Below are 144,179 nucleotides of genomic sequence, written 5' to 3' on the forward strand. Positions count from 1 at the left end.
TTCCTGCTCATGTAAGAAGCCGGATGACAATGAATTTGGCCACAGAGCAGGTGCAGCACGGCAGCAGCTGATGTGTTTTTAATGAGTCCATCTTTTTTCTTCCACTTCATCTGAAAAAACATGATTTCATTTTTGGTCTCATCTCTGTGAAGCGAGGTGATTCCATCATTGTTCCCATGTCTAAGATGATTAGTTCAGTCAAATCTGTAGGTGATTAAGTAAAACACTGCATTAGTCCCGCAGATCGTGAAAACCTTCGCCCATCTGTGGGCCACTAATGTTACTCATGCCGTCTTTCTCCTCCTGTCTGTGGCCTGGATATTCACCTCTCTACACTCCCTGGAAGAACAAAAATCAGCTCAGAGTAAAATGGGTCACTTTGTGAATTTAAGATACGAAAAGTTGTGCTCAGACTCAGAGATGAGTGCTGTTGTAAATGACCTGTTGGAGCACCTCCTTACATGAGTCCTTTTCGTGGATCTGTGGTGGTGGTGGTGAGTGTGTGTGTGTGTGTGTGTGTGTGTGTGTGTGTGTGTGTGTGTGTGTGTGTGTGTGTGTGAGTGAGGGGGGGGGTTAAGGGATTTATGTTTTCTTGTGCCAATGGGAGAAATTTGCCCTCGGGGCTTCCTGCCACAAACTTTGAGATTTTGGAAGCATCTGGGTTTAGTAAGGAGAGAGATCACGGGGTCAGGGTTCAAATATTCCACTTCAAGAGCATTAACCACACTTCTTCTACCTTCCTGATTTATTTCCTCTTTCTCACAATACAGTACAATAGAAAATAATAGAATGGGCATTTGTTATCATTTAGAACATTAACCATTAGAATGGTTCAAACAGCACAACAGAGGAGAAGATGGAGATGCAGCAGGAGAGGAAGGAGAGGAGGCAGGGGAAGAGGGAGGAAAGAGGGGAAGAAGAGATGTGAAATAGTAAAAGAAGAAGAGAGAGGGGAGGGAGGAGCAGAGGAGACAGTGCTAGAGTTGTCTTCCTCTCCTCAGACGGAGACGTAGAGCGGCTGCGGGCAGGCTGGGCGCTATAAGCGCGCGGAATTGCTGCGCGCGGACAGAGGCGTCTGTGCGCACGTGAGTGTGACAACAGCGGCGCGGAGCTGTGACTGTAACTGAACCGTGAGGCGGGAAAAGTCCTGCGCAGACGCGTCGGCATGCTTCACCCGGACAACCGCACGCCCGAAGGCGGCGTCGCGCGCAGCTCTGACCCCCTCGCGTGACGCTGAATGGACCCGATGCGACTCGTCGACCCCCGGCACCTCCCGCAGCTGATGCCCCTGAAGGACCGGGAGCCCACCGCGGCGACGGGCACCCTGGGGCCCCGCAACTCCACGCCGGCCGCGGGAGGAGAGGCCCCGCAGCACCACGCCGTGCCCTGGGTGGCCACCCTGCTGGCCGGCGTCCTCATCGCGACCATCGTGGTGGATGTTATCGGGAACCTGCTGGTCATCGTCTCCGTGTTCAGGAACAGGAAGCTCAGGAAAGCAGGTACACTTGACCTCCCGGTAGATGCTCGTCAGCAGGATTTCTTTGAGTTTTTGGAACTTTGTGATTCCAGAACAGATGTGACCAGATGTTCGGTTACATCAGTGAATGTCTCTCTAAGAGTCCCCAGCATGAATCGTTTTATTTCTGTTCAATTTTATTGATTTCATTTATTGAACTCTTTTCTGCTTGAATAATACTACTTTTCTTTGCAAGTTGGTTGTTTTATATTTTTGTGCTGCAGGCATTTTCCAAGTTTTCCAAGATAAATAAACTCTAGCTTTGCATTTTGCATGTATTTCTTTTGATTTAAAATCATCTTTTTGTGTCCTTTGTTCTGTTTTATTAGATATTTCAGTCACCTGTGAAGCGCCTATAACCTGCATGAAAAGCTAATAAAGTTTAATTGGCTGATGGATCCAATGATGAGATGAAAGCACTTCTCTTTGCTCCTGTGTTTGTCTGTGAGCACATAGGAATTTAATCATTTGGGAGTTAAAAATGAGTGGATTGATCCATTGGTCCATTTTTCTGAGGGCGATGGCTCAGACATGCTTTCATGTTTGTGTATTTCAGTATGTTTGCGTGATATTTTGATGATATCCTAACTGAGAAATCTTATAAAAACCATAAAACAGTCATAATCGTGCAGTTACTTGGTTATTGTAATAGACCTGCAAGAATATTTAGAGAAATAAAAAGAGTATGTGGTACCCCAGAGTCCTCACAGAAGCCACTCTAACATCAGCCTGACAGGTTGATGAGTTCCTTTAATAGCTCTTTTGTTGTGAAAGTCTTGAAGAGTCTGAAGTTTGGCTCTCAGGCACTGATGAGCTGTTGGCTCGTGCAGAGGATCAAACTCTCCGAGACTCCCCGACACGTTTGAGGTGTGAGAAAAACGAAGCGCTGGCAGCCTGACAGCTGACTCACTGTGATCGATGAGTAAAACTCTGACAGCGACACACACTTCAGAAGCACCTGAGCACCTCCTGCTCATCAAACACATCATCATCACAGGTTCTGATAAAGCACTCACACTCCTTCACTGCACTTTTCAATACTCACATATTTCCCCATGAGTTATTTGGCAGTTTTCACATTCTGGTGATGCATGACGTCCAGCAAGACCTCAGGAGAATTAGTCCAGGCAGGAAAATCAATTCATCAGGGTTTCAGACTTGCTGCACCTGCTCGTAGTCTCTCCTCACAGCAATACGCAGCACAGGTCAGGGTGCTGGAGATCAACACATTTTACACAAACTGCGCCGCGCCGCTGTTTAACCTCCAGAAAAATAAATTATGAAGAAAGTAATGCATACTTTACTTAGTCATTGCAGAAAGTAATTAGATTACTTTTGCAGTAACAGTCTAACACTGAACTTTTTGCTTGTGGCCACATGTCCTGCTGCGTTTGTACGGCTCTGATGTCGTGTTGATGGACTGTTCTTTCAGGCCTGAGCTCAGTTAAATCTCCAGTGTCACATTTTTCTCCCTTGGTGCAAAAAACCAGAAGCAGTCATCACTCCAGTTAAAAAATGTGCATTGTTTTTGTCTGAAATGTGGCATGAAACAGCTCGCTTCATCATTTCCACCATCATTTCTTAATGTCTGGTACTAAAAGGCATTTATCACAGCAGCATTTCTATGGATGAGGCTCCACGTGGACGTCCTCAATCTTTAAAATGTAATCTAAACTAATCAAAACCTGTCTTTGAACCTTCGATCTGCATCGTCTCTCAAGTCGGCCGATTTCGTGATTTCGTTTAGCAGTTTTCATGGTGCTGTTCAAACTGTCAGCTGATCTGAGAGAGCATTACTACCTTTTTGTTAGTATTATCATGGACACCGTATCATTACTACTCGATCACACAGGAAGACTGGAACAGATGAAGAGTTTAGTTTGAGATGGTTGAAGTAACCTGCTGCATCTGAGGTTTTTTTCTCTTTGTTGAAGGATCAGAGTGCTTAAAGTGTGAGCACTGACACTGTAGTGGGTTTACATCCTGCTGAGAAACTCCAGATAACAGAAAGACTTTCTTTTTCCAGTCTTTTTAAAATTCACACGAAGTCATTAGCTGTTTCTGGGTCCAAACTTTGCTTCAGGTCCCTAAATCAAACGAACACTGCAGCATCACTGAGAGTGAGATCACTGTATAAATTCTTGACTGTTTAAATGATCGGTGTGGCTGCTCTACCAGGTGTAACAGTAAAGTTTAACATCCAAGCATCCATGAAAACAGAATTTCTGAAATTTAACGGAGTTAGAATTTAGCAGGACGTTAGCTCACTAGTTTCCATCTAAAGATGATATACCATGTTCTGACTGAGGGATTTCTGTAAGATTAAAACGTACAGCTCTGTTATCACTTCAGACATAAATGAAGACAGAAAACTAAACAGCAGTGACGTTAGTAGGGTTACTGAAGCTGCACTAGCTGGTATATAATGATGTGCTATGCGGTGGCTAGCTACACAGCTATGTTAGCATAATATAAACAGACCGAAGCTGGAGGATGAACGCTAACTTTTTTCCACTCGATAAAAGTTAACGTGAGTGTTCCCAATGGTTAGGGACAAATGCATTCACATGGCAGGATGCTGTAAAGAGACCAAACTTCAGTCAGGAGAAACAACTGAGATAATTCATCCACAATACGAGGTTAGCCATTAATATACTTCTGCATGGGCTGGGATGTAGTTACATCGTAAGGGTTTAAAAACTGAGCTTTAAAATGAATAGTGGTAATAAAACCCGAGAAAGGTAAACAGTGATTACTGACTTCAAGATACAAATCATTAAAACATGTTAAAAACACAACAGCCTTAATAAACGTAGAGTAGTCTGGACTCGGAAGCAGGATTCATACGTCATCACTTAAAAAACGGATAGACTCCCATGTAAAAATAAACGTATTTACAGCCTGATACACAAACTGTTTTAGTTTCTATAGATAATTTCCCCTTTCATAACACCTGTATGAGGAAGGATGTTTTTAAAATTCCCCTTTTGCATTATTAGGGGTGTGGCCTCTTTTTTACTTACAGGTAAAAGGCAATACAGAAAGCAGTAGCTGCTCCATTCTTGGGCCAATTTAGGCTTTTTTAACAACCAGCATGATAAAAAAAAAAAGCTTTATTCTCTCTCTCAAAAGTCAATGTTAGTAATTTTCATTTAAAGACCCTCCCATTTCACATACACCAACATCCAAAAAGTGCCAACCCAAAAGTTGGCTTCATTAACCTCAAGAGTTATTCCTTCTGTCTATCCCTAAAGCTTGCACTCAAACTGAAACTGGGTGTTTCCTCCACCTGGAATTATCTCTGTGAGCTGCTTGTGCCAAATGTTCATTTTAAGTGACCTGTAGTCTGTAAATATTCTGTCTGATCTTTTGATGCATGCTCAATCATCAAGGTAAGGAAGTCCCAAAAGGTTGATTCTGTTCATCTGGACGTTTTTAGTGGGAGAAACGTTTAGTCACTCATCCAAGTGAGTTCTGCAGGTTTCCCCAACCTTATAAACAGTACATTTGCACATTAATAGATTCAAAATTCAAAACGTTTATTGTCATGTGTACAAAGAAAAGCATTTCTCTATGCAATGAAATTCTTTCTCTGCTGTCCACACACAGATGCCTGTTAATATGTACAAATAGAACTAGAACAAATAAAATATAAACAGTATGAATAAATACATACAACAAAAATTGAAACAGATAAATAGATTTATATGCAAAAGAGCTATGAGCTTAATATGCTGGTTTGATATGTAAGATGATGTGATGTGCAAAGGTTATTTTTACTGTTAAAATAGGTCAGTTGTTCAAGAGTCTGATAGCAGTGGCGAAGAAGGAGTTGTTCAGTCGGGATGTTCTGGACACTTCTGCCCTCAGGACAAAGGTTTAGAAGTGTGAACAGTCCGTGTTCGGGGTGTGTGGGGTCTTTGAGGATGGAGTTCAATTCAATTTTATTTATATAGCGCCAAATCACAACAAAAGTCGCCTCAAGGCGCTTCATAGATACAGAGAAAAACCCAACAATCATATGACCCCCTATGAGCAAGCACTTTGGCGACAGTGGGAAGGAAAAACTCCCTTTTAACAGGAAGAAACCTCTGGCAAAACCAGGCTCAGGGAGCGGTGGCTATCTGCTGCGACCGGTTGGGGTGAGAGTCAGCTCTCCTCTGGACTCTGCGATGGTATATGCTCTGCAGAGAGGGCAGCGGGGTGACCTTCTCCGCGGTTGTTATCACTCTCTGCAGGCGTTTGCAGTCCATAGCAGTAGTGCTGCCATACCATGCACTGATGCAGCTGGTCAGTGTGCTCTCCACAATGAAGCTGTAGAACCTGCTGAGGATCTTGGCCAACATACCAAATTTCCTCAGCTTCCTCAAGAAATACAGCCGCTGCTGAGCCTTCTTGACCAGCTGTGTGGTGTTCAGTGTCCAGGTGAGGTCCTCAGTGATGTAGACGCCCAGGCATGTAAAGCTGCTCACCCTCTCCACCTCAAAGCCCCGGATAAACAGCGGCTGGTGAGGTCTTGTGTCCACTATCATCTCTTTTCTTTTATCAGTGTTGAGGGTGAGGTTGTTGTCCTCACACCATGACACCAGACCGGCCACCTCTCTCCTATAAGCCACTTCGTCCCCTCCAGTGATGCAACCAATCCCTGCTGTGTTGTCCGCGAACTTCAGTACGGTGTTATCCCTATTGGAGGCGACACAGTTGTGGGTGTACAGGATGTAGAACATGGGACTGAGGACCAACCCTGTGGAACGCCAGTGTTTGTAATAATGCTGGCTGAAGTCCTGTTGCCGATCTTGACGGACTGGGGCCTGCCAGTCAAAAAGTCCTGTAGCCAGTCACAAAAGGTGGGGTGTAGGCTGAGTGTTGCCAGCTTGTGAGTGAGTTTATGTGGGATGACTGTATTGATACTGGGGGCTTTGCATTGCTGAGACAGGCCAAAACCTTTGTCCGTAGTTGCTCTGCTTCCACGTCTGCAATGTTGTTTCGAATTAATGTTTCTGTGGCTGTGATCAGTCCACTAGCGGGATTTGTCTCTGCTTGGGTGAGTTGTCTGTCAGACATATTTTTCACCCACTTGTCCACACTTCTCTGTGTGGCATCCATCTTTCTTCTGGCCGCTGAGAACACTCTCTGTATTTTGCTTGTGTTTCTGATGCTCAGCAAGTCAAACTTTCTTTGTTGCCTGGTCTTAGACTATGTCCACACTATAGATAGATTTGAAAACAGCGTTTTCGTCTGAAAATGCTCCGCGTCCACACTAGCGTTTTCAGTCGTTTTCAGAGTTGTCCGTCCACATTGAAACGGCTGAAAATGCTTACGTTCCAGTACTGCGCATGCAAGAAGAACAAGAAGATTTGGCCTGCCTCATTTCTGTCTGCCATTTATTTACTTTACGGCTCGTTGAAACGTCGCAGCAAAAGGTTGGGGAAAAGCACCAAGTTTTTTAAATGGAAAAACAATGAGGTGGAGTTGTTGCTGCAAGTAACACAAAAGTACAAAGTTGCCAAAGCGCGTGAGAATTAAATGATTTGAAGAAAAGGAACATGTACAAACTGATATTAATCTTTAACAGGGCTGTCATAATTGAAAGCAAACAAAACAACTGCTGTATAATACCCTCCGCTATCTTTGTTTAACCCTCTCAGGCTCAAATTAAACTTTTTGTTGCTAATGCACAACCAAGTCCTGCAGTGGTACTTCTGAGTAAAAAAAACTCATAAAATATGTATGTGGGGTAATCAGGTTGTTAATTTTTAACTGTTGCAAATCGGCAACGCCTGCCTTGAGAGGGTTAATTGGTCACATGACCGCTTCACATGACTGAAATGCATCATCGTTTTAGAAAGTCTGCGTTTTCGAGTGTCCACACTGCGACGGGACAGCTTTGTTTTGAAATGTATGCGTTTTCAAGAGCATTTTCAAAACCATGCGTTTTTCCTTGGGGAAAGCATCGTCTCAGTGTGGACAGGAGGCCAAAATGGAGAGAAAACAATGCGTTTTCAAACGAAAACGCATTAATGTGGATGTAGCCTTAGACTTTTCACGCTGTGCTAGACGAGCCTTCTCAGTGAATTCGAACACCTTTTGAAAAGTATTCTTATTTAGAAGCATTGTAAGACTTTGTGAAGCTGCCCCTAACTGACCTCACTGCCCATTCCCACATAGCAAGGAGGTCTGGCCCGGATCTGGTATCAAGCCAGCACTGCTGGCTGACTTCTGGCATGATAAGACGTATGTCATCCTGATATGGCCCAGGTAGGCCTGGCATAGATGACACTGTCTATGTGATGGCATGCCATATCTGGCTCGATTGTGGTTTGGGTCATGTGGCCGAGGTTCATAGAAAACAGGTCTTCCCTGGATCTGGCATCAAGCTGGCACTTCTGACTGACCGGTGTCATGGCAGGGTGTATGTCAACCAGATGTGGGCCAGGTCTGGCCATGATGGCACTATTTATGTTCCTATTTTCCTACTTTAGTTAGGAGACCCAAATGCCATGTTGCAATACTATACTGCTATAGTAGCCAGCGTTTCAAATGCAGGTTTGACAGGTTTGTGAATGTATACTTTATCCAAAACCTAGCGATGGTTTACAGTTTACCACTGGGTGGCTGTAGCTCAGGAGGTAGAGCAGGTCACGTGCTAATTGGAAGGTTAGCGGTTCGATCCCTGGTTCCTCCAGTCTGCATGTCAAGAGTGTGAATGTGTGGGAAGCACACAGTTAGGAGAAAGTGTCTGAATGTTGTATAGAGTACTTTAAGTAATCTAGGTACCTAGGAAAGTGTTATATAAGAGTCAATCCATTCACTGTCTGAACAGAGTTTTGTCATGTTACTTTTGCACTGTTTTGCATGTTCTGACAACTGGCAAACATTCCCACCTATGGACAATTTAGAGTTTGCAGTTAACCTACCCCCACTAACTGCATGTCTTTGCACTTCGCCCAGCTTCACCCAGGGTGGAGTGTGCATGAATGAATTGAATTGCGCCCTGTGGAGTTTTACTTTTCTCCACTGAAACACAGTTCAAGGATCTTTACTGCACAGCAAATAAAATATTATTTTTTATGCTCAAGCTAGCAGCGCTTAAGTAGAGTAAATTTGGAATGGAGTCAGGGCTATGCCAGGTTTTCTGCTTCCTTCAGACCTCTAATGTGACCATGAGCTGTGGTCATACAGCTGTGAGGATACAAGGGCCAGAAAAGAATCCTCTAAAAGGTGTCCTGGCTCATCCTCAAAGGCCAGGTGAAGAGCTCTGTCAGAGCCGGTTGACTTGCTGGACACCTCCTTCCCAGATAGCAAAATTGGTATGGCCCGGATCTGGCCCACACAATGTGCTTACAAATGGCTCACAAAGAATGACATCCCTTTGGTGGCCCAGATCTGGTTTGCAAGAGGTGGCCCACATATGGGCCAGCACAAAGACAGTTGCAGACATACTGGTGGTCCTGTGCTGGCCCATCTGCGGATCACCTCTGGCAAACCTGGTCTGGGCCACCAAAGGGTCGTCATTCTTTGCGGTATGTGGGCCATGTGTAAGTTGCGTGCAGCGACGGGCCAGTTGCAGACAAACTGCTGGCCCTGTGCTGGCCCAGAACAGTTTCAGCTCTGGCCCCACATGTCAGCCTAATGTGTACTTTAATCAAGCCATGTAATAACAACATGTGCCCAAACGTAATAGTGCAAAAGTAACATGACAAAACTCCGGTCAGACAGTCAATGGACTGATTCTTTTATAGTGCTTTTTCACTCTGTCAGATTACTCAAAGAGCTCTATACAACATGCCGCAGTCACACACTTTCTCTAAACTACATGCTTCCTAACTGCATTCATTCACATTCACACTCTTGACATACAAACTGGAGGAGGCAGGGATCAAACCACTAACCTTCTGATCAGTAGGTAAACTGCTCTACCTCCTGAGCTACAGCCACTCTGCGGCAAACCCGTCAAACCTGCATTTGAAACGTTAGCTACTATAGCAGTATAGTATTACAACATGGCATTTGGGTCTCCTAACTAAAATAGGAAAATAGGAACATAAATATTGCCATCATTGCCAGACCTGGCCCACATCTGGTTGACATACACCCTGCCATGACACTGGTCAGTCAGAAGTGCCAGCTTGATGCCGGATCCAAGGAAGACCTGTTTTCTATGTGGGTTAGTGAGGTGTTTCATGTCCTGCTGGGAGGAACTGGATGTGTCTCCAGTTATTGTGCTTCCAGTCGTTGCCTGCATCTTGATTTCTGATCGCCCGAGTGGAGGTGGGCTTTTTCTTGTTGCTAGTTTTTGGCTTCTGATCTGGATTTCAAATGCATGTGTCATATCACCTTGGATGTGCATGAGACACAGGAGCCAGACTTGCTGGTGTAATAAAAATTTGTTAAATTTGTAAGAAACAATGATAGGTTCATCTAGCATAAACCTATTGCTGGAACGCCAAGACAATTCTACTACAATGTCAAAAGCAAGACGCAAGTCACTAGAGCTCTTTGTGTTGCTCGTGCACGAGGGAGAGAACCGTGACGAGTGCTGTTCCTGATGCTTGAACCTCAGTCACTCTCAGTTAGCTCCCCCGTAGCACTGCTCTTTATTGTGATTACATGAATATGCATAGTCTCGTTAACATTTGACGTCTTACATAGGCATGTGAACAAAGTACCGTTTGTGTGTATGTGTAGATATGCGTGTGTGTGTGTGTATGTATATGGGCGTGTGTGTCAAGATATGACCCTGTGACTCCCCAAAGCTGGTGCTAGGAGCCCAGCGGTCCACCTAAACAAAGGGCTCTTATACTTAAGCAGATACAGAGTAGGTGTCTTCCCATAGTATAAATCAGAAAGAGAAGGTACGACCTCTCTCATGACCCTAGGATGTGTGTGCATGCTAGAACACTCTGGAAGGCACACAGAGTCTTTGCAGACTGCTAAGGATCAGACCTCCATAATTATGCAATCGATTTTATACCTCTAACCATATATGAGTCTATATTTCTAAGCATAAATGATAATCCAACAATATAAACCTAACAAACAACATTTCATTTGCGTCCTCTTAATATTTTGACAATTTTAGCATTTTATGAGTCACTTAAATGATTTCATAAATGAGTAATCTATATGCCATCTTTTCATGAACTATCTGCACAGGACCACAGTTACTTTAAAAAAAATCTGCTCTGAAACAACAGCACAACACTTCATCCTGAAGTCTGTAAAACTCAGATATTTAAACATATGTTAATGGTCAGCGTGTGCTCACAGATGGAGTTTGGCCAGTTTTAAGAGTTTTCAGAGTTGGGATGGTGGGAGGATCCTCTGAATCATGACAAGCAAAGCTGAGCAGATGGCTTTTTATATAAATGTATATATATATATATATATATATATGCTGATGATATACATGCACACTAGAGGCTAAAGTATTTCAAGTATTTAACTATGTTGTCTTTTTTGTGTTTGTCACAGTGAGGAAGAGGTAGTGCAGATCAGCGGAAAGCATTTTAATAAAGTTCAGATTAATAATGTGATTTATGCTCTGCTGAGTTTATCAGACACACAAGTCTTCAGTTCTACAGAAAATGATCATTAAACACAACATGAGGAATTATCGTATTTTTTGGACCATAAGGCTGCCATGGTATAATTCTCAAACACGTACCCTAAAGCAGATGACTCGTAAGCTGGAGAGGAAATGGCGTGTCACAAATTTAGAGAATCATCATTTAGGCTGGAGAAATAGTTTGTTGCTTTATAAGAAAGTCCTCCGCAAAGCCAGAATATCTTACTATTCGTCACTGATTGAAGAAAATAAGAACAACCCCAAGTTTCTCTTCAGCACTGTAGCCAGGCTGACAAAAAGTCAGAGCTCTTTTGAGCCAACCATCCCTTTAACGTTAACTAGTAATGACTTCATGAACTTCTTCACAAATAAAATTTTTATCAATAGAGAAAAAATTACCAGTAATCATCCCACAGATGTAATATTATCTACAGCTACTCTTAGTACAATTGATGTTAAGTTAGACTCTTTTTCTCCAATTGATTTTTCTGAGTTAACTTCAATAATTACTTCCTCCAAACCATCAACGTGTCTTTTAGACCCCATTCCTACAAAACTGCTCAAAGAAGTCCTGCCATTAATTAATTCTTCGATCTTAAATATGATCAACCTGTCTCTAATAATTGGCTATCTACCACAGGCCTTCAAGTTGGCTGTAGTTAAACCTTTACTCAAAAAGCCATCTCTAGACCAGCAGTCTTAGCTAATTATAGGCCAATCTCCAACCTTCCTTTCATATCAAAAATCCTTGAAAGAGTAGTTGTCAAACAGCTAACTGATCATCTGCAGAGGAATGGCTTATTTGAAGAGTTTCAGTCAGGTTTCAGAGCTCATCACAGCACAGAAACAGCTTTAGTGAAGGTTACAAATGATCTTCTTATTGCCTCTGACAGTGGACTCGTCTCTGTGCTTGTCCTGTTAGACCTTAGTGCAGCATTCGATACTGTTGACCATAATATCCTATTAGAGCGATTAGAACATGCTGTAGGTATTACAGGTACTGTGCTGCAGTGGTTTGTATCATATCTATCTATTAGACTCCAGTTTGTACATGTAAATGGAGAGTCCTCTTCACACACTGAGGTTAATTATGGAGTTCCACAGGGTTCAGTGCTAGGACCAATTCTGTTTACACTATACATGCTTCCCTTAGGCAGCATCATTAGAAGACATAGCATAAATTTTCACTGCTATGCAGATGACATCCAGCTCTATCTATCTATGAAGTTAGATAACACACCAATTAGTTAAACTGCAGGAATGTCTTAAAGACATAAAGACCTGGATAACCGCTAACCTTCTGCTTCTTAATTCAAATAAAGCTGAGGTTATTGTACTTGGCCCTGAAAATCTTAGAAATATGGTATCTAATAGAGGTGGGAATCACCATACATCCCACGATACGATATTATCACAATACTTAACGCACGATACGATATTATTGCAATTTTTAAAAATATTTTGTGATATTCAGATTCTGTACATAAAGGTAAACTTTATCAATATTCATTTTATCTAATATCAAAGTCTCACACTCAGTCTTTCTCTCATTTCAGTCAGTTTTATTGTTGACAAACTGAACGGTTTGTATTACAGTCTAGACCAAATTAACTGAATGCAACCATCTGGTACAATTATAGCTATTCTGAACTATGAAATTTATGAAAACTATGCAGCCCCTTCAGCAACTGAAGAATTAGAAAGTAAATTAAAACAAAATAAAATTTTACATTAAATAAAAAAGTTTTAAACATAATTAAAATAAAACATGTCTTAAATTAAAATAAGTAAACTGTCATGTTTATTGCTGACAAAAAAAAAGTTAAACACATTTGGACAGTGAAGGAATGTCAGGATTCTTGCTCAGAAAAAGGATCAACATACTGTGAAGTCAGAGCATGTTCCAGTCCACAAAAACTTTTTTTGTAACAAAATATCGATTTCTGCTGTCCCTGTATCGATACATTATTAGCAAACAAAATATCACGATACTACACAGTATCAATTTTTTCCCCCACCCCTAGTATCTAACCAGATTCTTACTCTGGATGGCATTACCTTGGCCTCCAGTAACGCTGTGAGGAACCTTGGAGTCATTTTTGACCAGGATATGTCCTTCAACGCACATATTAAACAAATATGTAAGACTGCATTCTTCCATTTGCGCAACATCTCTTAAGTTAGAAATATCCTGCCTCAGAGTGACGCTGAAAAACTAGTTTATGCATTTATTACTTCCAGGCTGGGCTACTGCAATTCATTATTATCAGGATGTCCAAAAAACTCACTGAAAAGCCTTCAGCTAATCCAAAATGCTGCAGCAAGAGTCCTGACAGGGACTAGAAAGAGAGAGCAGATTTCTCCTGTTTTGGCTTCCCTTCATTGGCTTCCTGTTAAATCCAGAATTGAATTCAAAATCCTGCTCCTCACATACAAGGTCTTAAATAATCAGGCCCCATCTTATCTTAATGACCTTATAGTACCATATCACCCTATTAGAGCACTTCGCTCTCGCTCTGCAAAACTACTTGTTGTTCCTAGAGTATTTAAAAGTAGAATGGGAGGGAGAGCCTTCAGTTTTCAGGCCCCTCTTCTGTGGAACCAGCTTCCAGTTTGGATTCGGAATACAGACACTATCTCTACTTTTAAGATTAGGCTTAAAACTTTCCTTTTTGCTAAAGCATATAGTTAGGGCTGGACCAGGTGACCCTGAATCCTCCCTTAGTTATGCAGCAATAGACATAGGCTGCCGGGGGATTCCCATGATGCATTGAGTTTTTCCTTTCCAGTCACCTTTCTCACTATCTATGTATTAATAGACATCTCTGCATTGAATCATATCTGTTATTAACCTCTGTCTCTCTTCCACAGCATGTCTTTTATCCTGTCTTCCTTCCCTCGCCCCAACCGGTTGCAGCAGATGGCCGCCCCTCCCTGAGCCTGGTTCTGCCAGAGGTTTCTTCCTGTTAAAAGGGAGTTTTTCCTTCCCACTGTCGCCAAAGTGTTTGCTCATAGGGGGTCATATGATTGTTGGGTTTTCTCTGTATCTATGAAGTGCCTTGAGGTGACTTTTGTTGTGATTTGGCGCTATATAAGTAAAATTGAATTGAATTGAATTGAATAAGGCGCACTGGATTATAAGGCGCATTAAGCGAAACAAAATGGTCAATATTAATGACTAACCTCGTATTGTGGATGGATTATCTTGCATTAACTTTTATCGAGTGAAAAAAAGTTAGCATTCATCCTCCAGCTTCACTTTGTTTATGTTATGCTAACATAACTGCGTCGCTAGCGATCACGTAGCACATCATTATATACCAGCTAGTCCAACTTCAGTAACCCTATAAAAGTCAATGCTGTTTAATTTTCTGTCTTCATTTATGTTGGAAGTGATAGCAGAGCTGTACGTTTTAATTTGTTCAGAAATCTCTCAGTCAGAACATGGTATATCATGTTTAGGTGGAAACTAGCAAGCTAACTTCCTGCTAACTTCTAACTCCGTTAAATTTAATAAATTCTGTTTTCATGGATGGTTGGATATTGAACTTAATTGTTACACCTGGTAAAGCAGCACTACTGATCATTTACACAGACAAACTCTCAGTGATGTTGCAGCATTCGTTTGATTTTGGGACCTGAAGCAGACGGAGTTTTGAACCAAGATTACTCCGCGAAGCTCCCGACTACGGTAGCCGTAATGGTACGACAATCCATCAAGCGGTGCGGCTTCATAGCTTAGCATAGTCGTACTAAAACATTTTTTGAGATATTTTTGAGCGCCATGTACCACATAAAATCGGTTCGAGGTCAGTAAGCACAACCAGAATTCATACATAAGGCGCACAGGATTATAAAGCGCACTGTCTATAGTGTGGAAAATACAGTACTGTGTGTTAAAGGAGGTTAGATGTGATCAATTGATTATGGAGCATTCACAGGCCAGCTGTCAGCATGTAAAGGAGTGACTGTGTGCTGCTGTCAGCAGGACTGCTGTCCAATAATCAGTCTTAAACTGGCAGACACAAGCACATGTTTTCACAGGAAATCTTTATGAAATTAAGCATAATTAGCTTGTATTGACTGTTCCCGATAATGAGACAGTCTCATGGGGGTATTTAAAGTGATGGACTTTAAAGCTTCAGTTTCTTAATCTCGTCACAAACATAATGGGAGGAGGCATAGTTAATTCCCATATTTTCCTCTCCTTGCATGAGTTCTGATTCTGGTTACCTGCAGACTGTAACTGCACCCCACCGGTGAGCCTTCACAAAGTCCAGGGTCATACTGAGATCACAGCCTAACCAGTGGACAGGTGTCAGATCACTCACCGTCTCACCGGCTTTCATACAGTACAGAAAACAGAAATAGAACTTTTGATCTGTGCCAGAACCCCTGGGCATATGATAAATAGGCATTTTCCTGTTTTTTTTCCTTTCACAGTAAAAGTTTTTGACATCTATAATGTGCAATTTTTGTATTTAAAAAAGTCTTCAATGACCATATGACCATTTCTTATATAACTGCTCTTGTTTTGATTTTTAGACACAGAAAGTCGATCTGTTTCTTTGTGCACATTCATCCGTCCATCAACCGTCCGACCATTCATCCAACCGTCCATCCATCCATCCATCCATCCATCTTTCCATCCATTCATCCAACCGTCCATCCAACGATCCAACCCTCCATCCATCCAACATCTGTCCAACTCTCCATCCAACCGTCCATCAATCCAACTGTCCATCCATTCATCCAACCATCCGTCCATCCATCCATCCATCCAACCGTCCATCAATCCAACTGTCCATCCATTCATCCAACCACCCGTCCATCCATCCATCCATCCAACTGTCCATCCATCCAATCATTCATCCAACCGTCCAGCCATCCAACCGTCCGTCCATTCATCCAACCATCCATCCAACTGTCCATTCATCCAACTGTCCATCCTAGCTGTAAGATTAATGTACTTCACATTTCATGTGTGAAACTGTCTGCTGTGTGTTGTTGGGTGTTCTATAGAAAGGGTTAAAATGTGGTTCCGGGCTCAGAGGGTCAGTGACCGTCAGCATCAGGGTTCACCTGAAGTCTCACATCTGAACAGTTATAGTGTTCAGATGTGAGATGTTCCATAGTGATTTACACATTACAGTTTTTCTCCATTGGTTTGGCTCATTTCTTGAAACAGAAATTACATTCTCAAAACTCTAAGATCATTTGGCAAAACACTCTTACAGTTTAGCACAACACTATAGCTCAACTGCAAAAGCTCATCTCTTCCAAAACTGGTCACTCAGGCTTCAATCTAAATCCCTTTCTCATTTAAACAGTCAGTGTCTCCAAAATGGCAAAGATCCTTCTCAATAGCTTTGGCTCATTTCTCGACACAGATCGGACATTCTCATCATTCTTGGTGCTTTTGTCAAAATAAACCTGGATGGTTGATCACAACAACATGGTCCACCTGCAAAAGCTCATATCTCTCCTAAAACAGTTCACTCATGTGTCAAAACTACATTTCTTTCTAATCTGAATAGTCAGTGCCCCCAAAATGCATCGTCCCTATGGCATTGTGTGAGTACTGCCATACAAAATGTTTAGATGTTTTGTCACTATGGCAGAGGACCAAAAATATACAACAGAAAAGAGTAGCCTCCAAGGTTTGACATCACAGATTGCACTCACACTACCAAGGAAATGATAACCATTTTTTATTCACACACAAAGAAAGTTTCATACATATGTAAAAAGAAAATGTACATTACAGTAGTAAATTGTATGAACACAAAATCAAAAAACAAGGACTTATTCAGTGGTCGCTGTACTCATTCTCCCGCTCTTGTCCACTGTCTTCACCCTCCTGATTATTTACACGCTGTTGTCCGTCTGGCCACAGATTCTCGTCCACATCACAGCAGATACTTTCTCTTGCGATGCAATGAGGGAAGAAACGGCGTGCATGCTGCAACCATCCCCTGCATTGATGGTTGCGGCATGCACGCCCCTGGGACGGCTGATCCTGAGCATGATGCTCTCCACCTCCAAGCAGAAAAAAAACCCTCCTCTATCAGATTGAGGAAAGGAGAGTAAGGTGGTAGGAACCCCATGACCATCCTTGGATGCGTTGCAAACCAGCCCCTAATGAGTGGGCTATGGTGGAAATTGACATTGTCCCACACAATTACATAAATGGGTAGGTGAGGTCCTATGAGACCTCTCTCATTTTCAGGGATAAAATCGGTATAAAGGCGATCCAAGAAGATGAGGAGCTTGTATGTGTTGTATGGGCCAAGACTGGGGATGTGAGTGGCCACATCATTTTCAGAAATGGCAGCACACATAGTTATATTGCCCCCTCGCTGACCTGGGACATCCACTGTGGCCCAGTGGCCAATAATATTACGGTCTTCGGCCCTTGGCCAGGTTGAAGCCAGCTTCATCCACGAACACCAGGATGTGAGGGGTCTCATGTCCTTCCAATGCCATTATTCTCTAAAATAGAGTAAAGACCATAAAATCAGTCATACAGAAGAGTCATATACTACAGTTAGACAATTACATGTTCTCCCCCACAGGTTCAATATACTACAGGCCAGTGATAGGCCTATGAGGAAGTACTGCAGGGGTATTTGATAGAAAGGGGAGTGGGAAATACTGATGACTTACTGAGATGTTACAGTAAAACCTACAGTATTAGATAGATTTGATAAGGATTATAATGAGAATTGTATCTGTCAAGTGTTCCTCTGACTGTGAGGTGTCCACACTTGAAAAAGACCAGACTTTGAATTTCACTCAACTTTATTTAGACCAACTAGTTGGTAGGTAGCAGCAGGTAAAAAACCTTTCAACACAAAAATAAAGAACACTTCATCAACCATTCAGATAAATTACATGCATTACACAAAAGACAGATGAAATAACAAAATACACTTCAGTAAAGCCATTTACCATGTGGTTAACTGTGTTAATTTAACTGTGGTCCTTAAATAAATATACACAATGTGTCTTCTTTGCATTTAACACTTTTTTATAAACAATTGTATTTTAAAGTATACATTTTAGAGTTCACAAACATTTTAATAGAGACTTTAACTAAGGATTTTCTTTACAAAGAATTATTTTCTTTAAATCAAAACCAAACATTTATTCTCTATTTTTACGATCCACCCAAGGATTTGGGGGGTAACTATTTTTAATATTAAGTAACATAAATATGTGGGAACACTAACTGCACAAACAATTTATTCAAACTTAAACATTCTTTTTTGTCAATATAATTTTTTTAACTTAAATGCAGCAACTATTTCCCTAAGGAATCCACCACCAATCCTGGACATCAGTGCTACTCTGGATTTCACCAACGCGGTTTGCGAAGAAGGTCTGGAAACCGTAGCTCTCACGCTGGATTGCACCTAAGACGGTCTGGCTGTCGACGAGGTGGTACCATTTTTTGACCTGGATTCTGCAGTGTCTCTGGAAGTAGGTCTTCAGACGGGCAGCAAAGACTGCGCCACACATCTCTGCTTTAACAGGATCACCTTTGTAGTTGAGAGGCGTCAGTTTGGCTTTGGACTCTACTAGTCACACAATGACACCATGGCTGCAGCTCCAGCGAAGGTACATCACTGCACCATATGCATGTTCACTGCCATCAGAGAACGTGATGGCACTGGGCTCTGCACAAGGATCTGGTGGAGTCAGGGCTCTAGTGAAATGCAGTTTTTTCAGGTCAGCATACTCTTCCAGAAGCTTTATAGCGTCTTCTCGGAGACCTTCAGACAAGGCTGCGTCCCATGTGTCTTCGAGGCAGTGCTTTACTTTTGCTTCTTGGAAAGCTCTCCTTACCAGGATGGCACCCTTTTGTTTGACGGGAGTCACTAGACCGAGTGGGTCGTATAGGCCGGAGACTTGGCTTAGCAGTTCTCGCCTGGTGAGTGGATCAGGTGTTTGCTCTCTGACTTCTTCTCTGAGCAGGTCTTGACCAAGGCGCATTTTTCTCCTTTTCTTTGAGAAGTTCACTGCAACCATGACATGAAGCTTGTCATCATTGATGGTGTAGCCAAGGCCAAGGGCTTTGTTGTCATCTTCCGTCAGCTGGTTCGGCAGGATCATAGTCTTTGGCTCTGATCGAGGCAACTCTTTCTTCGACTCCTCCCTCCCACTTTGACTGGAGTAGACCCAAGGCTTCATGTAGAATCCTCCAGCTCTCAGGATGTGCTCAATGTTGGCTGTTAGGCGTCTCAGATGGTCGAGGTCATTGTGTGATGTCAGGATGTCATCGACATAAGCATCTTCTTCCAGCACACGTTTCTCCTCTGTGAAGTGACTGAAGGTAGGTAGGTTTGCAGTTTCTCTCATGGCGACTTGGGCTATGCAACCAGCAGGTTTGTCTCCAATGTTGACTCTTGTTATAGCATAGTCTTCTATGTCTGCATCTTCTGTGTCACGCCACAAGAATCTGTGCAAGTGGACTTCTCGATCTTCCAGCCAGATGGAGTTGTACATCTTGCGGACGTCACCAAGGGCGGCGTAGACACCAGCTCGGAACCTCAGCAGGACAGCTCTTATCAGGTTCAGGACATCAGGACCTTTGATGAGGATGTCATTCAGGCTGAGGCCTCTGTACTTCTGGCTGCTGTTCCACACCAACCTCACTGGGGTAGAGACAGAGTGTGGATTTGGCGCGATGAGGTGGCTTATGTACCATACTGGCCCAGTCCAACTCTGCAGGACTTCTTTGGACAGCTTCACTGCAGCTCTGCGGTTTACCATCTCATGAACTTGTGCAGCATAGGCCTTCTTCCATTCAGGTTCTTTAGATAGCTTCATCTCGGTTCTGATAAATGTTGCTTCTACTGCTTTCCTGTTATTTGGCAAGGTTGCTGGATCTTCTACCCATGGGTATTTGGCATGCCAATGTGGTTCACTGCTGTGGTCATCTCCAGTTGAATAAGTCAGGCCGTTCCTCACAATCTCCATCTCCCTCTCTTCTGCGAGCGTCATTTCTTTACCCCCTGGCTGGCAGCTCCCACAACGACACCCTCCACATCTCGGCTGGCAAGCGGCTCCGATGCTTTCCCACCTCCACCACTTCAGAAAGTCTCTGCTGCTGGTAGCTGTGGTGGATAGAGTCTCAGGGTGATTAGGATGCTGACAGGAAGCTAGGTCTTTAGTGAACTTGAATGCAGCAGCTCTCATTGATCTTGCGAAGTGAGTCTTGGAGGTGTGGGCCATCAAAGTGACTTCCTCAAAGAGGTCTGGATGTGTGCCCCCAATTGTCTTGCCAAGTGGACCGTCCCAGAGAACCAGGTCACCGATGGAACGGATCTTTTGGGGCACCAGCTGGCCTTCTTTATGGCTGATTAGAAGCTGGATCTCTCTGGGTCTGATGAGGTCTTGGAGAGGGATGTCAGGGAAGATCTTCTGTAGCTTTTGAGGTGGAACATGTCTTGTCACTTCAGCAATCTTGTCAAGACCATAGCAAACTAACTGGTGAGGCTTTAAAGTTCCTCTTGAGGTGTTGACACGGATCTTGAGAAGGTAGCGCTTGGTTGCCACAGACAACTTCATACCTCCGATACCCTGGATGACAAGCATGACGTCTTCACTGCGAAGGTTGAGCTTACTTGCAGCTTTATGGGTTATGTAGTTTGTGTCAGATGCTAGATCAATTAGTGTCCCAATTCTCTGCCCATCATTGGCGATGACGTCAAGGAGCATCAGGATCACAGGGTACTCTTTTAGACCAGTCTCCTCCAGTAGACCTCTCTCTGCTGCCATGGAGTTGAAGGCTCGTGATGAGACGTTGCAGAAAGCTTTCCGACACTGCTGCGCTAGCTCTGGCGATAGTTTAGAGATAAACTCTTCTTGAACCTCTGTATACCTCCTCCCCTCAGCTCTCGCCGGACCAGACTTGGGCCTTTGTGATAAGGGTCGTGGCAAGGGACAAAGAAGGTAATGATGCTGGTCTTTGCACTCTGGTTTTCCACACAGGTAAGTAGTCTTTCTGCAGGGTTCATCGTGGATCTCGAGGCATCTCTTGCAGGCTCAAAGTTGCTGCACTGCATCCTCTTTCTCCTGTAACTTTGTGTTGGTTCTAAACCGTCTGCAGATGTAGAGCTTTCTCTTGTGCTTTGGGTCCCCACAGATGATGCAGCCTGCTGGATCAGTACTGGATTTAACTGACTTGGTACGGGCGTACTTTACTGGGAACTTTATTCTCTCCTTGGCAGGGTCGATGTCTCTCAGCTGGTCTAACTGCTCGTAGATGGACTCTTGAGATTGGAGGTATGCGAGCAGCTTGTCAAACCGGTTCTGATGAGTCACAGCATTCTTTGGATTAGCAGCGTGGGTAAGCCAGTCTTTCTTTAGGGACTCAGGCAGCTTGCTTTCAATAGACTTTATTACTAAGAGGTTCTTTATGGCATTTGCTTCATCCAGCTCACTCAAATCATAGAGGGCCTTTTCAACTGCGTGGATAAGCTCTATAATTCTTCTAGGCTGGTTGCTACGGACAGGAGGGATAGCTTGAAGCTCCTCAATGATTTCAATGGCGATGGTGGCTTGATTTCCATAGCGGTTCTCGAGGACTCTGAAGATCTCATCGGCCGAGGTGTATGTGGACAGGCGCAGATCTTTGGCCACTTTATCATCGAGGCTATCAAGAAGTTGGAATTTCTTTACTTCCACGGACCCGGTTGGCTCACCTTGCTTTTGCAGAGCCTCCCATTCCTTCCGCCATCTGTAGAACTCACGCTGGCTGCCGGTGAACTTTGGTAAAGCTGTGGCTTTCAGTTTTATGGCTGCGACCGAGGCTGCGTTGCGGACTGTGACAACTGCTTTGTCGGCATCTCTTTTAATCCTCTCTGCTTTGATCAGGACTGCCTTCCCTGACACCAGCTTTGGAAGGCAGGTTTCGAGCTCCATCAGTCGACGATCACAATCTCGCCTCTCAGCAGGTGGAGCCCAGCGGTTCCATGTCTGGTGTGCCTGCTTAGCTTTCTTCACCAGTTCTTCTAGATGGTGGAGCATAAAATCATATGCCTCCAGGGGTGTATCAGGCTGAGTGGATGTGACGTTCTCACACGCCATTTCTGCTGATTTTAGAGCAAGGGTCAGTTCTTTTTCACCATATGATGTCCACAGTGTCTCTCTGATCAGGTGCTTCACCTCCTTCAACTTCTGCTCACATTCTTTCTCCGTTTTTTCGACGTCTGCTCTCTGTTGGCCCATCAGCTCCGGTGTGCCCTCTGCTTCACACTGCGTGATGTAGGCGGCTTCAAGCTCCTCGTTCGCGTCAATCACTTTGGAGCCCTCTGCTGTGAGTCTCTTGAAGGAATCCTGCAGCTCCTCTACAGACATATCCATGTGGGTCCTTATTATATGGTTGGTGAGTCTGGAAAACAGTCTCTTTGCAGTGGTTCGCTCTATTTTCAGCTCTTCGAGTGACTTGGACTCAGCCATGCTGTTTTCTCGGTTGTTGATTGGACAGGCAAACGGCGTGCGATTTCCTCCAGGCCCCCAGGTGGAGTCTTCTCCGTCTTTGTGGTGAGCTTTTGTGGAGTCTTCACTGGTCAAGGCCGGTTTCTCTACTGGCCAGGCCGGTTTTTTACTGTCAAGTGTTCCTCTGACTGTGAGGTGTCCACACTTGAAAAAGACCAGACTTTGAATTTCACTCAACTTTATTTAGACCAACTAGTTGGTAGGTAGCAGCAGGTAAAAAAACCTTTCAACACAAAAATAAAGAACATTTCATTAACCATTCAGATAAATTACATGCATTACACAAAAGACAGATGAAATAACAAAATACACTTCAGTAAAGCCATTTACCATGTGGTTAACTGTGTTAATTTAACTGTGGTTCTTAAATAAATATACACAATGTGTCTTCTTTGCATTTAACACTTTTTTTTATAAACAATTGTATTTTAAAGTATACATTTTAGAGTTCACAAACATTTTAATAGAGACTTTAACTAAGGATTTTCTTTACAAAGAATTATTTTCTTTAAATCAAAACCAAACATTTATTCTCTATTTTTACGATCCACCCAAGGATTTGGGGGGTAACTATTTTTAATATTAAGTAACATAAATATGTGGGAACACTAAATGGTGAATGGCCTGTATTTATATAGCGCTTTACTAGTCCCTAAGGACCCCAAAGCACTTTACATATCCAGTCATCCACCCATTCACACACACATTCACACACTGGTGATGGCAAGCTACATTGTAGCCACAGCCACCCTGGGGCGCACTGACAGAGGCGAGGCTGCCGGACACTGGCGCCACCAGGCCCTCTGACCACCACCAGTAGTCAACAGGTGAAGTGTCTTGCCCAAAGACACAACGACCGAGACTGTCCAAGCCGGGGCTCAAACCGACAACCTTCCGATTACAAGGCGAACTCCCAACTCTTGAGCCACGATCGCCCCACAGTAACTGCACAAACAATTTATTCAAACTTAAACATTCTTTTTTGTCAATATAATTTTTTAAACTTAAATGCAGCAACTATTTCCCTAAGCGTAAAACATTTGCACAACTGAGCTTCCATTGTTCCAAATATATGTGCAGCAAATGTGAGCTCAAGAGCTTACCGATAGCCCGTCTTGTTCAAAGTCTTCCTCACAGTGGAAAAGTGCTTTGTTTGCCGTCCTCTCAGTATGTTGCTCACGGGTCAAATGACTGCTGCATGCATTTTAAGGTCTACTAGGCACGCCCACCCTTGATTGCTCTAATGTGGCTCACCTGGCAGGGCGGCGCACACCAGGCCGTGCTTAGTTGTTGATTGCACCCAAGGTCTAATCAGTGGCCATGCGCACGCAGCAGCACCGAACAGGTAGTGGGCAGGAGGAGGAAGAGAGGAATAACAGCCACACCTACTAGGCCAGCGCGACAGTATCATACAGTAAACTGCAGTTTTCTGTTGAAATTGTTGAAGTCAGATGAAGCAAATACTGATTCTGAAAGCAGGTAAAGGAGGTATTGAAACCAAATAAGTGAACTACTGCTTACTGTGATTACGGGTAAGGTTATAATGAGAGACAACCAGTAACTGACTTACATTTGCATACTGGTAGTGCAGCTCCTTCACTCTGTCAGAGTTCCTCTCAAATGGTACCCTGTAGATTTGTTTCATTGTCATCTGATGCTTCTTCAAAACCTGTGATGTCAAACCCAGAGATGCTTATTGTGTTTATATTCTGGAATATATGATTGTCCTGAAGGATGGAATCACGGATCTGTCTCAATGTGATGGCATTATTTGCCATCACCATGTTACAAATCTCTCTTTCCTGTTGTTCATTCATTTTCCTCTGCCACCCACGCGAGGTTGTCGTCCAATCCTACACAAAGAACAGAATACAGTAAGTTACCAGCGTAATTGTATTATTGTTTTACTCACAGTAACTTCACTGCGAAAGGTGTGGATGACGGAGGAGACTGTAGATCGAGGCACATTAGGCTGCACTCGACGACCTGCCTCTGCCATTGTGAGGCCATGGTTTATGACATAGTCTATAATTGTGGCCCGAATTTCATTCGGGACAGCACAGTGTCTTCGCACACCTCGGCCTCTTCCCCCTATTCCTCCACCACGCATTCTCAGTCTTCTCAGTCTCCTCCTCCTCCTCCTCAAAGAAGAACGTCCCCTTGTCCATTTGCTTGGCCTTGTCTATCCATGTTCAGAGATCGGACTGGCTCTGGTCAAGCTCTATATATCTGTGTTTGGCAGCACACAATCATGGAACACACCTGTGTGTGACACTCCCCCTTCGTTAGTCTAGTTTCACCTGACTGTCAATGACTGTCATCAATTTATCAAATATTCAAAGAAATTCATATATGGTATTCATGGTATTATTTTCTTGACAATTGAACAGACAGTTGTGCATGCGAGTACTTATACAATGAAATCATGCTGACATGTTTTGGAGAGAATGATCATTAGACTGAGAATCAACTAATCAGTTTAGATCTACAAGATCTATTCATTTGGAAAATGTGCTAAATGTGGGCTAACTGTATAACTGTAGGCTACTTGTACTTAATCATTTGCAAAGATGCACTGAGACAATTGAGACATGTACTAAGGCATTTGCCATTTGATAAAATGAATGAGAAATGCCATTCTGTTGTGAACATTTGCCAAGAGATTTGGGGGTTTGTCCATGTTATTTTGAGAATGTAATTTCTGTTTCAAGAAATGAGCCAAATCAATGGAGAAAAACTGTAATAAAATAATTCAGCACATGTTGTGAGTTGTTTGGGGTTAAAAGACAGTGATGAAGTTTTTGTATTGAGACCAAATCTGCAGAAACTAAAAGAAAAAAAAAATCAAACAGATGTTTTCAAGAAGTTTGGCCCAGAGTCATTCACATTACAGCAAAGCCATGAAATTAACTTGAAACTCTGTTACAGTTAATTCTTAATGTAGAGCAGTCCCTGTGCTACGTTCAGTTTTCACTCCTTGTCAGGCTGCAGCTCAGATTACATTTTATTATTTAATTATTGTTCTGAATCGGTGAGATTAAGAGCGTCGATAGCTTAGCGTGACTGTTCTGAAATCATCTGCGAGCAAATCCTTGCTTAGAGCTGCTGTGTTGATCAGACAGAGCGTTTGCAGCTGCGCTTTCTGTGCTGAACAGAAACAAAACTGAACGCCTCTACAACCGACTTCCATCACTCAGCATTCGCTTGAGGATGTCAGCTCGAGTACTTTTGTTCCAGCTGCATAAATCAGGCCACGTATGGATTGCTACAGATGTGCTAGCTTTCTCGTGGCCCCTCTTTCTGAGCCCGAGTCTGCCGCAGGTTTCTTCCTGTCAAAAGGAAGTTTTTCCTTCCCACTGTTGCCAAGTACAAAATAAAACTGAATCAAATTCCAACATCCAAACAGAGGACTGATGAGATTAATGTGGCTAATGAACACTTGCGTGTGGCAGCAGTCAGCCAACAGTGCTCACAGGATCATCAGGGCCACAGTATTAATCTGTAATGCCATCCATATAAGTTCAGCTTTAGAGCAAAGACATCACACTTTAAATGTATTATTAATAAATGTAATTGTCTTTATTGAGTCAGAGCAGATGTGGATGTCAGGACAGAAGCAGCAGGTGGCAGGAAGCTTAACTAGCCTCTCTTCCTCTCTTACATCGTGTCTCGAGGCTCACCTGATCCTGGCTACCTCCCCCATCTCAGCTCGCCGCTGCCACCTCTCACCTGCCCAAGGATTCAGACGCTCGCTGAGCCGCCAGCACTCATGATTTATTCGATGTAATTTCCTGTAAACTGCTCCGACGCTTTCTTGTCGGGCGTAATTCTGTGTGCTCGTGCTCTCGGTGAGGCAGAGGAGGCAGCTGCTGCTGGAAGCAGAGCCTGACTCTGGAAATAAATTGGTTTTATAAAAAATACCCGCTGTGTTTGTTTGTACCGTGGGAGGAGTTTTAAAGGGGACAGACCTCTGAGACTCTTTCTGTGGATCGGGGAGGTCACTGTTTGGATCCTGTGTGGTTCTTAAGGTGGCAGGAATGCTGGCTGGCTTCTTCCTCTACATCCAGATGTTGGCTCTGTTATTGCCACCCACTTGTAGAGATTTGCAATTTCATTTTGCAGAATAGGCACAAAAAGATGTAGCTATCAGAACAGTTAGTTAGTTAAAGCCATTAGTTTAAACTGATCAATTTAAACTGTTCTCAGTTTTAACCTCAGTGTGGACATGAATGAGTTGTTCAGCACGTTTTGCTGAGCAACTGACTTTAGCTGTGCTGGTTTATCCTCCTGTGCTCTGCATCCTCGCTAACAGCCACTTCACTAATTGCTGAGTCCATTCAATGATCAAAGGCTGAGAAACTTTGGCGTCCACGTGCTTGCAGCACCAAGGATGCTCTGCTGATGCAAAGCTTAAAGGCAGCGAGCATCAGCCTCGATGTAGCTTCAAACAGCACTCTAAACATTGCTCCTCTCCACTTTCCACCAAAGCAAGTTCTTATTAATTCATTTCAGAGAAAGGAGGAGTTCGTTAACACCTCACTCTGAGTCCTTCTTGAGGTAATTAAAATGAATGTGTTTGTTCAGCTGCACTAGTGAAATATACAGTGCATGTCCAGTGGTGATGCATGTTGTGAATGTTAGAGAGCTAATTTCTTGACAGTATGTAGGACAGTGGCAAAATATATTGGAGTGCAGTTACTCGAGTACAGTACTGAAGTTACTGATGTTCTGATGCTTCCTGCCTTTATTCCACCATGTGTCCTTTATTTTTTCCTTTTAGCCAAAGAAATAGCAAAATCATCATCTTATTTTGAACATTTTTTTTCACTGCAAACCAGCTAGCGCTGGTCCTTCATGCCTCGTGCCCTTCAGGCCAGCTGCTCAGGTTCTCAGTCAGCTGCTGGATGATATTTGGCCTCATTACACCACAAATTCAGTGTAATTTTGTGGTAAAGATCATCAAATAACCAGACACTTTAAAATGTGTGTATTTTCTGACAGCAGCATTGGTATCTTGTGCTGGTTGATGAGTTTTTACTCCATCAGTCATAAGACATGCATTTTAGGGTGAATGGTGAGTTCAAGGTAGCTGGAAAATTAGCCCAGTGACAGCTGGGACAGGCTTCGCCTGCCTGGTGACTCTGAGCAGTTCACAACATGAATGGATGGATGCTTAGTGAGGCAACAAAATAAAAATGTATCAAGACATTAAAGAATAGAAGAAACTAACTCTTTCCCCTTTACTGACAAGTTTTGACACCTCTTTAAATATCAATAAAGTCGTGTTTTGACGACCATCAGAATAGTTTGTGGGTTTTTCCACAGGCACAGACCACCGTTGCTAACTTCCAATGCACACTCAGTCGTTTTGTTCTATGAGCAGGCCTGAAATATGACAGACACCTCTCAGGCCCGAAAAGAGAAACAACGGTTAGTGTTAGCAGGCTTTCAAAGGGTAAAGAGTTAAACAACAGATGGACAGACAAACGGAAAACTTTTTCAAAGCTGTAGACGGCTGCACTGTTCTTATAATCTGCCCCTGAATATGATCCAGTTTCCAAACACCGCTCTTTAAATATTCCATTGACAGAAAAATATCTTTTACTTACAGTCTGAACCCTGGTTTCTGTCTGGAGCCCAAGGCAGTGTCTCCTGTTTCATTTCAGCAAGGTGACCCGAGATCAAAAAGAGACAGACGCCTCCCTGTGTTCAATATGATGGTTGCTTGATCAACAAACAGGTGTATGCACGATTGATCAGATATGAGTTTTATTTGCTGCGTGACTTTTACAGCACGTGTCGCATGTGCTACTTCAAGGAAACATCACGTGGTAAATGAGGTGCAGAGAGATGCTGTTTGTGAAGCAGCACAGTCACATCTGTGCTTCTTCCTATACAGCGCATTAAAACCCTCAGGTGGAGTCCTGATGACTTCACAGAGGGCTCTTTGAGGGACGAAGCTCGCTCGTGGGGTCGTCTGCCGTTCGTCTCGGTCATTCAGTTACAAACACTGGGACATATGGACAAACACTGGGCAGTTCCCACTCTGCTCCCTCTCCAGAGCTGATGGTCTGATTAGATTTTGGTCCCACCAGCTGCATATGTTTGCATTTCAATGTGGAAAAACCAATATCTCTGAAAGTATCAGAACATCTCAGCAGGTCCAGGAGGCAAAGATCACTACACACTGATAGAAATCTCTGAGCTGATTAGGACGCGTTTGTATTAATGAGCAGGCTGATTAGCATTGTGGACTGTGCTTCATTTATCATCTGAGTTGGAGAGTCTCAGTGTTTGTCTTTATCTGATAAAAATCACCAACTACACTGTTAGAAGTCCAGTGTCTTAAAACATTGGGGACTTTTAAAAAGAAAAATGATGGCCGAGGGGCTCTACTCGGTGAAGTAGGCGGGCCTTAAACTGTGTTAGGTAGTTAAGGTCATTGGTTGGTTCCCAATCCATTATTGGATATTGGTCACTGTTGATTAATTGAGTTCTTCTTGTCGTTGTTATAATGGAGGTCAACCAAAGCATTGCTGGTCTTCCTCGGGACCTTGTTCCTTCTGGTCTTCCAACCATGATGTCCTTTTCCAATAACTGTTGTTTTCCTGTGAAAATTAACTGAGTTCTAGCTTCATTATTTGCCCTCCACAGGCATTGTTGGCTTTATTTCTTCCAACATTGATTTGTCGGTCTTTGGGCATCCATGGTACTGATAAAATCTCTCAAGAGTTCCACATTTCTGAAACACGGATTCATTGACTGTCCTGTTTTCTTTTTTCAGCTTTCACAGCTCTAGGTGAGCGTAGAGAAAATAAAACTGTACTATAGATTTGAAGACTTTATCCGGTGACTTCATCGTTGCTCTAACATTGCGATATTTCTTTTGATTTCAAATGATTAATTATCGATCCTGGCAGATTAAAGTTCTTGACCTTTTCTTTTTCATCGTTATATATGTGGAAGCTGCCATCTTTGTAGTTTTCAGTCATCAGGATTTTGGTTTAAGACATATGGAGTAGCATCCCCTTGTTCTGGCTTTCTCATTAAACAGTGCTGAGTAGGTTCTTTGTTCTTCGTCTTGGGAGCTGTTTGCTATCAAAGTGGTGTTCTCTGCATATCATAGGTTAATAATAATAATGGATTGGATTTATATAGCACTTTTCAAGGCACCCAAAGCGCTTTACAATGCCACTATTCATTCACTCTCGCATTCACACACTGGTGGAGGCAAGCTATGGTTGTAGCCACAGCTGCCCTGGGGCAAACTGACAGAAGCGAGGCTGCCATATCGCGCCATCGGCCCCTCTGGCCAACGCCAGTAGGCGGTAGGGTAAAGTGTCTTGCCCAAGGACACAACGACCAGGACAGAGAGCCCGGGGATCGAACCGGCGACCTTCCGGTTACAGATACGCTTCCCAACCCCCTGAGCCAGGTTGTCAGTATTTTGTCCTCCAATAAAAAACCTTTCTTCATTATCCGTACTCAGTCCATACTCAGTCCTGACAGCAGCTTCTTGGTCTTTAACACAATGTTCTTATGAGGTTAATCGAATGGGTACACAGCAAATCCAGCATGTCCAAATTAACACTGTCGGATTTGATTTCAACACTATTAAAGTGTCTATATGGGTCCACACCAGAGAGTGTTAATTTAACTCTTTTTGGAGAGTTGGTACATTAACTCTGATTTAGTGTTAAACACCAAATCTGTCTGGAGTTGATAATTTAACACTTGGTGTTAAGAGTTTATATATTAACTCTCAAAGAGTATTTTAGTTTAACTACGTAAGAGTTATCTTCTAATTCATTCTAAAAAGTGGGAATTTTACTGTTCTGAACTTCTAGAAATTTCTTTTGGAAATAAACATTTACTAAAAAGACGCAATGGTTTTTGAAAAACATTTATTCTGAACTGTGCACCACAATTTCAAAACATTTTCTGAAAGATGTAACAGTATACATGTTCTCACTTTCATTAGAATTTTGTTTATCAAAAGGTCTGACATGGTAAATGCAAATAACAGCATTCTCATCACTTATTTCTTCAATACAATATGCATGTCCTTCATTCATCCCTTTGTGGAACTTCAACGCACTTCTACTCTCCCCCATATTCCATCTTCACAAGCATATCCTGTGCGGAGATTGAATAAAAATTAGTTGAAACTAATTAATGGCACAAATAATCCAGTAAACAATTGCAGCACAGTAAAAAAAAAAAAAAAAGGAATCCTCTTTGAGCCATTACTTGTGTAAAATATTTTCCCAAAAGACAAGGACACAGGCAACAGGTAATACTGAACTAAATGTAAAACCTCAACCTTTTTCATTTTTACCTAAACCGTGTGCACAAAACTCTGGAAGGATCTATGCTAACGTAGAACCCAGTCAGGACGTCTGCTACTGCTGTTTGCTCGTTTTTTTTTTATGGGCGATCGTTTTCAGGCTTCAAGTAGCACCATTATACCAACATTTACATTCTGCACATTGTTTTAGGTGTATTTGACCAAAAGTTTGACTGAAAATTCACATGCAAGCTTTTTTCAAGGCTGTGGTATTTGCCCGCAAACAATACCTTTCAGCTAGCTAAAACAGAATATTATGCTATCACCGAGCAACATGGCTAATGCCTTTCAAACAGCTTTGTCTCAACTCCAAAGAGCCACAGAAGGAAAAGCTAATAGAAATAATTGAAACATCGCGGATACAAGCGGCAGAAATGAGCTTCCTCCGAAGGGTGGCTGGCCTCTCCCTTAGAGATAGGGTGAGAAGTTCGGCCATCCGGGAGGGGCTCAGAGTAGAGCAGCTGCTGCTCCACACCGAAAGGAGCCAGCTGAGGTGGTTCGGGCATCTGACAAGGATGCCCCCTGGGCACCTCCTGGGTGAGGTGTTCCAGGCATGTCCCACCGGGAGGAGGCCCCGGGGCAGACCCAGGACACGCTGGAGAGATTATATCTCTCGGCTGGCCTGGGAACGCCTTGGTATTCCCCCGGATAAGCTGGAGGAGGTGGCTGGGGAGAGGGAGGTCTGGGCCTCTTTGCTTAGGCTGCTGCCCCCGCGACCCGGCCCCGGACAAAGCGGATGAAGATGGATGGATGGATGGATGGATGGACTTACCAAGCATGGCAAACAACTCAAATATGTAGAGCAAAATGTTCTGAAACGGCTTCACTTCAGCTTCGATTGGAGCCGTGCTGGGGGCGGAGTCTGTGAATTTACTCTGTTGGTGTCATAGCCCCTCTAGGAGTTCAGAGTTAAGAGGTCAAGAGTTAATGTTTCCATTGTAACACCTCCAGATTTGACAGAGAAACACTCATTTTTAACACTCGATTTTAACTACTATCATTTTACACCTCAGAGTTACATTAAAAGAATGTGACTCCGCTTAGAGTAAAATTAACTCTACTTTTGCAAGAAGACTATTAACACCAAAACATTTAACACTTTTGAATTTGCTGTGTAGAAAAGCCCACGACCTTTAATGTCCTCCAGAATTTTTGATGGTAAGGTGTGTCACATGATCAATAAATTTTAAAGTAATCATAGTTTCCTGAGGTCACAGACAGAAGGTTCACACATCCAGAGGGTCATACAGCCAGGCTTCTTTTGGAAACTGGAGGTGTCGCCCCCTGCTGGTCATTAGAAAGAATACAGGTTTATCTCTGCGCTTTAGACCAAGTACCTGTTTCTGAGGTGTTCTTCAGTTTTGCATTCATGCACAAGGATCCCAAATATTAGACAGCAGGCAGAAACACATCTGCAAGTCTGCTCCTTTGAGTACTTGTCTTTGTTTCATCATACCGCAGAGCAGCCACATTATTGGAGAGATAATTAAAAATATCTCCAACAGGACGTCCGACATCCTTTTCTCCTCACCTATTACCAAACAACACAGAGCCAGGTAACACAACAGGAGGGGCATTGCAAAGGGCAAACACAGTAATAAAGACAGAGCTTGTGTGGGAGTGTGAGGTTCCAGGTGCAGACATAGACGAGGAGACAGTACTGAACTTGAAACGAAAAGCGAGCCTTTATTTGGGCTGATTAACGTGGCAAACAACAGAAAGCACTGAGGCAAAACTAAACTAGAAGCTGAACTGGGAAAACTAAGATCTGACACTTAACTCAGACAGCAGGGAAAGCGAAGACAGGGTGACAACGATGCACATGATGGAGACTACTATGAACAGGACTCACATAAGTAACATGGACATGACCAGCACAGAGTCCTGAAACCTGGCGTAACATGTGGGAAGTAGAACAGACGACGCAGCGATGAACAAAGGAAGACTGAGGACTTAAATACACACATGAGGTGATCAGGGGAAGTGGAGACACACGAGAACACAGCTGGCTAGAATGAAACATAATGACAATACAGGGGAGAGTAACACTAACTACAATGAACAAAGAACACCAGACTCTTCCAAAATAAAACAGGAAACACAGAGACATAGACATGGCATGAACTTGACAACAAGAGCCATACAGACATGAAACATGACAAGTAGACGCACGGACCAGGGAAAGATGACAAAAGGGACTAAGAAACCAAGGACTAAACTGCAAACTAGAAAACAACTAGATGTGTTACACTACAACATGGGGATACAAAAATATACATTAGAATAATAATAATAATAATAATAATAAAAAACTTTATTTATAAAGCACACTTAAAAACCAAGGGTATGCCAAGGTGCTTAACAAGTAACATAGAGAATAGAAGGAACATAATAGAAATAGGACCAAAGCAAGTACTAAGTATGCAAGCAGGTAGCTGTCACTGATACATAGGAAAGCAACAGGTACAGAGCAAACAAGAATTTAAATGAGCATAAAAGTGCATGATATGAAATCATAAAAGAAATATTAACTAGAGGGAAAGGCAAGATTGAATAAGTGGGTTTTTAGTCGTGATTTGAACAGTGCAATGGAATCAGATGCGCGGAGGTCGAGAGGAAGGGTATTCCATAGTACCGGGGCAGCCAGAGCAAACGCACGGTCACCCCGGGACTTCAGTCGAGATCTGGGTTGGGTCGGAAGTATTTGAGTGGCAGATCTAAGTGTTCTAGCAGGAATATGTGATTTGAGAAGTTCACTAAGATAACTTGGCGCTAATTTATTAATAGTTTTGAATGTAAGGAGTAATATTTTAAATTGAATATGGTACTTTATGGGCAGCCAATGCAAGCTAGCTAGAACAGGAGTAATAGGGCAAAATTTCCTGGTACCAGTCAAAAGGCGGGCTGCTGCATTTTGGACTGTTTGCAGTCTAAGAAGAAGAGAAGAGGGAAAACCGTAGTACAAGGAGTTACAATAATCCAACCTGGAGGTCACAAAAGCGTGAATAAGCTTCTCCAGCTCCTCATGCGGAACATAATGCCTAGCCTTAGAGATAAGGCGCAGTTGGTGGAAGCTAGATCTCACTACAGCAGACACTTGCTTATCGAGTTTGAGCGAGCTATCCAGCAGTACACCCAAGTTACTGACATAGTCACAAGAAAAGCTAGCAAAGGAACCCAGGGCAGCACAGAGTTGGGCACAAGGGATTTTACTGTTGAACACCACAATCTCAGTCTTCTTATCATTTAAAACAAGATAATTACTCAGGAACTGTCACGGATTGCCGGGGCAAGCCGTGTGGAATTGTAGAAAGGGACCAAAAGGCGGCAGCTCTGGTGCAGGTGAGTGTTTATTCACAGAGGTAGGTAAGTACAAACAACGGTGGCGACAAAACATGAAACTGGAAACCTAAACTAGGTAAACTAATAAGACAAACCAGAAACGAGGATGCAGGGAGGTCCGGAGAAATACATACGGGAAGACGCAGGGAGACCGAGGGGAAACAACACAGACGAACCAGCAATTACTATGACAGAAGACACAACTTAAATACACTCAGAGAACACAGGGAGATTACATACAGGTGGGAACACAGCTGGGAGTGATCACGTGACGAGAGTAGGGAGACAAACAGAAACACTCACATAAGACGCAGACCTTCACAATAAAACAGGAAACACATACACGCAATGACATAACACACCAACTTAACACAGACTGGGGGACACAGAACATAGGAACATGAACCATGAAACAGAAGAGTATAAACACCCAAGGTAACCAAAACCACAGAATACTAATAAACTAAACAAACACGGAGTCGCAGACTCCGGATCATGACAGGAACCATTCTTTGACCTCCCGCATGCATTCTTGAAAGTAGTGTAGGGACACAGCAAGGTCGTCAGTAAGTTGAAAATAGATCTGTATATCATCGTCGTAACAGTGGAAGGTGATACTGTATTTTTCAAAGATTGCGCCTAGAGGGAGCAAATACAATGAGAAGAGAATAGGGCCTAAAACTGATCCTTGAGGCACACCACAACAGACCGGAGCAGAGGAAGAGGAGAAGGTGCCCAAGTTAACCGAAAAGGACCTGTCAGCAAGATATGATTTAAACCAGTCGAGGGCAGTGCCTCTAATACCCACAGTGTGCTCAAGTCTTAGTAATAAAATGTTATGGTCCACCATATCAAAGGCCGAAGAGAGGTCTAGTAAAACTAGGACCATAGAGCGTCCAGTATCAGTGATTACAAGAATATCATTAAGAACTCTAACCAACGCTGTTTCAGTGCTATGCAATGGCTTAAAGGCAGATTGAAATTTCTCAGCAATATTGTTCGTGTCCAAGTACTCCTGGAGCTGGGAGAGAACTAGTCTCTCCAGGATCTTGGACAAGAACGAAAGCTTAGAGATCGGTCTGTAGTTTGAAAGGTCATTACAGTAAGAGTTTCTTTTTTTAAGAATCGGGTGGACTACAGCATGCTTAAAAACCAAAGGAACAGCCAGCTGTGCCTGAGTGACCGAGCCCCAGGCCGAGAGGCCGGGGGCACCCCACCTCCGAAGTGGCCCGAGCGAGCCCCAGGCTCCAGGCCCCGATGAGCGGCCGCCAAGGAGTGAGCCGGTGTGTACCTGGACGCCCATCCCCAGACACAAAGAACCACCAACGCACCGATATCTGAGGGAGTCCACCACTGGCAGGGGAAGTGGTGGTGGGTGGAGATAGACCTCCAAACCTTGGAGGGCCTGAGATGTCCCCAGAGAGGTGGCGTCTGATACTCAACCTGACATATAGACACAGACATACAGGCACACACAGATACAAACATCCATTCCCACCCTCATGCTCTCATGTGCACTTACTCCACACTCAACCAACGTGGAGACAGACATGAAGAGACGCTGTACACACGATCACACTCCCCAAGCGTACTCTACGAACCGGGTCTAGGTACCCTTGCCCCTGGAGGGGGGAACTGCACCCAGACCCAGGTGGTGTTACCCTTTTCCCTGCGGTGGGGAGAGGCAGTGTGAGTAATGTGAATGTCTAAGTTGTGGGATAAAATTGAGGCAGAGGCAGTGTTTTTAAGCTTATACGTGGGGGTTTATTTTTCCAAAGGAATTTGGACATACATGAATCTAGAGATCTGAACCAATCTTGTGGCGGTTTAGTTGGGATCATTGAGAATAAATAATTTATTTTTGGTAAGACCATCATTTTTATAGCAGCAACCCTTCCCATGAGTGATATGGGTAGACATTTCCACCTAGCCAGATCACCTTCTACCTTCTTTAAAAGTGAGATATGGTTTAATTTAGTTAGATCTGCAAGCTTGGGAGAAACATTAATACCTAAATATTTTATATTTCCCGATTGCAGTGGTGTAGAAGAGGAATTATGGAGGGAGCAATTAATCGGTAGGACTGTAGATTTTGACCAGTTAATTGAGTAATCTGATATTCTTGCAAAAGAGTTTATCAATTCAATCACCCCAGAGATATTGGTTTGTGAGTTTTGGAGAAAAAGTAACACATCATCCGCATAAAGGCTGATTTTATGTTCCACGTTCTTGCATTTTATGCCCTTAATTACTGAATTCTGTCTAATTGCTGCTGCTAGTGGTTCAATAAAAATTGCAAACAGTGAAGGGGAGAGTGGGCATCCCTGCCTGGTGCCCCTCAAGAGACAGAAGCTGGAGGATGTCTGGTCATTTGTTCTGACACAAGCTGTTGGGGAATTATATAATATTTTTAACCAGTTTATGAAAGAGGATCCAAAACCAAATTTGTGTAAAGTTGCAAATAAAAATTTCCAGTTAACTCTGTCAAATGCTTTTTCTGCGTCTAAAGAGAATATTGTAGTTTCTAGATTTTTACTGTATGAGTAGTCTATCAAATTAAGTAATCTACGTGTATTTGTTGATGAGTGCCTACCTTTTATGAAACCATAAGAATTTTTAAAGACCGAGGCTGCGCCGCCACCCCTACCAGTAAGCCTTGGTGAGCTAAAAGCGACACAGTCCGATGGAAGAAGTTTGGTACACATTCACCCAGTGTATATACTATATGTATGTATATATATATATATAATGTTCTTCCTCTACACCCCCCCCCCCAATTTTTGCACATGTCGAGGAGCGTGTCAGACTACATTTCACTGTGTGTTATACTTGTATAACTATGCATGTGACAAATAAAGAACCTTGAACCTTGAACCTTGGTAAAAGGGATGAACTCACCAGGACGAATCCAGGTTTCAGTCAGGAATAAAGCATCAATCCCATTAGTGGAGAGGAAGTCATTTAAGAGAAAGGTCTTATTGACCAGCGACCTGACATTAAGCAATGCCATCCGTATCCTAGGGGCTAAGTCGCCTAGGGTGGTGCGTCATAGGACACTTAGGTTGCTTCGGCAAACGCTGCATTGGAGCGATGTTATCCAAACCCAAGCAGGAAAACATGCCACAGGAATGGCAGGGTAGACTTCGTGGTCGGCCGAGCAGATCCAACGGTGGGTGAGCAACTTAGCATCAGAGCACTCCTGGGAAGGAGGGAAAGAAGACAAAATATCCAGGCTACCCACATGCCAGCTCCTTCTACCGTGTTTCCTATAGCGTTTCTTGTGTAGATTCGGAATAGGTAGGTGGAGGAAGCCGGTCGGAGGGTCCGGTCATGGGGTCCGGTCGGAGGGTCCGGTCAGAGGGTCCGGTTGGAGGGTCCGGTCGGGGCGCGGTGGCGTCACCCAGGTTCCAGCAAGGATCAGGCCGAGAGGAATGAGAGAGTCTTAGATTTAAAAGTGTTTGCCTGTCGTATGTAATCCGTGCACAGCCATTAGATGAGCATACAACTAAAAGGATAAAAAATACAATGCCAAGGTCCATAAAGAGCGTAGAGAGGGTAAAAAGCAGCGAAGCAGATATAGCCGAGGACGGCAAGCCACGTACACCGGCACCATCTTAGCTTTAGATCTCAAACACTGGGCCACATGGCCCAGAACCCTGACACTAATACTTATTGAGTGGCAATTAATGAGGCCATGTCTGTTCTCGCAGCTGCAGATCTTTGCTAACTTTCCCTCTGTGACCTGCAACAGACACAGAGTCGCCTTCCAGAATACAGAGCGTCGCTGTAATGGGGATGGTGATAAATACTGAATGACGGGAGGAGACGGTGTCATTAAAGCCACCTCCATCGACAGCCCCGCTCTCACTGCACGCTCTGCGATATAAGCTTCGAGCCTGCAAGTCATCTTTTGTAACTGGGAGGTTGAGGATGACACGGCTTGGAGTTTCTGCTTCCACTATCAATCAGAAAACCCAGTCGTCTTTCTTTGTCAAACCGTTCACTGTAAATAACCAAACTGAACTTCCATTTAAAGAAAGCTTGGACCGGAACAGAAAATCTCTTTAGCTTAACTTTGATGCAACTTCGAACCCACTCGCTGTTCAACCTTTCTCTTTGCATGGGGCAGCCAATCAGAAGAAAAGTACGCTTAAAGGAGGGAGGCGCTTAAACAGCGCATTTCAGATACTCTGCCAAACTGAACAAACCACCGCTTCATCAGTGTCGATAAACAGAATAAATAACAGAACAGAAATAGCACTGGGCAGCATTTTCTTCAGCTAAATTGCTGCTTGTGTGAGTGAAGCTACAGGTAGCACTTCCGTGTGTTTGTTTTTGGTCATATGAGCCGGGACGGGATGTGGAAAAGTATTAAATTACTCCCAACCAGCAGCTGGTTTTGGGTGGACGGCTTCAGGAAAAACTTTGGAGAGTAGAAGGCGGCTGATGTGCAGACTAACCCTGCTTCATTACATTTGGGGGTAAACAGTCTGTATGTGAGATAGGAAACTTGGCAGTAATAATAATGCTGCTCAGAGGCAGGACAGTTTAATGCTGGGAGCTTGGTACAATGGCTTCAGCCGTGGGAAAATATAATTGAAATGCAGCACAATTCACTCGGGGCGGCAGGTAAATGTTAAACTCTTAAATCAAGCCCTCAAACTTCATTTCCTCGTGTGGGAGAAAGACCTTTACAGCACATCAGCGAGCCCCAGCTTTCTTATTGTCAGAGAAGTTGGCCGAGCAAGGAGCTGATAAATTGGAATAAAATTTATCAGTTGCAACTGTGGCTCAAAACTGATGTTTATGCCTCTGCTGGAAGCAACAGCCCATTATTAGGAGATTTCTTTTGACAAGTTCTATATGGAAGTGCGCAAGAGCAGCTCGGGACAGCAGTATTAATTTGCCTGAATGATGGTGGAGCCATTAAAGCAGCAGTGATGAGGTTTGGAGAGCCTTATGATGAAACTACTCAGCTTCTGGTTTGTCCCCTAAAACAACTTTGAAAATGAATAATGACAAGTGTCGCACTAGTACTATAAGGTAGTGCACCACTGCCATTGGACATTTTGTACATAACTGATATTCCCCCGTGTCTTTTACACAGTGGAGTTATTTCACAGCCTAGAAAGTAGAGTGGTCTGAAACCCTACAACATGTCGAAAAGACACCACTGGATCATCACTGTCACAGGGCAACAAAGGAAATGTTGGAGAAGTTTGTGGTAGATGGATGAACTTTGTTTTACTTTAATACAAAGAAAACTCCAACGACTACTTGCAGTCTGAGAGCGAAGTGCTCTAATGGGGTGATATGGTACTATAAGGTCATTAAGATAAGATGGGGCCTAATTATATAAGACCTTGTATGTGAGGAGCAGGATTTTAAATTCTGGATTTAACAGGGAGCCAATGAAGGGAAGCCAATATAGGATAAATATTCTTTCTAGTCCCTGCCGGTACTCTCGCTGCAGCATTTTGTATTAACTGAAGGCTTTTCAGGGAGTTTTTAGGACATCCTGATAATAATGAATTACAGTAGTCCAGCCTAGAATCAATAAATGCATTAACTAGTTTGTCAGCGTCACTCTTAGACAGGATATTTCTAATTTTAGAGATACTGCGAAAATGGAAGAAAGCAGTCCTATGATATGATTCAAACCACTGCAGTGCAGTACCCCGTGTTTCAATCTTTGTAGTAAATCTCTTAGTATAGCCCAAACTCAGTCTAAGTACTTCTTACTAATGTAATGCCCAGACCAGACTCAAATGCTTGTGTGATTCCACGTGTGTGTCTGCCACCGCGTCTGAAAAGTAACACTAAGGTGTGTCCACAAGTGTGATGAACGGTAAAATATGATGACGAGTCCTACAGGTATCAGCATGTGATGAGTTGGCAGTGAGAATGCGTCGATCTGACTTATCTAGCTGACGACCTGCCTGAAAGATTTTTGGATTAACTTATTTTATACTGACAGCTTGTCATCCTCCTCTTGCTCTACAGGAAACGCCTTTGTTGTGAGCCTGGCCTTCGCTGACTTGGTGGTTGCTATCTATCCCTACCCGCTGGTGCTCACTGCCATTTTCAACGACGGTTGGATTGCCGGCTACATCCACTGTCAGATCAGTGGCTTCCTCATGGGCCTCAGCGTAATTGGCTCCATCTTTAACATCACGGGCATCGCCATCAACCGCTACTGCTACATCTGCCACAGCCTCAAGTATGACAAGCTCTTCTCCAACAGCAACACCATGTGCTACGTCGTGCTCGTCTGGGCGCTCACCATCCTCGCCATCGTCCCCAACTGGTTTGTGGAGTCGCTGCAGTACGACCCGCGGGTTTACTCCTGCACCTTCGCCCAGTCCGTCAGTTCACTGTACACCATCGCCGTGGTGGTGGTGCACTTCATCTTGCCCATTGGCATTGTCAGCTACTGCTACCTGCGTATCTGGATTCTGGTCATCCAGGTGAGGCGGCGGGTCAAGCCAGACTCGAGACCTAAAATCAAGCCACACGACCTCCGCAACTTCCTCACTATGTTTGTGGTGTTCGTGCTCTTTGCTGTTTGCTGGGCGCCGCTGAACCTGATTGGCCTGGCGGTGGCAGTGGACTCCACGCTGGGCCGTGCCATCCCAGAGTGGCTGTTCACAGCCAGCTACTTCATGGCGTATTTTAACAGCTGCCTCAATGCCGTCGTCTACGGTGTCCTGAACCATAACTTCAGGAAGGAGTACAAGAGGATCGTCCTCATCATCTTCAAGTTCCACTGCTGAGATGGAATACTTGGAAATGCAGAGATTTTTATCTTTAATGACATGAAAGATAGAAAGAACTTTACCCTGACAGGAAAATAAAACAGGACTGATGAAATGGAAAGAAAGCAAATAAAGGTACAGTGGAAGGAGAACAACAAGAGCACTGAGTGGGAGAGAAAAATAGGAGCGCTTTAATAGCTGCAGGAGGAGAGATGAAGAGCAGACAAAGTGAAATAAATGTTGCCACACTGAGAGTTATCAGTGATGCCTTCAGGGAAACAAGGAGACTAAGAATGCAGAGAGCAAGGGAGAGGCCAGAACTTGGGAAGCACTCCTAACTGGGGAATGTGTTTCATCTTGACTTTCTTGGGTAATGAAGTCGTGACTTAATGTTCAGATGAGAGCATAATTCATTGTGTTTAATTAGCAACATAATTAAGTTAAATGTGGGGTCACTGAGTTGAATAGCATCCTCTGTGAATTAGATTCAAGGCAGAGCTCTGACACTGTGATTTTTTTTAAAAGACGTCGACGCTGTTCCTGTTCCTACAAAGTACGAAGATAACGACGAAGATGACAAATCGGCTTTGAGGAGAATGAAGATGCATTATATACTTTTAAAATTGCAAAATCATTTAAGGTGGGACACATTTTTGAACATTAAGGCTGCGAGAGACTCTGTGTGTGCACAACAACGATTGGGATATTTTACTTGTAATATAACTAATCTATGTAAGAAGGTAGCAAACTCTCACTGAGGACAGAGGGGGACGATGGACGACTTGTCCAGTGACTTCAGCTTTGGACTAAGAGTCCCAGTATGAAGCATAAAAGTACTCCATGATATGGGTCTGGTTCCTGCAAGACTGGTCCTAACTAAAACTTGATATTTGTTAAGACCAGCCCAACTTAAACCTAGTCTTAACTAAGGTGTCCATGCGTCTATGACTGCAGAGTGATAGAAATGTTGCAGAGTTCACCTGTTTTTACCAACCAGCTGTTGTGTAATGTAATCCAATAAAAACAGCTGTTTAGTGACTTCATTGTCATTCAGCTCTAATAACGAGCCCCAAAATTTACATGAAGTCTGAAAAGTTGCTGTTCAAGTTAAAAGACAGGAACACTTTTTCAAGTAGCTCATCATAAAACATTAACAGCATCACTTACAAAATCCATCACTTCTAGCAGCCATGGTTTGGGTTTCGTTTCGTTTTCCTGCATCACAGAGTTCCCTGCACTCAGCTGGTGGCCGTCATGACATCAATGGAATCATGTGTATGCAAATTTTTACCACTTAGAAGGTGCTCAGGTCACCTGCAAATGGTTTAATCACCAAGTCCTTTTAGAAAGGAGCATTATAAGCAGCTACCTGTGCGTTTGTCTCAAGCCCCGAACCTTGGCTCCACTGCCTTCAACTGCAGCTGGCAGTCCTGGTTCTGCTCAGCTTAGCAGCTCACTTCTCCACCTGCGGCATTTTCTGACTCTACATCTCACAGAGAAGAAGAAAGACTACCATGGACAGCTGCAGTTCAAGGCAGTGAACAACAATACTTTAAAAATGCAAATAAAAAATACTAAAATAAAGTACCCCGTGTATTCGTGGGGTTGTTAGTAACCCATTAAAGTCTTTGTGGGGGAAACACTATGCTGTGCTTTTATACTGATACAGTAATAATTACTCTGACTTCCAGTTCTAGTTGTCGGGCCAAAAGCTGGGAGATGACGCATGGATGACCACACACGCTTAAAGCTCTGAGATCCCAACAAAAAACTCAGTGCAAGGTGGAGTCTGAGAAGTGCCACACCTCACCACATCCACCTGTGTGAGTCGTGCATCCACAGTCTTAGTGCCCAGATTCCTGCAAAAAACACGTGTCAGAAAATGGTGAAACAAACATGTGCAAGAGTGCAAAACATCCCCAGACCTGCTGCCAGGGCACTTAGGAGGCTACAAGCTTTTTTGACTTTGTGAGGCCTGAAAGTTAAAAGTGTCATTAATCAAAATCCACTTTTAATTTAAAGCAGTAAAATGTTCTTTCGCTGTCCTTCTGCTGTTAAGTGTAACTTTGCAATGATGCTTTCAGGACTCAAACATTTAGTTTGACCGGACAGTGTGATGAATATGAAGAGGGGCAGGGGGTACAATATGCTCCAGAGAGGCTGACTCTGAGACTGTCTCCCTTCATTGCATCATCACCTTCCTCTTCCTGAGAATGAGCGGCACAGGTGTGCCACAGCCTCTCTGCACTGCCTGCACGGTGTGTCCGTGTGCAACCCTCTGCAAACACAGACGGAGACAAAAGGATGAAAACACAGTGTCTGTGTACCGCTGTGTCCTCCCACATGACCAAAGCCAGTCTGAGCTCAGCAACCTGAGACTATCAGTGTTCCCTCACAGTCGCATGAGTGCGTCTGCTGTACACACAGAGTCTGAACACAAGCCAAGCATCAGAGAAACAGGCACGAGTGATTAAATCATGGTAACGGTATTCTGAACATGTCACTGTGCTTCATACTGCTGGGGAGCTGAAGATGAATGTTGCATATGTATTAATAAGCTGTGATAATCTGCCTGTGCTTTGGTCCTATTTTAATAAGCTCACTGTGTGTGTGTGTGTGTGTGTGTGTGTGTGTGTGTGTGTGTGTGTGTGTGTGTGTGTGTGTGTGCGCGTGCGTGTTTTGGGACCAGTTTATGGGTCCACTGAGGACCCTTCGATGGCACCAGGGACAGCTGTTGGAGGGACAGCGTGTTTGTGTGTGTTTTGTTTGTTTTTTGTGCCAAGATGTTGCCGGTTCAAAGTCAGTCAAGGTCTGAAGTTTAAAGCCAAATGTTCCTGTGTTCACGTCTTGTAAGCGCAGGCAGGTAATATACAGGTAAAACAAGGGCATCTGACAAATAATCTGAACTCACAGGAAATCTTCAATGAGCTGCTGTGAGTCTTCACATCTGTCCAAGAAACAGAGAAAATAAATTGACCAAGAATTAAGTACATTAATTGAAGACCAACAGGAGTTTAGACTAGTTTAACATAACAACGTCTTGTTCTTTTTGACACCACGTAAAAAGAAGCCATCCTCCCCGTCCTCGGTGCAGATCTGGGACCTGTGGGATTTATCATATCTCTGCTGCCTCTGCGTTGCAAGTTTTATTTACTTTATCAACCTCCAAAGATGAATCTAAGATAATAAATAGTAATATGACGGGAAGCAGTTACTCTCAGATGAAGCTGGACTAATCTAACCAGCTTCCACAGACACTTACAGTGAGTCTGAGAGGTGAAGCTAATGTAAAAACCTAAATTCCTTCTAATGACAACCAGCTGGCTGTTGGCAGGACACCCGTGGATCGATGCTGGATCGGATTGGGATCTGAGGAATCTGCAGTTACAGACTCCAACACGACTGTGAATAAAAGAAAAAAGCACAGATGACATAAACGAATAAAGTGGAATTCATCAATACTCATGTTTGGAAGATAGCGCAGCTCGATGAGGACAGCGGCAGGTTTAATTGGCCCACTGAGGGTTTAAAGAAGCACAGTTATTGGCTTTCTTTTTTTTTTTTACCTGAATTACCTGCAGCTGTGTACATCTAAAGACGTATTTCTCTTATTTTTTTGTGCTAAAAATCAATGAAGCTTGCTGTTGTTTGTGTGTTTGGATCAGTTTTAAACAAACAGAATGGATGTGAAGGCCGAGCGGCAGCCGGTTGCTCTGAATGACAATGTTCTGGTTTTCCTTTCTCACGCTGTTTTGCACATTGCCGTGGAGAATGTTTCCTCTGAATGTTTGTAATGTCGATGAAACAAAAGAAACCAAGCAACACCTGAAATCCATGTCTTAATAAAAGAACTTTCAGTGTGAGCCGCTGGCCTCCTCGCTTTATTTCACACAGAAACAGCACGCTCACAGAGACACTGATCCGGTCTATCGTTATGTTCATGAAGGTTTAACTCTGGTTTCCTCACACGCTGCTGCTCTGTCTGCAGCCACCGCACTCATTTTATTATTTCTTCTTCTCTTATAAAGTCAATCTCTCTCTCCTGCTGGTACACCTGTCCACATTTGTGACTGATTACAAGTTCTGCCTCTTTCAAATGAACACATCATATCTCAACTGATAACTCATAGCTAAGTTATCGAGTTGGTAACAACCTCTGTGATTGATCGATGAGTTGGTGCCAGTAACTGATCGCAGTCTGAACAACCTCAGATCCATCTGCTGGTTCCAAACTTTAATTGCTTTAAAATACCGGTCAATATTTAAAAGCTGATGCCGGTCAAATACATACAGGTTACTGAGCACTCATCAGCAGTTAAAAAGTTGCTGTTGCTGTGGTGACAGACCAAAAGGAAACACTTCCCTCCACATTTCTTTGTGTGATTTCAGTCGAGCCACACTGACAGCTATCTGTCTCTCTGCACTTCAACACGCGGCCCATCACCACATCACCCTGTGTAATCTCAAGTCTGTTGCTGTGGCAACAGGAAGATCAGAAGGGTGACCTGTCAGTTTGGAGGAGCTGTCGCCGTGAGCAACGACGGCAATCAGCCATCACCTCCCCGCCAGGAGGACAGGTGAAGGAAAGAAATCAAAGAGAAGATGGAGAGATAAAAGGAAGTGAGATAAGCAGGAGGAAGTAACAGGGTGAGGTGTGAGTGGAAATAAATGCCGGCAGCACAGGTGAGTCGAAAACAGCAGCCACACCTGTTAGATTCAAATCTGAAGCACAGCAAACTGAGAACCTGAAAACACCTGGAGCACAGCTGGAGCTGATGCAATGTGAGCGAAACTCGAGTTTCCAACAACAGAGATGACGTGTTTCATCAGGCCCCTCTCCCCATCCCTGCTTCAGCCGGCTAACGAAGCTCTCATGTTACCTCATAGAGCATTCAAGTTCTCACGATGCCGTCGGCTGTGATCTAAATTTTAATGCACTGACCCCCCGATGCAGAAAGTGCTCCTCAGCTTCACAAGGTTAGATCATTATTGGACTCAGGAGAGGCGCCTGCTGATGAACAGCGAGCAGCTGAAGGATCCTTGCATGCCAGCACACACCCTGAATCAAAACTGACCTCGCTGACAGCCATGTTGCCCAAGTTCAGTTTTACTGGGTTTGAATAAATCAGAAACAGAATGACGGCTGGGTAACGAGGACCTGATCCTCATCAAGGTCTCATGTATGACCGGCGGCTTGAGCTCACACAGAGAACACGTGACCCTGTAAACAACGCATCCTGTACAGGAAATATTTCTTAGATCTATTTATTACAAACACAGCAGTGATTCCTCCATAATTTATCCATCCAGGCATCTCCTTACACTTACACACTTCAGGGTCAAGGTTAGGCTGGAGCCCATGTTAGCTGTCACAGGGCAAGAGGCAGCTATACCTGGACAGGTACCAACCTGTCACAGAGACAGACAGCTATCACACTCACGCCTACAGACAATGAGCATGTTTGTGGACTGTGGGAGGAAGAACTCAGCCAGAGGTGGACGTCAACATGGCACCATTGGGACAGTCACTCAATGTCATCAGACCAGAGTGCTTAATCTGGCTGTCAGTCAGCTGTTCACCTCAGCTGTGGAGCCACTGCCTGTATTTACTCTGTAAAACTCTGTGAAAGGAGTCAAGCACACCAGTGTATGAGTCAGAGCTCTGACCGATCACAGTCATACTCAGGTGAGCTGTTGAGGACATGAAGAACAGTCTAAACACAGTCGTTATCAGGGTGTTTTTGTTCAGCTCCAGCCTTGAGCCCATAGCTGGCGCCGAAGGGATAGCCGCATTATGATGGTGGTTTTCTTTAGTGCGAACAACTCATGAGAATTTCAAACCTGTTCTTAACAGTCCAACACTGGACTCTCAATCTCCCGTTGGAGAGCCGCGAGCTTCTCCATGATGTTATCAAACTTACGCTCCGTGGTCTTGTCATTCTTGTGCTCAAAGAGCAGATTCGGAGAACTCACGACCGCAGTGAACTTCTCCAAGATGTGATCCAATTTGCGCTCAGAGGTCTTATTCTGAGTATTCACAGCAGCCGTAAGCTTCTCCAAGATCTTATCCATGCTGCACTCAATGAACCCATTCTGAGAAGTCACGCCTCGTGCCATTGTTTCAATCCCAGCGAGCAGCCTTGTGGGGGTTTGAACAGCAGGCACACGATTCTCCATTTCTGCCACCCGTCCATCGTGTATCCGGCAGGGAAAGTGCCACCCAGACACTCAGGCTCACCCGAGCCAAGACTTCTTGTTAAGAAAAGGGTGTCAATAGCATTCAGGTACCAGTTGATCAAATCCATAATTCTCTTTTAGGTTTTAGAGAACAGACTGTGAGAGAGTGTTCCAGGGAAAAGTGGAAAAGTAATACAAAAAACACGAGACTAGACAAGGAAATAAGAGGCTAAGCAGGGAAGATAAGGGAGAGGAGGAGAGGAGAAAAGTGCAACCGCCTTCGCCAAGAGCCAAATGAGAAAAAAAAACAACAACCCCCCCCCAAGCATTCACACCAGGAGAGTTCGGTCAGGTTTAGGAAACCAGTTATGCCCCAGGATGAAGGAAAGATGTGATCTCTCATTTGAGAGATCACATAATATCTGAAAAGGGGGATGAGCCCTTGTCAGATATTAAAACACAAGGATGATCGTTCACATCTTGAGTCTGAAGCTGCAGACATGACTTTAAATGTCCCTCCAGGGCAAATGGCCGCTTGCAGTTATTCTCCTCCACCTTTGGTGTTTCAAGTATGTGGCTGATCTGTGAAAGACCATTAGTGCAAAGGCAGAAGTCCTCACTGACCATCATATTTAAATATGGTGGGGAAACATAGCAGCTTTATGAGTATGCATTAATAAAGATATAATTACACAGTAATAAATGTATATGTACAATATCTTGTTTTTATTTTGAATAATAAACTGTACTTTAAATTGTTTGTCCCCGGTTCTCTAGATGAATCTATGAAAAATACCAAAGCCAACATAATTTGACATGAATAGTATTTTTGCCCAACAAGGTGATTACCAAATGGCTGTTGGCTGAAACTTTGGCACATCTCAGCATGGTGCAATGTGTCCTTAAAAATCTTACAAAACTGGACCAAAGTGTGAGGTCTAAAAACTATCTACACAGAACAGTATCTGAAAGTGAGGGGAAAGAAGACAGACATCTCTACTTCGTGTTAATAACACATGTTGACACAGAGTGGTGGCTCAGACTGCCATCTTACCTGTGATCATTCAAACACTCTGGTTAAACAAGCATATCTTTAGTCTCCAGAGTGTTGAAGAAAAGCTGTGAGTTTTACCAACACTGCATGTTAGTGTCTGCATGCCACTTAGGTGAGGTTCAGCTTTAAGCTTTACTGCTGCACACAAACACAAGACAAGTTCTGCAAATCGAAGTGAAGCAGTGGGAGGTGAAAGTTGCTGTGTCAGCAGTTGTGGCTTTTAATTACCAGCTGTTTGCAAAAGGAAATAAGGAACGTGGTCCCTTTGGGCTGAACTGGTGGCAGAAAGTCACCTAATTGTGTTTTTTCATTCAGTCCGGCTAAATAAAAATGCCTTTTTTCATTTTTATACAACAAGTAGCACAAAAACAAGAACATCGACAGATAGTCTGATTAGCCTTACTTAAAATAATGGATCAGGACCCCCTTTAAGCACAGTCATGTCCATCCATGGTAGCTTTGATGGCAGGAAACATGCCCAACAGAAACCTGTGCCGTGGACTCATTGGAGGAACGCGCTCACGTTCATGACCACGAACAGTCTACACGCCAAGCTAAACGCAGGGTGAAGCAGCTCATGCTAAATATCCCAGTCCAGTTAATTTAATTCCATCTCTGGCCAAGCTTCACAGGGAAAACGAGCACCAGCGGACCCTCCCCTCTCCCTCTCATTTGTGTCAATTAGGCGGTGGAAGGATTACTCGGACTGCTTCTGTGGCGCATGTTGAAAAGCATTTGCACCTCGGGGAGCGGAGCACATGAACCAGGCAGAAACGCTCACACAGGCAGCTCCAAGGTTGCCATCTGGCCTCAACTTCAATTCTGCTGAGTGGATAGGCAGCAGAGGCTGATAATAATCTGCCCTTTTTGGACAACTACAGTTACAGCTAACTCCAAACACACTCATGCATTGGTAATATTTAGGGGCTGATGTTCAGTCATACCGACTCTGATGCTCTTACTATGGGGTCATCAACAGAGTTTTAATCATGTGTGCTACGAACAACTTCGTTTTCTACCTCATTTGTCAGGATGTGATGCCAAACGTCCAGTAACAAATCCCTCTAAAAATTTCCGAACCCAGTTCTGGATCGGCTCCAAGAGTTGGCGAGTTTTCAGATCCTTATGAGTCGTCCTGCTAATACGAAGAGACTGAAACGCACGAACTTGGACTTTCAACATCTTTATTCTGAGAAAGTAAAGAGTAAAGAAATGAGTGATTTAGCAAATGAAGGTCTCACACATATGAAGGATGCAGGCCGTCAAGCTGGATGAAGTTTGGAATATTTTACATTTCTTGATGTTTTCATGCTGAAATGCACTCATTTGATCAGCTGCAACCTGACACTTACAACAGAAAAGGAAAATTATAGTTTAGATGAGTATTTACATGTGCAAACATTTACGATGGATGGATATATATACACACAGAACGACTTCCAGCCCTGCATGAGGTGACTTCACAGGTGAAGGGAAACCAGAAGTCTGTTATCTAATGCCACACGGACAAAGACACACGGCAGCACAGACGCTTCACTGTGAGGCGTCGACAACACCTACAAGCCCGCAGTTAAAACTTGCTATATTAGATACATGCAGCTCAAACCTGATGGCGTTTTTTTGTAGCAACCTATCATCGGGCACTAATGCAGCTGTAATATTCACAAGAACATCTGGCACATTTTTAGGGGGTTTTAATCCCTGCACACCTGCCACACTCCTCCCAGAGGATCCCGAGACCCTCACAGGTTCTGCCTCTTGCACCTGTGACCTTGTTGTCAAAGCTCACAGTTTGACCCAAAGCTGAGAGCAAGAAAGCAGCTGTACTGTTTAACAGCTGCTGTGTCATCCTGGTGAGTCTGCTGTGATGAGATACGAACGATCTCCTGGCACTTCGAGGCGTTCCCATCAGAACCGCTATGACCCCTCGACCCAAGCAACAGCGGATTTTTAATTTTTTAAAGCGATTTTAAAACTATATTCAAAGTGAATAAGGCAGAAATCAAAGTGCTAAACAAACATGTTTACTTCTAAACTGGGGGCTGCGTGAAGCGAAGGTGTTTTACAAGGCTCCAAATTGGATGTTAAAAACTGAGGTAGTTTGATTTTTTGACTAAAACACCACAAACAATAATCAGTCAAAAGAATAAATTACCTCTAACCCCCGTACCATCTCCTACCTTCTCCATCATCATTAATCTGTTAGATTGCACTAAAAGGATGGACTTGATAAGACGTGACTGTCAGGTACAAACAGAACATGACACAGCAGTGAAACATCGAGCACCACAGGTTCTCCATGGTCCTTAATCGTAGACATGTCACAGATTTATCCTGAAACAGCTGTGATGTCCAACAGCAGCAGATAAAATGAGATAAAAGTTCAAATGTGCACTAAAATGGTTTCAAATGGCCCGAGTAGGCCTCCATCCACCCGCCGGGAGTCACGCCACTTCATCACTGAACCAAGAAGGTGGATGGCGTCTCGTCGCGCTTGTGTCCGTTGCGGGCAACGATCTCCACGATGGCAATGTAGGTCCCCGTGACGAAGCCGATCAGCCCCACCAGGCTGATGACGAGGTTCTTGACTTTCACCGGCAGCGACAGGCCCTCGCCGTAGAAAACGATGAGCTGCAGCAGGGGTGGGAAGATGAGCGCCAGGAAGCTGCTGCTGACCGAGCCCACCAACGAGATGACGAGGTCCAGCTCTGGGATCAGGATGGCGAGGGCACCTGGGATACGAGAGGAGGAAAGAAGGACACAGTGAACAATAGGGCTGCACGATTTTTTTTGCTTAGAATTGAGATCACGATTCCCTCACGATTTTCTTTTCCAATATAAATATTTCTTGCACTTATTAACCGCACATCAACTTTGTAACAGTTGAGACAGAACATAAAAACAATAAATGTCTCACATTTTGTTGTTGCCGCAAAACGTACTGCTTGTAATTCCGTCTCCACCGTTGCTCGACACTGCGTGTATAGAGCAGGTAGTGCAACATTTTTAAAATAGTTGCGGAACGGCACTGTGTAGCGTTTGTCTAGGATGTTGATCATTCTCCTAAATCCCTCGTTTTGCACAGTGTTGATGGGAGCCATATCTTTGGTCAGGTGATAAGTGATAGCCTCCGTAATTTCTTTGTGCCTGCGGGAGGTCGACGGGTATGGGGAAGCGCTGTATAACATTCCCGTTATTAATGTTTGGGTGGTTGACGGGGACGGATTTTCTCCTGTCACTTTCTTGGCCTTTACAGCTTCGTTATATTGCACTTTATGGTGACGTTTGAGGTGGTTATACAGATTTGTAGTGTTACCTTGCGGTGCTGCTACTATGGCAAAACACAGCTTGCAAATGATATTTTTTTGACTCTCATCGTCTTCTTTGAAGGCAAAAAACTTCCACACGGAGGAATGAGAACCTTTTCTTGGAAATAATTTTACAGTGGGGTTGTCATTCTCACCGCCATCAGGAAACGTTTCTTCTGCGCTCATTGTGTTTTCTCCCCTCGGGCAGTTTCACGTGCTCTCCGTTGTTTTTCCCCTGCCAGATGGCTTCTGTATCACGTGGTATAAGGCTCCGCCCTTGTCATTTGTTGAGCAGGAAGCGTGAGCGCTTGTTTTCATGCAGATTATGTCCCGGATCAAAATGCGGTACAATCGTCATCTTTTTTTTTTTTTCCCCTTTAAAAATCGTTGTCATTTGGAAATGAGATCGCACATAAATATGAATCGAGATCGGGATTTTCTAACGATTAATCGTGCAGCCCTAGTGAACAACATCATCTTTAAAGTGGAACATGACCTCAAACATTTCTAATGAGCTCAGTGCTTCTACAGGAAACAATCCACGGTTCTCTAAAAGGTAATTTTCCTCTGCACACCAAACCCTCTGTGGGATTTCCAAAACACTTTTATTCATGAACGACTGTGAGGCCAAAGGTCAGACTGCGCAGTGATGATGTCACACAGGAGATGTTCCTAACACACCTGGACCAGCAAACATGTCAGACAAAGGAGGATTATTCTCAACTGTGAATCATGCAAAGCTTATCTAACAGACTGATTATTACCACAGAGCTGGAAATGAGAAGAGAAGGTGTGTTTAATGAGCAGTTTCAAACCTGCTGGGTCATGGTGTGGCTGCTCAGGTGAACATTTGTCATACCTAGTGAGCATTGGATCTCAGTGAACGCTTGACTGCCAGACCTTTTGTTTTCAATGATTAAAGAAGAGTGTCCTCATCTTTCCTGATAGCGAGTCTGTTGCCCATTAATTTTTAAATCATGGGCAACGTAAAGTTGGTGCTGAAAAAGGAGAAGTGACGGCTGAGAGATGAAGTGAGGTCGGAGAGTAGCAATAGCCAGAGGGGAAGACAGCAAACCGAGGAGGCAGCGGGAGAGCCTCCCACCATGTGGAGTTTGTTCTCACGTGTTGGTGGAAGCGCCGACCGTGACACTGAAGTCACCGGGGACCTTAAGTGCCTTCACCTGTTGCCGTGGAGATGGGCATAAAGGGCGATGGCCGACCGCGCTCGTACAAAACAAGCGGCCCGCTGACAAGACGTCAAAGCATTTGCCTGAAAATGTTTGCACATGAGCAGGTTCAAGTCACGCTCCTCTCTGTGGCGAGCGCACGGGACAAATCAGCTGATAAAAGATTTTCTCAACCAGAATCGATCGTGCTCAGATCTGTCAGATTAACTTCTGGGGCAATGGCAAAGTTGAGCTTTCACACAACAAGAGCGGAAACCTGTCACCTCTGGGGAACGGCTCCTGAAGCCTGCTCTTCAAACTCCATTTAAAGCTTTGCAGTTTACCGAGTCATCAAATGAGGCAGGAGCTGTGAGGCGAGTGAGGCTTATTAGAGAACATGCTGAGCCTCTCCGGGGAGGAGACGTGGTCCCTGGAGAGGAGGCGTGGATCTTCAAAGTGCCGGAGAGAACACTCTGAGCACGCTAATTTGGTCGTAGCACTTTTAGGGCTTCAGAGACAAAACAAATTTTTTTCTGCCTGGGTTTAAAAAGAGAGAGAGCATGCTACACACTGAAAGATGAAGACTAGGAAGGCTGGGCATCACATCATTGTATACGGATTGTCCATTGTTTAAATGTCCCGGGCAGTCAAAAAGGAGGTAGAGCTGTTGAGAAATGCTAGGAGCTAACTGGGAGCTAACCGTGTCATTCAAAAACATTAACTGTTGCAGTGTTGGCAAAGAGAGGAAGTGACGTAAGATTTGCGCATGCGTGGTACCGATCTGAGTCTACGAATTTGGACAGCCTTTGGCTGTATCCCAATTCAGGGTCTGCAGCCTTAAAGGCCACATTTTAAGGCCGATTACATCACAGTGACGCAACGAAGGCTGTCCCAATTCAAAGGCTGCTCGAAATGCGGCCCTCAAATGAGTCCTTCATTTCCCTGAATTTTAAGGGCGTGGCGGTGTAGACTTCGTGGCCCAACATATCCCAGAATGCATAGCAGCGTGGTGGGTGTGGATAATTTTGCCGAAAAAAAAAAAAAAAAAAACAAACTGTGGATGAGGGGCGCCCGAAGAGTAAACCTTAAGTAAGTACTGAATATTATGTCACTTATTTATGTGCAAATGTTTAATAACGAAGAACATTACAACATTCCTGTTGGCCACATGTCAGCAAAGTTATGTGACATTGGTGACGTTTGTACTAACTTGGTTTTAAAGCCTTACTCTAAAACAGCGGTCCCTAACCTTTTTTGCGCCACGGACCGGTTTATGCCCGACAATATTTTCATAGACCGGCCTTTAAGGTGTCGCGGATAAATACAACAAAATAAAACTAGTACCGGTACCGAAAAAAAGAATATTTATTCATAACACGGGTGAAAAGACCCAGGAAAACCGAGTAAACGATAAAAACGATAACAAAAATAACGCTGAAAAACAATAAAAACCCTGAAAACTATACATTTCACACCTAAGCCTCAACTCTCGCGGCCCGGTACCAAACGACTCACGGACCGGTACTGGTCCGAGGCCCGGGGGTTGGGAACCGCTGCTTTAAAATATACGCCGTTCAATAGCTGACCTTAATCTTACAGAGAATGATCAAAGCTCATGTAGAAACAAACAAACAAATGAACAAAAGATTCTCTCCTTCATTTCTGTCAAACAAAGCTGTATAAAACGTTTCCAGCTGTTAGCATCATGGTTGCTAGGCAACCTGGGCAGCGCAACGAAGGCTAGACCGTCCCATTTCACAAGCCTCGCACTTCCGGCCTTAGCGGTCTTTAAGTATGCGGCCCTTGTGGACCGTTAAGGCTGCGTACTTTAAGGCTGCAGACCCTGAATTGGGATACAGCCTTTGTTGCGTCGCTGTGACGAAATCGGCCTACAAATGCGGCCTCAGGAGGATGCAGCCCATGAATTTGGACACCCCCTATAGCTTACATTTATTCTGTAAATAAACAGGAAGGTGACATAAGGTTTACAGAGTCAAAGTTCAAAGACGAATCAAATACTACATGATGTTTATGAACACTGTGCAGGAAGGAAGCAATCACCTGACTGATTCTTACATAGTACATCAGGAGGAGCGACAATCATGGGCTCAGTTTACAGAGTTTAAAAGAAGGAAATTATTAATCATCAATCCAAAACAAACATTCAACCAGAGTGGGCAGCCTACCCGTCTGCTGAGGCTTAAAAACATGCACAGCACAGTGTCATGGCATAGACATTAAAAGAAATTCCAGAAAAAGAAAAACAATACAACTGGACCCAGCACTGAACCCTGCAGGAACCCTCCACAGGTGAGAAAAGCAGAGTCAGAGAACCGACTCACAGAGAACATCCTTCCACATAAAACCAAAAACGGAGCAGAGTCACAGATACCAACTATTTTCATTTTAAATGACTCAATAACAACAACAGCCGAGAGAGCATGACAAGTCTCTCCCTTCTGTGCTGACCTCGTCATGCCTTTAACCACACCCCCTCAGGTGTAGAGGTAGGGCTGCAGAGCGTACAGCATCAGTGCATCTCAGTGCCATTACCCTCTGATCAGACGGCGTCAGTTTGGAGTATGTGGATAACTTTCTATTTAAACCCACCAGCATCAACAGACACTGGGAAGGCCGGGCTGGTTTCACAGCCAGAAGAAAAATGGGGGTGCGGTGGTTTTTAGCCCGTCAGCGGGAGCCTGTGAACTGAGCCAAAAGCTTTTAAATGAGAGATGGACCCCCTACCTTCAGCTGCGTCCAGCAGTGGTGATGCTCCGAGGTGGGATCAGACTTTTGGGAGGGCTTTGGTCTACTTTCTCCACAGGGAGTCAGAGGGTACCGGCGCCACTGGCAAACACTTCCCAGAGAGGAAAGCAAGCCCGTGGCGGCGGCAGGCAGGCGGGCTCTCTGATTGTCTGTCGCTCGGTGGACCGCACCTCATTAAAGATGTCGGGGGGGCTCAGTGTGCTCAGTAACTCCCGGGCCGTTTCACTGGGAATAACCGAAGTCTGCATAAGTTAAAGTTGGCTTTTTTGGCAGAAGACTAAACTCCACAGAGAAAACTGCTCAAACTGTGAAAGCAGTCATTAGCTTAAAGAAGTCTGTGCTGCGTTATCAACGAGCCAGAGCCAAAAAGGTCTCCGCCCATGAGTGCCACTCCAGAGACACACGCTCAGATTGATTTGGCCTCTGGGAGGGAAAAACACAGGTTACACTGCATTGTATACATTGCTCTGGTCAGGCATTTATCCGAGCTGTCTACTGTTTATATTTGATTCCTGCACAGTTGGTGTGGAGCACCCATAATTTCATTGTAAATGCACAATGACAATAAAGGGCTATTCTACTCTACTTTTTATGCATCAGTGGGTACTTTAGCAACACTCTTACTGGATCTCATTCTGAGAGAAAAAAAAAAGTTATATACAAGGAGTGCAGAATTATTAGGCAAATGAGTATTTTGTCCACATCATCCTCTTCATGCATGTTGTCTTACTCCAAGCTACATAGGCTCGAAAGCCTACTACCAATTAAGCATATTAGGTGATGTGCATCTCTGTAATGAGAAGGGGTGTGGTCTAATGACATCAACACCCTATATCAGGTGTGCATAATTATTAGGCAACTTCCTTTCCTTTGGCAAAATGGGTCAAAAGAAGGACTTGACAGGCTCAGAAAAGTCAGAAATAGTGAGATATCTTGCAGAGGGATGCAGCAGTCTCAAAATTGCAAAGCTTCTGAAGCGTGCTCATCGAACAATCAAGCGTTTCATTCACAATAGTCAACAGGGTCGCAAGAAGCGTGTGGAAAAACCAAGGCACAAAATAACTGCCCATGAACTGAGAAAAGTCAAGCGTGCAGCTGCCAAGATGCCACTTGCCACCAGTTTGGCCATATTTCAGAGCTGCAACATCACTGGAGTGCCCAAAAGCACAAGGTGTGCAATACTCAGAGACATGGCCAAGGTAAGAAAGGCTGAAAGACGACCACCACTGAACAAGACACACAAGCTGAAATGTCAAGACTGGGCCAAGAAATATCTCAAGACTGATTTTTCTAAGGTTTTATGGACTGATGAAATGAGAGTGAGTCTTGATGGGCCAGATGGATGGGCCCGTGGCTGGATTGGTAAAGGGCAGAGAGCTCCAGTCCGACTCAGACGCCAGCAAGGTGGAGGTGGAGTACTGGTTTGGGCTGGTATCATCATCAAAGATGAGCTTGTGGGGCCTTTTCGGGTTGAGGATGGAGTCAAGCTCAACTCCCAGTCCTACTGCCAGTTTCTGGAAGACACCTTCTTCAAGCAGTGGTACAGGAAGAAGTCTGCATCCTTCAAGAAAAACATGATTTTCATGCAGGACAATGCTCCATCACACGCGTCCAAGTACTCCACAGCGTGGCTGGCAAGAAAGGGTATAAAAGAAGAAAAACTAATGACATGGCCTCCTTGTTCACCTGATCTGAACCCCATTGAGAACCTGTGGTCCATCATCAAATGTGAGATTTACAAGGAGGGAAAACAGTACACCTCTCTGAACAGTGTCTGGGAGGCTGTGGTTGCTGCTGCACACAATGTTGATGGTGAACAGATCAAAACACTGACAGAATCCATGGATGGCAGGCTTTTGAGTGTCCTTGCAAAGAAAGGTGGCTATATTGGTCACTGATTTGTTTTTGTTTTGTTTTTGAATGTCAGAAATGTATATTTGTGAATGTGGAGATGTTATATTGGTTTCACTGGTAAAAATAAATAATTGAAATGGGTATATATTTGTTTTTTGTTAAGTTGCCTAATAATTATGCACAGTAATAGTCACCTGCACACAGATATCCCCCTAAAATAGCTCAAACTAAAAACAAACTAAAAACTACTTCCAAAAACATTTTTTGGGTTCATTGAGAACATGGTTGTTCAATAATAAAATTATTCCTCAAAAATACAACTTGCCTAATAATTCTGCACTCCCTGTATATTCTGCACGCTACCTTCCTGCAGCAGCTGCACAGTTTGCCTGCTTTGGGTTGAAAACCTTATTTTGGGCTTTTTCCGGAGCCGAGGCCGGCCTTAGTGTGACACCTGGCCCGTGACTGAGCCTCGCTCCTCCTCTTCCTGATTTTCCCAGATGATAACTCTGCCCTGTTTATCCATATTCCATTATCTGCCATTTGAATCCTGGAAAGTCAGGCTGTACATCCTGCTGCTGTTACTTCACCTTTGCCTGTCTCCTTGAAATGACCTTTAGTATCACACGCTGGAAGATGCTCCACAGACGACGGGTTTTCCAACTTTAATATGGGAAAGCTGGCTGCGTGCCTCGAATATGAAAAGGATTGCTTCAGTTCTGCTCGTGGACAACGTCAGAGGAGCTTCTGTACTCCAAAGGAGATGGGTGTTACCAGTGTCACTGCTGTCAGCAAGAACAGGAGGCTACGGTTCACACAGACTCTCAAACCTGGACAACAGAAGCTGGAGAATCGTTTCCTGGTCTGACGAGTTTAAAGCATGGATCCATCCTGTCTGTGTCCGTGTTCAGGCTGCTGCTGGTGTGACTCTCAGTACCAGCTGAGCATCATTTAAACTCCACAGCCTGCCTGAGTGCTGCCGCTTCTTCAGTGTTTTTAGCAGGATAACAAAGCCCCGTGTCTCAAAGCTCAGACTGGTTTCTATAACATGACCATGAGTTCACTGCACCCAGACGGCCTCACAGTCACAGATCTCAGCTGTGTAATGATGTCACAATGACGTCATAAAAACCCGGACCAAAATCCTCGAGGCTGAGCTCAGACACCCTTCAGAGGAAGCTCACTTCAGCCCTGTTATATCTTTCTGATGAGCGTGTGTTGCAAAAGTAGATGATGATTAAAACTTGAAATATTTACACCTGTTACAGTCACAAAGACACATTTGCAAACTCTTTGATGCTTTTTCACAGGAAGAGGCAGCGTACCTTAATTTTTTAGGACATGCCCGAAGCCCATCTGAGTAATTGCGACTCCAGCGAGGAATAAAAAGAGTTTTCACTTCAAGAAACATAAGTCTGCTTGAGGAGGGACTCCATCCAGAGATGAGCAAAAGTCTAAACATCTCCTTGCGATTCAATTACAAACTTTTGTCGGAGGGGGTGGATGTGTCCTCGGTAAACTGCTCTTTTAGATTGTACGGGAAATGGTTAGAATTTCCTCAGAAAATAAATGGATTACTTGAGCCTCTGGGAGTCACTGTGAGAGCAATCAAACTGGTCGGCCAGGTGGAGAAAGGATGCACAACCTCACAGTTACTGGTTCAATTTACCGTGGCTCATGGTCGTTTGAAATTACAAAGGTAGAAGGTAACAGAAGCCATCACTGCAGCTCCTCCTCCCCGTGGGCGAGTGGGGACTCATTTAATCTCGGGGGGGGGGGGGGGGGGGGGGTCTCGGAGCTGCAGGGGCTGTAATCAATTTGGACTGACATGATTATTTCTTTTTATTCAACCACGAAAGCTTCTTTGAGCCATGACTGAGTTACAGACGGAGAAAGCACGATGTGATAAATGAAGTAAAAGTTGTCCGTCTCTCTGCCGCCATGCTACGTCACTGCCACTTTGCTTCAGTTGCAGGGAAACAATTACTTCCTGTTAATGAGAAGCTTTACAGTGTCTGCATCACAGAGAACTGCAGGAGTCACAGAGAGAGCCCTCTCCGTTTAGAAATCACTGAGATTCAGACAAGCACCGGCAGCGAGACAACGTGCTCTCGAGGTAAACAACACCTTCCCCATGCTCTCCGTCCTCAGGTAGACCATCGCCACGTGAATGTCCGTGACCCTGTCGGACGTTTTAGGAGCACTTTGTCTCCCTCGTGGCTCAGACACAACATGAAGGCAGCGCGACAGCTCTTCCTGCGTCTGACACTCAGGGCTCCCTGAAGTCATCACAAACACTTGTTTACTTCTTTAAATGCTATAATCTCACTGCAAACACTCACTGCCTAATTTATCCTGCCATGATGCTCTCAATATTTTCCATTCTGCTCCTTTTTCTACTGACTTAATGCCGGCAATTGCACCCACACCCGTGGTTAAAATATCGCTGTAACTACAGGAAACGCCAGAAGAAGAAAAGCCCAAACGAGCGTGACGCTGGAAGCTGCACGCACATGCTCCTCTTTGTGTTTCTCTCTCGTCTTTCTCTCAAACAGCTGCTGACTTCAGTTATCGGCGTCTGTGACAGTGAACAGGTGAAGAAGAAACGTCCAGCGGTGTGTGCGGTGCTCTGTGCAGCTTTGATGAAGAGCTTGACCCGATTAAAACAGACTTGTTGGAAACATACACCTGAGTGTTTGCTCTAAGCGCAGAGTTGGCCTCGAGCAGCCGCTGGATTTCCTGCCAGAGCAGTTTAATAAGCATCAACCCGGCTGGTTACAGCGAGTGCACGGAGGCGTTCGCCCGCAGCTGCAAACACGACAGTTGTGGGAAACCACTGCTCTGTGGCGTGCAGCTGTGAGGGAGGGGATGATGGATGCGGCTCCATGTATAAATGTGAGCTCTAAGAAGTTCAGTTCAGTTCATTTTTATTTCAAACATATACATTCACCAACATTTTATAATATCATCCCATGCAGTTGTTTGAAAAGGAAAAGTGATGAATCTCAGACAACAGCAGCGGGCAGCAGCAGGTTTAACACAGAAACTCTGATTTTAAACTTAACAATCCAGATGTGACACAAGTGCAGACCAGCAACAGTGCAGTTTATACACAGTGTCCTACAATCTGATCACAGACACTGAGGACCCTCCTCTTCAGCTCCGTCCTTTTCTCCATTAACTCGTCACCTTCTCGAGGTGCTAGCCTCAGGGCGGGACTGAAACTTCAGCTTCAGACATGGAAGAGTTGTGAATTATTATTTTTTTAGCTCGTGTCTCATCCCGCAGCGCACAACTGAAAACAAGCATGACAAACAGGAAAGAAATTCACACACACACACACACACACACACACACACACACACACACACACACACACACACACACACCTCTCTGTCCTGCCCGGCAAACACAACCTCCGTTAACTGTTATGAGTGAGAGGGCGCCTGACACAGACGCAGAGAGCTGGGGAACCTGCCAAAGCTACCTGTAATCACACTGAAGTGGACTTCCTGTTCACTTGGCTAATCAAAGTGGCCTTTCATGTTCCTTTTTCGTGCAGCACCGGGGTTCTCTCCCAGGCCCACCATGAGTGGCTTTGACACACAGCAGGGGAAAAATCATGGTGTCTAACTCATTTAGATTCACCACAACAAACAGCAAAAATGCCACATTTTGCTCGTATTTCCTGACTGTAGCTCAGGTGGTAGAGCAGGTCAGCTATTAACCGGAAGGTTGGTGGTTCGATCCCAGGCTCCAAGGCCCAAATATCCTTGGGCAAGATACTAACCCCATGTTGCTGTCCGATGCACCCATTGGAGTGTGAATGTGTATAATGTTAGACAGTAAGCACTTCACAGTTTAGAAAAAGTGAATGGGTGTGATTGGGTGAATGAATTAGTTGTATAAAAGCGCTTTGAGTGCTCAGATAGAGTAGAAAAGCGCCATGTAAGTACCAGTGCATTTACTATTCAAGCAAAGACCTTTAAAAAGGCTGAAAAAAATAAAACCAAGTGAAACAGATTCATCACCCCACTCTCTGTAAAACTGACAGACGTGAAAGGAACTTTTACAACATACCTTCCACAGTCAGTAATTTATGCTTTCATCCATCAACTACCGCAGAGATTCTGAGCTGTTCCCAGACCAGCAGAGAGTCTACCACAGGCCTGTTACCAGAAACCAGATGCTGAACCATCAAACATGGCTGTGCACCGCCTGCACGTCAGAGTCCCTCCCCTGCCTCAGATGCTGTAGTGAGCCACCCTAATGAGGAAATTCATTTCAGCCAATTCTAATCCCAGTCTTACTCTTCAGCCTCTACCCAGACCCCTAACCCCAACCCCACAGGTGTGGACTCTGTTGGATCAGGCCTCTGTTCATCTCAGCAGATAGATAAAGTGTCTGCATCATTGCAGACGCCGGGGCAAACCCTCCCATCGCTCATGGATACAATAGGATCCCTCCACCTGCCTCACACACCCGGAACAGAAAAGATTTTTACTGACTAACCCAAGTACTTCATTTGTTTCACTGCAGCCTTCACACTCTGCAAAGCCATGCAATGGGCCCTTTAGCAGGCCTCCGGGCCACATGTATGACACCCCTTATACAGAGTACAACAGGCGATGGGGAGGGAAAACAACCAACACGTGTGGGGTGCCCGAGACGCTGACTGGCTGACCGTCGACGTGCTTATCTGCAGGAAAAACACATCCACTGCATTTTAATCTAACTCCCTGGACAGAAGCATGAGAAGTGGAGGAGAGGAGGGTGGAAGTGTAGGAGGATGGAGTTGCAGGGCAAGCCTGACCTTCCCCACCCAGCAGGAGGTCTGTGCTAAAGACAGAAATCCTCAGGCTGACCTCTCTACTTGCAGCCCAGCTCTGCTTGCTGTGTCTCTTTTAGCTCAGAGAGCCGATGGTTTGGTTAAAATGTGCGACGTGCAGAATCATTTCTCATGTGTGACCTTTAGGGTCGATTATCAGGTGAAACCTATATTCTCCGATCTCACAGTGGGAGCTCGGTGATGCAGTGATGCAGCTCTATATGGTCAAAAGCATGTGGACGCCTGACCACATGCAGCTTCCATGATTTGGAAAAACAAATGCAAGGAATAGTTTGGGTTAGTGGATAAGTGCTGTGAGCAGGTAGAGTTACACCCCACACTTCCAGAAACAAGCGGAAAGACTCAACGCTTGTGCCGCTCGCTAAAACAAAGTGCTTCTGTAACGCGGTTAAAGGACCAGGGCGCCTGACTGCAGCCTCATAGACAATGAGCTATCAGAATAAGATTCGACTATGGAGCCTAAGGGTGTGAATAAAACACAGGAAACAAAAGTAGAGCTCAAATATATATATATATTATGTTTGTTATGAGAAGTGTATAGACGGATGTACAAAAGAAATACAACTTTGGAGATTCCCCCTTAACTCCAGACTGGAAAGAACGCATTGTTCAAAAACTCAACACTATTCCTGAAGTATTTGCCAAACACGATCTGGATTTCGGCAGGACCAACAAAGTTAAACACCAAATCAAATTGTCCGATCCAACTCCTTTCAAGCAAAGACCACGACCAATTCACCCTCAAGATCTTGATGCTGTCAGGAAGCACCTGCAAGAACTTCTTGACTCTGGCGTTATCAGAGAATCTGACTCACCATTTGCCTCTCCAATTGTGGTTGCACGCAAAAAGAACGGCAGTATACGTCTTTGTATTGACTACCGCAAACTCAATCTGCAAACAATCAAAGATGCTTATGCTCTGCCTAAACTGGAAGACACCTTCTCCGCACTTGCAGGATCAAAGTGGTTCACGGTGCTAGACCTCAAGTCGGGTTACTACCAAATCGAAATGGAGGAGAAGGATAAGGCAAAGACTGCCTTTGTCTGCCCAGTAGGATTTTGGGAATTTAATCGGATGCCACAAGGGATTACCAACGCACCAAGCACTTTCCAACGGCTGATGGAAAAATGCATGGGAGAATTAAATCTAAAAGAAGTCTTGGTTTTCATTGACGATCTCATTGTCTTTGCACCAACTCTTGAGGAACATGAAGCTCGCCTGATGAAAGTTCTCACCAGACTCAAAGATTTTGGCTTGAAGCTTTCACTTGAGAAATGCATGTTCTTCCAGACATCGGTGAAGTATCTGGGCCATGTAGTGTCCCAGGCTGGTGTTGAAACTGATCTGGACAAGATTTCCACACTCACTTCTTGGCCAGTGCCAAAAAACTTGAAGGAATTAAGATCTTTCCTTGGTTTTGCTGGGTACTACAGACGTTTTGTCCAGGGATATTCGGCCATTGTCAAGCCGTTACATGAACTCACTGCTGGTTATCCACCTTCTCAGAGGAAACTGAGACGAACTGTAAAGCCAGAGAATTACCTCAACCCCAAAGAGCCATTTGGAGGACGATGGACGCAAATGTGTCAACAAGCTTTTGAGTCCATTATAGACAAACTCACTTCTGCCCCAGTTCTGGCATTTGCTGATCCCCAGAAACCATACACACTCCACACTGATGCCAGTGCCACAGGTCTTGGTGCGGTGCTGTATCAAGAGCAGGATGGAAAAAACAGAGCTGTAGCATATGCCAGCAGAGGTCTTTCCCGGAGTGAGTCAAAGTATCCCGCCCACAAATTGGAGTTTCTTGCTTTGAAGTGGGCGGTGACTGAAAAATTCCACGACTACCTTTATGGTGCTCAGTTTACCGTTGTGACAGACAGCAACCCATTAACATACCTCTTATCATCAGCAAAACTTGACGCTACCGGTTACAGATGGCTTTCAGCTTTGTCCACTTTCACCTTCAAATTAATCTACAGAGCAGGAAAGCAGAACTCGGATGCTGATGGTTTGTCTCGCCGACCTCATGGTGAACTGTCTGATGATCCTCTGTCACAGAAAGAACGTGAGCGAATCTGGAGATTTGCATGGCAACATCTCAATGAACCAGATTATGTCTCTATTGACCAGCATACCATCAAAGCAGTTTGTGACCGTCATCTGATGTACAGTTCAAGCACGGATCCTGATCTTGCTCTGGTGTTATCCATGTCTGTCAATGTCAACAGTCTGCCTGACAGTTTCACGGACGACATCCAGTTCACCTCCATGGTACTCCCCCAAATCTCAACAGCTGACCTTGCAGCCAAACAACGCCTTGACCCTGTCATCCGGCATGTCATAGCTCAGGTTGAACGAGGCGAGTCACCACCGCCATTCCTGAGGGAAGAACTTCCCGATCTACCTCTATTACTGCGAGAAGTAAATAAACTGGAGCTCCATAACACCCTTCTCGTCAGGAAGAGACAAGTGGGAAGTGACTTCGCATACCAGCTAGTGCTACCTGAGGAATATCGACCAGTGGTACTTAACCACCTACATGATCAAATGGGTCACATGGGAATTGACAGAACGCTGGACTTGGTCCGTTCCCGGTTTTATTGGCCTAAGATGACAAGTGATGTGGTCAATAAAATAAGACAGTGCGAAAGATGCGTGAGACGCAAATCCCCATCTGAACGAGCCGCACCTCTGGTCAATATCAAAACCTCTCATCCCATGGAACTGGTGTGCATGGATTTTCTCTCTGTGGAACCAGATCGTGGAGTCAAAGACATACTTGTCATAACTGACCATTTCACAAAATATGCCATTGCTGTGCCAACACCAAACCAGAAAGCCAGGACTGTTGCCAAATGTTTATGGGACAACTTTCTTGTGCATTATGGTATCCCAGAACGTTTGCACAGTGACCAAGGCCCTGACTTTGAATCCAGAATCATCCGAGAGCTTTGTGAAATGGCTGGGATCCACAAAATAAGAACCACTCCATACCATCCAAGAGGCAATCCTGTTGAACGGTTTAACCGAACATTACTGGATATGCTAGGAACACTCACAGCTCAACAGAAATCCCATTGGAAAGATTTTGTAAAACCCCTGGTGCATGCATACAATTGCACAAGAAACGATGTTACAGGTTTTTCACCATATGAGCTTATGTTTGGCCGCCAACCTCGCTTACCGGTGGACTTGGCCTTTGGACTACCCCTTGCCAAAGAAGGATCAACATCCCACACACAATATGTGGACAAACTAAAGTCCCACCTAGAAGAAAGTTACAAGCTGGCCATCGAAAACTCAGAAAAGGTGATGAAACGTAACAAAAACAGATTTGATAAAAATGTCACTGCATCACAGCTGAATGTTGGAGACAGAGTTCTTGTGAGGAACGTGCGGCTAAGAGACAAACACAAGCTTGCAGATAAATGGGAGTCATCTGTGTACATTGTAGTGAAGAAAGCCGGCACTCTTCCTGTGTATACAGTTCGACCCGAAGGCCAAGACAAGCCCCTGAGAACTTTACATCGAGACCTCCTACTGCCCTGTGGGTATTTACCACCTGAAAAGGAAATGCTTACTAAGCAGAAGAGGAAAATGCCTGTCTTACCCGTGTCTCCTGTACGTGCTGATGATGCTGATAACAATGACGAAGAGGAACTAATCTCATACCTACCTGTTCCCTTCTCTGCTGAACCTGTCACCTTCACAACAACCATCGACTTACCCAATACTCCGCAACCTGTGCCACTTATCAACCAGCCCGATGTCCCTGTAGTATTGGCTACAGAGGAAGAGAATGCTATCCTCTCAGAGGAACCTGTACCTGCCGAAGAGGAACAAGTTATTGCTAGCGGAACCGTGGAAGCTGGCTTTGAGCCAGTTGATCTTGTCGAAACTTCTCACGATGAAGAAAGTCTGTCTTCTGATTCGGAAGCATCCAGAAGTAACTTGTCACAACACTCACCTACTGAATCAGAGCCTCTCAGTCCTGAGGCAGAACCACCCTTGAGGCATTCAACCCGCACCAGGAATCCTCCTGATCGGCTGCAATACATCAAGCCTGGTAAGCCTCTGTTAAAGAGCGTTCAGACCTTCCTGCATGGGTTAAGTTCTGTCTTCTCCTTCGCTCTTCAGGACGATGAAGAAGAGGAGACGATGCCTTCACACCTCAGCCCACCAGTCATTCGCTGCCAGCCTAGTCCATGTACGAGGACGTCCATGAGATTAGGGGGGGAGAGTGTAACCACGGTAACTTCTGACCCCACTTCCGCCAGTCCCTTTATTGTGGCGGGAATGAATCCTGTATAAGTTCTGGGTCAATCAGCTGCATGTCCCTGCTCCTCTGGCTGCTGTTGTCCCTGTGGTTGGCGTACTTGTCAGATCACGACAAATTTTGCACTACAGGCCAGTTGACAGCGTGCAATAACCCGGCCGATTCATTCATCTTTACACTACCTCACACTCGACTCAACGGTGAGTTATTTGTTTGTTTTGTTTTGTCACAATTAATGTACATGTGGAGCCGCGATCGCACATCCTACAATGCCGGTAAGCTAATGCTAGGCTAGCGACAGTAAGTGCAATTACTAGTGTCATCTATTGAATATTGTTGTTTTTGTTTATTCCATTATGGCCGAATGTTGATTTAACGTATCTAGAGTTGAATGAGTGATTTGATTTTTGTAGTTTTGTCCGTTTTGGATGTTTTTTGTTACTTTTCTGATGAAATGCCGAAACGGCCTATGAGATTTTGCATTGAGTTAAATTCCATTTACATTATTGAATCTGTTGCGCAACACCTGTGATTAAATGAGTTTTGTAAATATATTTGATTAACTTTGGATAATATTTATTAGCTTTAACGCTGATATACTTTGATGGGACCCATGAGAATGTCTTTCTATAATAGTATTTAGAATGACATTCATTATAAGAGATGATGGTTTATTGATTGTTGTATGAAACGTGGCATTGATTACTTGACTTTGTTATTTATGGATTTATGTATTTATTTTGTCACAGCAGTAGAATGCTGTTTCATTTTCTTCTGTGAATGATAATTTCTGTCTTTTGACCTTGTTTAGGTCAGGTTTTTTTTGTTCTCCCGCGATCAGCCCTGATCAGCGCGAGATGGCGAGCCACCCGACCACCGCTACGTTGCGGTAGGAATTGTGAACCTATGGACTGAATCACAAATTGTTGACACATGACCTATCACAGGTCCATGGAACTAAACTAAATCACATACTGGACTACACCTCATTCCACCTCCTTTTGGAACCTACTAAGCTGTTTTGTATTGTCAACATTATTTTTGTTTGTGATATATATGCATATGTTTTTATTTCTTTTGTACATCCGTCTATACACTTCTCATAACAAACATAATATATATATATTTGAGCTCTACTTTTGTTTCCTGTGTTTTATTCACACCCTTAGGCTCCATAGTCGAATCTTATTCTGATAGCTCATTGTCTATGAGGCTGCAGTCAGGCGCCCTGGTCCTTTAACCGCGTTACACTTCCCTTTGGCAGCAACCGGACGCGGTTCACCGTGATATGAAAACCGTTTTACCGTTCATGTCAGCCAACAGGAGGAGGAGAGGGAGGGGTCACCTGATAGCTGGAGTTGAGCGTGACTCAGTCATGCAGTGTGAAGTGGATTTTTCACTGATGTTTAAATATTTATCGGTTTCTCATCTTTGCATAAACTGTATGTGTATTAATGCCGCTTCCTGCATGCTGTGTATAAACCAGCGTGACCTCTCATTTATAGCCCGGCTTGTCTTTTTCCCTGCGGTGGTCTGAAATGTTTCGGCCCAGCAGCACCAGAGACAGGTTGGGTCCTGTCTCAGAGATCGGTGATGATGTGAGGGTGAACACTCTCTGCAAAGAGACGCTGACTGGACTGCCCAAAGCGCTGACCTCAACCCCTTCCAGCACATTTGGGATAAGCTGGAACCCTCCTGGCCTTATCGTCCCGCATCAGGATCTGAGTAATGCTCTTGAGGCCACGTGGGAACACATGCCTGCAGCCGGGTCCCCAAATCTGCTGCACAGCCCGGAGCCAGACGAGTTTAATGCCAGTGTGGCTCTCAGCCATGGACTGCACCTCATTTCCAATTTATCTGAATTTAATTGAGTTAGAAAATTCTCTTTTCACATGGAAGTAATGAAAAAGGACATTTCCATTTCATTTTAAATTCAGTTAATTAACCTCTGAAGACACTTTCACTGCTTTTCCTCTCCACGTGACTACGTTACTTCCTCTAAAAATACACGCTGCTCCATGTCAGATCTTTGACTCAGTTTGTCAGAGTCACAGGTGAGCCGAAACAGGCGCAGGAAGCAAAGGCCAGAGGAATCCGTAAAAGGTGAACGTGTGCACACATCATGTTTGTGAAAGGGTAAAAATACGACAGCCGGCAACACGCAGCACAAAGTCCCAGCGGCACACCACCTCTGTGCCACAGCGCTGTAAGAAACAACAAAGAGAAGAAGAAGAGAAAGCTCACGCGACGTCCACACGTCCTCTCTCGTTCCCATCAACAGCACATGCTAGCTGCTCAGCTGCAGCCTGTGGCAAAGTGACTCAGACAAAGGAAGCACGCTCAGCGCCACGGCGAGTCTCGGCACACACGGCCACGCGGTGAGGGTTAACGAGGAAGCTGGGACTGTTAATGAAGAGGGAAGGTCTGCTTCTGTCACAGCCACACACACACACACAGCTTTTAACACTGATGCTTCAAGTTTAACCATTCATCTGGTCCAGTCTGACATGATTGAGACCCAGGAACTGCTGACTGCTGTCAAACATAAGGCCCGGAGGCCAGAACTGGCAAGGCAAAAGAGTCCAATCTGGCTCACAGCATAGCTTTGGAATACATGACAAAGGGCGTAAACTTTGGACTTTTATTTGCCTCCGAAATAAAAACTACACCGGAGTAACTGAGCACGAAAAAGTTTTTGTTTTTAAAAGGAACGGAGATGAGATGTAAACAAACAAAAATCTTGTGTTTTACTTTTTAAATAAAGTTTTCTGCATACGTATTTCTTACAGTTGTGCAGTTCCTGCAGCCGCGGTTCTTCATCATGTAGAAAGTCATGCTTTTTCTGAGACTCTGACAGAAGGGGCGGTTATAGCGCTCGCTCCTCGAGGCTACAGTCCAAATGAAGTGAGCCGGTCTGGCTTACTGAGGATCAGAGTGGACTCTAATGGCTCATTGTGGGAAACAAGTTCCTGCTCAAGGTTAATAAACTAAGCTTCGGTGCAGTCGTTTAAAGAGCCCGCGACCTCTGAAGCGTTTCTACACTATTTAGAACCTCGTATTATTAAAGAAGATGTTTTGTTGCTTTGCAGACGACACTCACAGCTTCTTCCTCAGACTTCAGACATGTTAGAAACCTGTTTTAAGAATGAAAAGTGGAAGCTGAAGCTTACAGTGGTATGTGACGCAGCAGAGTGCCGATGCACATCTTCATCTCCAGTCCCAAAGCAGAGGCTCTTCTTCTCATGTTTGTGGCTTTTTGGCATTTCTAATGTGATCAAACGGCAACAAACGAGATGTGGCCTTCAGGTAATCAATGTGAGACACAGCAACATAACAGCATCGACTGTAAGGAACACGGCCAAGTCGTGTAGCATTCCCACCGCTGCCACTCAGAGGCTCGCTGATCCCCAGCAGCAGTTGCAGCTACGCTGAGTTCCTGCGCTTTCCCGCCATCGCTCTACTAAATTAGAATAGAGTGCTCACTTCAAAAGAAATCTGCCTGCGCTGAAATGAACTGACCTTTCGTGCAGGAGTGCAAGTCAGAGTGACGCTCAGCAGAGTGAGAGGGAGAGTTTGCTCAAGGCCGTCCACTTTTAACTCTAATCTGCCCGAGAGCTCACGCGGAAGCACGCGAGACTTGGCTGGCCAGCAGCTCTAAGAGCGCCAAACACATTTGGCACATCAGTCAAAATCACTTCCTGTGACATTTTCCATCTTTGACCGATCACACTGCAGACAGATGGCTGCAAATGTAAAAACAGCAAAGAGCGAGCGTTTTGAAGACTGAGACGCAAGTCTGAAGGTGACTCATCTCTGCTCTCCTCGAGTATCAAAATTTAAGGCCGACTTTCTTTGTTTTCAAACCGTTTAAACCACTTTAGAAGAGCAATGCAGCACCTCTGTATAATCACACACTACACACATCAGTCACTAAAATACAGAATACAGCAGGAGACAGTCTCAGAGGCATCCTCAGAGCATCTACAGACAACAGCGTGCTGCCCCAGTCTCATCTCGTATTTACATTCAAAAGCTAAAGTAATCTCCTGCTCACACATGTGCACGCAGTAGAAGCACCGTCCCTGCTGCAGCCCCTCCTCCTTTATCACAGCATCCAGCAGAGAATCTCACCGGACGCTCGAGTGTTTTGATTTCTCCTCCTGTTGCTGAGCGTGGCCACACTCATAGGACAAACGAGCTGCAGACAGCCGGTGCGCGCGCACGCCTTTATTAGCTTATCGGGATGTGTGTGCAGAAACCGACAGAGCGAGGCAAATTCCATCTGCATAATTCAGAGGCAATGAAGTAAATGAAGTAAATGAAGATCAACAGTGAGGCGTCATTCATGTGGAGAGCAGCGAGGATGACCTGAGAGCAGGAAACTGTATTCATCTTAAACAATCCGATAAAGCGCCCACGTTACAAAGACCTGAGGCTCCTCCCATGACCAGCGTTTCCATCAAATTAACATCTCCACATGTGACGCCTCTACAGACAGTGAAGCCTGCTGGATTTATGAGTTACCTGCTGCACTACAGCAGTGATGTTCGTGGATTCTCCATGTGCCGTTCTTCCAGATGTTTAAGTTTCTCTAACAGCAAGCAGGAAGCTCATCTCAGCTGTCACGCATTTTCATTATTTTTTAAATAATGGAGCCTTTTAATGATTCTCTCCCATCATTACAGGAGATGATCATACAACAGGTCAGAGGTCCATTTTTACCTGATACCAGGATCACCTTCTACCCCGATTCCTCCTGGGTACAGTTCTGCAGTACTTTTAGAGTCACCTTTAGAGTCCGTGTGGAGAGCACACCTGAGCATCACACTTTTTTTAACATAACAGACTCAAGAGGGCTCAGTCTTATTGTTGGATGCAGAAACTGTATTTATTGATTACTTTAATGGCCGTTATAAATATGAAAATGATCAGTCTGTACTTCAGTGAAGATTCATCATCATCCAGTGTCCTGATCCTAACCTTGAAGCCGGCAGATGTTGAGCAGCTGATGGAGGAGACCAACAATAAACAGCTGGTAGTTGACGTTAACTACCAGTTAAGCAGCAGGGAGAGAAAGTCTGTTTCTGTGCTTCCAGTCTGTAAGGTCTGTGAAAGGATAAATACACCCCCACTTTCAAGAACTACTCTGCCTTTAATGTAAATATAATGATCCCTCAATAGGTGGAAGTGTGCCCCCTGCTGACTTCAGCGTGACTCAGCAGCGGTGCACACAATCAGGCACGAGCCTGCAACACAGAGAATGAGCGGTCATGGCCAGATGAGAATCGATTGCAATTGGAGGACTACTGTAGCTATAAATAGCCTGGCGGGGCTATTACGGGGAACTGTTGGCTACTGCTGGAAACCCGGAGGAGGGAGAGGATCAGGCGAGGGAACGCATGTGAGACACGTGGCTTTGTTGTCCCTTCACTCGTCACCTCAGAGGGAGACCAGACAGGATGTGTTTATCAGCTAAAGCTGCACCCACAGTTGGTCAGTGCTAAGAATCATCCAATCATAATCCTAAAACAGGCACTCAGATGTCCTGGGCGGTACCGTAACCTTAGAGCAGCCATATTATTGGTCAGATAATGTCATTAAAAGCACAAACGCGTGTCCCAGATGTCCAGTCCAGGGACTCCAGTTAGCTGAGGTGAAGCCTAGCAGACAGCTAGCAACTACAGCCACCTGTGGTGCCATCCACCTGTCAGTCAAAGAGGCCCTGTACAGCTGTTGTGAGGGTGAAATTATCTACAGAGACCAAAACAGTCTGTACCAGCCTGTAAGCATGTTTCTTTTAACACGGGAGTCTATGGGGAGTGGCTCATTGCTGCCTCTGCTGGACACCAGAGGAACTGCAGCCAAACTTTTCCTTGTGAACATTTTTAGATTTTTATTTAGTCCAGGAGTTAAAACAACAACAACAACACAAAAGATCCAGAGCTCACAGTCTCAGTGAGCTCCTTGTGTGCAGGTTCATTCACACAACAAGTACAAATGAGTCTTTTTCATGTATGTCTGCTGTTTTTTAAATCCTCTCTAATTCATTAGAAACACAAACAGGGATGTTCCAGGTACTGTGGACTCTCTGCATCTGTGGAAGTACCTGGAACTGATTAGCCACATAGGGGCTCGAGTCAATAGTTCCACAGGAACCAGAACCAAGTCCAGGTAATCAGCTGAAACGACTGTTACTGACGGGATTAAAGAGCAAAACTCAGCAGCAGCGACCTTCTAATGGGACGCTTCTGTTACTATGTCTAAGAGTAAATTACTCTGCTGCCCCTTTTAGCTCCACTTTAGATAAAAGCACAAAGACAAGAGAGGAGCAGATTGTACACGTGCTGTTTGCCTCATTACGGCTTGTTAAAGAGCCTCATTTGTCAGCGGGGCCTTGGCTGTGGTGCAGACTCAGTTTTCTTTGCAGAAATAAGCCTAATAAAAATACAATAAAGGAGGCGCCTCACAGAAGTACACTCAGGAGCAGCCACACCGCTCGCTCTGCTCTCCTGCGTCAGTACACACCACTAACACGGGCCGGATTGCTGATGGCAACTCCAAAAGCAGACCTTTCATCTGCTGTTAAAGATACACGACAATTTCACATCAACCTAAAGCCATGCTGCTCTGTGAAGCTCTGCAGTCTGAAGACTACAGAGAACAGAATCAAAGAGGTTGAACACAGAAACAAGCATTCCCACACCAGACCCAGGATGCTCCTCCTGCCTGGATTGGCTCGCCCAGAGTCATCCTGGTCTGATACCTCCTGGGGGAAGAGCTCAGAGGAAGACCTCGCAACCCCAGATGGGGTTTGGTGACAGTCACGACAGTTAAACGGTGAGAAAGGGAAAGTACCAAACTGCTTATAACAGATCAGGGTCTTTGGTCTGGGTTTGTTCTCTAAAGAACAAACGCAGAAATTAGATTTCTTTAAATTGATTCCCTGCACAAGCAGTAGCTGAGATGATGCTGAAAGTGTTTAAAAACCACGACTCTGCTCAGAGCTCACATTAGAAACGCATGAAGGAAAATCTGAGCAGAGGAGTGGAAATCAGCCCATGCTGTGACTCAATGTGCAGAATAAACATACAGCGGATATAGTGGTGGGTCGTGTGATTAGGTAGAGGAAGGGTCCATGACCCTCTTGGGGACACCTCAAATCTGGGAGTTTCCACCAATTGTCCAGATGCTTTTCTTTCCAAGCTTCTTGGATGACAATGACCTGGATGAGTGAGAACCTTCACGAACATACAGCAGACACTTTAACCCACATGTCTGAGAATTGATGCATAAATAACAGTAAGAGGACGAGTTTCTTTGTAAATCCCGTGACAGCATAAAGTCGATCGTGCGTGCTGACACGCGTGCCATTTATATTCATACATAAGAAGGCTCGGCTCTCGGTCTGAAACACGTTGCAGTTGAGCCTGACATCGTGTGCAGATTTAACAGCCCGCCGCCCGACACACCGCAGACCCGCTCGTACTTACACGTGAAGATGACCATGACAGCACGCAGCAGTAGGTCGATGGCGGTGTCCCACTGATCTGGCACGCAAGCTACCATGGATGGTATGAGGATTTCTGCTGGGACATAGAACTGCAGGGCGAAGGTGATGAAGATCCCGAAGCAGTACAGGAGCTTCACGACCTGGTACATCCTGGAAAATGGGGAGGAAGGAGTGGAAGGAGTCAATTAATGTGTGGAAAAATGTGACCTATCCCGCTTATTTTTACTCCTAGATTCTCCTAGAGTAGCTTTGCATGACTCATAGTTCAAAATAATGCTATGTTTTAAACAAGCCATTTCGCCTCCCCACTCTTTGAGTGAAGTTTCTTCTGATTGGCTGCCACTCACCTACAGACAGTTTAAAGAGCAGGTAGGTGGAGCTGGAGAGGATTTCCACTCTCACCAAGGCAGAGAAAAACCCTTTGAGGTTGAGTGTTTATTTCCTCAGTGTCCGGCTGGAGAGAGGGGGTAGCTTGTGTGCCCCTGAGCCAGATAAGAGCCATAAAACTGATTTAAAACCTGATGCAGCTGTCACTCTGATCTCAGCATGCTCTGCACTTTTGGAGACTCAGTCAATCCACCACCGCTAGAGCTTGTGGAACATGTGAGCACAGAGCCAGGAAACTGAAGGAGAAACCAGTAACAGCAGCTCTCACCTGGACTTACTAAAGTAATGTAAACACATTCAGATCCATGGCTTCCAGATTCATTCATCATGCAGTGTCCGCAGGTTTCCTGATGCAAATACAACAAGCTGTGGATGTGAAGCATCAGCTCTGAGTATCTATCTATTAGGGGTGCAACAATACACAAAATTCACGGTTCAGTTCGGTTCGATACTTTGGTGTCATGGTTCGATATTTTTTCGATACAAAAAAAAAAAAAAAAAAAAAAAAAAAATGTTCATGCCTTTTTAATTTGTCATTTATTAAAATTATAAATATATATTTTAACTCAAATGTACAGTTTTTAAATTTAATGCTGCTGTTACAACAAAGTAATAAAAAAAATAAATATATCTGATTGAGGAATCGCTCATCTTTGGAAAACAGAGTTTATTACAGAGAAATGTCTCTTTCCAAAATAAAAGCTATACTATACGCTTCTTCTGGGCTATATTCTCAGCAGCATATTAAACAGATCAGGCACCCATAAGGAGAATCATGTGCTAACGGCTGTCTAAATGACTCGGGTAAAGTTTGTAGCATGCGTGCCTGTTGTTTTTGTCTGCTTCCACTTGTCTTTGCACTAGGATGATGTCGGAGTAAATGTGCACGGCCAACACGTTAACGAGCTAACTGCGCTAACACACTAGTTCCCACCAATGTAATTGAGCATTGCGTGGCACATCCAACATACGGTTTTACTTTAGTCCATGATGCGCTTACCTTCAGGGTCATACGTCACATGAAAACCAAAATAGTTCCAAACGCCAGATCTGAATGAGGGTGGGGGAGGTTCAATTTGCCATGTTGCAAGGAGAGCTTAACTTCTGTCTCGCTAGCTTGCCCTGCGTTCAGTGAATCTGCGTTCGACTACTCCGCCTAGGCTGCACTGTCGAGCGCAGATCCACTGAGCACTCAACACAGACAGCATCATCAGAAGGAAAGTTGAACACTCCAGCTGGCTGGAGTGTACACACACACACACACACACACACACACACACACACACACACACACACACACACACACACACACACACACCTACCTTCAACCTTTCCCTCTCTCTGTCTGTAGTCCCAGCCTGCTTCAAAATGGCCACCATCGTCCCTGTACCCAAATCCTCCACCATCTCCTCATTGAACGACTGGCGACCTGTAGCCCTGACCCCCATCGTAAGCAAATGCTTCGAGAAGCTGGTCAGGGACTTCATCTGCTCTGCACTACCCGACTCACTGGACCCTCTACAGTTTGCATACCGCCACAACAGGTCCACTGATGATGCCATAGCCCTGACACTACACACTGCCCTGTCACACCTGGAGAAGAGAGACACGTATGTGAGAATGCTGTTTGTAGATTACAGCTCAGCATTCAATACCATCGTTCCCTCGAAGCTGGACAGGAAACTGCAGGATCTAGGACTGAGCAGCTCCCTCTGCAGCTGGATCCTTAGCTTCCTGTCTGACAGACGCCAGGTGGTCAGACTGGGCAGCATCACCTCATCCCCCATCACACTGAACACTGGTGCTCCACAGGGGTGTGTACTGAGCCCTCTCCTGTACTCACTCTACACCTACGACTGCACGGCCACTAACAGCTCCAACATCATTGTGAAGTTTGCGGACGACACTACAGTGGTGGGTCTTATCACCAACGGTGATGAGACGGCTTACAGGGAGCAGGTCAGCGCCCTGACCCACTGGTGTCAAGACAACCATCTCACCCTCAACGTCGCAAAGACAAAGGAGTTGATAGTGGACTTCCGGAGGTGCAGAGAAGTACACACCCCCATCACCATCAACGGCGCTGCTGTGGAGAGAGTGAGCAGCTTCCGGTTCCTTGGAGTACATCTGGCTGAGGATCTTACGTGGTCAGTACACACAAACAAAACAGTGAAGAAGGCGCAGCAGCGCCTCTTCTTTCTCAGGAGACTGAAAAGATTCGGCATGAGCCCCCGCATCCTCAGGACCTTCTATCACTGTGCCATTGAGAGCATCCTCACTGGATGCATCACCACCTGGTATGGCAACAGCACCGCCTACAACTGCAAAGCTCTCCAGCGAGTAGTGCGGTGCTCTGAACGGATAATTGGAGGTGAGCTTCCCTCCCTCCAAGACATCTACAGGAAGCGGTGCCTGAGGAAAGCGGGGAGGATCATCAAGGACTCCAGTCACCCCAGCCATAAACTGTTCAGACTGCTTCCATCAGGAAGGAGGTTCTGCAGCATCCGGTCCCGTACCAGCAGACTGAGAGACAGCTTTTTCCATCAGGCCATCAGACTGCTGAACACTTCATAGACACCTCAGCTTCACTACTGGAACTTCAACATTATGCACTCCACACTGTATATAAATGCCACTTGTTTTGCACATATTCAACTCTGTATATTTTATATATTTTATTATTATTATTATTTTATTTTTTTTATTTAATTTGTAAAAATGTGCACACACACACACACACACACACACACACACACACACACACACACACGAAAATATTTAGTATACACATCCAGAAATGCATACACTATTATATATTGTACATATATTTATTAGTTTCAGGTTGGCCATTCTTGTATTTTGCTCGTTTGTGTTGTTGTGTTTGCACATCTCTGTTGCTTGTGGGGCTCGCACACAAGAATTTCACTCGCATGTGCTGTGCCAGTGTGCCTGCACATGTGATGTGACAATAAAAGTGATTTGATTTGATTTTGATTTGATAAAATAAATTAAAAAAATTTTATTGTTCGATACATATGCGTACCGAACCGAAAGCACTGTATCGAACGGTTCAATATTGATACGAGTATCGTTGCACCCCTACTATCTATGGGTCTAAAACACAGTAAAACAGGTTTTAATATTTTAATGAGACACTGGGTCCCAATCCTGCCACCTTTCTTCTAAACAATGAAGATTTAAGTCTCTTTGCTCTTCGGCACATCACATCTGCTGAGTCTGGACGTACCACACTGTGCTTCAGTTTAGTTTAGGAGGTTTGGACTTGTGTATTGAGACGCACCTGCACCACAAACACACACAATAGTTTGTGTTCCTGGAGGTTTGAGGCAGTGACACACAGTGTTGGGGAGTAACGGAATACATGTACCGCCGTTACGTATTTAAAATACAAAATATGAGTAACTGTATTCCGTTACAGTTACCATTTAAAAAGGTGGTATTCAGAATACAGTTACTTTGTTGAAATAAATGGATTACACTGCGGTACTTTCCTGTTTCATTTTGTCGCGGGTCAGGACTGTTTGGGTTTTGTTTGACAGCTACGTGCTGTTGTTCCAGGCGGCAGCGTTACGGTTGCCATGGTTACAGGGCGACGCTCTCTCTCTCTCTGCGACTGTGTGTTTCCTGGGTGAGAGAGCGCCTTTTCGTTGTTGTTGTTGTGCTAAGCTAATAGGCAGAATGCTACAAGCATAGCTCTAAAGAATGTAGCATCATGGGCAGTGTCTGTGAGCGCGAGGAGGGAGAAAAAGGGGAGTGGAAAGGTACAAGTTGTCATCGAGGAAAAACGGGAGCTGGAAGCATGTAAATATAATAATAACAACCACTTCAGCCAAGAAGAGTGCCTGACGAGCCCAGTTGTAAGTAAGCTATTAAGACTCGACTGTACACCGTGTTCATGTTTTCCTCCGAAAACAATAAGTTCCGTTGGAGCAGTCTTTCGACACCTCTCTCTGTGTCTCGCAAGAAAAGGTGACCCACACAACAAAGTAAAGCTATTTTTCGGCTACGAGCTGACACGGACCCCGCCGTATTAGTCTGAGGTCCCTTTACTACAGTTCGGAGTCGCGGACCTTCAGTAATAGTAATAAATCACACAGCAATAGTACATTCACGTTGTTGTAAAAAGCATGATAATATATTAAGTAATCCAAAGTATTCAGAATACGTTACTGTCATTGAGTAACGTAACGGAATACGTTACAGAATACATTTTGGGGCATGTATTCTGTATTTTGTAATGGAATACATTTTAAAAGTAACCTTCCCAACACTGGTGACACAACAGGAGGAGATGTGCTTGGGTGGAGTCATCTGAGTGCACAGCTGACTCCACCCATCCTGTGGTGTCTTATGTGATTCTCTGAGTGCTGTAGGACATTAACCAGCACAAATGTTTTTAAACATGCCGACTCGACTCGATTTCTAATCCTGAGCGTTGTGGCGGTATCTCACCAGCAGTTAGGTAGGTTCAGTGTGATGCTGCCGCCGATGTGCTCTCCAAAGCACATGTATCCTATGGTTCCCAGGCTGATGTAGAGGAAGGTGACGATGCCCATGCCCAAATAGAGAACCTGGGTGAACCTCTGTGGCCTCTGCATCTTGTTCTCCAGGGGCAGAACCTGCAGAGAGAAACTCTGTTAGCGGGACATTTCAGTGACACGTGAAGGCTCAGTGGTGTCTGCTCACACTGATGCCCTGAAAGCTCGCCTTCGCCAGGAAGCTTTGCTTTTTTATAAACCAGATTTAACTGAATTAAATGGAGCTTTTGGAAAATGTAGCTTATCAGCCAGGCTTCATCATTATAAAGACAAGCTTCTCTGCATGGACAGGAAAAAGGCCAACTCTGAAACACACGTGTCTGCAGGGCAGATGTTAGCGAGAGTCATACGATGCTTTGAAAAATGTCAAAATGAGGCAAATGTTCTTAAATAAACATCAATAAAGTGAAATAATAACATATCAATAATGTATCTGTAATGAGTAATTGTGACATTAACACTGGGTTACACACCGTGTGTGCTTCAATGGTCACCGGTGAGCGGCGGTGGACTTTAAACGCTCTGAAATCGGACGACTGATTTTGACTCACGTTGTGCTTCATACTGTGAATACCTTCCAGCTCTGAGCGTACACAAGAGTGGGTGCAAATCTGGCACTTTAAAAAAAAAAAAATATATATATTTTTTGGCCTTTTTCTGTCTTCGACAGATACAGAGAAGACTGACCGGAAAGCGGAGGGAAACATGCGGCAAAGGGCCGCGGGTTGGACTCGAACCCGAGCCGGCCGCTCTCAGTCATGCGGCATATGGTCGCCTGCTCATCCAAATATGGCACTTTTTAATTCAAATATGACAGTATTAGAAAATGACTGTGAAGGAGTCACAGCATGAAGGTGAGCCTGGCCTATGTAGCTAACAGGAGACCTTTCATATGTTGACACGAGCCCTCAAAGTTTACCCAGAATGCACTTTATTACTCTGACAGGTGACTCACACTGACACTCGCAGCTGCACAGATTCCAGATCTGTGACACGTGATATCTGCTGCACTGATGAAGACACGATTTTAAAAAATGATTAAAAAGCACCGTCTCTTTGTGCTATATGGGCCTGTAAATCTGAAAATATTTATAGTGATGTCAAAGTTTGTATACCTGCATTAATTGCACAGTCAACAGTCTTATCACATCTGAGCTTTTATCTTTTATCTTTTAATGTATCGTTTTAAAAACTTGGAACTGCAGTGAACTGTGTTCGATCATCTTGAAATATTGCTTTGAATTGTTTAGGTGAACACGGGGATTTTGACAGTAAAATCATTCACAGACTTTACATTCCACACTCTGTTATTAAAAATGGTCAGTGGGACGTGCTGGTGTAATCCCCCTCTTTCTGGACCCCTGCTGCTCTCCTATCTCCAGCCCCCCCCCACAGCAGCGTGATGCATGATGCCTCATTTGCATAAAGAAATCCAACGGTAATGCAGGGGGAGATAACAGTGCCGTTTATAATCCACGTAATCGAGGCACATAGGTGTTTCACATTGATACAGTCATAAAGTTTTCGGCAGCACATGCGTGCATGTGTTACCATCAGCCACTCACTCACCACTCCAATGCCTTCGAAGGCAAAGATGGCCGTTCCGAAGAAGAGAGGGTAGTCTTTAGCTCTGCCAACTTTTGGGAGGTCAGTGGGGTTTGAGATGTTCTGTAGAGAAACAAAACAAAATAGATCCACAGCCAGTTAGAGCTGTTCTTCAACTAATCGCATCCTCGCTACTCTTAACATGATTAGCCGAGAAAAAGCTGCACAATGAAAATGAACTGCTGCAGACTTAAAAATTACAGATGGAGTGAGGTGTTAAATGTTATCTGCACGACAGCCCTGTTCTTCACAACAATACAAATAAGAGAGCATCCGCTCAAAGAGCTCCACGCAAGCAGCTCGGCCAGCTGTGTCAGACACATGCCATTATTTCTGTATCTTTTGGCTCTTATTTTGAAAATTCAAACTCTGGTCTGGGACATGAATGATTCTTTCTCTACTGCGAGATGGAGGGTCACCTAAGCACTAAATGTACTACCTGTGCATGATTTATTATAAAGCATGTGTCTGTGTGCAGGTATCTGCAGAGGAGCACCGAGTTAACCTTCTGTCTGCAAACTTTGAGCTCATGCCGAGAGGAAAAAGTCCCACCGAGCAGCAGAAGATCCAGATTGTTTTCAAAGCTGCTAGTGGCCTTTATGCTCTGCTTATCCCCAAATGTGCTGCTCAGATGATCCATCAGCCACAGTCATCTCACAGGCTGCACGCACAACCTTCTCCACCACGCGCTGCTGCAGGGAGCTCTTACTTATCCAGGTAACAAACAAGCTTCTGCTCAATGTCACAACTTAATGAGACCACAGAGGGTGAAAAACGAGGCTACAACCTTGACTGAAGGCAATCGAATCAGAGAGAAACCTGCGGCTCACCGTGAGTGAGTAGTAGTAGATCAGGAACAAACTAGCCGTCATGGCCACATTGGCCCCCAGAGAGAACGGGGCCAGGCACTTCAGGTTGCGGATAAAGACCAGCAGGATGATGGCAGGCAGGAAGCAGAGCATGTATAGGCGGGAGTCAAAGCTCGGGACCAGGACCTGGGTCTGGTTGGTGTAGTTCGTCTGGCAGCTGATGGTGGTGGCGTTGGCAGCTTCTACCACCTGGTGAAGGCAGGTCAGATAAAGAGAGGATGATGCTCATTCTGCTGAAAAGGTCTTAAACACCAAAGGAGTGATTACAACCCAGGACTGGATAGAGATCGTCTGCAGGCTCAAACCAATCAGAGCTAGAGCTCGGGCAGTGTGTGCAGGTTTTCTGAGACATAAAAATCATACGAAATTCTCTCTGTGGAAATAAATAACAGAGCAAATATCATGTGTCTTTCAAAGTAAGAGCATGGGGCTTGTCCACCTGGAAATGGAATGTGTTGTGTTCTCCGAAGGTTGAAAACTGTGGATATTTCAGATCTGTGTTTGTGTCATGTTTCTGCTCAGCTCTTCAACACACGGCTCTGTATTTACTGAGCCGAGTCAGTCTGAATCTCTGAGTAAAATCACCGCCCACCAGATGTTTGACTGCTGCTTCAGCAAAAATGAGCGGACACAAAATACATGCAGGCAGGCGGCACCCCCTAGTGGCTAAAAACTGAACTACACAAACTGAGCCTGTCTTGATCGCCATCATTTCCATCACCTCACACACTCCCTGCTGAAATAAGTGATCGTCTGATTTTCCTCCATATCAGTGTGTTTCATGGTATTCTATTCTCTCAGTAAAGACAAAACCACAGGAGTATGAACCGAACATAATTAAATATTTACTCATGCAAACATCCATAAAATTATTAGATCATGTGTTTACTCTACAGTCAGTCTGTCTGCACTTTCTTTAAACTGAGGCAGGTGGCTGAAGCTCAGCGTGCCTCCTCACGCTTGGCCTGATAGGACAGATTACTTCTGGAGAACATTTTCAGGTTTTCCATGAGTGCAAAACTTTGCAAAAATTTGTTGTAACATGGCACAGCCTTCTGGGTGGCTGACCTGCATGCAGGGGTTTGATCTGGAGTTATTACAGCTTTCCATTTTTTTATTTGAATGTATCTTTAAATCTTTCATTTTCACTTTAGTTTAGCTTCTAGGATACTTTTAAAGTTTCACTTTTAGTTTTTATAACTTTCAGAGTCAGTCTTGTTTTTTTTTTTATGAAGAAATGATCCGTACTGATTTATGAAGTTCAGATCAGTTAAACAAAACGAAAACATCTGTGAGGTCACTGAGGTCACACTGGCTGCAGCTCTGTGGTTATCAGCCCAATAAACACCACAGGTGAAAATCACATGGTACAAAAACACCTCACTCTGTAACGCTGACAGGGACAATTAAACTGTGTCTGTGAGTGCATCTGTGAGTTTGTGAATGTCGGTGTGTCTGTCGGTGAGTCTGTGAGTGCATCTGATTATGTGAGTGTGTTGACCTGCTTGACGTTGTCACTGAGGAAGACAAAGTAGACACAGCAGAAGCCCAGCTGTGTGATGATGAGGAACAGGTTGACGGTCCGCCTGGGCGAGACGATGAAACAGTTAAAACACAGAACAGGACGACGTCTCTCTGATCACATCTTTAATTCTTTGAGGTTCACAGGTCTGAAAGAATTTCCTTTCCTTTAAAAAATTTACGTTTTTTGTTATTTGTTTTTTTCTTATGCCTGTGGGACTAAATCTGACATCTTTACATGTTTTACATATTAAAATTAATTTGTTTTCTTGACGTGTCTAAAGAAACACCGAGCAGAACAGGTGAGCGTGTTTCTTACTTTCCCCACTGTGAATGTCGCCTCAGCCACGGCACGTTTTCCATCCCGTACTGCACAGCCTCGCCATAGGTCAGAGATGGTCGGTTCATCCTGCGGGGGGGGGGGGGGGGGGGGGGGGGGGGCATCCAGGTGTCAGTCAGTTTCAGCTGACATGAAGCTAAATAACCAAACTGAAAATAACCAGCACAGAAAAGTCGCCCTCTGCTGGACATAAAGGTATCCAGGTTTAAAGTACTGGCTTCAAGCCTGGACAAGCCATGTCCATCTTTAATATACAGTTTATAAGTTCACTGCAGTAAACACCGCCTGAACACAAGCTTAAGCTCCAAAGCTTGTGTGAACAAAGCAGTTCATCTGGTGTCCAGCAGAGGCAGCAGTGAGCCAGCTCCCACATGTTTACAGACCGACACAGACACTGGTTTAGTCTCTATAGATGATTTATAACTCAGCTGCTTAAATTGCATTAAGGCTTAAAGCTTGCACGATCAGGAGCGTGGCCTCTCTGACTGACAGGTGGATGGTGACACAGGCAGCTGTAGCTGCTAGCTGTCTGCTAGTGTCACCAGAACTGGACTTCTGGACGTGTTTGTGCTGTTGGAGGCTTTTGGAGCATTTTAATGACATCATTTGACCCATAACATGGCTTCTGCGAGGTTACTGTAGTAACAGAGCAGCTCACAGATACCCTGACTTTGGGACATTTCAGGAGCCCAGAAGCACACGAAATGAGCTAAAAAATGATAAAGCCTGCAGAAACCCTCTGAAGTAAAAACAGATAAACGTTATATATGAAGAGTTAAAAACAATAAAATCCTTAGTAAGGCTTGAACACAGGTGCACATGCCCAACGAGTTGACAAAGAAATAAGAAAATGAAGTTTAGTTTTAACCCTTATTGGGTAACTGCGGTTCTTCCATATCTATGACAGAATCAGAGAAGTGACAACTGACTCGGCAAAAATTAAACCTCTAAAAACAGGAAGGGCCGCAACCACTTCTGTGTCTCCTCAGCTGATGCGTGACGGTGCAGAGGTGTCCGTTCACACTCGCGATCTCCTTGATCCTTTTAATCCCAGCTAATGGATCGCCGTGTGAACTGGGCAAAGGGCGGGCGAGGGGTGGATGGGCAGGTTCACAGTCACAGGTAGTACACTAATTAAAGTCTAATAGTGACTGCACTAATCTGCTGAGCTGCCACGTGTCACCAGCTGTAAAACAGATAAGCCCCGGTACTCTGGGTTTTCGGCCACATGGCTTCACTTATGTAATCCCACTAAAACTGAACCGATGTGGCGATCGCCACGGAGAGGTGGGGCTGATCACAGGTCACGGTGACAGTGTTTGGTAATGTCTGTGACAGCTGATGAGCCTCAAGCAGGAACAACAGCAAACACAACGAAGCCGCTGCAGAGCAAACATGCAAGGACGAGTGTGGTTTTAGTGCAAAGGAGATTAAAATGAGCTGCTGCAAAGGCATGAAGGACTCAGTTCAAACAGAAAGACTTAAAGCAACGAGGACTCGAGCACAGCTTACAGAAACCCAGCCTGACCTCTACAGTTAGTTAAAAATAATAAAATAAAACGTGCAGCTCAGAGACATCGTAAAACAGACAGGATTCATCATCAGCACTGGATTCACTGGATCTGTGCATCAACATACAGCTGATTTCTCAGCAGAGCCACAGACTCAGACTGTTTTGTTCTCATGATACAAGCGTCACATGACACCGGCCCACAAACCCAGTTTAATTTGCTCTTGTGCCTCATGCTACCTCATCTATAAATGAGGTATCTCCAAAAAAAAAACCTTTCAAAATAAAAGCTGAAATGTGTGTTTTACTGCATTATTGTGGAAAGTAGAAATCAGTGATTTAGTGATCATTAAAATCTGTTCAGAATCAATTAGGATTCATCTCTTAAGTCTTGACACACTGCCGGTCACACATTAGCTGCTGCAAACATCAGGTGAGTGCGTCAATCGGGCTGGTAGTTATTTTACAGTCTGCTGCTTCCAGGCGTGTGTGCAGTGAAAGAAAAACAGCATTTTCCTGACATTTTACATCTCATTTGAACAAAGAGCAAAGAGCCGCTCTGCTCCAACGTAAAGTTATACCGAAGTGACGCACTTATCCTCTCAGCCACGTCCAAACACAGGGACCTTACAGTCTTCCTGCTGAGCCTCCAGCTACTTGCGACCGTGGCTCAGGGGGTTGGGAATCGCATCTGTCACCGGAAGGTCACCGGTAGAGCAGGGCGATATGGGCAAAAATATTTATCAGGATATATATTTGAAAATTTGCGATAACGATATAACCGACGATATAATTGATGCGAGACAAAATACAAACTCCACAACATTACTAGCGCAAAAAGACAACCTTCCATTTATTTTCACTTAAACAAGAAGCTGGTTTTTATGTACATTAAAGCTTTATAAAAATGTAACAGTGCAAATGCAAATTCCTTGCTGAAAGTTTAACCAAAAGGCATTTCCAGTAGAAATGGGCTGACATATCCTGAGCATAACCATGTATAATATCCACTGAAGTTAAAAAGAGGTGCTTTGCAACATTAAACTGCAGTGTGCAGTACGTATTTTTCGGACCATAAGGTGCACGGGATTATAAGGCACATTAAGCGAAACAAAGCAGTCAGATAAATCAAACTTTATTAAACTCATTCTTCTTGCTTCCTCCACTTCTGTACCATTGATTCATTAATGTTGAATTCTCTGGCAGCTGCTCTATTCCCATGTTGTTGCAGTATATTAATGACTAACCTCGTATTGTGGATGGATTATCTCAGTTGTTCTCCTGACTGAAGTTTGGTCCGTTTACAGCATCCTGCCATGCGATTGCATTTGCCTCTAACCATGAAGAACCTTCACGTTAACTTTTATAAGTGGAAAAGTGTTAGTGTTCGTCCTCCAGCTTCACTGTTTATGTTATGCTAACATAGCTGTGTCGCTAGCGATCACGTAGCACATCATTATATACCAGCTAGCCCAACTTCAGTAACCCTACAAACGTCACTGCTGTTTAGTTTCCTGTCTTCGTTTATGTTGGAAGTGATAGCAGAGCTGTACGTTTGATTTTTTTTTTCAGAAATCTCTCAGTCAGAACATGCAATATCATGCTTAGGTAACTAGCGAAACTAGCGAGCTAACTTCCGCTAGCTTCCTGCTAACTTCTAACTCCGTTAAATGTAATAACTTTTGTTTTCATGGATGCCTGGAAGTTAAACTTTATAGTTACACCTGGTAAAGCAGCAATGCTGATCGTTTTATTAAAGATGAAAGAATTTAGACAGTTTTTAACTCTAAGTGATGCTGCAGTGTTGTTTGACCTGAAGTATACGGAGTTTAGGACCCAGATTACTCCCAGATTTAAGAGCATCTTAGTCCGACAAATACGACAATAACAACGGCCGCTTGCATGTTCTGCAAAAAAATGTGCTTTGTTGTGTATCTGACGGACAAACACCAAACCAGTTCCACATCACGGAAGTTGCACCATTTTTACAAACCAATTCTGGTTCATCAGGGCTTTGGAGCGTGATGTCACGGGAGTGGGCGTGGAAAGGATTTTGGCCCGATCCGCCATTTTGGGGGTCTAAGTAAGGAGCGAAAGCATAGCCATGGTTCGTACTTGCTGTGCGATGTTCGATCTTACGACCGGCACGGGAATAAGTTTGGATTGTCTTTTTATGCTTTCCCAACCTGGAAGCAACATGAAGGAGCTCATGTATCGGATATTACCAAACGAAGGCGTCTAGCCTGGATAGCAGCCGTGAGACGAGCTGATATCAAGTTCTGTTACGTCTCCAGATATCAGTTGGTGTGCTCAAGACATTTTCATTCCGGTAAGTTCTAAATATGTTCACATCACACTTTATAGCTGAATAATATCATCGTTGGTGGTCTCAGAAGTTATAGAAATTGCGATCAAACATAGAATGGAGTGACTTGATTGGTTGATGTAAAGACAATAAATGAAATGAGACAGGAAGGACACAAATTGGCGTTAATAATTTACCCGATTATCAATGTGTTAACTTGCATGTACTTTACAATTATGGGCATATAATATGATAACGATATTTTAGCAGTTAAATGATAAATGTGTAACATTAATTATGGTGGGGGGTGGAAAATGGCTATTTCACTCGGTGCACTCCAGCTGACTTACTTTGACGACGTACTCAGAGTTTGGCGGCTTGAAAATAGCCAAATCTTGCACCCAGCCATTTGTAAATTGGATGTGCGCCTCCAGTGACTTGTAATTACGAAACTGGTTCGCTGTGTAAGCGCTTACTCCACAAACAAGATACGTGAAGATATCGGGGTAGGACAGTGGCGGTAAGTCGTCTGGGTCTTTACTCCACTGCCGTATTTCAAATGGGTCCAGATTTGCGATGCACTATTTTTTTTCCAAGTACCGCTGCTTCGCCTCTGGACGCAATCGGTCTCTATACCGTCCGTTTTCTTTTGAGCTGCTTTTAAGCATGTTTCTTGTCGTCGTCGTTCCAACACAGTGTGTTTGTTTTGATTCGTAGACCCCGAAAATGGAGCTGCGCTCCCACAATGCATTGCGGCGTGACGTCAACTCCAAAGCCCTTCTGTTTCACTCAACAATCGGCCATGTGCGTATGAAAACAAAGGCACTGCGCGTTTTACTCCCATTCTATCGCGATATTTCATTTTCCTATCGTTGCCTAACATTATACCGGTATTACCGTGAACGGTATAATATGGCCCAGCCCTAGTCACCGGTTCGATCCCTGGGCTCTCTGTCCTGGTCGTTGTGTCCTTGGGCAAGACACTTTACCCTACCGCCTACTGGTGTTGGCCAGAGGGGCCGATGGCGCGATATGGCAGCCTCGCTTCTGTCAGTCTGCCCCAGGGCAGCTGTGGCTACAACTGTAGCTGCCTCCACCAGTGTGTGAATGTGAGAGTGAATGAATAGTGGTATTGTAAAGCGCTTTGGGTGCCTTAAAAAGCGCTATATAAATCCAATCCATTATTATTATTATTATTACTTTGAGAAACATTTAAAAAAAAAAAAGAAAGAAGCTTTTATTCTGTGTATTATGTGTTCCCATCCGATCCCTGTATCGAGTGTTTGCGTTAGATGAAGAACAGGAGTGAGCTTTTATCTGAATGTGTGTGGGCTGAGGCTGTGTGGATTACGGAGGACGACGGGATGTGAGGAAATCAAACCAGATGATTGTGTTTTTGAGGGCTGAAGAGCGAGAATCGAGATACTCACTTTGCACTGAGGTGGTGGGAACACATCACCAGCAGCTTCATGCAGTGAACCGCGATGATGCCCATGACCAGAAGACTGATGGGTCCGAGCTGCACACAAACACAGACCGAGTTTGTGTGGCGTTTAAAGGCTCAGACTAATTCTGTGTCATGTGACCTTTGCAGGTATGCTTACCACCAGCCCTGCATTCTTGACAGCCAGAGGCAGACCCAGCAGGCCTGTACCAATATTCCCTTTGAGCAGGTGGATCAGAGTCTGGAAAAAACTGCAGCATGAAAAATGAAGTTAGAATCAGACCAGCCAGATCTGTACGTCCTGCATTGGTGTTACGTTCTAAGTCTAGGTGTGTCCTGAACGCAACAAAAATTTGCCCACCACACTCCACCCAAAACAAGAACCCAAACAATAGTATCTTTTAAAATGCTAAGCAGCCATTTATTTGCTTCAGCAGTGAGCAGTGCCAAAAACAACAAACAAAACTCCCTAATGGTCCCTACGCTTTCCTACACAAAATGAAAAACCAAACAAAAGACAATTCACTTACCTAACTCGCTACATGAAAAACAGGAGAAAACTTAATCAACAAAAATGGCGTCTCACGTCTCACGCCTACTAGGCTGCTGCAGTGAACAATATATACAAGGTGGAAAAAAAAATACTCAATTGCTACTTTACAAATCTATTTACAGCTATATACAAAACTAAGATACCAACACCACAGTGATCACAACCCATGACAAACTGAAACACAGGGCTTAAATACATAGAGGGAGCAATCAGGGAATGGACAACAGGAGGGAAACACAGCTGGGGCAAATCAGAACTGACGAGACAAGGAAGCGTAAACTGAACACACTGAGATAAGACAGACCTTCAAAGTACCACAGGAAACACATAACAGTCACGCCTAACACAAAACACTGACAACATTGGATCGTAACAATTGGACAGTCCGAAGGCATTTTACTCACGAGGTCCCCGCCTGTCCTCCTATCCTCTCGTAGTTGCGTTGGGGTCTGGACGGTCCTGGAGGAGACGGACACAGAGCGTCCAGCTCAGACGGATTTTGGTCGGACAACAAAGCTGAGACGAGAGGCAAAGAGACAAAGACGAAAACCATGTGTTTGACATCACGTGACCCTCTGATGTGTTTACCGCCCTGTCTTATGTCAGTCAGCAGTGTGTAAGCAAGCTTTCCTGCACCGTCACCTTTCACAGTGATGTGACTCCGGTTATATACACACACAGGTGTCATCCACCTCGTCATGTGACCTGACACCTACACTCTCAGTGACAAACTACAGGACCTGAAAGACTTGAAGTTGGAGAAGAAACCCTTCAGATCTGGCCGTGCATGAGGCTCGCTGCACATGACTATAAACACGGTGATAACTGAAGATCACCTGACTCCAATAAGCAGGAAGTCCTGAAGGCACACATTAGGCTCAGTGCTGTGTTTAATAATGTGGCGCTTTAGTACTTGTTCATGACTCTTATTATCCCTTCATGATAAAAACTGGAAGTACTTCCACGTGAGAGCAGAACAGCAGGAAGCTGTGAACTGAGCTGAGACACAGCGCTATAAAACTAACAGTTATAAAAGCGTCTTTAAAGATCTGAGCGCATCGTAACTACGTTCAGAGGAACCCGAGCCTTGCACTCATGAACCTGTCACCAAACACTTCTTATCTTTGCTCTTTATTTGATCTCAGACTAGCAGGTAAACTAAAAATAGCCTCAAAGGGAGGTTTTCAATTATAAATGAAAGTGGACATTATATCACCCCACCCCCACTGTATCTGCAGTCCACACATACATGCTTATTAATGCCAAGCACACACATAAAACTCTATTACTCACACAACACACACACAAGCCCGTTCAGCTATCTTAGTGAGGACCTTCATTAACATAATGCTTTCCCTAGCCCCTTACCCTAACCATCAAAAATGAATGCCTAACCTAATTGTAACCCTGACACTAAAACCACATTTTGAGCCTCAAACAGGCCTTCAAACTTGTGAGGACCGGTGAGTGTGTCCTCACAAGTGACTGTTGGTTCTCACAATTATAGCAGAATGAAGATTTCGGTCCTCACAAAGATAGCTAGACAGGAACACAAACGCACACACGCTGCAGCAGCTGCATGTGTTTAAAGTCTTTAGAAAGTAAAACCCACTTTGTGCTGCTACACTGAGGAACCATCTCTGACTTATCTAAGAACTCAGAACGACTGACGGCAGCACATCAGCGACCAACAGACACCAAACAGACAGGCGGTCACTGCCATCACACTCAAGGATTAAAACAAACTGTAGAGCAACCCACTTTCTTCAGCCTTAAACACGACCTTTAATCTGAAAATACTGATGGGAAGAAAAAAAGCTTGATTCTTTGAATTAACTAATAACTGATGACCAATCAAAATTAACATTGAAGAACATGAAGAACTACTCAGCAATGCAGAGACTGAATCAGACTCTGACGCGTTCCTTTACTGATGATGATAAAGTGACCCTCTCCGACCTTTCAGCTTTTTAAAGGAGGCAAGTTTGATTTTTGGAGGTAAACATTGTACATGTCGTCGCAGCGCATCATCTGCCTCCATCTCCTCCTATCCTTCCTTCCTCCTCTGTCACATCACCCCTCTGCATGTCTTCTTGTTCTCCTCCTGCTTGGCAACTCCATCTTCATCCTCCACCCTCACTCCTCTGCACATGCTCAGACCATCTCACCCTCTCTGACTCTGAGCTGCCTCTCTGATGGACTCGTTTCCGCTGTGTTGCTTTAATCTTTGTACCAGAGGCACAGTTACACTTGTGCCTTCCCGTGCTCCCTCCCTACATGCTAAATAACATGAACGAGTGTAACAATGAAACCACGACATAAGCAACATCAAACTTCAGCCAACAATCTTGTACTCCACATCTACAAACTGAACATGCTCGCTCACAGATCTATGTCGTGACCGCTCATAACGAGCACGTCGTGTCTGGCCGTGACCTCCCACCAAACCAGACGCGAGCCGGCCAACAGGCGGATTCTGTAGATGAAGTGAAAGCTGCTTTGATGATTCACCGTCTACCTGCCAGCTGGGATTACACATAATCCCTGTGTGACTGTGGCCCCGGCTCACGTTCGTGCGCCGTATCATTTTTAACCATCGTCCTGACTTTACTACCTTCGCCTCGGCCGTCTACGTCGCTGGACGCCATCATTCTAGGTGGGAAGGTTTGGCAGACAGCCGGGCGTCGTCTCTCCCAGCCTCACGGATCCTAATGCAGTGAGATCAGGGAGTCCAGCGTGGACGCCTGTCCACTGCAAACAGATAAGAGATAAGAAGAGAATGAGATCTGGCAGCAGCAAAACAAAAACAGAGTCAGAAACTGAGCATGCTCACAGGCTGCTGCACGAGTCCCTGAACTGGACCTCTGCACCGTGTTTGCGCTGCTGGAGCCTTCTTAATGACATTATATGACCAATAACACAGCTGCTGTGAGGTTAATCATGCTTACATTAAACAGACTTCATGACCTCCTTCGTACTCGCACAAGGTTTCAAACACACGCTTCGTTGTTTGTGTCTGATGGCTTTCGGAAGAAAAGCCGAAAGAGGTTTTTAGGGGACAATTCTGAGGCTTGACTTCTCCTGGCACTTCCTCTTCAGAGGAGCGTGTTTCCCAGCAGCGGTTCACCAAGCGTGGCCAAAGTGTCGCCATCAGGAGCGACTCAGCATTTTTTTGTTAGTTTTTTTTTTTTTTTTTTTTACAGCGAGTCATGACACGAGAGGCCTGAACAGCACAGCGCATAGTTTCTGCACTTAAAACAGCATCAGCAGCTCAATGTGGGCTTTTATTTCACTATGTAACAGAAAGGTTCAGTCCTGCAGCATTGCTTCTCGCCTTTGTGCTCCCACACAGCTGCTTTATATTCCAGGCTTCACCCGCAGAACAAAGCAATCAGTTATTAAATATCCCGAAGGTGCTCATCTTCAAGTACCTTCATAACTGAACTCTCTGGCCTAAAAGCAGTCAGCGTGACATTCAGCTGTTGTTGGGTGATATTTGTAACACTGTGCATACAGCTGATTCAAAGCCTCCTCGGCCGGCTGAGCTGACAAATGAGCGTGTTTTTATTTCACACCAATAATCAAATTGGAAAGTATATAAATTAAAATGTCGCCCAGGTGAGCAGGAAGTGATTTACCTGAGCAGGAAACACTGCTGAGTTATAAAGATTCATTCAGCCATTCTCAGAAACTACGATTAGACGTTACTGATCGAGCTCGTCCTGATGCTTAGGTGTGTCCCGATGCTCTCTCTCTTACACTCTGGTTTAATCTAATGGCCAATGATCATCATCAGCGTGTGTTTGTCAGGTAAATGTGACACGGAGCCTGCTGCTGTGGAACACTGTGTACATTGATGGCTGAGCAACATGAAAATGAGCTCGTTATCTCACGTGTTTATCTCATCTGCAGAGAAGAAGCCTTTATATATTTACCTACAAACAGGAGGAGGTTTAAAGTGCACCTGTGCAGATGTTGACCCCAGCTGCTCTTCAGAAACCGCGCCAGCCGAGTTGGCGTATTTGTCATGTTTATTTACTTTCTGGTATTTTCTTTTTCTTCTGTTTTCGTCCTCTGGGCCTCGCGTTAAAACAGATATGAGCTGCTGTGTGTTTTACTGTGCAGGTAAACCGTGACAGCCCCAGCCCGAGCCCCCCCGGTGCTTTAACGGCAGTCAGCGCGATAATCGCATCATTTTAAACTGTCAACGGACACAGACCCGGCGGGCATTCCCGCCATAAACACAATAAACGAGCCCACGGTCCCGCAAAACCGGCTGTGGACGGAGGGTTAGCTGTTAGCCATAGTTAGCTGTGTGCTGCGGTGCCATTTTCGGAGTAAACAACGAGCCGCGGCAGCAGCGGCCAGCCTTACCTCGCAGACACCGCGCGGACTCGGTCCTCCTGGCCTCGTTATCAGCTCTCAGTCCGCCGCAGGCCGCTTTATTTTCGTATCGTGCTCATGGTGGCGAAGCAGCACAGATTGAAGGCAAAGCGGGACTGTGCTCTGTCGGGCTCGACTCTCCAACAGACAGCCAGCGGTGTGGTCACATGACATTGTCGAGAGGGACGGTCGTGGCATTCGACGTGATCCCGTTGCCATAGATACGGATTATAATGTCGTGGCGGTTGGTAAACCATTTTATTTTATTTTATTTTATTATTTATTGGTTTAATCTTTTTTCTCAGTTTTCTGTTACCATTTGCGCAGTCCTGTATGTTCACTTCTACACAATAAAATAAATAAATAAGCCACCCAGCACATCAGCTGTTCTCCTTGTTACCATCTGGCAGACGTTACAGGAGTCTGTCTGCTCGGACTACAAGACTTAAAAACAGTTTGACCACCAAGCCATACGACACCTCAACCACAACACTTAAACACACACAACACAGTCCACAGGACGCACTCAGAAGCTACCCTGCAGCTTCACAAGTACTCTGTTTAATCTGCACTGGTCACTCCACTTTATTGTTGATATTCATATTTAAAAAGTCTATTTATTATTTTATTATTTTATTTTATTATATTTTCTTCTACTGTACCGTGCTGCTGAGTGACTGCTGCTCGTCAAACACATTTCATTGCAATGTTGACCCTGTGCTAACGTGCATATGACAAATAAAACTGAAACTGAACTGAAATGAATAAAATCACGAGTTTTACGTGAGCTTATCGAAAGGAATACGATTACGTAGACTACAACGCTCTGTTCTCATATTCTCAAATCTGCTTTCGGATTCATTGGGCTTTTATTTTGGAAACTCGTTTAAGGATTTAGGTTCGCTTGCTGTGTGCACCGGGGTAGCTAGGACAAGGTAAAGACTATCTCTGAATCGAGGAGCTTTCACAGTCTTACTACGTTATGATTGCAGACTTCTCCAACTCTCTGTAAATGGTACTCATGGCCTCTGATCAATCAGTGGTTGTTAGTCATTGGTCACGACAGTTTGCATATTAATCATCAACTTTTTGGGATTACAATAATGCAGTTTGTTTTTAATTTTTTTTTAATTATTATTAAACTTGTTCAGCTTACTCAACCAACCTATTTAGCCAAGTGAAACTAAAAGTGTACCGTTCATGTTAAAATAAAAATATTTTTGATTAAAGGGTTATTTTATGTATATTAGATATAAACATTGTGAAAACGGTCTTGAAAATCTTGAAAATCTGGTATTCTTAACCCGGATATCCGGTATTTGTTGTGCTAACTGCAGCTAGCTTGCGGCTAAACAGCGGTCCCATCCTGGGAGTATTTGGAGCCGTGTAGTTACGTGGAGGCAAAAGTCTACATCGGTCTGTTCGCCGGGTTAGGACACGTCACTTCAGACATGACTGTAAGGTTTTAGGGGAGATTTATGCAGTTTTGTCGGCGTGAAGTTTAACGTTAGTCCGTAGCTGCTTTCTAAATGTCCGTGCACAGGGTACAGGAGTGTTCTTGTTCTGAAGTAGCTTTAAACCATAACCGGGGGCTCTTGCAGCTGCTCTGCTCGGCTTACTTTGTTGTGAATGTGGTACATGTTTTAGGAAATGAGGTGTGGGGTTCACTTTAACCGGACTTTGATGTGTGTCTGACAGAAGCACGAGTTTGAGGTGGCCATGACGTGTGAGGGATGCTCAGGAGCTGTTACCAGGATCCTGAACAAGATGGGAGGTGAGGCTGATCGTTCAGTTTTATTTATACAGAGTCCTCTCATAGCAGCAGTTAGTTTATACTGGAGTGGAGAGACTCCAGTATAAACGGAGCAATCATACACTTGGCATGTGAGGCTCATGCAGACGGTTATGGTTTTCACCTGACTCTCTGCAATTATTATTGGATTGGGTAATTATCTACATTTTTCCTGGAGCTTTGTAGAAAGTTAAAGCATTTGGAGGATCACCGCCTCACAGTGTTAGCTCTGCTGTCACAGGAGCGATGAGGAGATTAAAGTATTGAGCAGAGTTAGGGCTGCTCGATTATGGCAAAAATGATAATCACGATTATTTTCACTGAAATTGAGATCTCGATTATGTGATGATATTTATTTAACCCTTTAAGACCTACTATAGAACCAAGTCCGCCAGAGCTTATATTATATTTTTACATGCTGTAGTGCCATTTGTGGGAGCATTTCAAGTTGCTATACATCAATACAACTGTTATAGCCCATATTTTAATAATATGTATGCATTAAGTCAGTAATTAATTACATTAATTACATTAGTAATTACATTAATTGCAAAAAAGTGCAATAAACTACAAAAAAATTGAAAATGTTTTTTTTTTACATATATTGGGGAAATTTAAGAGGCTTATTCCTCAAAACGTTAAATACAAAAAAGTTGCAAAAAATAGTTTACAACAACAGGAAATTTATTTTGAGTGTCTTCATAGTTTTATTTTGGAGATACAGCAATTTTTATATACTGCAGGAAAAACAAAAAACAATCCTATGATGCAAATTTGCAAAGAAAACAGCAGGTGCATCAAAATAAACTATTTCCAGCAGTGCAATTCGAGTTCTAAGCATCCCAGAAACTATTCAGAAAAGTCAAACATGACTTATAAAAAAACACCAGTATAGGCTTTTAAGGCCTACAAGTAAAAAACTACATTTTCCACGAAAAATGACGTCACTTCCGGTGTCTGTCAGGAAATGGCGGACATGCGATAGTTCGTGTTGACGTCTTTTTCAGTGTGGGAAGTGTTACGAACAGCTGATCGGATCGGCAAAGCCTGTTTCTGGAATATTATGATTTTGTTCTTGCAAGCGCTTTTTATGCAATTTTTGCAAAGCTTTATGTGGAAGGAAACCGTGACCGAGGACAAGCTGATGGCATAAGATGTAAGTACAACTCCTCCGGTTTCATATGCAAAACAAATTATTGCGCTAGCTTACGCGGTTCCAGTTCTACGGGGATTTAAAGGGTTAACAATAACAATGTATTGAATAATGACTTTAAAAAATAATATAAAATAGTGTGCAAATACTGATAACAGTGCAAATGTTTGCAATATAAAAAATAAATGAAAAATGTAAACATCTATGTTTAGTGAACTTTGCAGTGTTGCTCTGTGGTGCAGCTATGACACCGTAGCAAAGTTTACACACTATGTCTACTTGATCCACGTCTGACTCCGCGAACCCATAATGTTTCCACAGCACTGAAGTTTTTTTTATTTTTTTTACCTCTCTTTTCAACCAACTGCAGTCACTCTCCTCTCCAAATAACTTCTGCTGAGCTTTCCGAGCTTTCCTCGGGTCCTCTTAACTCATTCACGGCTGGCAGTGAAACACAACAAGACTTGCACCACATTTTTGTCTCACTGCGCAATCCCTTACGTGCGCAAACCCTGCACCTCCTTGCAGGTCTACTTTTACTGCTGGTGGGCTTCAGTTCAACTTACGTTGAATGAGTTAATTAGGGGTGGGTTTTTATAATCGATTTATCGATTAAAATCGATTCTGGCTTGGATAACGTAAAATCGATTCATTAAAATCCTGAATCTATTTTTTAATATAAATTTATTTTGCCCGAAATGCCAGAATCTCAGGTGAGAGATCACAAAATTTCAACAACCACCAAACAGCTAAGACAGTAAATGAGAGCAGGAACACGGATTCTGCACAAAGACGTAAACACACAGCGCGGACCTGCGGATCAGAATCAGTGAGATGTTGCCTTTCTCAGCTGACGGTTGGGGCTGAAAGCCGACAGCTCGCTGATTCTGATCCGCGGGTCCGCGCTGTGTGTTTATGCCCTTTTTGCGCTTATCATAAAGCTGTTAGTTTTATAGTTTATACTGACCGAACCAGCAGCAAAAGAAGATCCAAACTACGCTTCACATAAACATCGTCATGAATTCCCTCTTACTTTTGCTGTTTTGCTTCCACCACCCCATATGGAAAAGATATATATATATAAATCTTATAAAGTTTTTATCTGTCTTTTATGAAACTTGTATGAAAAGCATACAAGAGTGAAAACACATATAAGATCCCTTTAAAAAATTATATAATGAAACTTGTATGTTTTGTATACTTACTAAAAAAATATATGAAAGTAATGAGAAAGTGGCGACTTTCATGAGTAAATCATGTAAGCCATATGTGATTTATATATGATTTACGCATGAAAGTGGCCACTTTCTGCCGTTGTTTACAGCGCTGTCGGCCGACGTTTTTTTTTTTTTTTTTTTTTCGTTTTAAATACTTCTGAAAAGAAAACCTAATTTCTGCTGTTCAATACTGAACAAATTTAAACTTTTTAAAATTATGCAAAATGCAAAACGCTTAGCCGTGTCTGTAATAAAACCGCTGTAACTTCAGAGGTAATGTTCATATGTTGATTAATGGTTTTCTTTCGTTTTTGATGTACTGCAGAATATTTGTATAAAATCCCAGGCCAGGAAAACCTTCATGTTTTTCTGTGTTTTATCTTCAGCTACTTTGACACAAAGGCATCTGCTGTGATGCTCACACCTTTGGTAAAGTCTTGGAGTGTCAGCTTCCTTTATATAGGTACAAAAATATGTAAATGTACTGATCTGAATTATAATATTTCTGACTGTCAACATTTCACAGATTCAAATCGAATTGAATTGAATTGAATCGATTCTAGAAATCAGTGATGATACCCAGCCCTACTCTTAATTGTTGTGATATGCAGAGAGGTGCGCTCGATTTGCCACACGGGGCAGCGCGAGAGTAAAGCACGAGGGAGGGGCTAATAATCGGCTCAGTCATTTTTAATGATCATTGAAAGCCCAGATCGTAATCGTGATTAAAATTCGATTAATTGAGCAGCCCTAAGCAGAGTCAGGGATATGCTGGGGGGGGGGGGTAGATGTGAAGGGAACGTTCAGGGTCACCTGGTCCAGCCCTAACTATATGCTATGAAAGTTTGAAGCCTAATCTTAAAGGTAGAGAGTTTGTGTGTCTCCTGAATCCAAACTGGGAGCAGCTCAGCTACGTGCAGTGATGACATTTAACTCTTTTCCCCAAAAGCCGCCCTTTTTGTGCTGACCCGAGCAGTTTTCCTTACTGCATGTGCCCATCAGAAGTTAGTGAAGGTGGTCTCAGCCTGTGCAGCAACCATTGCAAAAACCAGAAGCATGTTTTGTCCTGTCTGTTACAGAGGATCCAGTTCCTCACGTTCGGCCCACAGGTCCCCTGATGCTGCTGTTTTCCTTTTAGCCTCGTGTGACTCAATGATCCAAGTATCACTTCTGTTTTTACAGCACGTCCTCCCATCAGTGGAAATGCTGACTGTTTTAGGGAGGCAGAGACATCATGTGATTTTGTTTTTATGTTCCTGTTCCCAGATGTGAAGTTTGAAATTGACCTGCCGAAGAAGCTGGTTTGGATCGAGTCTGACAAAGACGTGGATGTTCTGATGACGGCGCTGCAAAAGTCCGGAAAGGAGGTCAAATACAACGGCACGAAGTGAAGGACCTGCACCAGGTGACCCGGAGCGTTTATAGTCCTCGTGTTTTCTGTAGATTGATGTTTATGACGGCCATAAAGTTCCTGTAAATCTGCAGCTTCGTGCTGAGTTTACTGCATGCAGGAACATATCAGGGACACTATCTTCTTCCAGCAGCTCACAGAAACGTTAACAGGAGAGCGCGCTCCATCGGCTGACTTTAACCTTTGTGCACATTTAGAGGATGTTTATCTTCTGCTTGTCTCAGATCCCCCAACACTTCATTCAGAGTCACATCACAATTAATAGAGTTACACTTTTATTTTTTCATATTTTTTTAATGCAAATGTCTTTTTTTGTCTTGCTTTAGGAAATAATTCTTGCTGCTGCAAACTGAAGATTTAAGATGAAATTCAAGTTAAAGTCTGAGACCCTCAGTGAGTCTGCACCCCCTCCCATCCAGCTGTCACGCACAAACACCCCCCCCCCCCCCCCCCCCCCACACACACACACACACACACACACACACACACCCACACACACACACGCACACACTTGATGCAGACAGGAAGTGTGCCTCCTCTGACCTCCTGAGTTACAACATCGTCCTCACACAAACCTGCCGAGCGTAATCATCTCCAAACCTTTACCTTCAGGCTGTAAATGAAAAAAGGAAAAAGCAGCATCTTAGATTTAGTTTCAGCTATGTGATGATGACGATGATGATGATGACTCCATTTCCTGGGGTGTAAATGATGAAACCTGTTGGCTGTGTTTGCTGAACCTGTTTTATTAAATTTGTTGATTTTATTCATAAAAAGACCATTTGAAGCTTTGCTGTGTGAGGATATTTGGAGCTCTGCACCATGTGGGGGTGAGGGTGGGACCACCTGCTGCACCTCCCCTCTGCTCTTCGACACTACAGTCTATTCTCTGCTGTTTTCATGGTTTTTAGGAATGTAAGGAGCTCTCCTCCTCGCCCGCTGTCTCCATAATGCTCAAATGTCTCAATGCTGGAGAAAATAAATCATTTCTGTCTTCAGTACGTCAGACTTTTTAGAAAAACACTGTCTACAAAATATTGTCTCTGTTCAGCATACAAATGCAAATATCCTAAAATTATCTTTTTTTAAACTGTAGGTTGTGTAATAGTCTGTACTAACCTTTGACCTCAGATATGCTCTGTCCCACTGCAAGGAAATCTTAAAGGAACAGTGTAAAATTTCACCACCTGCTTGCAGTCAGCTGAATTCTGTTTTCTTCCCCCTCCCTCTCCATTGCATGATCCTAGCTAGAGTGGCCGCTGTAGGACAAACGTGTTAGTGACCAAATAGCTCAAAATTATTAAATTTAGTCTGTGCCCATAAAGCAGGGGTGGGGAACTCCAGGCCTCAAAGGGCCTGTGTCGGCTGATTTAAATGGCTGAATAACCTCCTTAACATGTCTTGAAGTTCTCCAGAGGCCTGGTAATGAACCAATCACTTGATTCTGGTGTGTTTTCACCCAGGGTGAGATCTAAAACCTGCAGGACAGCATCCCTTGAGGCCTGGAGCTCCCCTACCCCTGCTGTAAAGTAAAAGTATTTTTATACAAGTTTTATTTTAACATAGCTGAACAATAAAGCACTAAAAATGACAGATATGGTCAGTTAAACATACTGCAGTATTTTATGGCTTGGTATGGTCACTCTGGCCGCTGTTCATCATTAGTGAGTGTACTCGGATACAGTGAGTCGGGGGTTTCTGTGGAAGGCTGTCAGTCTGCTGGGACCTTACTGACAGATGCCATCAAACACCTTTAGGATGAACTAGAACACAGATTGTGACTCGGTGCTCTCATCCAGCATCAGTGTCTGAGCTCACAAAGGCTCCTCTTGCTGGGCAAAAATAACAGACACCGAAATCTTATAGAAAGCCTTCACATAGTGAAAGCTGGTACAGGTTAAGGCTCCTGTCAGTGGCCTGGTCTGTAATCACACACTCACATTTAACTGAAGCACCAAATAAATGATTTGTTCTTCCACAAATCCTGTAATGTCGACAAAAAGTGGACCGGCCAGTGAGCAGACCTCTGTCTGCTGAGACTGATTAACTTCAGCTTGTTGTCTCATGTGGGTAAAACCATTGTATTGCAAACGGTTATTGGGGAGGGAGCAACAACAATAATTCTGTTGTTTCTGCAGTAATTGTCTCTGAGCAGGGAACTGAGGAGTGAGCAATCTCCTCTTCCATGACTTTGATGTTCTCTGCAGCATCACAGAAGGACTTTCATCTTGTTTTTAATGCTGCTCAGAGACCTCCACCTTTATCAGAACTTTAATCTGGACCCTCTTATGATTCACGATTGTTTAAGAGGAAAGGAAACTGGTTCATAACGAGAGCCACGGCCTAAGGCGTCACATAAAAACAACAGACAGACAGAATTTGACATGTGTGAAAGCAGACAGTTTGTTGGTTTGCTGACACGTCACCACAGAAGTCACGGTTATATTTGCAATCGCTGTAAACTGAAGGTGGGAAGCCGTTCTTACAACTCAGCCCTTCAGCCAGCAGGGGGAGCGGTGTGGCCACGCTCTTCCGCCTGAGGAGCTCCCGGCCGTGTCAGGGACAGAAGACGAAAAGTGCCTCAGACCACAGAGCAGGTCAAAGAAAGTGCTGAATGAGAAAAGCTGATGGTTAACTCTGGATTCTGTGTGGCCTCGGTGTCTATCACAGACAGATTCTCTCCTGTGCTCAGTCAGGTCAGTCGTATTTATTCAGCCCAACAAGACAAAGATCCAGAAAACAGAAGACAAGCATTAAAACAGACACAGAGGCAGATACGACTGTACACTGATACCACGAACACTCCCTGAGTGTTTGATGTTATTTTTATTTTTTTTATAAAAACCAAGCAGAAGATTTAATTTGAGTCTTTTCTCACTGAAGCATGACGTCTGTGGATCATAATGTCCACAAACATGGACGATGACATCATCGTTAATGGGAGGAGCTCAGAGGAGCCCAGCCCTGCCGGATATCTGTGTGTTAGAGAGATTAGTCCAGTAAGATGAAGAGTGTTCTTACCCGGGCAGCACCCAGGTGAGCAGTGAGGCCTTTACCAGTTCTCTCCAGGACAGCTGGAGCAATTCAAAGGAGACAGCTAAGAATCTCTGACCAGGTAAGACTGGGAGCTGTTCAGAAGCCAGGAAAACAAAATGTCAGCAAACTTGGCCACAGACGACAGTCCGGCTGTGTGTTGCTGGTCCTAAAGTATAGGTGAGGGATGACCTGGATGAAGACAGGTGAGTCTGCTGAAGAGCGGGACCTGGGAGGCCCCACCAGCAGGCGGAGCCCAGAGCAAACCCAGCTCACCTTTACCTGCGGAGCAGTATGAGAACACAGGAAGGCCTCGTACCTCGTCCAGTTTTATTTAATGAATGGGGATGTTAAACATGGATCCTTTTTTATTATCTTCTTCTTCTTAAACTCTGTTGACTGCTTGGTTTCAGGCCTCTTGACTGAACTTTGCCAGTTGTAAGGGAGTTCTTCCCACCATCACCAGGTGATGCTCACAGCGAATCAATCTGATGGAGCTTTGAGGTTGATGTTAATTAGTGCTATGCAAATAAAACTGAACTGAAATGTGAAATATACTTGAAAATGATTGGATGTAGCCTCACAATAATGCTGTCAGCTTTAGCTCAGCGTATGCCATAAACACACACACATACACACACACCTGTCCGCAGGTAAACAGTAACAGGTAATTTATGTGTGTGTGTGTGTCCTATGGTTTGGGCTGAGGTGGGGTTGGGTGTAGTTATTGCTGTCACGTCCTGTCCCGGGCGCCAAAGCAAACAGAAGCATCAGCAGGAGGTTACAGACAGTCGGGGAAATGTGCAGTTTGACAGACGAGAGCAAACAAGCAGTCCGGCCTGTGGCTTCGCATCTCTCTGGGAGTCCCTGCCGTATATTTCCTCCACGTTTGGTGGAAATTCATGTGGACCGTTGCCCAGAATTCATACGCCGGGAAACGTAAAGTACATGGATGTGAGCTAACACCATCCTCCCACAGCACAGCGGAACAGAAACAGGTGGAGGTAGCGACAGCGAGTTATCTGCAGAGGTTTGTGTGTGATGAAGTGAGACAGAGCCAGTATTTTAAAGTGTCAGAAATTGACAATCAGAAATTGACACGAAAAGCTCTTTAATATTTTCACTTAGGAACATCACCTGCATCTTTAAGCTTTGAAAAAAAATGAAAAAAAGAAGAAAGAGTCTGTTTTGCAGCTGTTGCTACAAAATTGTCATTTCATGTCAAACTGTTATTTTTGGATTTTTCATAGATTCAACAAAAGAAATGTGAACAAATGATGAAAACACCGGTTAATAGGGATGTAAGAAAATATCGATACAACGAAATATCGCGATATTTCGCGCAATGATACTGAATTGATATTTAAAATCAGTGTTATCATTTTTTTTAATTGAAAAATGACATGCATTTACTGTTTATTTCTTTTGTATGTTGGAATTCAAACTCCGGCCACTGGTTTGCAGTTTTCACCGCCTTTACTATAACGTAAAAACGAGGTCTCACGATAACTGTAGAAGCGTCTAGTTTGCCAAAAGAACGAAGTAGAACAGTCAGTGGACGTGTGTGATGCTAGCTAACTGATGACTGAAGAGGAGAGGATACAGCCGGCCCCCGCAGCTTTCAAAGCTGATGTGTGGACTTATTTTGGATTTAGGACAAAAGAAGGCAGTAAAGACTATGACAAGAGCTATGCAGTCTGTAAAATCTGCACCGCCAGAGTCAAATATTCCGGTAACACAACAAATTTACGAACACACGTGTCTAGACACCATAGCGACGTAGCGTCAAATGCTAATTTTAAAACGAAACGAGGTGATCCCTCTCAACGGACAATTGAAGAAGTTAACTTTTCGAAACTACCAGCAACTTCAACTGCAACAAAAATAATGCAGTCAGTACTTGTTTTTATTTGCAAAGACATGCGCCCTTTGAGTGTTGTGGAGAATAAAGGATTTCGTAATATGATTAAAACGCTGGAGCCCCGTTACACCGTTCCTTCTCGACAACACATCACGGACATCGCTCTGCCAAAAGTTGTACCAAGAAGTCGAAGCGACAGTGCTGGACTCTCTCAGCTCGGCTGAGACAGTTGCTCTGACATGCGACGCTTGGACTTCGAGAGCCACTGAATCGTACGTAACTGTTACAGCACATCACATAACGGACCAGTGGAACCTTCAGTCTCATGTACTACAAACCCGAGCCATGCATGACAGTCACACAGGTGAGCACATTGCAGCGTTACTAACTGACGCTGAATGGGGATTGAACGCAAAGGGCCTTGTTGTTGTTACCGATAATGCACCAAACATGGCTCTCGCGGCTAGACTTGCAGGCATGACGCACATACAATGTTTTGCACACAGTCTGAATCTCGCCTCACAGAAAGCACTGAAAATACAATCCGTGGTGCGACTTCTTGGGAGGATCCGACGTGTAACAGCCTTTTTCAGGCGCAGCACCACAGCCAGCAACCAGTTGAAGCAGAAACAGTGCCTCCTTCAGCTACCAGCTCACAGATTGATCACGGACATAATTACAAGATGGAACAGCTCCTATGATATGATAGAACGATTTTTAGAACAGCAACCAGCCATCTGTGCAGCTCTGCTTTCTGCAGAGTGAGTCTGACATCACATGTGCAGAAGAAGTTGTCAGGGCACTCAAGCCTATGAAGGACGCCACCCTGGTGATGTCAGAGGAGAGTATGCCAACCCTGCTCCTCTTCATGCCAAGCTTGTGATGGGTGCACAAGAAAGTGTTGATGATACACCGATAGTAAGGGACATTAAGACTGCCATAGCAGAAGATCTGGGAAAGAGATATGTAAATGAGAGGGAGACACTATGGATGGCATCAACTGTTGATCCTCGGTTTAAGGACCTGCCCTTCCTGTCTGAAGCAGAGACCAGTGAGACCTATTCCAGACTGTTGGACACTGTGGTGACTGTGATAAAGAAGGAAGAAAATGTAAGTAAATAAATAAATTTATTTGGAAAAATTCAACTGAAGTTATAAGCAAGTGAATAAAGTAAAAAGCAAAAAAAAAATGCATATTGATGACATTTGTCATCAAATATTAGTGAAAAACAGGGTGAATCTTGGATTTGAATTTTGACTTTCTGACATTAATACTATTTGAATTTAATGTTTTTCAGCAGCAAAAGAATGAGGAGACTGACAAACAGGTGGAGGAAGAGAATGCCACAGAGGAGGCTCATCACCCACATATCAAAGACAACTTTGACTCCATCCCCCGGCCACCCCTAAAAAGACAGAGGACCTCATGTGCATTGGTGGACTTGCTCGGAGCTACCTCTACTAGTGACAATACTGCACCAAAATCAGAACATGATGTTGCTGCAGCTGAGATCAAGAGGTATAGAGATGAGACCCCTTTGCCTCTCACAGGAAATCCTCTCAGTTGGTGAAAGGACCATGAACAGGAATACCCTCAGCTATCCAAAGTAGCAAGAAGTTTCCTATGCATTCCTGGAACAAGTGTCTCTGCAGAGAGAGTTTTCTCCTCTGCAGGAGACATAGTAAATGCACAGAGAAGTGTCCTGAGAGCTGACCATGTCGATCAGCTTGTATTCCTGCACAAAAATCTGGAAATTGAAAAATAAACACTGAGAAAACACTACACATGTAAAATCTCTGATATGAGAATGTTTGACATTTTGGTTGAGTCTCATAAGCACTTTTATTTAGATGAGTAAATTCCTTTTTTCAGGTTGTACTAAAAGTGTTCCATTGATGGACACTGCAGAGCTGTACTTTATTTTATTAAGACTTAATTGTAATAGCACTTTACATTTTTTGTTAATGTTTACTTGGATGGATTCTTCAAGCAATTTCATTTTTGATTTATATTTGTTTATGTTAAGGTCACATAAAAAGTACTTTGTTTTGATGCTCCATAGAGCAGTTTTTGGATAAGTATTTTACAATCATAGTACTTAGAAAGACTTCAGTGTTACATGTTTACTTTTTTCATGTTAAAAAATACTTGATATTTCAGTAAAGTAGTTTTTGTTTGTTTATTTGACATGACTTCTAATAAGGCAGATGTGAATTTCTCCATTCATTTTGAACTTAGAGAGTGTTTTTGTTTCAGATGTTTCATGTCAAGCATTAAACAGTTTGGACTGTTTACTGTGAGTTTTCCTAATTAAATTTAGTCCTACTAAACACAAATATCGTCTGGCTTTTAGTATTGCAATATATCGTATCGTCTACCCTGTATTATGATACATATTGTATCGCCAGATTCTTGCCAATACACACACCCCTACCCGTTAAACAACAAAACTAACAAACCAGTGAGCGATGCCACTCAAACCAGGCTCACCCTGGCCGGGTAAGACCCATCAAACAAAACACAGCGTGGAGGAGCACGGAGGAGCACGTGCTGCCTCATCCGTCTCCAAGAAAATCCGCCAATACAACGTCGTGCGATATTTGCGTCTGCCGTGTTTTGGATCGCAGATAAGACAAAGATGAGGGTCCTAGTCTCCTATCTGCATTCCAAAATTAACATAGTCCCCAAATCTGGATCAGGGACCTTGATCAGAATGTGGATTATCTAGAATTCCCGTCATCATCCCAATAAGCTCACGCAAACACAAACACAGTCAGAGAGTGGCAGATTACAGCTGGAAGACAGATAAAAGCAGGAGAAACAGACATGTGTGCATGAAGTGTGTGAGCTTTGATCTGATAGCAGAGAGCAGCCACCACAGACGATGTCTTCAGAGGAGGATTTGCCCATGGCTGCTGATTGTAGCCACAAAATGACGAACACAAGCCTGAGCACGCTCAGTGGCGTAAATGTGAATAACTTGGACAGACATTCAGCAGCAGCTCTTTGTGGCCTCATGCTTCTGCGGAAACATTCTGCAGTTATTATATAAGCTCAGATAGCTCAAACACTCAAACGCATCCACCTTCATGTGTTTTATTTTGAAAAAGAGGACTGTGATTTTACCTGCCAACCACTCAGTTTGGCTGCTTCAGCCCAACCAAACACATCTCATAAAAGCTGCTTTACTTTAGTAGAATTTGATCTGAAGCATCTCAGGATTCATCACATAAAGTCAGAACACTTTATAAAATATGCTACAACCATCATCCAGTGTCCATGGTAGCCTCCTGCCACAGTTACACTGTTAATCTGCATAAAAATGGCTCAAAGACGTTATAATGGTTTACAAACAGAACCAGGTCTGTGCTTGCTAAAAGACTGATTCTAAATCCTCCTGTAGTCTGTAGTCAGTAATTTAACCTGTGATCGCAGAGGAGTTAGGAAAGGTGGCCTCTAAGCCCACTTGTTCTTTTTACTGACGCTCATGCCTGTGTCTGAGTGTCAGGTGTGCCGGTGCCTTCACTCTGAGGAGATACAGATGTGCACAAGTGACCACCCACGAAGTCGACAGGACACCAAACTGAGCCCAGGCGAGAATTCTGCTGCACTCATCTGAGCGTTCTGTCCCTCTGAGCTTCCAGGACATATTGAAACTAAAGTAAAGTAATGAACACAGTCTTAGTTATTTAATTATCTTAATTATGCAATAAAATCTCTCTATCTGAACCATGAATTAAAGCAGCAAAAGCATATAGCAGTAAGAGTATGAGGTAGCAGACTGCTGTGTGCTCACACTTGAAAGCCTTTAAACTTTTACTGCACGCCTCAAATCCAAGCCTCTGATGTGTGTGTGTGTGTGTGTGTCCGAGGTGTACACGTCACCAAACCGTCTGCTGCAGCCTCAGCTCTGGCTCAGCTGTGCAGGGAGAAATCACCTCATTCCTCACTGACTGTGTCGTTCACATCGTCTGTGATGGATTCAAACCCAGAAGTCTTCTTTTGGGATCTTCACAAGAATTTAAAATGAGTTTAATACAGATTAAAATGGATGGTGCACCATCATACCTGCAGAGGATTTCCTAAACCTGAGCTTAAACTACGCTCTGAGACTTGATCAGCGGGTTTTAGCTGGTTTAAATCCTCGGTTTATATTAAATGTGCAGTAGTAGTATAGTTTGATGTTCTGGATGGATGCTTGAAATGCGACAGAGCATCACGATTTCCTCAAAAACCAAATCAGTCCCACTGCGTCACCAAGCCAAACCAAAACCATGATGGAGGGCTGCAGGCTGTAATTACAGGACAGCCGATGAGCTCAGTGCCTCAGCGCCGGGACTACAGCCCGGGCCTCTACAGGATACGCTGTCGCCCACTGAAGGTGTCCACAACCATCCCCACCCGGCACAAACCAAATAACCTGAAGGGGGAAACGCGAATGCTGGTCCAGGCACACATGCTCAGTCCACACATGCATTTAGATGAAGAAAGGAGTGAAAATATCTGCTTCAACTGGCTTTTCACAGCTGAACTCGGGACGGCAGACTGATCGATTTTACAACATAATGAGACATGAATTTATTGGTGATTTAGACTAAAGAGCAATGCAGGAAGACTGCAGCAAAAACAAACATAACACTGTGAAAGAGTGATGGGTGTAGTTCAAACTTCACTTTAAAGAGCTGTGATTAGCTCGTCTGACAGTTAGCGATATTCTCATGAGCCATGCTACTGTTAGCAGCTCTTGTTAGCATCTTTCCATGTCTGATTTCCTGATGAAACCGCAGGAGTCACGTCTCCTCCAGGGTCAGAGCGGGGAGCTTGGGTTAACTACTCTACTCTGAGCAGCACGGTTGATCTGATATCCTCGTGTTGGTGTTGTTCCCAGATCATCATACTAAATGTTGTTCCAGGATCAACATTGCAAGTGACCAATCAGAATGTTGTGACGTCATACTTTTTCGACTTCGGGAAAAACCGGCGTAAAACAAAAAACTGTACTTAAGCTGCGTGAAACCGCCTCTGTCCGCCGATCAACGGACCCTGACCCTAACCCTAACCGTAACCCTTTAATAAACAGTAAGCAGAATTGATATTGTCCTTGCAACATTGGAATTTCATAAATGCACGAATGGCTTGGCGCGCAAAAGAATAACGTCACAACAATGTGATTGGTCACTTGCAATGTTGAACCTGGAACAACATTTTCATGATGGTCTGGGAACAACACCAACACGAGGATATCAGATCATCCGAGCAGCACAGTGTGTGCAGATGGGCCCACCCCTTCCTGAGGCAGGTTCTGCTGGAGGTTTCTTCCTGTTAAAAGGGAGTTTTTCATTCCCACTGTTGCCAGAGAAAGTGAGAAATGGACCGGAGGACCAAGACAGAAACACTTAAATAGCTCAGTGTAGCATCATTATCAACATTATTATCACTTCGACCTTCAGATCAGTTTATTGACCTTGAAGGAGAGGTCAGAGGTCAAATGTGACACAATATTTTAAATCTTTATTTGGTGCTTTCTATATGCTGATGACACAGCACATGTGTAAGAAGCACAGTTTCTAAGTTATAAGACTTTTTCATCAGTTTCATGAAGCTGACCTTGATGGCCTCGGTGGATGGAAGACAAATTTTCATGACTGTTACAGTCATCGTTACCATGACAACATGACTGTTTCCCTAACCCTACAGATGTTTCATCATCAGAGTTTACAGGACAGCGAGGCGGACGCATCACTGCCACAGCGGGCATCGTAAACAATCATTTCATCTTGTGACCGTCAGCATGCTCAGTCTGGAGCAAACATCCAGCCGGCTCACTGTTGTTTTCTTTCAAGGGCACATTTATGAAAATCAAACAGCGTCTCAGGAATCAGGCAGCCTGTAAAAATCTATTTGGGTTTTATTGTGTTTCTCCACATTTCTTCCATTGATCATGGCGCTGTCACGTTTTCTATTTCAAGCTGAGTTTCTGTTTTTTAGCTCAGGGCGCGGCAGCGAGCAGTAAGCGTGTCATTTACACCTCAGAGTTTGTTCATATGAGTAAAAAAAAAAAAAAATCTAAAATGACCCATAATTTATTCTGAGTGTGGGTTTATACTCAATGTTTCTGTTGGTATGGAACAGCAGCAAGAGGAGGAGGAGGAGGCTTGAACCTCCATCAAAGTGAAGAAGCCTCCTGAAGGCCGGCATAGAGCAGCAATCATTTTAAGAGCCTGTGATTTCACAGGAAGAGGTCGAAGAAGAAGCTTTAATGTTTGTTTCTGGGTTTAAAATGTTCTTTTTTAGTTTAAAAACTGACCCCCGACCCCCCAACCCCTCATCAGACTCGAAGAAACACCAGGACCTGCTGCAGCTCTGGTGTTTACAGTCAGGAAAAATCATACATATCATACATTTCATACATTTTGCACTGAACAAAGCTGTAACCAATAAGAGATGCAGCCTGCAGCAGGTACACTGCAGTCTAACGACTTCACAGGTGGAGTCCGGACCTGAAGACTGCCTCAGTTACAGCGGAAGATCCAGGTGGAGGCTGAAGACAGAGCAAGGTTTACTGATGAAAAATCCAAAAAGGAACAGAGTGGTTTCTGTCCTGGTGGTGGACCTTTAACTGGTGCTTTATCCTCTGGAGGATGTTCGACGGTGTGTGTTTTGTGGATGTGGAAAAGCCTAAACCTGTCAGGCCCTCTGTTCTGGTCCCAGTAGAACCACAGTGGGAGGCCGCATCACTTTGACTGTTGTAGGTCGGACCGAGGCTTGCTGGCTGTTGGATTCTGTTGTTCCAAGTGTAGCTGCACAGGGCGGGGTGTCACTGCAGGTCGTTTGCTGGGTCAAATGTGAAGAGGCTGGAATGAAAATGAACACTTCAAAGTCTCAAGCTGTGCTCTCGGCAGGAGAAGGGTGGAGGAGATCAAGTATCTGATGTAGCATCTGTAAATTACATGTTGCAAATTTTGGTAAATCAGGTTGTGCGGTTTAGAGATTCTGCTCCCTGTTGCTCCTTGAGAGGAAATGCAAATGCAGCAGGATCTCTTACCTGTAACTGTCACTGTGCTGTTGCCCTAAACACAGACAGCTGTTGCCCCCCCCCCCCCCCCCCCCCGAAAAGCTGCTGTGTGACTCAATTCAATTTTATTTATATAGCGCCAAATCACAACAACAGTCGCCTAAAGGTGCTTTCTGTTGTACAGTAGATCGTACAATAATAGAATCAGAGAAAACCCAACAATCACATGACCCCCTATGAGCAAGAACTTTGGCGACAGTGGGAAGGAAAAACTCCCTTTTAACAGGAAGAAACCTCCGGCAGAACCAGGCCCAGGGAGGGGCGGCCATCTGCTGCGACCAGTTGGGGTGAGAGAAGGAAGACAGGATAAAGACATGCTGTGGAAGAGAGACAGAGATTAATAGCAGGTATGATTCAATGCAGAGAGTCTATGAACACATAGTGAGTGAGGAAGGTGACTGGAAAGGAAAAACTCAATGCATCATGGGAATCCCCCGGCAGCCTACATCTATTGCAGCATAACTAAGGGAGGATTCAGGGTCACCTGGTCCTGGTCCACCTGGACTCGGACCTGAATGACAGCAGAACTTTGACCCGAAGGAAGACGAGGCACAAATCCAAAAACAAAGCAGAAGAGGAACACAAAGAAAAGCCTTCAGCTCATCAAGACAGGAAGCAAAAACACGAGAACCGAAAACTACCAACAAGAATCTAGAGCTCAGAAAACCCCAGGACCACCACACCGTGTGACCTTCAGGTCAAATGTGGCGGACACGCTGCTCACAGGCCACCAATCAGGTAACTCTGTCATAAAATGTGAGAAATGTGTGCGCATGTAAATGCCAGTATGCGTTTGCAGTTACGTCCCTGCAAAGACTTTACTCAGGCAAAATAAATTATCCTGCAGTGTGATGAACACATCGCACAGCAAAAGAGCAGAGCTCGTTCTGCCATCCCCAAAACATCACCGATATTAAATCACAGGGATTATATAAAAAAATAACACAGCTTTCAGCCAATCACAGACCTCAGATATTTCTGTGTTTCTTTGTTTCACTACGTGGCACACAGATGGGTGTGTTTCCATAATCCTGTTTAATAATGCTGCCACATTACAGGGGCGTTTAAATCCTCACATCTTCAGACCTGCAGAGCTGCCCGTGGATGATTTAGCAGCAGAGGAAAAAATAATGACATGTTTCATCAGACACAGAGAGACGACTGCCACGTTTGCAGAGAGAAGGGAGGGAAGAAAAGAAGAAAAGGTGGGCAGACTGAAGAGTAACAACACCTCCTCCCCTCTTTTCTCTTCATCTGCAGCTGGACTGTGGCTTCCTCGCAGAATGGAAAACGCCACGTTGCATTGCAGGGATTTTCCCTCTCTCCCTCTGATCCAGCTGTTCTTCACATCAGCTCTGGTCTGCATGCTGGGAACAGACAGTAGCAGTCCATCAAACAATGAGACAGAGAAAATGAAGGGCGAGCCGAAGAGCATGAGGCATGCACATGGTTCTTGATTGCTTCTGTCTGTCAGAGGACAGCAGATGCTGGAAAAGCAGTCCATGAGTCTGAGCTGTGGTGATGCAGATGTTCTACAAATGCCCCAAAGCACTGAAGTCACTGAGTTACAGTTTTATGGGAACAAGACTGAAGCTTTAGTGTAGAGCGAGATCGTGACTATTTAACTCAGGCATAGATGCACATTTACGGAAAAATACGATTTACTTGCACAGAACTTTTACCCGAGGTTCAAGACCAGACGGAGAAGAACTCAGATAGCTGCAGTCTGTCCAGCAGAGGCAGCAGTGAGTCAGTCCCCATAGACAAACTTTAGAACAATGTTTTTATACTCACCTAGTTTTCAGTTTGCATTATTATGGGCGTGGCCTCTCTGACTGACAGGTGAACAGTGACACAGGTGGCTGTAGCTGCTAGCTGCCTGCTAGGCTTCACCTCAGCTACCTGGAGTCCCTGAACTGGACCTCTGGAGCGTCTTTATGCTGTTGCTCCATTCTGCTTTGGCTTAAACAACCCGGGACACAGAGAGGCTTCCGGTGCAGGTGTACGCCAGCAGCCATCAGTGACCATCACCAACCAGACACGCACTTATAATAATAATAAATACCATATACCCAAATACTGGACAGCTATGGTTAGCACTGTTGCCTGAGTTCTATGTCACATGCATGTTCTCTCCATGTTTGTGTTTCCTCCCACAGCCAAAAGGACTGAATGCATGTACCAGTGGCTGTCTGTGCCAATGGCTGTCTCTCTGTGTTAGCCCTGATTGGTCAAATTGTGTACGTTGCCTCTCGCCCTATGGTAACAGGGATAGGCTCCATCATGAATCAGCTGCTGGGACTGGGAGGGTTATCCTGATCTTATTGCTGCACAAAGTGCAAATGCTCAGCTAATCAATGTGTGCCCATCTTCCATATACAGTCTGTAGGTGGACTACGTCAATCCAGATGTTTAAAGTATTTTGTATTTGATGATTTTCTTCAGAGTTACCAAAATGTTTTTTATGTCTTTGATCTTTCTAACAGTAATAAGTAACGACACAGGTCACGTGTTTCTTCTCGTGTCATCGCTGCTCTCCAGTCTTCATTTATCCTCCAGCCACTGCGTAAGGGTTAACATCACAGACCCGCCCACAGGCGGTGGGGGAGGCTGTGATGGACCAAAGGGGGGGGGCTGTATCCAGGCTGGGACGTCCCATTGGAAATGAGCTGTGCGTAAAGCAGTACTGGAGTTAGATCGTCGGGGTCCCGCACACAGCTGACTTCTCTTCTGGTGTTCTTCTCTGAAAGCTGAAGGTAAGCGCTCTGCCTCCGACTCGTACAGACACATTTACACTTTTAGATGCAGTGAAACGTTTCTGCTGTTAGAGCTCTGTCAGTTGGAGTGACGGCTTTACGCAGAAGGGCTCTGCTTTGACACTTTTCCTCACACACTTATCACAAACACAGATGTCCGTTTTAACTTCAGCACATTCAACAGCTGGTACTTTTTTTCTGTTCCACTTTGTTGAATTTTGCTTTTAAAGGCAGGACTGTGGTCTGAGAGCAGCCACGGCTCCTTTGCCATTACTGCTCAATCACAGCCTGCAGGTGAACGAACTGAGAGCATTCAGACTGTGGAGCTATTGTGTGCCACATCGGCAATAAGAGGAGGGGGGCTGAGGGGGAGGAGGGATTCAGACCCTTTTTAATTGGACACTTTTGTTATTCTGATTCTCGATTTTCTGCTTTCCTCTCTTTGGTGAATTATTGTTTCTGTAAAAAACAATTATGTGGAAAAATGTGTGAAAATACAAAAACAAAGAGAGAAAGAAAATCGGACGAGGAGGAGGTGAAGCTGTGACAGATTCTAGTTTCTCCACAGTTTCCTCCTGACCCCCTCTGTGACCCCCTCCCTGATTACTCTCATGTAAAGGAATGCAGGTTGCCATGGTGATCGGTTACCAGCTGTTTCTTTGAGTTAGTGCTGATCCATGGTGCAGCAGCTGGATTGTCATGGAGCTCCATAAAGATTTTCACAGTTTGGTTAGAACAGCCTGACTGGGCCCATAGAGCCGTGACCCCCACCCCAGATCCACCCAGCAGCCTGAGGATAAACTAGAGAGCTGCACAGCACATATGACCATCATGACTTCAAGAATCCAAAACTTATACTGTGATTTTATGTAAAAGTACAAATCAGTAGTTTAACATTAGTGGCACGTGAGCTCTCATAATGATGATGGCTCTGCCTTTGGTCCCTTTTTGTGGATGGCAACATTTCCTGGGAAGAAAAAAAGGTCAACAGAAGAGACGTTTATGTAATTTTGCACCCAGCAGTTTGTTTTTTGTTGCATGAGGAAAACTGAAAAAATAACTGAAGATCTACAGGAACTCTTTAACCACAGGAACCTTCGTGTAGTCACACCTGAGCTTTACTGGACGGTACTTTTCAGATATGCACAGATTAAATGAAACTTTAACTCAAACTGAGTTGAGTTTTTATATCTTTAGAAAATCTTGGGTTATTTCATTGCTCGCTGCTGTCTAAGGAAATGTGCTCAGTCCTTTCTTCTTGTGTCACACTCGGTTACATGTGTCTCAGTAAAATGTCTCCAGTCTCGTTTTGTGTGTTCGTCACACCTGTTGAGGATTTGTCCGAGATTTCTGTGGAAAGGCTGAAGCACAATGTGCCAGCATTAGTATGAGAGAAGTGCAGACACAGCGTCTCTGGCTGCTTAATTGTTGAGGTGGCAGGTCTGGACCGGAGTGGAAGGTGGAGGAGGAGGTGGTGGAGGAGGGGCTGGAGCTGAGGATGCTGTGAAAAGCCAGCTTGGCAATCTCTAGAAAAACACTAATCCCCAGAAAGGAAGGAGGGATTGTGCTACTGTCTGTGCTCAGCGCGGAGAAGAAAAATCTGGAGTTCAATGTGAGGAAGAAGGACGCGAGGAAGGAGACAGAGAAGGAGACATAAAAGTAAAAGAATAAAGAAATATGAGAACACACCAACAGACTAACAAGTCCTGCTGCTTAGAGGGAAAAGTCTCTTCAGAGTTCAGTCTGAGGTGTGACTGATTCATCGGTTTAAAGAAGCACTTCAGTCGAGGCGTGCTGACTTCTCAGTTGAATTTATACAACTTAAATCACCACAGCAGTCACCTCAAGGCGCTCAATATGGTGAGGTAAAGGCCAGACAATAATACAGGGAAAACCCCGGCAATCACACGACCTCCAATGAGGAAACCCTTGGCGAGCGTGGGAAGGAAAAACTCCCTTTAAACAGGAAGAAACCTCTAGCAGAAACAGGCTCAGGGAGGGGCTGCGACTGCCTTGGGATGAGGGAAGGAAGAGCGGAAGTGTGAGAGGGGCTGCTCTGACTGACAGGCTGAGGGACGCTGCCATCAGTGAGCGGTACACTCCCTGTCTCTTGGAATTGTTTTGGTTAGCAGAGCAGTCGCCCTCTGGTGGACATTAGAGAAACTGCAAATCAAATCAAATCACTTTTATTGTCACATCACATGTGCAGGTACATTGGTACAGTACATGTGAGTGAAATTCTTGTGTGCGAGCTTCAAAAGCAACAGAGTTGTGCAAAATACAATAATGTAAACAAGCAAAATACAAGAATGGCTACATCTGAAACTAATACATATATGTACAATATATAATAGTATATGCATTTCTGGATGTGTATACTAAATATTTTTCTACGTGTGTGTGTGTGTACACATATTTTACAAATTAAATAGAGTAAACAATAAATAAAATACCGGTATATAAAAATATACAGAGTTGAGCAGGTGTCAGACCTGAACGCTACCACCATCTTTTATGCTGTCTGAGGTTTTAGCTCAGATTTAGCTTTATAGCCAGGGTAAGCCAGCCAGAAAGACACCTCACCGGAGTTAATGTTAGCTTACTTCCACGGTTATCTAAGGCTAATGTAGATAGCTAACTGATATGAGTGGATCAGGTATTTCAATGTCTGACTTCAGGTCAAGCTACGAGCAACTTTCTGTTGTCTGGTGTTTTATCCAATCAGAGTAAAGCTGTAAGAGTGAACATTAAATCATTAAAAGTTTATTAAAAGTTACATTTGTGTGTGATTACATCTGCTTTATTCTTATCATCTTCCAAAACCTTAAAAAGAATATAAATAATATTGAAGTAAAGGGTCTGTGACCACCATACCGAGCACATAAAGTCAGGATCTCCTGGTTTCCTGCTGTGTGTGTTGGATGAAGTGAAAGCGGCAGCAAATGTAGTTCAGTGTTACAAAAGTGGCCGAGATGAAAGCGAAGAGCGCTTAAAGCCGGCCTGCCCAGTGACGGAGCAGCGTGTTCCCTCTGATCTGTAGATATGAAGATTGGTGATATTATTTTACCTCAAATTACAGCAATCAAAGAGAAGAATATCAAAGATAAAATTATGAAGGGAAGGAGAGAAGGATGAAATAGAGTCAAACAGGTCATGTGGCGAGGGACTCGGGTTACAAACATCCGGACTTTTTCCACTCGAGTTCTCCTTCATTCTTCTCTTTGTGCTCAGCGGTGCAGGTGAATGGGACGCTGTGAAAACTGCTCTTTGTTCAGGCAGGTCGCTGGGAGGTCCCTGTACTCCCTGGAAACCAGATTCATCAGGTGTGAGCTCGGACTGAAGAAAGAAACCGCTGCAGCAGGCTGTGAAGATTAAACCTGAAGTAATGCAAGAATCTGTAATGAAGCAATCCACAAAGAGTTAATGTCAGCAGCTTATATTCAATAAGTGAAGATTTGGTTAATTTAGAGAGATTCTGGTAAGGAAACAGTCCTACTGGTCCAGGTTGCAGTGAGATTTGATGCATATTCAGGAAAAACTACTTACCTCATCCATCCAAAGACATGCAGCCCATCTCACATTAGGTGTGTGATGAATTAAAAAATCAACGCTTTTTTATGGGATTCTGAAGGTCCTAATGGAAAAGTAACATCTGCTATGGGCCAGGGGTCACGTGGTGGATGTTAAGAGGTCAGAAAAGTGGATGCTCTCCATGTCATATATCCCTCTAGGACATGTTCTGCTCATTTCCACTGACGAAAACTGGAAACCATCAGTGACTCAGTGACTGCTGCTGCAGATTCTGTTGGGTTTGCAGCATCAGCCACGTCTTCTGTCCTCAATTAAATCTGTAGTGTTGTTGTTTTCATTTCAGCTACTTAGAAAGCAGATTGTTTAAAGTCGTTAAAGTTCGAATCATAATCTTTCTTCTCTGAACCAAACACGAAGGAGGAGTACGGGCTCAGACTGTGGTCATAAATATTTTGTATTTGTAAATAAGACTGCATCGTTGTGAACTGAGCTTTGTGACCTTGTAAACCAAAATATCTGAAAACTTTATAGAGTTGAATGAATTTTATGAAGATGGAGGACAGCGAACACATGTTCGATAAAAGATGAAAGGGTATAGTTGTGGTATACCAATGGTCAGAAATACCATTATTACTTTAGTATTACTTTAACACAAAGTCGCACTGCGCTACAGAAGCGCCGTCGCCGTCCTCCATCTTCAAAATGTTTTACCTTTCTGGGACCTGAAGCTCAGTGAAGCGCCCCTCCTACAGTTAAACCCATCTGCTCTCTGATTGGATTGTTACATTTGTGATTGACATGACATTGATCAATCAGCTGACAGGAAGAAAAATTCATACTTGCAACTCGAGTTTTATGTGTAGGTTTTTGTAGACAAACTTTAACAAAAAAATTTGTAACTCATCAGTGTGATTTACAAGAAAAAAATCTGAGCCCATAGAGGAGACCCTCCAGTTTTCCTCTAACAGCCTGACTCAGGGTCTGCACTGATCTTTTACTTCCTGTCAGTCCTGTTCACTCGTCACAGACGGCTCAGCAAGGCTTTACGGCACACTCGGATTTCTGCCACCTGTTTGATGGACGGGTCTTTTGGAGCGGGGGTGGGAGACAGTGGTGCCAAAGGTCAAAGGGCAAACGCTGGAAGCCATCACAGAGGAATCTTTCCTTGAGGCGTCCGTCTCGATGGAAGAGAGGTTCTTCTTGTAGAGTTGAAGAAGTTATTGAGAAGCCAGCAGATTGAAGGAAACCGCTGTAGCTCACACTGAGCGAAGACCTTAGAAGCGAGATGATCTCAGGGCCATGCCGAGGCAGGAGAGTCAAAGTTAGGATGCGTCTGTGTTTTGCGTGCATCATGAATGCTGACCTTCCTCGTTCTGAACAGCGTGTGTGTCTGCAGAGCACATCACACACAGAGGAAACCGCTGTTCATTCTCAGCATTTGCTTTGCACAGCTGTTTGTCTGCAGACGCACTGCGACAGGTTGTTTATCCAGGCCCGCCAACCTTCCCGTTATGACACCAAGGAGAAGAAGAAAGAACCTGTGTGAATCTGCTCTCTTTGAAGGCCTGCTGGGAGAGGAGCAGCTGCAGAGGGAAATGTCTGCATCACTGGAAGATCCAGCTTGGGCTGTTTACGCTCGCTTACCCAGCTGAAATCCACTGGTGGGGAGGGAGAAAGGCCCCTTTATGAGCCTCAAGTTTCCCTTTTAGCCTCACCGTGTTTGATTATGTGAGCGGCTTTCCAAATAAAATAATTTGTTTTGCTGTTACATCAGCATGTCCGGCCTCCCCTTTCCCGCCGAGCCAAGCCCAGTGGCTCTCTGGCCAAACGAGAATAAGTAAAAGCGATGGGAACACCACGTCCCTCCAAATCAAACACTCGCTTTCCTGCTTATTTTCTCTTCTTGCTGCGATGACACTCAGCCCAGACACTCTGCTTACGATGTGTCAGAGGCCCTTACTTATGTCCCGTCTGCAGAACATCTTTTTTTCTTTCTTTTCAAAAGGTGCAGAGAAGTGCCTTTGTGCAGGTCATTCTCCGACTGCTGCCAGCTCTTCTGTAATTTTCCACATCTGAGCTGCTTATGACTTCTTAGCCTTCTGAAACAGAGGACACCTCTGTGCCGGTCCTGCCTGGACTCTGAGCTTAGAGCAAACGATCTTTTATAGCTGCAGAAGCAACGAGCAACTCTACACATCAGAATTATTCTCCTTTTCCTAATACGACCCAATCCATGTCAGGATTTGACCCTAAGGGATGCAGTGCTTAACCCCCGTTAGACTTCAGGCCAAAGGAAACAGATTTCATCTTCTGAAACAGAAACAGGAAGTGATATCTGTTAACTCACCCACCAACTTAAAGGTTTTTCAGGCCTCCATCAACAGCAGTGATAATCAGAGCAAGCTCAGGTTCTTAAATAAATCCAGAGGACAGCATCAATTTGAACCACATGGAAACGTTTAAAGAACAAAAGAAAGTTGTTGCTATGATTCCAGACAAGTAGGAAAGCAAAACGATAAGAATTAGAACCATTTTTTCTTTGTGATTTATTTATTTATTAAATATATTTCTTCTGCATGACCAACATGTAATAATAAAAAACTAAACTAAATAAAGAAAGCCCTGCTAAAAGTCCATTTCCCTCTTGGCCAGCTTCAGGAAGCCTACAGAGGGGCAGCAGCAGGACTTTGTGACTTTACATGAATGTGTGCACTTATATGCTGATACATTACCACCCTGTATCAGCTGATAGAAACCGGTGGGAGTAGAAGGAAATCTGGTTCCTTAAAGCTGCAAATTTAACCAAAAATCAACGTCCGTCCTTCCTAACGAGCACTGCTGTGAGCATTTGGAGCCGATCGCAGACAAACGCCAATCCCCGGACTCGTGTTTAGCCTGAAGGTTCTTCAAACAGATTTACTCTTTTCTGCATGTGTCGCAAAACGTCGCTCGACTCAGCCTCTTCGTGTCTACAGGCCTCGTGCTTTTCATCAGCCGGGCACGGTGTCAGCTTCAGTGTTTTCACAGTCACGCCATTCAGCTGCAGCTATCTTTGACATGCTGGGAGGTTTAAAGCTGCAGAGGAAGGAGGGATCATTCGTTTTTATTCAACTGTTGTTGGTTTCAAGCTGCTGCACTCTTATCCGAGGCGCAGGAATTCCAAGTATGCACAGCTCTGTTTGCTAAGTCTTATTATCCTTGCTGATCTCACGCAGCCTTTAAACTGTGTCCGCTCAAAACTGCAGATACTGCCTTGTGTTTTGGGGCGAATTCCATTTCTTTTCAAAATCAAGACACAATAACAGAGGGAGGAACTTTGATCTGTATGGTCTGCTCCTTCTCATATGTTTGATCTCACAGATTCTTCCCCTGATGTCTGGGAGAAGCTTGATGGAGGTGCAGGATGAGATAACTAGTAGACTGAGCAGTGCTGCGCTCTGTTGCAAACAAAGGAGGCTTTATTCAGTCCTGGAGACATGACACAAAGAGGAGACAGAAGCCGGGATGAGTTTCCAACAGTGGTTCCTTAGAGGAGACACAGAGAGTCTCTTTTCACAGGAAATATGCACTGTCTGTTATCTTTGACACACTCGGGGTGACAGAGCTTACTGCAGCATGTGCAGCACTAACACGCCAGCGTATCAAGCGTATTTTGGTAACTGCACAATGACCTCTCTTCGTGAAGGTGGCAGAAGGTGGTGGCACCGTCACCAGCACCTAATAAAGCTCCCAGCTGGTGTTGTGTTTGGTTCCACCTCTAAATACACACTTTGTCCTTACCAAAGTCGTTGCCACCGCAAACGCACAGACGCCAGCGTGTCGCTCCATAATCGAGCCTCTCTGTCGCTCGGGTGTGAGGACACGAGCAGCAGACACACCTTTAGGTTTCAGCACAGATCCTTCAAAATAAGTTGGTCAACTGATATTTGAATGAGTCCTCCTAAAACTCCAGCGAATCTGTTTCTGCAGGCCTCTCTCACATCCACGTCACCTCATGTCACTCTCAAGTGTTTCACAGGCGGGTGCCAAGTCCTGTCTCACCCTTTAAAAGACCCCAAGTCACATATCAGGGCCCTGTTATCACATATCTGTCATTAGGGTGTAAATGTGTGTTTAGCTGAGCTTAATTGAGGCTGGTCGATCCAAACACTGGCTGGTGCAAACGTTGCCTCAGGCTGCTGTGAGAGAGAGCGCACAAAGACCGGAGCCATTTCCACCCGAAGAGCATGACAACAGGCCGACCCGGCCTCGTACGGGGACCCCGGTTAGCATTCGGTCAGACTCCTGCAGCAGAGCAAACGCCTCTCAGAGGGAGAGATGGTTCTCAGAGCGTCACAGACCATCTGAACCCAGCGTGTCGGGAAACAAAGCAGACAGTGAGCGCTTCTGTTTGGGAATCTGGAGCGCTTCCATCAGCGTCAGAATCGTCCCACAGGCTTCTGTGGTCGTGAGAAGAACTGCAGGGCTCTCTGCCAGAGGCGCCATAGTTTACACTGATTCTAACAAGCGAAAGAAGAAGCAACAAAAACTCTGCTTTACTTTGAGTGAGCACTCACACAAAGCTGCGTACTTAATCAAGTGTCTGTGTGCGTTTTTGTCAGCTCATCATCTCTGTTTGTCTCCACAGACTTTGAAGATGAGGGTGTGGATCGTCTTCCTCCTTTGCCTGGCTGGCCACGCCAGGGCTGCTCCTGTAAGTCACACATGCCTGTAAGAGTGTGTGTGCGTGTGTAGATGTTTACGTCTCGATAGCATCTTCCTTTCTTTGTGTGACCTCTTTTCTTCTTTCCTCTGCTGTGACTTATCGTGTGTGCGTTTCTCTTCGATGTGTGTGTGTGTGTGTGTGTGTGTGTGTGTGTGTGTGTGTGTGTGTGTGTGTGTGTGTGTGTGTGTGTGTGTGTGTGTGTGTGTGTGTGTGTGTGTTTTCCTGATGGCCAGTTCCTCCCCTGTGAGTGTTTCTCTACTGTGTGTTTGTGTGGACGCACTCACATGACTTCTATGAGCAGCCACAAGCATTTAATAATGTTTAATGTGTGTGTGTGTGTGTGTGTGTGTGTGTGTGTGTCAGGCTGATGAGGAGCCCATCGTGGAAGAGCCTGGGACTGAGGAGCCAGTTGTTGAGGTGAGTCCAGATGTTGATGTTCTTGCCGTCTGTGATCATCGTCCGTCACACAAACAGGAAGCTTCAGTTTCCATAAAACACTCCATAAGGATTCCTCTGTAGCCTTCGTGGATCTGTGAGAAACCCTGGGTGAAAGTCTGCAGAGGAATCCTCTGGCAGCGAGTGTAAGTGTGACCGTGATGTCTGTGGGAAACATTTGCTCTCCCGTATGTCTGATTTGGCCTCTGCGGCATATTTTCTGAGCCACGCAGCTGCTCGGAGATGATGCGATCTGCAGCGGAGCTTTAGGGTTCATCCGCAGCGTAGCCGAAGTTCGAGGCGTTTTTCCACTTGTGACTGCAGGAGAGACTGCTTCTGTGAAGAAATCAGTCCAGCAATAAAATCATCAACAAAAACTTGTTGTTTTTTGGTTGCTTTCTAAAAACATGAGCCCAAAGGACACAACGAAGTGTTTTTACAAAGAGCTGACACATGTTTGAGACATGTCAGAAAATAACCAAGATCAGCTTAATGAATCAGTCATCTGTGCTTCTGCTTTTGTTTCTGGGTCGTGACCTTCTTGCCTCGTCAAAGCTTTTCAAAAAAAGCCTGGGAGCTTCTGTTTCGTCCTTGAAGGCGTCTCAGGTTTTAAAGCAAATTCCACCCAAATCCGACACGCAGCAACTGAAGACGTGAAACGTCCGTGCTTTTGCCTTTTCAGGAAAGCGCCATGTCACACACGGCAGCGCCTATTCTTTCAGTTCCATCCGCTCAGGTTTCTTTCCGTGATATTCCAGAAACATTCCTGCAGCAGAGCATAGAGTCTTCATGAGAACGTTTTATGGTTTCCTGCTTCAGAGGTCCAGTGGGACCAAAGATCCCACAGCTGTTAATTTTAGCTGCTCAGGAAGCCATTACTCCACATGTGGCCCCAGCTGCGTGTTATTGTTGAATATTATGGTCTGGCTGCTCCCAGACTCTGTTTGGCCTTCAGGGAGGAACCTCCTTTAGCGGTGATGCTTCAGCTTGTTTTTCCCGTCTTCAGGAAACCAGACGTATTTAGGCGGTTTGGTTTAAGTGGACGTCAGGCAGAAATAGACCCGAACACAGCTCAGACCTCAATCTGAGCGCTTTATGATCTGATCTCTGACCTCTCGTGTCCTTCAGGAGACCGAAGTGGGGGCCAATCCAGTGCAGGTTGAGATCGGAGAGTTTGACGAGGCCATCGACATTATTGAGGATGTTGTCACTGAGAGTAAGTTCACAAACACACTCACTTCCAATCAAAACTTTAATGTCACAGTTAATGTCCTTCTGTCCCCTGATGGGTGGTAACGTGGACATGAAAGATGTTGAGATGCTGAAGTCAAAGCAGATGTTCCTGCAAACCTGCTGTAAACATTAGAATGAAGGATTTGATTTCACAGCATTTGTGGCTGTCTGAGTTTAGCAAAGCCTCAAACTGGCAACTCAAATGGCCGTAATGACAGACTCCCTCGCTCTGTAATTACACATTCCACCCACTTTAAGAGGCAGCTCAGCCTATGAGCTGCACACCCTCACTTAATAATGCACAGCAGGTCAGCTACGAGCCGCTGTGTTCTCACTGCAACAGCTGACAGCAATTTGGTGATTATTTGATGATTTGTATATATTGTGCTGCTCCTTATATCTTAACATATTGTATTGCTAATAGTCTAGTCTGTTTTTGTTTTTGTTTCTATTAATGTTACTGTACTGGAGCAACCGTAACTCTCATACTTTCCCTTAATAAAGTATTCTGATTCTGATTCTGACAACCAAAAAGGACAGAAGAGACGTAAAGAAGGAAAGATGGAAATGCAAAAATGATGCAGATCTGCCTTCTTTATGTCCACTTTAAATAAAAACTACATTTTGTCCCTTGAAGCTAAAACCTACTGTTTCACTTCTGTTTTCTCCACAGATGCCTGTCTGAACTACCACTGCAAGAAGGGCAAAGTGTGTGAGGTGGATGAGAGCAACACTCCCATGTGTGTGTGCCAGGACCCCTCTACCTGCCCACCGGTGGAAGGAGACTTTGAGCATGTGAGTTTAAAATCAGCCCGAGTGTTCCTGACCTGAGTGGTGTGACTGGCATCTGCGGCAGGAGCTGAAGCTGTGCAGCTCTGCGTGTTTCTGCATGAAGAGATTTTGTCCTCTCTGCAAGCAGAAAGAAGAATTTTAGCATTAGGCCAACTGTAATCTGATTGGCCTGCAAGCAAAGCAGAGGAGCCACCGGTGGGCGGAGCTTCTCTATTAGGGCTATCTGGTGTCTGTGACATCACGCAAAGCAAAGAGTAGAAAAAAAAGAAAGAATTCCGAGCTTTTAGTTCAGTTTGTTTCAGGAAAATCATATTTTCAAACTAAAGGGCTGTTTTGGTCAGAAGCACACGTGTGAGGACTCGTCTGTCCCTGCAATGTCACTGCGTTGCAGACTGAGCTCTGCTTTCTCTCCTGCAGATTTGCGGCACTGACAACAAGACCTACGAGTCCTCCTGCCACTTCTTTGCCACCAAGTGCACCCTGGAGGGAACCAAGAAGGGCCACAAGCTGCACCTCGACTACATCGGCTCCTGCAAACGTGAGCTCTCACACTCTGCATGGAACCGTTCAGGCAATGATCCATTATGGCAGGGTATAAAAACACATGATCTGCAGACCATGCAGAGATTTTCCTCTATTCATGAGGACTCAGATTAACAGACTAACACGTTGTGTTCTCTGGATGCAGGTCTTTAGCACAGTCTGAACTTGGCTTCACAGATTTGTCCAGTTAAACAAAGTTTTAAATCAGAAATGGAAACAAACTGTTTGTTTCCATTTCTGATTTAAACGGTCCTGAATCAGCATGCAAGTATTTTAGATGGTATCAGTGAGCATTAAGTAAGCTCACAGCGCGGCTAAGTGGAGTGCCAGAGGTTTCTTCCTGTTAAAAGGGAGTTTTTCCTTCCCACTGTTGCCAAAGTGCTTGCTCATAGGGGGTCATATGATTGTTGGGTTTTTCTCTGTATGTATTAATGTAGGGTCTATCTTACAATATAAAGCACCTTGAGGCGACTGTTGTTGTAATTTGGCGCTATATAAATAAAACTGAATCGAGGAGGACGCTATCTCCTTTAATCTGAGTGGATACAGCAGGAATTGAAGCGCTGAGCCTTCGGGTGGTCTCGAGTGAGTCTGAGTCACTGAGTAAAGGACGGGATGGAGGGCGTGCTGCCTCCACCCTGGTCACACCCAAACGTTAATGTTGGCTTCGGGGAAAAAGCCTCTTTAATCACGTGTAAAGCACTTAATTATTTGAACCTGTTTGCAGCATTTAAACTAATTCTAGAAGATCTGAAGGATGAGCTGCAAACCTCCAATAACGCACAGAAACAAAGATGAAACTGAGATAGGAATTATATCTGTGGATGCATGAGGACAAAAAGGAGTTTGAAGTGGCTCTGCAGTAAAAGGAGTGCAGCTTTTCTGAGATTTCAGGGAGAACCTCTCCTAAATTTATCTGACAACTCGACTGGAATTTTATCTCATCTGGATTTCCAGCTCATGAATTTGGATATTCTTGTATCGCTGCTCCCATCTTTTGTTTCGACATAGTGCGTTTTGGTTTCTTCCTGTTTCTGTTTTTTGGTTCGGTGTTGATGGTTCAGACATATCTGAAGTTTAGTTCCCAGTCAGTTCCCCTGCCTCCTCCCCGGCGTGCCAATAGGCTGAGCTCAGGTGTGTCAGAGCACGCTAGTGATTGATGGGTGGGTCTGACTGTGGCTGTGGCTCGGCGGCGTTCAGACGTGTCCCAACACGCGAGCTATAGAACACGATACACAAGCTCAGCGCGAGGAGAAGTGTTTGGGCTCCAGGGTTTAAATGGAGATCACGGCACTGTTCAGTACACCAAAGTACACCTGGGTGTAGCCGTCACTTCCAACCCTGCATCATCAATGTTTGAAACACTCATGCTTTGATTTCCAGCATCACAGACGTTTGTGCAGGTGTAGAGCCCAGCAGTCAGTGTGAGTCTGTGTCTGATGGTGCTTTTGTCTTGCAGTCATCGAGCCCTGTCTGGACAGCGAGCTGACAGAGTTCCCGCTGCGTATGAGGGACTGGCTGAAGAACGTTCTGGTGACGCTGTACGAGCGCGACGAGGACAACAACCTGCTGACCGAGAAGCAGAAGCTCAGGGTGAGAACAGACCGGCTTGTTGATCTGTCCTTTATTCTGTTCACAATAAACTGTCATCATTTTAGACGGCAGTCACAGACACAAATGTTTCAGGTTTCATGATGAAACGTAAGTTTAAAGAAGTGTCTTTAAGCACATTTGTGCTTCGAGTACTTTGAAATGCGGTCGAACAGTTTGAGGATTTAACCTCAGCCTGAGGAAATAAGTAGTAAACCTACAAACATGAAACAGAAAACAGAAAAAAGCTTTCAGGCTCTTTATTGTTGCACGTCTGCCACTTCCAACATGACCCGACGTGAACTCCTCCGTCCGACGTTTCAGGTGAAGAAGATCTACGAGAACGAGAAGAGGCTTCAGGCCGGTGATCACTCCCTGGACCTGCTCGCCCACGACTTCGAGAAGAACTACAACATGTACATCTTCCCCGTCCACTGGCAGTTCGGCCAGCTTGACCAGCACCCCGTCGACGGGTATGTAGGGGTCATGGGGAGGGGGAGATGATGCTGCGTCTCACCAACTAAAGGCCAAACTTATCCTTGCTGTCCTGTTTGTTTGCTTCCAGATATCTCACCCACACAGAGCTCGCCCCTCTGCGCGCGCCTCTCATTCCCATGGAGCATTGCACCACCCGCTTCTTTGAGCAGTGCGATGCTGACGCTGACAAATACATCGCCCTGGAGGAGTGGGCCACCTGCTTTGGCCTCAAGGACCGTGAGTACCGAACACCTGACAAATCTAATACGATCCCTCGGACTGTGGGACAGAGTTTTTGGGTGGGTAGGGCGTGACCCGACGAGCTCACTGTTCTGACCGTGTCCTCTCTGTGTTTCTCGTCTTTGTGTTTGCAGAGGATGTGGACAAAGATCTCATCATCTGAGTCGCTCTGACCCGCAGCAGCAGTATGATGTCTCTTATTCGCTACTAACGGGAAAAGGTGCTGATCCCTAAGTTAAACAAACAAATGACAGTAACGGTGCTAATTGCATTTCTATTTTTTATTTCTCAAATAACGGTCTTTCCTACCTATACCACTAAAATCAATTAGAAGAGAGAAATGTGCACAGCCTGTACTAACCCGATGTGTTCACGGATCTTTGGATCGTCCACGTGTGGAACAAAAAGCTCCTGTAAAAAACAAAAGACCTCTGATGTAAATCTACGTGCTGCCAGTGTTGTATTCATGCTGCCATGTGTTCGGGGCTTTAATTGGAGATGGCTTTGAAGTGTTGTGAGCGGACAAAGCTGTAAATTGACAATAAAGTTTGGAAATAAATGCTCCCTCTGCTTGCTTCCTACTAAAATGAGCTGTTTAGTTTTTGCACTCTTTCGGTGGTGGACTCTCTTTTTTTTTTGTCATTTGATGTATTTTGGTTTTTGATCTTATGACTACTGCTACACCAGTACATTGAAAGCAATAAAGAGGATATATTGTTATGACGAGGGGAAAATCTCGCAGGCTGAGAGTTTTTCTCATGTTTCTACTGACGCTGAGAGCCGGAGCGACCTCTTATCCATGAATAAAAAACTATGAAAAGATCTGAACATCTCTGCATGCGTTCGTATCTGCATTTCTTTCTCCCGTTCTCTGGAGCTTTTACTAAAGCCATCTGTTTATGGGCACGTTTTTGGGAGAAGGACGTCCTCTGTGGTGTCTCCTAACTCCACCTTTATCAGCTTTAAATACTCTGATTCCCAATTACACCCCCCTCTTTTTTAAAAAAAAAAATTTTTTTTTTTACAGTCTTCCCTTTGCCCCCGATGCAGTAAATAGTTTAAACTTTTTCACCACCACTATGAGTAGTGTGGAGGATTAGTAGAGTGGAGCAGATCCCAGTCCCTCTGGCGATGAACAACTTTTAGCCAAAACGTTGCAGCACATGATGCAAATGACCTGAAGCCCTAAGAATCAGAGCTGCCAGCTGTGAAGTGGAAGAAGAAGAAAAACAGACGGTCCAGGATTAGGCACAAGCAAAGTCTGTATAAAAAAGATGGCTATAGCAGCTATAGTGGGAGCATTACCGCTTTGACCATACCGCCGTTTCCACCGTCTCCACCATCTCCATCTTGGCGGCAGAAAGACCTGGATGTGATGACATCGTGCATCGTGCTCATTGGCTACTCACCTGTGACTGACAAGTCGTGAGTGAGCGGTTTGATGTCACAGTTAATAAAGTCTGATTAGGATTTTCAAAACAGGCTACATTTTTTTATTCAGTGGGACCCAAAACAGTCTACAGGGGTCACAAAGCTGAAACCACAGCTATCGCTCCCTGGTGGCTTTCATCATGCATCAAAGGTTGGTGCCGAGTATCAGGTAGATATTTTTGGAGAACCACAGAAACAGCTGGATTTTACAATATTTATTCAGTATCTCCAATTTAATCCAGCTGTGGGTTACGTGTGCACCGAAGGCCTTTTTACTGTGATTTCACTCAAAAGTTGTCTTATTTTCTCAAAAACAAACAAAACTTTTTTGAAAGTGTGACTTCTTCAGCTGTAAATATTATTGTTAGACAAGGTGAACGTCTGAAATGATCCAATGATATTGAATCTCCAGACGGAAACCTTCTGATTTAACATTTGCAGGGTTTGTGTTGTATTTTTCCTACAGCTGGTATCATATCAAAGCCACATGAGGACCACAACTTTATTAACAATTATTTGACATAAAAGCTGAAAATGAGACTAAAATTGAGAAATCACTGTGAAAATGCAGACGATTACAGGCCTCTCTTTAGACTGCACTCATTAAAACACAGGAGTGAGCTCGGAGCGTGAGTGCACGAGTTGCAGCTGCGTGCCTGCTGACTGTCTGCAAAGCTGCTCGTGGTCCCCCGGGAGACCGGAGAGGGAGAGGTGGTGCACCCGGTTACCGTCTCCACCCGTTCATCCAGACTCCAGCGTCAAGTATGTGAAACAACAGCCTCGCCTCGTCCACAAAGATTCCAGCCCCGCCTCCGAGCCGCAGGGGGAAAAAAGCTGTGAGTACAGCAGCGATTTCATCCAACAGACGAAGGTTTACTGGAAGTTTGAGTCACTGCAGCTGAGGTTAGGCTGGGAGGGGGGAGAGGTAGGTTTGTCCCGTTTTAAACAAGCAGAGAATATGAAGCTCAGTCCTGCAGAGGAAACAATCCTCATTTACACAGAATAAAAGCCCTCTGTGCTGCTGTGAGGCCCTGTGTGCAGTTTAAGGGCACTTTTAACATGAAAAGGACCATAAAACTGACTAAAACAAACTCTGTGCAGCAGCCCATGGTCGTTTGTATTTTTGATATAAATGTCCTGTGTTTGGCTGATGTCACCGCGGGGCTCTGACGTTTATGCAGCTGTGCAAAAGTCAGTGTGGGTTCGTGGTCAGACGGTGTTTGGAGGCTGCATGGACGAGCACAGAGCCTCGCAGCTTTAGGCGTTGCTGCTCTGAGCACATCCCAGAGCCCCAAACAGAGGAAAGACGTCCTCTGCTGGTGCTTCCTGATCCTGAGGCCGTGACTGAACAGCTTTCGTTACTCATTTATTCCCAGTAAGTCCTGCTCGCCCCTGGCGTGTGCTGCCACCTGCTGTTAATGCGACAGTTTAGTCTTCCACTTGGGGGGGGGGCGTCTATCCCTGCCATATTTATCAAAAAGATTTTATTCATATAAAAATAATTTGGAAAGATGTTTCACTGCATTTTTGACTTCAACATCATGAAGACAGATAATAGAAACAATTCAATTTCACTTCAGTTACAATTTTGGTTTCCAGCATTTATTAAAACTAAACGAGATAAAGCGGCGCTCTTCATTGGACCCGTTGATGGTGTTCATATGACCTCGTGTAAGATTCACGTAAAGGACGAGGAGAGCAGAGCTAACAGGAGGAACAACCTCGTTCACCGTCATGTCAGGGAAGGGGCAAACACATTAAGCCACGTCTCCTGTGGTTATCATGAACACAGCCTGAAGTGCTGACCTAAAACAATTTCCCGAATCCTCAGATTTCCAGCACAAAGCTGGCGATCTTTGAAGAAAGCACGGAGAGAAGCCGGTGCTGCAAATAAAAGACGTTTAATTTAAACTTCTTTGAAGGTTAAACTGAGCCCATCCCGAGGTTTGTCTAAACACAAGAAAGTTTTCCTGTGCAGGAAACCAAAGCTTCTGGATTTATATGAAAAACTTTTTAGTAACGAACTTGCTTTTATTCTGAAAATAACTAATCACGGACAAAAATGTTTGAACTTTTGATTTCTTTAAATTCAATCTGAATAAACAAAACAACCCAAAACTGAACCGCTGTGAGAGCAGGGGCGCAGGTGGAGGTAGTGACGGTGGGTGGAGTTTAAATACCCGGGGTCAACACATCCACAGAGAGGCGGAGAAAGTGCAGGAGATGAGTGTCAGGTGTGATTTATGACAGAAAGAGAAGTGTTAAATGTGGAGGTGAGACCTGCTGTGAGGGTTGGAGATGGCGGAGGCTGAGATGTTCAGTGAGCAGTAGACTTGTAGTCAAGACCGCCTAAACCAAGACCAGAGGGTATCGAGACCAAGACAAGACAGACCGAGTCAAGACCAAGACAAAGTCGAGACGAGACCGAGACAAGTCTTTAAACTGCAGCCAGATGCTGCTTCATTTACAGGTGTCAGGCATATTTATATGTTTTTGAGATGCACTCGCACAGCCCTCCTCACCGCTGTCTACTGTCTCACTCACTTACTGAGAGGACAGACGCACGCTCCACTTGACTGTCGCGTCTCTCACCCTCTGTTTTTCACATAATGATATTGTTAGGTATTTTAGTACCATGGTAGCATTTACTGGATATTGTTTTATAGTGACATTATGCAGGAAAACTCTGTCATTCAATAAGGCCCCTTTGTTTCAGTGTTTTTCTCTTTGACCCAAGAATTGATGTGTGAGAATCACAGGCTGGTACAAGGTTGAAATACCACAGAGATCACTCCCTCAGCTACATTAGTTTCTTAATCTTTTAGACGCCTGTTGAAGGCCAAATGGTTTGTTTCAGATTTCACTAATGAAAGAACTCTTCGTTTTGTGCCTTGAAAATATGTCGCTGAGATAATCACAATTGTAGCTGAACTGATACACTACACAAAGGATGCTTCTTCACCCAAGGGCAGGAAGACGCTGCCTTATCTTGGTCTGTACTGGTTTAAACTGATAAATCTGCTGTCTCATGAATTTTACCCTCTATATAAACTGTTGTACTTGTGAATAAAGTTGAGTCACTTTGGGAAGACAATCTAAAGCAGTCTCTGTTTTCTTGTTCTCCCAAGCTGCTCCCGAGCTGCTCGTACTAACACGCTGAATGGCATGCTTGAATATTACTTGAGAATATATTTGACTGTGTTACAGACTAAGGGACATTCTCTGCTGATAGACGTCCACGCCTCGGAGGAAGCCGATCCACGGAGTAGGCCCTGGAAACAGTTTCCTTCAGATATTATCCTATATCCTCGCATGTGATTGGCCACGATATGGAGGGATTGGAGCATAGCTGAGCCACTGTGTGAGAGCTGAGCAGCGAAAGGAAATCAAGTGAGGAGCCGGCTCTCGCTCAATGGGAGTCGACTCTTCCGATTCACTACAAGCACTCTCTAAGCACGGCTCAGAGCTGATGCTTATGCGCATGACACATTATCGGACGTTACGTTGTGTGTCATGGATACTGTTGACTCCAAATCTCCACGATGTCGATCTGAGACAGCAAGACAGAGACAAGACCGAGGGATCCGAGACCAAGACCACGTAAAAGTGGTCTGGAGACATCCAACTCTAGTGAGCAGGATCAGAGGGTCTGAGCATGTGCGGAGGAGAGAGGGTGGAGCTGCAGGCAGGGGGATGCTTTACTATCAGCAGAGTGTAAAGTAATGATGTCATAGACGTGGAATAATCACAAACAGTCTCACGGTTAATTTTTTTTATTTCAGTATATTATTTGTGACGAGAGGAGAGTTTACTGTCTCTGCAGAAAAACCAAATCAATAAAAACGCTTTGAATGAAAGATGACAGAAAAACGTGAGCAAAGCAAAAACCCAAACGAACAAAAAGGAGAAAATAAGAAATGATCAGTTATTATTCACACTTGTTCTCCGAGCATGATTCAAACACCCCGTCACATAAACTGAAGACAGAGAAGGCCGTACTCTATGTGAACTCTGACAATGGCTGCTCTCCACAAACACACAAACAGCTTTAATGTTTCTAATGTTTCAACTCGCTGTGAACTTTACCGTCTGTTTCCAGGACGATGTCTACTTCAGTTAAAACAGGAAGTGACCGCACTATCCCTCCGAGCTGCTCGCCGTCCCCTTAAAGTTTGTACAGCCTGACGTGTTTATGTCATGAGCGATGAGCAGAGTCCAGTAAATATTTTATTCTTAGGCAAGCTTATCAGTTTCCTCTGACGTTAAACGAAACCGTCAGCTAACCATCAGAACGAAGCTTCACAGACGCCATCGAGTAAACCAGGGGGCGTCGACAGGCTGGAGACTGAGCAGAGCAGAGCAGAGACAGACAGACACACACAAAGTTGTTCTCTGAAATAAAAAAAAAAATAAAAAAAAAAAAAACACTTTCAGGAAATCCTGGATTGAACTGAATGATTCTGATTGGATGGATAAAACAACGACGAATCAAATCGATCAGGCCACGGCCAAAGAGTCCCTTCTATTCCCTCATGAGTCTCTAACTTCCTGAAGGCTGCAGGCACAACCAGAGCCGCTGAATCCCACCAGCACTAAGGAAAGGAGCTTCTAAGCGTCCTTTATCACCTCCTTCGGCAGAGGAGACCTAGGAGACGACTACAAGGCTGATACGTGTCTGCGGCAGAACATAACACGAGAAACTGACCCTAACATAACAGACGTGATGTGGATGTGTGTAAGATGATCCTCTCGTCTCCACGGCAGACCCACGTTAACACCATCCACCATCGCTGTGAAGCAGGCTGAGTGGGAGCGGTCAGACTCGTCACGTTTAACGTCCAGCAAAACCAAACAAATGAGGGATGTCTGAACTGTTGGACCGCAGCCCGAGGCTCCGACTATAATCTGAAGCCTTCCCGTTGGCTGTGATGACTTCTTTACACGAGTTTGTTCCTCACATGTCGGCACTAAACCAGCACCAGCTCTCCTCTGTAATAAGAAACCATCTTCATGGATCAAAGCCACGTTCACGTTCTCTGCAGCAGAACACACCTGATCAACAAAAAGCAGGCGTAACACTCTCTTTAAGAAAACCCCCCCAAAAGTTTGTCAATGAAAGGAAATCGAACCCTGCAATCATCACCTCCCCCCCGCAGTGCTTCACAGATACAAACATTCAGACCATCTGTAGAAAACAAATTCACATTAAGTGCTCAATCCATGATCAGGAAACAGTTTATTCCTCTCCAGTAAGAACACCAGTCTCGTCCTCCTCTGCTGCCTCCTCCTCCTCCTCAGTAAAACCTTTTGTTCCTCTCCTGTCTCCTCTGAAAAACCACAGCTCCCACCACGGCGCACACCACGATCCCCAGCAGGGCACAGAGCAGCAGCAGGAACACCTTCCAGCCGGTGAGAGGCGTGCCGCGGAAGTTTCCGGTGGGATCATCGATGTTGTCTGAGAAGCAGGAAGAACATCCACCATCAGTTTACTCCATCTGGTTTTAACTGTGCTTTTAACTGGAATATTTTAGAAGTCTGAGAAACATCCCTCCCACTTGTAGCCCTGCTGAAACACTCTGAAGCACTTTATTCTAAATAAAGTTTTGGGTATTTGAATCTACCTTTAGGGGATTTGAGGAGGCTGACGCTGGGCTCGATCTTCGTCCAGTCCAGGTTCTCCTCTTCAGCCGTGTGTTCCACCATCAGCTGGTAGAGCTTCATGGAGATGATGTCATGGTTATCTGTGAAGAGTCGGTGAAAACACTTCGAGGTTTAAGAATGCGATTTTAACAATCAGTATTCCTCCTTCGCCGGCAGCTCAGACCTACCCGACAGGTCGCCCGTAGCTGCCGAAGCCCCAAAGAAATATCCCGTGGGAAGACGAACTCCGCCGATGTCGATGCACTCCTTCCACTCGTTCTTGTCGTCCACGTCTACCATCACCTGCCGGGTTACAGAGGGGAGGCAGGACCAAAGGTAAAAACACTGCAAACGCTCCACCTCAAACTGCAGTCGCAGCAGAAACCGAAGGTGCGGCCACTTACCGTCAGTCGCCCTTTGGAGTAGCGGATGGCGAGGTACGTGTCGTGATCACGGTTCCTGATCTCGGCAGAGCAGCCTCCCAGCTCAGACGAGCGGCCGTCTTTCCCGTGGTCGTAACTCACAGAGCCGTTGTTCACCATGGCTGAAATGTACGGGAAAGAGCGCTGGCGGCGGACAGGAAATGATCAGTACACGAGTCCTACACAGGCGTTACACGCTTCGACAAGACCAACAAATACATCACATAAAAACAAAACATGTCCACATGACACATTTGAGGTAATCGGCACAAATCGCGATGGCGGTTGGTTGCGGTTACAGTGATGTTCACTTCCTGCTGAGCGTTTGAGCTCTGACGAGGGTAAAGGTCTCATTAAACACTCGAGTGATTTTTCTCTCCTTGCCTCGAGGCCCGAGTTGCCCACTAAGGGCATTCCCAACATTAGCTCTGAAAGGTGTTCAGATTAGGGTTGCGTTCTGTGTCGTCTTCCTGCTTCTTCTGCGTTCATTTTGACCCCACACAAGCAGTTTCTTTTTTATTGCTCCCTCTGTGAAGCATTTCATGACTGTTTTTTAAAAATCAGAGAAAGATTTCAAACACTGACCGGGCTGCAAAGCTCAGATTGTTATCGATTTGGTCTGATCAATACACACACACACACACACACACTGTCTAAAACATCAGTATTAGCATCGTAATCCAGTCCAATTTAAGATATATCAAAGACATTTAGTTCTAAAAATGTAATTTACTGTATTTCAGACATTTGCAGACTCTCTATGGCTGTTAACTGTATTTCTATTTAAACCGGGGCCTTTTCTATGTGAGGGACACAGAACAGCGATAAGGTGACACAACAACAAACAAATATTCTGTCACTGACGCTGAAGTGGACCTTTTCTGCTTCTCCTTATGTCCTGTCATATCTTCTTTTCAATATTAAACATGAACAGAGTTCCTAACGATAAGGTCGGTGTATGCACAAGTAATCCCGTGTGATGTCATAGAGGGGAGATGTCATTATAGCCCCACCCCACCCCGGCCAATCAGACTTGAAAAGGAGGACGGCGAATAGGTCTACTTCAACAGGCCTGCAGCGTTTCACAACGAGGAGACAGACTGTGCACTGAGACAGCATGCTGACGGGGAAAACCTGCAGCCACTCACATCTGTCGCATCATCGTTAGAGTAAGTATCTATAAAGACGGCAAGCCCGTGGAAGACGGCGCTGTTGGAAAACACGGGCCCTGCAAAGAAACAAGCTGGTCAGTCACTTCGGCACACATGCACGCACACACACACTTACATCCATCCCATGGAGGTCATTGCGGAAGGTATCCAAAAAAATAGCCAGGCCAAGAAACTGATCCTGGTTTCCAAACACAGGGCCTAGGATGGAGGCAGAGATGAGGCGAGACGTGAGCGAGACACTATGTGAGGTCAGCAGTGATGAGATGACAGACACGTATGGAGTGACACACACACACAGGTTTGGATTTACAGCTGTCCTTCTGAGCTGCAACACTTTACATGCTTTTTCCTCCTGACCATGAAGCAGTTAACCGGCGAGAAGGGGCCCGCAGTACCTCAGCCTCACAGAGCTGCATGTAGGGATACGTTTACTCACCGCGAACACGCCGCAAAGCCCGACTCGAACGACTATGCTGGGTTATGTCGTATACAAAGAGAAAGAGCTCCACCTTCAGGGAGGTTAGGCTGCTCAGTATCTACACTTTGCCTTCTTAGGCCTCAGTTTGGTTGCAGCAGAGAATTCTGGGTAAATCCAAACTCTATATGAAGCTCCTTCACACCAGCCGGACCTTCGCAGCGAAGACCCGGTGTTACCTGAGTGCAGCCTGTCCTTCGTGTACCAGAGAGCGATGCCGTCACCGTGGAGATTCTTCTTCCCCGAGCCGTGGATTTTAAACTGCACGTGCATCTCCCAGTCCTTCAGGTAACAAGGCTAACACAGAAACGAGCCGAGGGTTAGACGCTACTGAGTCGAAGCCTACAACTCCTCGTCTCAGCGAGGAGGCTTCAGCCACAGAGAGGGGACATTTTTAACTTTAAATGATTCTCTGTGATCGCGCCTCGCCTCACCACGGTGTTCCAGATGGATCCCTGCTTGCTCCTCTCATCTGGAGTCAGGCGGACGTACGAGCTCGTCACCAAAGTGCTTCCGGAGAAATCCCACTGGCTGGATGGGCTGCTGCCGACACCTGCGGGAAAAACAGGCAAACGCTCAGACACACATGAGCAGGTTAAGCACACAGACTCGCTGCTGTGTCAATACCGTCACACCCGTTTCACACTCAGCAAACATTCACACCTTCTAAAGCTCACTAATAATGTGGCTACACTACACATACCAGCGTGGCTACACTCTTGGATTAAGATGTAATCATAATGTTGTTAAACTTGCATAATGACATTAAAGAGTGTTCAATCTAATCTGGAGGACTCACACAGAGGCACTTTTAAAGCTTCTTTTGAACTCTGTGAGCCACTTATACCATGTGTGAATTTTTTACTCCCATGGTTTGACTCCTGGTTGAACTCTGTAATCAGACATCCTTACACGCTCAACAGGGAGGGTGGAGCTGATTTTGTAGAAGAACTAACTAACATGCGCCTGGTAAACTTGGAAAGGAAAATCAACTGTTTGCTGATGATATGCAGAATTATTTATTTATTTAATCAATCGGTTGCAGCATCACTGCCTGCAGGAGGCGCTGTAGGGGTCAGCTGTAACATGTCTGACTCATGTTAGAGCACTTCATGGGCTCTGGAATCTGTCACCTGAAGGGCAGCTGTGCGCTGAAGCAGTATGATCAGGAGGAACAGCCCGATCTGTCACTGGACCGGTTTGCTAAAATGGTGTGTCTGTGCTGAACACCATGTTTAAACATGTCCGTAAGTGCATGTGGCACCAGGGCGCCCTACGTTGCAGGTCCGTGATTGATTCTGTAATCGTATCACCAGATCTGGGGCGTATGTTCTGGACACTTGGCTGAAGGAAGGAGCTGACCTGTCACCTGATCACTGCCTGGTGCTGAGTTGGATCAGGTGGTGGGGGAGGATGCTCATACCCATATACATAGTCAGGGTGTGCTGTGAGCATCTGGCAGAGGTCCTGGTCCTCAGGATGTACAATTCCCAGCGCCAGCAGAACCTCAACAGCATTCTGAAGGACAGCGAGTCTGAGTGGACCATGTTCCTCACGTACATTGCTGAGGCAGCTGACAGATACTGGCAGGCCAAATGAAGCGTGGCTGCAGGAAAGCCGCTGAAGCAAAAACTCAGATGTGGAGGGAGATCAGCATGAAGCAGCTCTGACAAGCAGTTCGGTGTCTCCTGCTTCTTATAAAGGACACTGCTACTCTGAGCACTCAAAGCACCTGTCATCTTACACCTGCCCACCAGAAGATCGATCCTGCCTGAGAATAAATCTGCACATGAACCTGAGTGACCACAGACTGGTGTGTGTGTGAGTGTGTGTGAGAGAGAGATACTGTACACACGTGAACATGCTCAGATCCAGTAAATATCAGCAGACTTTCTTCAGTGAAGTCCGAATTATTCGATTAAAAGCAGCCTCAGACATGCAGAACGATTTTAGTATTCACCGAGACGATCTTCGATTTATTCCCGTTTCTGTGAATATTAATATTTTCATGCGATGAAGCAGACATGCTAGGATATGTCTCGCAGTGCGCCATTACACAAATATGTAGGACTGATTTTCTTCACTTGCGCAAATCTCTAACCTTAGCGATGCGAAGAAACTAGTTCATGCTGACTGCAGCCTATCACTTAATAATCTGTGTGTAGCTTCCTGATACAAGTGAGTCATATTTGGTGTGTTTTCCTGTCAGGAACTATCGATCTTCCAGCTCCCCACCAGCGAATGTTTTGGGGCTTTTAACCCCGCAGGAGGACACTCTGCCACACGGTCTTTAAAAGCCCGTAAACATTCAGTGTAAGATGAGTGTACATGCAGGCGGCTCGGAGCCTCCGCTGGGCCCGAGAAGCCGCGGAGACGTCCCCGAGTCTGCGGGTTAGCTCCCGGGCTAACGCCCCTACCTTGGTACGGCTTCGTTAACGAGTGCTCCCGCTTCAGGTGCTCCGCGTTTCCGTCCGTGATGTCACAGCAGACCAGAGAGAGCTCCAGCAGCACGAAGAGCAACGCTGAGCCCCGAAACGCTCTGCAGCCTCCCATTTTACCCGAACAGCACCGAGAGAAACTCTCACCGCCAAGCTTCTTCCTCTAAACGCCATAAACTGGTCCGTCCGCTGTTCTCATCCGGACTGAAACAACAAAATGCCACATTTATAATCACCCCGACGATTGTTCGGCGTCATTCTCCATCCTTTGAAATTTGCACTCATTAAATATAAAACCAAACAGGTACAAAGGCTTTGATTGGTGAGATACAATAAAATATAATGACGAAGATGAAACGTTAAGCTGTCCGCGTTCCCATACGGAAGGTTTTTGTAGACGGTAAAGATTTTGCTAGCCAATCAGAAACGAGCACATCGCAATTTAAGCCAATCAGCGATGACGTTGTTTTTCTATTACTCGTACACTAGATGGAGACAGACTGCCGGAATTTAATTACAGACTACGGTCATGTGAAGGTTTGTATTCTTCAGTCAGGCTGAAAACAATGACGATTTTAGCTTTACAGAGAAGAACAGAGTTGTAGTTTTAGTGCGTTTCCATTACACTCTGTCAAACCACTGGTTGTAATTAACAATATCAGTCAAATCTGGAATAAGTTTCCCCCTGTGCCCCTCATGGAAACTTTACTCTATAAGATAAGATAAGATAAGATAAGATAAGATAAGATAACCTTTATTAGTCCCACACGTGGGAAATTTGTTTTGTCACAGCAGGAGTGGACAGTGCAAAAGTTATGAGGCAAAAATTAGAATACAATAAGAAAAAATACAGTACACAACTGTACAGAATAGAATAAAATAAAATACTATATACAGTAAAATAAAATAAAATAAAATAAATATACAATAAGATAAAAATAGAATACAAATACAAATACTATATACAACTGAGTAAAAATACAACGATGACAGAAAGGATTATTGCACTTAGTATTATTGCATATGTATGGATGTGTGTGCTTGATCAGTTAAAGTCTTTATTATGGAGTCTGACAGCAGTGGGGAGGAAAGACCTGCGAAATCTCTCCATCCCACACCGTGGGTGCCGCAGTCTCTCTAAGTATAATGTATTTAATGAAACCATGCAAATGTTACATTCATACTGTGAATATTTACACGCACTCCAACTACATACAGATGATAGGTACGTGAAATTTTCAGTTCTGAAGAACACATTTAAGATAAGATAAGAACTTTATTTATCCTGAGGGAAATTCTTTTGTCATGAACATGCTCACTGCGGCAGGAGGAAAGAAAAGAAAAAAAATGAGTGCACATGAATAGAATAGAATAAAATACTATACAATAAACTAAAATACAATAAAATAAAATAAAAATAACATACCTATCAATACAAGTGACATACGTCGCGCAATGAATAAAATAGTGTAGCAGCATATAATGGGAGAATGAGACAAACATTCAATCAATAACAAACAGATGAATAATAGTAAAAGACACATTACATTAATATTAATCCTAATTCATCTACAGATGACTCTGACTTACCTACACTTTTAAAAAACTACAACCAAATGATTTTTACTGCAAGAGTCCCAGTCTGAAGACTAAAGCTGGTTTGTGTTCTCTGAGCAGCTGTGATCATCAGTGTGATGGATCCATCAGGGTCTGAATACACTGCAGCAGCTTCATGTCTGTGATGTAGTGGAGCAGAAGCCAGCGTTATGTTTAATCTGTTTCAGATAATTCACTGCAGGAACCTTCACAAAGTGGATTCTGGGTAAACCTTCAGGGCTCACATCAGCAGGTGGGATAGGTGAGAAAAGGTGAGAGCAGAAGAAAGTTCTCAAAGATCAGGAGCATCTTTTAGCAGTGACTCCTTCTGGATCATAATCATATACCAGTGCAGGAATTTATTTCCACCGAGGAAAAAAAATTAAACAAACAAGCTCAAAAACATGATAATTCATTTGTTTGAAAAGTAATCAGAATGTAGGTGCACCAGTATTTAGCTTTTTGACAAAGTAACTAGTAATCTGTAGCCTATTACATTTGAAAGTAACAATCCCCATGCAGCAACATGCACCATTTAAGGAGAGGAATCCAGCAGCTCTCTAACAGTTAGAGAGCTGCTGTACAGCTTACTACTCTGTGAAAACTTACCTGTGTGTTTGCAGACCTGAGTCCTGTGCTTACCTGCTCGTCTCCTCCTTCCTCTCAGGACACCTGTTGGTGATTGTTCATTGTGACCTGCCTTACCCCGTCTCACCCCGCCTGCCTTCACTTGCTCACCTGCTTGGAAACTTGGAACTCTTTCCTGGAGAAAATGAGGAGAAACTCACCTGCTGCGAGGAGACTCGACCTGAGTATGAAAGCTTTAAATCTCTTGACTGTGTCCTGCATTTGAATCTTTTTGTGTTTGAATAGAAACCTCGGCTATATTTGACATGAACATGTACCAGAGTAACAGCACATATATGACCAGAAATTAGGAGGAGAATAAGATCACAGCATATACAGACAACTGAAGAAAACAGAAAAGGGCAACACCATCAAATCAAAAACGCCCGTCATCTGAGTGCACGTCTGCCTGAGTCACCCATAAGCAGAGCATCTCATAATGTGAGACCAAACTCGATTAAACGAGGAGTCCAGCTTCAGAGTTTTCTGTCTGGCTCTCTCTCCACCTCCATCAGACCATAAATGCCACGGCAGCTCCTCTGCTGCTTGGTGACTCACCGGTCTGTCAAAAAACATTGAAGCTGGTGTTTAACAGCACTCTGCCCCCGTTTATATTGGACTGAAACAATGTGGGGAGCAGGCATACCCCGTGGAGGAATAGGATTTCAACAGGTCACGTCTGAGCGTTCCAGCTCAACTGTAAGCCAAAAAAACACAGTTTCCCATCAGCGTTTAGAGGTTCCACACCATCAGCCAAAACGTTTTGGGCTGTTGCTGAGTGTGTGGAGCTTTTCTGCACATCAGTATTGCACAAGCAACACACCTGCACACAACAAAAGTCAGCAATTCCCCATCAGTCAGACACAACCAGCACCTCACTGACTGTTTAAAGAAATGTGGCTGCCAGAGAGGGCGCAGACCAGGGGTCCCCAATCCCAGTCCACGAGGGCCGGTGTCCTGCAGGTTTTAGATGTGTCCTTGATCCATCACAGCTGATTTAAATGGATAAATTACCTTCTTAACATGTCTTGAAGTTCTCCAGAGGCCTAGTAAAGAACTAATCCTGTGATTCAGGTGTGTTGACCCAGGGTGAGATCTAAAACCTGCAGGACACCGGGATTGGGGGCCCCTGGCGTAGACTGTACCCGCTGTCAGCACAGACACTGACAGACATTTGGAAAGGAACGATCTTGGTTTTCACCCTGAATTCAGGACTTTGGTAATTTATTTATTTTTTTCTGAATGATCTCAGGTGTAAAAATCTACATGAAGGTTTTCTGTGTATGAATGTCACATGACCTCAGAGGTTAAATCTCTGAGGAATGCAAGCATCAGTCTGGAGGTATCACTTCTCCAGACAGCAGCGGGGATGCTGATTATTACTTCACCTTCATTTCTCATCATACTCCCATCGCTGTGGAAGACGCGGTGACCTGGAAATCCTCTGGCATGCTGCCAGAAACAGAACGGAGTCTGCTCAGTCTCGTTCTGTACTCGTCTCTCCTCTGTGTCAGTCTTTTCTGTTTGCACACACGCTTGCTGCCAGTCAAACAGTTGAGTCGAAGCGTTCCTCTTTTTTCCTCTGACTTTAATCCGAGTGCTAATTTCTGCACTGCAGCATCCTCTGGGACTGGACGCTCCCCTTTCCCATCTTGTGCAGATTGGGGGATTTCATTGGCGACCTTCTGGTCACAAGCTGGCATCTGAGCCCCGAGGCCACGGCTGCTCGCTGTGTTTCTCTGTGAAATGACCCTCTCATGTTGTTTGGCTTCCTCGTCTGATTTGGACCATTCTACATCTGTCTAAACTGCATCAGATCGGCCTGTTCTGAAGTAGATTACACGGAGCCAGATGGCTTTGTGGTTCAGTGGCGTGCCCTTGTGAAGTGAACGAGCGAGGAGCAGCGGCGGGGAGGAAGAGGAGGGCGCTGAATCAAAACAGGAAAACAGCTCAAATATTTATGGAAAACACATTTTTACATGCCGCTGATTTCCATGTTTCACTCTCCGTGTTAAACTTTAGCACACTGCTCCCTTCATTCAAGATCTCACACATCCGTTTCCACAGATCGGTGATGAAATAGAGGGCAGTGTAAAAACTGGTAATATATTCCTGTCACCCCGAGATCAAACACAATTACTCTGATTCATTTTAAAAATCCTGCAGTTCCAAGTTAACGAGCAAACGGGTGCATTGCTGAGTGATTTGGGTGGACTGACCCTTTAGATTACCCGGGGGCAGAAAGAAAAACATGAAAAATATGATTTCCCACAACAGATTATTAAAACAATCATTTGAACAATAATCTAGTTTATTTCTGGTCTGTGGATTCAGCCTCTCCTACAAACCAGGATCAAAGTGAAGATCTTGTGTCCAACATTATAACATGAAAAGTAATGAATGGACTTTAAAACTCATATGTTAGTGCACAGACACACAGCAAGCAGGTGAAACAGATCAAACAAATCACCCTCTAAGTTTCCTGTTTCCAGCTCTGAGCAGCTTCACCTTCTGCAGACGAGGACGAGCCTGAAGCAGAGGCGGAGCGGACACGACTGTGTTAAAGTGTCTGAGGAGCAAAGTGATCATAAGTTTCCTGCACACATGAATTCAGTTTTGCTCTTCGGTTATCTCTGGACTCCTGATGTCTCAGACCACAGCTGTACACATCTGTAGCTCACGTGTAAACCGTGTAAGTAATGGGAGCAGAGCTGTTGCAGCAGTCCTCTGAAGGCCAAAGGCAAGTCTCTGCAGCCCGTGTCAGTACGCTGACTTACGAAAAGCATCGTTCAGAGCCAGAGGCTGAGAGGATGGTGTGGACGTGACAGGACCACAGAGCGGCAGGGCGGGGTCACTCTGGAATTTATACGTCCACGCTTTATCTACGTGATGAAACTGTTCACCTTCAGACATCGTCAGGCTGGGTCTGGAGGATCCAGTCTGTCATTTAAAATCACAGACATGTCTTTTTTTAGAGTAAACCTCAGTGGTTGGTAAGTGTTACCTGTGGCCACCGTGCAGGTCAGCTGATCCAGGAGATGCTTGCAGGGATTGCACCGC

General features: G+C 44.5%; 5 protein-coding genes across 8 annotated transcripts; 3 read left to right on the forward strand and 2 right to left on the reverse strand.

Annotated features, from left to right (window-relative positions):
* The first annotated feature begins 1,012 nt into the window (after positions 1–1,012).
* Positions 1,013–44,847, forward strand: mtnr1al (melatonin receptor type 1A like). The gene is made up of 2 exons (XM_004552068.2): positions 1,013–1,499; positions 40,282–44,847. Exons 1-2 carry the CDS (start codon positions 1,238–1,240, stop codon positions 41,049–41,051), a joined length of 1,032 nt encoding a protein of 343 aa, XP_004552125.1. The 5' UTR covers positions 1,013–1,237; the 3' UTR covers positions 41,052–44,847.
* Positions 44,848–49,431: 4,584 nt separating this feature from the next.
* Positions 49,432–93,668, reverse strand: slc36a1 (solute carrier family 36 member 1). 3 transcript variants are annotated; one of them, XM_024804189.2, is made up of 12 exons: positions 93,465–93,667; positions 91,705–91,841; positions 89,495–89,549; positions 88,698–88,788; positions 88,524–88,612; positions 83,258–83,347; positions 82,919–83,003; positions 81,379–81,606; positions 80,513–80,611; positions 78,858–79,024; positions 73,978–74,147; positions 49,432–50,996 (listed from the first exon to the last, which is right to left on the reverse strand). In XM_024804189.2, exons 2-12 carry the CDS (start codon positions 91,739–91,741, stop codon positions 50,722–50,724), a joined length of 1,386 nt encoding a protein of 461 aa, XP_024659957.1. In that variant the 5' UTR covers positions 91,742–91,841; positions 93,465–93,667; the 3' UTR covers positions 49,432–50,721. The 3 variants fall into 3 exon arrangements, with proteins under 3 accessions (XP_024659957.1, XP_024659956.1, XP_076746429.1); XM_024804188.2 differs by having other exon boundaries at positions 89,495–89,606; positions 93,465–93,666; XM_076890314.1 differs by lacking the exon at positions 49,432–50,996 and adding an exon at positions 71,351–71,492 and having other exon boundaries at positions 89,495–89,606; positions 93,465–93,668.
* A 1,103-nt stretch (positions 93,669–94,771) lies between these two features.
* On the forward strand, positions 94,772–100,047 carry atox1 (antioxidant 1 copper chaperone). The gene is made up of 4 exons (XM_004552072.5): positions 94,772–94,930; positions 95,172–95,247; positions 98,902–99,040; positions 99,373–100,047. Exons 1-3 carry the CDS (start codon positions 94,925–94,927, stop codon positions 99,024–99,026), a joined length of 207 nt encoding a protein of 68 aa, XP_004552129.1. The 5' UTR covers positions 94,772–94,924; the 3' UTR covers positions 99,027–99,040; positions 99,373–100,047.
* A 13,592-nt stretch (positions 100,048–113,639) lies between these two features.
* On the forward strand, positions 113,640–127,877 carry sparc (secreted protein, acidic, cysteine-rich (osteonectin)). Its single transcript, XM_004552074.4, has 10 exons — positions 113,640–113,772; positions 121,931–121,996; positions 122,372–122,425; positions 123,572–123,659; positions 124,350–124,471; positions 124,886–125,006; positions 126,471–126,604; positions 126,926–127,074; positions 127,167–127,315; positions 127,453–127,877. Exons 2-10 carry the CDS (start codon positions 121,940–121,942, stop codon positions 127,479–127,481), a joined length of 903 nt encoding a protein of 300 aa, XP_004552131.1. The 5' UTR covers positions 113,640–113,772; positions 121,931–121,939; the 3' UTR covers positions 127,482–127,877.
* A 4,629-nt stretch (positions 127,878–132,506) lies between these two features.
* Positions 132,507–139,236, reverse strand: lman2 (lectin, mannose-binding 2). Of its 2 annotated transcripts, none has more exons than XM_004552076.5 (8): positions 138,876–139,236; positions 136,893–137,011; positions 136,638–136,755; positions 135,960–136,039; positions 134,794–134,955; positions 134,578–134,692; positions 134,371–134,490; positions 132,507–134,204 (listed from the first exon to the last, which is right to left on the reverse strand). In XM_004552076.5, the coding sequence occupies exons 1-8, from the start codon at positions 139,009–139,011 to the stop codon at positions 134,044–134,046; spliced, it is 1,011 nt and encodes a 336-aa protein (XP_004552133.1). In that variant the 5' UTR covers positions 139,012–139,236; the 3' UTR covers positions 132,507–134,043. The 2 variants fall into 2 exon arrangements, with proteins under 2 accessions (XP_004552133.1, XP_004552132.1); XM_004552075.6 differs by lacking the exon at positions 135,960–136,039 and adding an exon at positions 136,099–136,181 and having other exon boundaries at positions 138,876–139,232.
* Between the last annotated feature and the right edge of the window lie 4,943 nt (positions 139,237–144,179).

This window comes from Maylandia zebra, linkage group LG2 (assembly GCF_041146795.1).
Source record: "Maylandia zebra isolate NMK-2024a linkage group LG2, Mzebra_GT3a, whole genome shotgun sequence".
Taxonomy (NCBI): Eukaryota; Metazoa; Chordata; class Actinopteri; order Cichliformes; family Cichlidae; genus Maylandia; species Maylandia zebra.

Coding starts and splice junctions, on each gene's coding strand:
- lman2 (XM_004552075.6), bottom strand. CDS start 139,011: ATGGGAGGCTGCAGAGCGTTTCGGGGCTCAGCGTTGCTCTTCGTGCTG. Junction 136,182..136,637: donor GAAGGACAGGCTGCACTCAG/GTAACACCGGGT, acceptor CCTCCATCCTAG/GCCCTGTGTTTGGAAACCAG. Junction 134,693..134,793: donor ACTCCAAAGGGCGACTGACG/GTAAGTGGCCGC, acceptor GTAACCCGGCAG/GTGATGGTAGACGTGGACGA.
- mtnr1al (XM_004552068.2), top strand. CDS start 1,238: ATGGACCCGATGCGACTCGTCGACCCCCGGCACCTCCCGCAGCTGATG. Junction 1,500..40,281: donor CAGGAAGCTCAGGAAAGCAG/GTACACTTGACC, acceptor CTTGCTCTACAG/GAAACGCCTTTGTTGTGAGC.
- atox1 (XM_004552072.5), top strand. Junction 95,248..98,901: donor GATCCTGAACAAGATGGGAG/GTGAGGCTGATC, acceptor TCCTGTTCCCAG/ATGTGAAGTTTGAAATTGAC.
- sparc (XM_004552074.4), top strand. CDS start 121,940: ATGAGGGTGTGGATCGTCTTCCTCCTTTGCCTGGCTGGCCACGCCAGG. Junction 122,426..123,571: donor CTGAGGAGCCAGTTGTTGAG/GTGAGTCCAGAT, acceptor CGTGTCCTTCAG/GAGACCGAAGTGGGGGCCAA. Junction 123,660..124,349: donor TGAGGATGTTGTCACTGAGA/GTAAGTTCACAA, acceptor TTTTCTCCACAG/ATGCCTGTCTGAACTACCAC.
- slc36a1 (XM_024804188.2), bottom strand. CDS start 91,741: ATGATGGCGTCCAGCGACGTAGACGGCCGAGGCGAAG. Junction 88,789..89,494: donor GGAGGACAGGCGGGGACCTC/GTGAGTAAAATG, acceptor TTCATGCTGCAG/TTTTTTCCAGACTCTGATCC. Junction 88,613..88,697: donor TCAAGAATGCAGGGCTGGTG/GTAAGCATACCT, acceptor GTTTGTGTGCAG/CTCGGACCCATCAGTCTTCT.